This window comes from Podarcis liolepis (genome assembly GCF_965112155.1).
Source record: "Podarcis liolepis genome assembly, chromosome: 2".
NCBI lineage: Eukaryota > Metazoa > Chordata > Lepidosauria > Squamata > Lacertidae > Podarcis > Podarcis liolepis.
This window is the reverse complement of record NC_139555.1, coordinates 6,740,385-6,846,134: the sequence shown is the minus strand read 5'-3', so window position 1 is coordinate 6,846,134 and position 105,750 is coordinate 6,740,385. Positions and strand designations below refer to the sequence as shown.

Genomic DNA, 105,750 nt, shown 5'->3' with positions numbered 1-105,750 from the left:
GCCTTCCAGTAATACAGTGGTACCTCTGGTTACGTACTTAATTCATTCCGGAGGTCCATTCTTAACCTGAAACTGTTCTTAACCTGAAGCACCACTTTAGCTAATTGGGCCTCCCACTGCCGCCGTGCCGCCGGAGCACAATTTCTGTTCTCATCCTGAAGCAAAGTTCTTAACCCGAGGTACTATTTCTGGGTTAGCAGAGTCTGTAACCTGAAGTGTATGTAACCTGAGGTACCACTGTATCACTGGCTCCTGAACGCAGCAAACCCGGTAGTAAGTGGTCTGGTTTGCGAATGTGCAACACAGCTTCCACCTGAGTGCTGGAAGCTCCTGCAGCCAATCGGAAGCCACACCTTGGTTTTCGAACAGTTCTGAGAGTTGAACAGACTCCCGGAACAGATTAAGTTTGAGAACCAAGATTCCACTGTATATGAAAAGAAGATTCATGCTAGCTGGACAAATGATGCAATTCCTTCAAAGGCTAGTATAGTCATGTGATTTCTGCATTCACTCTGATGCACAGTTCCTTCCCTCTAGGATCAGGGTTGGGGAATCCTGTGGCTTTTTAGATAATGCTAGACTCCAGATGACATCAGTCACAGCTAGCATGGCCAATAGTGAGGGGTGATGGGAGTTGTAGTCCAACATTATCTGGAACGCCAGAGATTTCCCATCCCTGATTTAGACTTCAGCAGAGAAGTGTAGGATTAAGCCACAAGGAGCTGGTTTCCTCTCTGTTAGGATGCCATCTGAGTAGAGGCCTAGAGATTGAACTTGTTGGTAGCAACCAATGCTTGAAGATGTAAAATGTCAACCAGAGCTGGTTTTGGTTCATGTTGCTACAGTCTTCTTTCTTTCTCCCTGAAAAGACTAGAATGAGTTCTTACTTCATCAAAGATACCTCTCAAGAAGTTGATTTCATAAGTCAGGGAATCCCCTTTGGCTTCCAGCTCAACCTTGTTCATAAAGGAAGCATCCACATCCTGGAAAGAGAGAAAAAGATCAAAGGGCTGAACACCACAGCAGATGTGAGAGCCACAAGTTTCCCCTAAAAGTACAAGGGTTAAAGCATGCATTTGTTTAAAGCGGTGGCCCCATCACTCTGTGGCAAATGTGCTGAAGTTACTGTTATGAATTCAGTAGTCTGTGTTTGCCTGAGCTTGAATGTGGATTAAGGATTCTGAGATCCTTTGCTCTCATTCGATACAGGATGTCCAATCACAGAACGTTTCAGGATTGGGGCCTCTGCCATTGGCCCTTGAACTCTGAGTTGTGATTCGCAACTTGGAAGTTTAGACAGCCAATCACGTTGGCTGGGAGTGGCCCAGGCTTTCAGAAATTTATATAAGCAGTTGCTTTGCCCCTGTTTCCCAGTTATGTAGTTCAGTCAAAGTTCTTGCCTCATGGAAACCCACTCACCTCCTTGAGCACCACAAAATCATTTTCTGCACCTGTGCGCTTGTTGATCTCCTCTTCATACCTGTTGGAAGGAGGGGGAAATTGAGTGACTCATTACCACTGGATGAGTGGAAGAAAAGACCTTCCCACCTATTTCACAGCCTCCTATCACCATCTGTCACCTGTCACATTACCGTATTTTTCGCCCCATAAGACGCACTTTTTCCCCTCCAAAAATGAAGGGGAAATCGGGGTGCGTCTTATGGGGCGAATGCCTGCAAGCCTCGCGCACCCGGCAGGAGGTCCCACCGGGTGCGCGAGGCTTGGGGCGGCAGTGGACTGCTTGCGCGCACCTAGAAGCTTGGGGCGCGCTGAGCTCAGCAGGCTCCAAGCTCCTGGTGTAGCACAGCGATCCGCTAGCCCTGGGAGAGCCCCGCGGCTCTCCCAAGGCTAGCGGACTGCTTGCGCGCACCTAGAAGCTTGGGGCGCGCTGAGCTCCGCACGCCCCAAGCTCCTGGTGTAGCGCAGCGCACCTGGGGGGGAAATAATTTTTTTTTCCTTTATTTTCCCCCCAAAAATCTAGGTGCGTCTTATGGGCCGGTGCGTCTTATGGGGCGAAAAATACGGTAATCTTTAGATCTTTCACCAGAATAAAGTAGAAGGATGGAACCCATGTGCAAAAAAGTAGGCACATCCCTGTTTGAAAACTGATATTTGCTGAAGCTAAGAGTGATTATAATTCCTTTTATGATTTATGGTTTGCAATAGACATATATTTTTTGTTTGTTTAAAACATTATTGTACTGGTTAGTATTATTTTTATTTTGAATTGCACATGGTGGGCACCATAATCTTTTCAGTGTTTAGGGCCTCTAAAGGTCTTAAGTTGGCCCTGGTAAGAACACTCTCCATGCCGTGCTCCCTCTCTCCATACCTCCTCGCCATCTGTCATCATCTGCTCCTTCTTCCTTCCATTGGTCCCTGCCACCCGCTTGCTTTCCAGGCATAGAGCCGATGAGCAAGTAGGCAGGGGCATCCACTGCTTCTCTCTCTCAGCACCTCCACCACCGTTTGGGCCAGAGAGAAAGGTGGGTGAATGCTGGCAGGTTGCAATGCTGAAGAAGAGGAGGAAGAGGAGGAGGTTCGGGGGCTTTTGTCATGGGTGGAGTTTGGGCCCTCAGAAGATGCCCAGCCAGGCTGACTTTTGACATCTGACCAAAAATAAATAAGATTTTCATCTGACTGAGATTTTGCCTCACATTTAGAGCATCGGCAGTCAGCTAAGGAGAAGACTGACAGACTCCTTTTCATTTGTCTATTTTACATTCTTTTGCCTTCAGTCAGATTGCTGCAGTATGTGCAAGTAACTTGGAGCAGGGGTTTCAATGTGGCTGCCCCTGTTGTGGAACAGCTTCCCTCACGAAAGACACCCACCACCTGCACTTTCCAGAAACAACTGTGTTCCAACAGACTTCCTTAACTGGATAAATGGGTCTTTGTCCTGACAGTCTAATTTGTATTGCGTGGACAGGCGGAGTCCCCAGATCCCGAGCGGTCCCCCCCCCCGTCATGTGGAATAACGACTCAAGACAATGTGCTATGGGATTAAATTGGCCACAACTTTATTAAATTTCAAATGTGAGTAGACCTTGGCTCAGGCATTGGGCGTTCTACCTCCCCAGTCCCCAGCCGGGGACCTAGGGAGCTTCAGGGTTATCCAGTGTGTGTGTGGGAGGGATGGGCCGGCTCTGGAGAACATATGTTCAAGCAGAGATAGCCGCCCCTGTTACGCTGCCACCGCAGGGGAGAGCAATGACGACCTTTCGGCGTACGGCCAAAGCCTCCCTTCAGAAACCCCTTTAACGGGGAACCCTGGTATCGCCGCCACAAAGAGGAAGATGAACTAAAGGATTCCGCCCAAGGCCTGATACCGCCAAAGTTGTGACGTTTTTGCTACGGGAAAGGCGAAACCTGCCAATGCAGGGAAATTCCTTTCCGGCCCTTTAACAGCGACCTTAACGTAGCAGCGCCCGCATACCTGTGAAGAAAAGTTAGCCTGCAAAACCTATGAAGAAAAGTTAATCTGCAAAAGATGACATTAACTGAGGGTGGGTAGGGTGGGAGAAGCTCTGGAGCCAAGTGAGGATTCCCAGGTAAGATCCTCCCTCTATTGTGTGGGCAGGTAATCCCTCCCCTACCTGGCCTGGTCTCCTTGGCAACGCTTCCCCCAGGTGGGATTGGACAACTGACTGAGGTGGGTGGAGACCTCCAGGTATCCCACCTGAGGGAAGGCAAAGCCAAGCCTATGCTGATGGGGCCGCTCCAGATCTAGGGATGTGTGCGCCCACGCAAAGGGCGCCCCACGTTTTAAGCAGGGAGCGGTCATTGTCTTCTTTTAAATGGATCTGCTGTCGTGATGCTTTAAACTAGTTGGGGTTTTTTTGTTTGTGTTTTTAACTGCACACCCCCTTGAGATAATTGTGCAGAAGTTGATTTATAAATTAATTGTGGTTATGATAGAATTGTAAATGTGAAAGAGACCCCAAGGACCCTCAAGTCCAACCCCCTACCGTGCAACAATGATGATGATAACAATATTAATAATTTTACAATACCCACCTTATCTTGAAGTCCTCCACAGTATCCTGCATGTTCAATTCCATGTCTAATTGTGGTCTCTGTCGCAGAATATGATCCTCTTCTCTTCTTATATTACTGATGTATGCCTCAAATAAAAGTTCAAGGCTATACCCGGTGGTCTTTTGCCCCTGCATCGTGTACAGACAAAACAGAATATGGGTTGCTAAGCTATACCACCTTCAAAGGAGGTAATATCCTGACATCTTTCCCTTCTGTTTTTAAATAGATTGCAAGAAATTGCCGCAGCAAATACTTTACATAGAAAATGTTACAGGAAGCTGGCAGTTGTACCTAGTGAGTTAGTATTAATAGCAGCTCAAAGAGTGGCTAGTATCAAATGATTCATAAGGTCCAGGAGATTTGCAGATGGTGGATAAATGGAAAGATATAGGAATGAAACCGGGAAGTGTTACCTTTTGACACATGCATCTTATTGTGTCTATTGGTTGCTTTAAAAAAAAAAAAAAGCATGGTGAAGTTTGGGCTCTCATCTGCTGGTAGGTACCAAGCAGTGGAGTCTGATATGTTGCACAGCTACCTGGTCTTCCAACTACAACCTCCATCTTTATTCATGTTCTCATTTCTTCCTAGCAATCCCATGCTAAATTCTCATTTACTCTCACATATTGCATAAGTGGGTACAGCATTTTAAGAGCTTGAGCTATGAACTGGAAGCACCTTGTTCAAATTTCATCATCTCTAGGTCTTTCTCACAAGACAAGCAAAGGCTGAACTCTATGCAAGGTACACAAAGCTATCTAAACATTTTCCATTGTTTTAGCTGAAGAACCAGACCTTCAGTGTTAGAGAATTTGATCTTGCATCATGTGCCAATGCACTGCACCAGGAGAATGAAACTGGATCCAACTACAGCAGGTGTGTGGAGCCTTTGGTTCCCATTATACCCAGCTGCCATTGTTCATAACCAGGGATAATGGGATTTGTAGTTCTTCCCCATCTCTGACCAACCATCAGGAAAGGATCCATGATGTGAAAGCAAGTATGCTCTACAAATACAGTGGTACCTTGGTTTTCAAACGTAATCCATTCTGGAAGACTGTTCAAGTTCTGAAATGTTTGAAAACTGAACAATCAATACGGAAAACTCAGTACGGAAGCCACATGGCATGTTCGACTTCCGAGACATGTTCAAAAACTGAAGCATTTACTTCTGGGTTTACGGCGTTCGAAAACCAAAATTTTCATCAACAGAGACTTTTGAAAACCGAACTACCGCTGTACACGGCTGTGTCTACTTCTAGCAATGAAATGTTGGTAGGATATAGTAAGCAGGGAAAGAAATAGCTGCCCTATATTGTCAGTAGAGCTTGTTTAAACAGTAGCAGGAAGAAACTTGTTTTAAAGTAGCGTAAAGTTTTTAGGATGGCATCATGAAAGAAACTTACCTTATCAATGAAGGAGGCAAAGTTGTTGTTGAGTGTCTTGATCTGCTCCTTCTCTTCCTTCCTCACCTTCTGGATGGTGGGGTCAATCTCCAAGTTAAGAGGCATCAGGAGGTTTGGGTTGATGGTAACCTCACGGATGCCACCTGCGCCAGCTCCGTAGCCACCACCACCTCCTAAGCCATAGAGGCTTCTGCTGCCAAAGCCACCACTGACATGTCCAAAGCCTGTACCACCACCCCAGGAGACCGAACCCATGCTGAAGCTAGTGCAGCTACCTGGGATAACAGCTGAAGATGTGCTAAAATTCTCCTCAGGGCAAGAAGGGGAAACAGAGAGAGACAAAGAGAGATGAGACAAGACTCCTGGACAGCCAAGGTGAAAGGATCCTCTGGGATGCTCACGCGTTTCCCCTTTTTATCTCATTGGAGAGCTGGGTTTGGCAGCTGGCGATCACAGGTAATTGGCCTGAATCAATCTCTTTGGTATGTCTGGCATGAGGCCTTTTCCATTATTTTCATCACTTCATGTACCTAATTTAATGTCCTGACGACTTGTAAAACTGGTAAGTGGAATTTCCTAAAACTGTGTCTTGCCCAATGCATGATGGTTCTTTTAAAATTAGATTAAGAAGCAATACAAAGGCAAGTGGGTGAGAAGATTACAGTTTTTATTCTGAACAGTAAGTAAAATAAACATTACCAAGCAGCACTTAAATCTGCCAATGAAATGCCCTGAAGAAGCACCAAAGCGAATCCCAGGTAGCCTTCAATGCATAGCACTGGGTCCAACAGTCTATGCTGAACTTCTGAACTTCTATGCTCCAAAACTAGATATTTTATAGATGCTGGCTCAGCTATGAGCCACCCTGCCCTACATCAAAGACACATACTGGCCACTGCATGTTTTTAGCCATTTGCCACCAGATGACACACCAAAGGCAACCATCAAAGACTATTCACAAGGGATAGAATAGGGAGGTAATAAACATAGGTAAAGGGATGTGGGTGGTGCTGTGGTCTAAACCACAGAGCCTAGGACTTGCCGATCAGAAGGTTGGCAGTTTGAATCCCCGTGACGGGGTGAGCTCCCGTTGCTCGGTCCCAGCTCCTGCCAACCTAGCAGTTTGAAAGCACGTCAAAGTGCAAGTAGATGAATAGGTACCGCTCCGGCAGGATGGTAAACGGAGTTTCCGTGCACTGCTCTGGTTCGCCAGAAGCTGCTTAGTCATGCTGGCCACATGACCCGGAAGCTGTACGCCAGCTACCTTGGCCACTAAAGAGAGATGAGTGCCGCAACCCTAGAGTTGTCTGCGACTGGACCTAACAGTGAGGGGTCCCTTTACCTTTAAACAGAGACAGGAAGAGTTGACCATGTCAGATCACTATCTCATCAAATTTCTTCTAGAATAATTATCCCATAGAAGCCTGTAGTTTACAGTGCTGGAGTTTCCTAAAGGCATTGCTTTTAACTTCATATAAATTAACAAGTGATTTCTTCTTCTTTGAACATGATGGGAATAGAGGAGGCTATCTGAAGCTCAGCGAGAGCTGCTGAGGCAGCTGCCTTGAGAATGATTCTCAACTAGGCACATTTTCTTTCTTTCTCTTTCTTTCTTTCTTTCTTTCTTTCTTTCTTTCTTTCTTTCTTTCTTTCTTTCTTTCTTTCTGACATTCCTGTGGTCTTCCTCTGTCAGGTGCAGCACCCATTGTGAAGTCAGTGATGCCACAAGTGTGGACCCAAATACTCAAGTTTGTCACTGGGCGAAACAGGAGGTGCTCATATTGCAACACTTTGCTTATCACAATGCATTATACGTAGTTGGTTTGGAAACTTCAGTTAGTACAGAATTTGGCAGCCAGGTTGCTCACTGGAGCAAGACGATTTCAGCATACTACACCAATCCTGGTCTGACTGCACTGGCTACCAATTAGTTTCCAGGCCCAATTCAAACTGCTGGTTTTGACCTATAAAGCCTTACACTACTCAGGACCGCAATACCTCAAGGTACTGAGGTATACCGCCTCTCTGCATTTGGACCTACCTGGGCTCTGAGATCATCCTCTGAGGCCCTTCTTCATGTGCCTTTTCCATGAGAGGTTTAGAGGGTGGCAATACAAGAATGGGCCTTAAAGCAAGTTGTATGAAAGGAGCCCCACACAGTCAGAATCGATGCACGCAGCTTAGATCGACAGCAGTTTTATTACGGAGATGGCATGAAATTGGAAAGACTTCAACATAAACACAAAAGTAATACAAGTGCTGTGGTGGTTTGAGTACAATTATAGACCAGAAATACATCTCCTTTCCTTACAAGGAGCCATCAGTCATGGAGCCAATAAACTGATATGACCCTTTTGCTTATTCCAGGTGATTCTGCTACATATTGATTATGCAAAGACCATTCTGGTGTTGATACTTGTTTCCAGGCTCTTATATATAATGGCATAACATTCTGGGGAAATTAATTCACCCAAGGCCAAGGTAAAGACAGCTAAGCTGTAGACGTGTTATTGTTTTGAAAACAGCAACAAAGAACACAAAAGAATTCTACTATTTTTACTGCAAACACTGAAACAATTTCTTCATTTTTTCCTGATTTCTGCTTCCTAATCCCAAAGTTGTTAGAAAACCGAGAATGTTTTCAGTGAACCACTGAAACACATTTGTCTTTGGAAGAGCATTCAAATTTCCCAAATTTTATATAGATAGGGTTTGTGTTTTCTGCATTATTCCAGAGAAAAACCTTCCAAGAAAAATGTTCATGGACCCAATATGTTTTATGGAAACCAAAATTACAAATGACAATCCTTCTTTATTTCCTCTGGAAGGTATTTCACATGGAAAGAATGAACGTCATCCCATGATGGTTGGCTTTTATGCAGCATTACCCAATCACTCTTAAGGGTAAAACTAAATATGGAAAGGGAAATCCACTACAGTGGTGCCCTGCAAGACGAATGCCTCGCAAGACGGAAAACCCGCTAATCGAAAGGGTTTTCCGTTTTTGAGCTGCTTCGCAAGACGATTTTCCCTATGGGCTTGCTTTGCAAGATGAAAACGTCTTGCAAGTGTTCCGATTTTTTTTTGCCGCTAAGCCGCTAATAGCCGCTAATAGCCTTTTAGCCGCTAATCCGCTAAGCCTTTAATAGCCGCTAAGCCTTTAATAGCCGCTAAACCGCTAATAGCACTAATCCGCTAAGCCGCCAATAGGGTTGCTTCGCAAGACGAAAAAACCGCTAGACGAAGAGACTCGTGGAACGGATTAATTTCGTCTTGCGAGGCACCACTGTACTTGATTTCCTCATTATATTTTAATGACTACATTGAGGGGGAACTGAATCAGGTTTACAGTGTTGAGGGAAGTGGTTTAAGCCTTTAACATTTGCCCTGCAACTCTTCCCCCCCCCACACACAAGAAAGTATTGTTAGCTATAGAAGGAAACAAGACCACAGGTCCCCATCCCATTAATTTGTCAGAAGAGACATACATATTATGCCCATTATTTTCAGAAAGTAATGAATTGCTTTTATTAGGGGACAATTAATGCATTTTAACTTCAATGTGTGCTTTATGGCAGATGTGAAAATTAAAAATGTACTTAAAAAACATATGGTTAGCTAATGAAAAGCACAGTAAATGGTAATGGCAGAACTGCGTGATGCACAGTGAAATATATAGAATAGACAGATGCCCTGTGTGTGTTCTCCAATCCTGATACCTATGGAGAACAGATCTCACATCTTTTGATAGTCAGAGTGGGAGGAAGAGTAAATGGCAGAGGTATTACATAAGTACATCAGTGCAATTCATGAGTGGTGATGAAGTAACTAAGAATATCAGTTATATTTTCATATCGTAAATCTGAATTGACCACTGCATGGCAATCCTAGCAGATGCAGCCCCATCTGTGCTATCCATTTAATCAGTGTTGTGTCACTGTAGACTGACATGGCTTTCCCCTGAAAACTGTGGGTTTTTTAAGGGTGCTGCGAATTGTTGGGAGACACGTATTCTCCTCACAGAAATACAATTACCAGAGGGGTTTAACAAGCAACCCATCTTCCCAGGGAACTCTGGGAGTTCAGGGAGGGCCACAGCTCAGTGGTAGAGAGTATCAGCTTTGCATGCAGAAGATACCAGTTTCAACCCAGATAGGGCTAGGAATATCTCCTAACAGAAACTCTGGAATTGTGGATGTAAAATTTGCCATTGAGAAGCTGTTAATAAGCACTTTAGATCACCTTTAATGTCGGGTAAGAACTGCTGGATGAGGAAGATCCCACAATGAAAATGCAAGCGGTGTTCTCATTACATCATCTCTCATGCACTGCATTGATATACCTGCGTAGGTCTCCCTCTTTTCTCTCTCCATCCCACTCTGTATTTCTCCCTTCCAGCTTGTTCACTGAGTGGGACCCATCACTCTTATGTCTAGTTTGCCCCTGCGAGTCAGCCTTGCCTAATTTGACTACTTCCAGGGATGGGGAAACTGGTGGCCCTCCAGTTGTTGGACTTCAACTCCCATCAGACCTCACTGCTGGCTGTGCCGGATGGGAGTTGGAGTCTAGCGACACCTGGAGGACCACAGGTATCTCCACCCCTGACTTAGCCGAGGACGTCTTTAGTTCTGGTAGCTCTTTCTGGTGGTAGAGGTTTTCGACACAATCTTCATACTGGAACTGCTCCCCCGGGCTGAACTCATGCTCCCAGATAGCGCCTTGCCACCAGCAGAGGTGAAACTGCTTCCTCCAGTGCTGAGGCCTCCTCCGTAGCCAAGGCCCATGGCACTTCCACCGCCGTAGTTCATGCCTCCAGATGAATGGACCACAGCTGCAAAGGGACCAGAGGAGAAGTTCAGGGTTCATGGGTTAAAACATCTGAGGAACATCAAAGAAGGCATAAAGAATTCCACAACCTAATATTTCTGTATTGATACAATAACTATGCATTTCTTTGGGTATATTTTTTGTTGCTGACAAAACATTTGATCCTTTATTTCTTTAGATCAGTGGTGAGAGGTAATTACCCATATTTTTCGCTCTATAACACGCACCTGACCATAACACGCACGTAGTTTTTAGAGGAGGAAAACAAGAAAAAAAATATTCTAAATGAAACAGTGGATGTATGATTTTTGTGGTTCATGCTGTGGCCACAGACGTGATCTGACGGTGAGTTTGGGGTAGCCCAATGCAAAAATCCTGAGGATCCATGTGGATCCATGCTTTGTAACCACGTTTTTGTGCCATTGTGGCCCCATGAAACAGCGGGTACGTGTGTGTTTTTTGGTGCAGGCTGTAGCCATGGACATGCTATGTGATCTGATGGTGAATTTGGGGTGACCCAGTGCAAAAATCCTGAGGATCCATGTGGATCTGTGCTTTGTAACCACGTTTTAAGTGGGGAGGGAAGAAAAAGAAAAGCACTCAAGGGACAAGGAGCACGCGTGAGGTGTGTGGAGAAGGTTGCTGCTAATAATGCAGAAGAGGGGTATAAGGGGAGAAGGCTCCTCTCCTCTCCCACTTTGCTCCTTCTCTTCCACCTCCCCAGCTTAGCGATGTGAAAAACTTTGCTGCTATTTAGCGAGCTGAGTGGGGAGGAGAGAGGGACAGAGAGCCTGCTTGCTTTAAAGGAGCCAACCGGACAGGAGCCGCTTGCACTCATGTAAGCGGCTCCTCTCCTCTCCAGTGTGGTGTAGTGGTTAAGAGCGGTAGTCACGTAATCTGGGTAACCGGGTTCGCGTCTCCGCTCCTCCACATGCAGCTGCTGGGTGACCTTGGGCCAGTCACACTTCTGTGAAGTCTCTCAGCCCCACTCACCTCACAGAGTGTTTGTTGTGGGGGAGGAAGGGAAAGGAGAATGTTAGCCGCTTTGAGACTCCTGAAGGGGAGTGAAAGGCGGAATATCAAATCCAAACTCTTCTTCTTCTTCTTCTTCTTCCCGCTTTGCTCCTTTAAAACAAGTAGGCTTTGCTTCTCTTCCTCCTCCCCGGCTCGGCAGCTGCCGAGACACTCACACTCACACTTAAAGATAATTAAAAGCAACGTGCTAAGACAAACAAAGGAAACCACAATAGTAACCACTCTGAGACAAATGAAGAAAAATTGCGACCAACACTCTCCCCCAACAAGCACAGTGAGGTCAAAACACACACACATGCAGAGAACTGGCCCTAAAGTCGCAGGGGCGCTGGAAGTCACAGGGGCGCTGGGGGAGTGAACGGGAAGCAAGAGAAGGAGAACGAACCCTCACACACAGAGAGACACACAGAGTATCAATCCTAAAGTCGCAGGGGCGCTGGGAGAGTGAACGGGAAGCAGGAGGAGGAGAACGATAGCTCAAGCACACACACACATAGCCCCTACAGTGGCTAATCCAAAATCGGACAGCAAAAAACTGCAGGCAGGGACAGAGAGCACGGGGTTGTTTTAAAGCAGCCAACCGGACAGGAGCCGCTTACACTTGTGTAAGCGGCTCCTCTCCTCTCCCGCTCTGCTTCTCTCCCTCCTCCCCGGCTGGGCTCGCTGACAGGAGCCGCTTACACCCGCTTTGCTGTTTCAAAGCAAGCCATGGACTGCTCACGACTGCTGCAGATTCCCCCGCCATCCGTAGGCATTCGCTCCATAACACGCACAGACATTTCCCCTTACTTTCTAGGAGGAAAAAACTTCGTGTTATGGAGCGAAAATTACGGTAATTAGAGGATTGTGAGTTTCTGTGATTCACTTGCTTATTACTTACAGATATTTACAGCGCCAACTCCCTCTCCAGCAAGCCTGTTAAATGAGAGAGCAAAGGAAATTACTTTAATTGTTATGATCCAGCAGCTTGGGGGAAAATAGCAGTGGTTCAAATGCAATTCTGCAGAGCTAATAACTGCCAGTAAGACCACTATTCTATTCAAGAGCACTAAGGCATTGGCAAGGCTTTAGTTTTCTGTGCACAGAGAAATCCCATTGGAAGCTGCAAACTTTTTTTCTCATTTACAACTTGCTTTCCATGTGCAGGAAATGATCAATAGAATGAGGACAAGCAATCCTGTCTTTTCCCCATCACCACCACAACAAAGTGATAGATCAAAATGGTCTTTGGAGCTGTGGTAGCCCAAGGGTTGTCTTAAGGGGCTGCTGGGCAGAGAGTTGTCTGGTGGGGGCTCAGAAGCCACAGTTGCAGCTGCCATCTTCATTTTCCAAACTGCAGTGCCCAGGAAGTTCCATTTTCCAATGGCAGTGTGAGTTTAAAAAAAACCATGGCAGCTACCACAAACCCATGGCAGTATTCTTAGACTTCAACTGCAAACTCCAGCCAGAATAGAGGCCTCAGCATCAGCAAGGGACCCAGTGACTGTGAGAGGATTCCAGGTGGCAATGATAGGCCTGGGCACCCACCTGCTAAACTTCTCCTCTTCCCAGAAGACTGGCCCAAAAGTTTGCTTTAGCTTTCAGAGCCCATCATCATAATGTAAACATTGTATCTGGGACCACTGGTCAAACAGAGAACTATATTAGATATGTGTGTTGTAGTTTTGACTGCTGTGGAGTGGCCCTCTAGATGTTGTTGAACGAAAACTCCCATCATCCTTGACCACTAGCCAATCTGGTGGGGACTGATGGGAATTGGAGTCCAATGACATTTGGAGGGCCACAGATCCTCCATCCCTGGGTAATACCTTGCTTGGCAAGAAGCCTGGTGGAGATCAAAGAGGAGGATGGGGTCTGTCCCCACCAAGAGAGGGTCTTTTTCCACCGGCAGTCTAGCGGTGCATTTCACACTTCACCCCAGCCCACTTGGGTTCCACCAACCTGCTCTCCTCCCCTTCCAGCAGCTTCCTATAGGTGGCGATCTCAATATCCAGGGCCAGTTTGACGTTCATGAGCTCCTGGTAGTCCCGAAGCTGACGTGCCATGTCCGCCTTGGCCTTCATTAGAGCCTCCTCCAGTTCGGCCAACTTTATCCTGGCATCTTTAAGGGCAAGTTCTCCACGCTGCTCTGCATCGGCAATGGCTGCCTGCAGGCTGGCACACTAGGGGAAGAAGAAAAGGCAATGTTCTCAGCTCGGAGCAACTTAGGATAATTTAACTAGAATTAAGTAAAATATCTGGATCCACAGTATTGTCATCAGCATTTGAAGACTGGTACAAAACAAGCTTATTTTACTTCTCTCTAAGTCCACCCCCCCCCCTACATAGCTGCCACTGCCCCTTGCCAGCTTTGCCATGAAATACTCCTTTAGTTGAAATTTTCAGCAGCCCTGCATGGCAGTACCTGTTTTTTCACATTGTCGATCTCGGAATGGAGTCGTTGGATCATGCGGTTCAGCTCGGAGATCTCAGTCTTTGTATTGCGCAGATCATCTCCGTGCCTTCCAGCGGAAAGCTGCAATTCTTCATACTGAGAGTCAAAAAAGGGGGGAAATTATTTAGATTACTGAAGTGCAAACTTTGATGGAGGGAAACATAGGGTAGCCACTTTTAAATTGCCAAAAAGAGAGCAAATGCATCACCCCTTCCTCAAAAAAAAAAAGGAAAAAAACTCCAAAGAGGAGAAAGGAGGACACAGATTTGCATAAAATGTGCACATGTATATACAGTCATACTTTGGACCTGTAGGAGTGCAAATATCCAGAGATGTAGTGATCAGGTGGGATTGCTATGAGGAATTATAACAAATATAGAGTAAGCCATCTGTGTCAGCAATGAAAGCATTGCGTTGACTGGGTTTAAACTATTTTGATATGATTTTTGATCAGTCTACACCTCTGCATCTCTGGCCCTTTTGACCCTACTGCCCATTTCTCTCTCCTCACGTCACGTACACAGCGTACACAGCAGTTGCTTCGCCAGGCAGGCATCCTGTGCCATAAAGATAGTGGGCAAGTTACTTTGATGTAGTTTTCTTATATATAATCTTAAGATGTTGATCTTAGGGCCAGGAAACAGATCTCACATTAAGGGGATAATGGTCACTGTCCTCCTGGCCATCCTCCTTATCATATGTATTGCTTGTTTATTACCTCCAGGGTTGCCAGATGCTCTTCTTTGTAGTTCTCAACTTATTTAATAATAATAATAATAATAATAATAATAATAATAATAATAATAATAATAATAATTTACTATTTATACCCCGCCCATCTGGCTGAGTTTCCCCAGCCACACTGGGCGGCTCCCAATCAGTGTTAAAAACAGTACAGTATTTACCACCCCTTTGTAGTTCTCAACTTATTTACCCCAGAAATATTTGTGCTTAATTAGTTTTAGTGGTTTAACTTTCTCCCCACGTGGGTTTGTGGAAATGCTCAGAAGAAATATGATTGGTTCTTTTGAACACTCTGTAAAAAGCTTTTTTGTGAATAAAAGTACCTGGGCTGGGGGGCTGCGGAGATCTGATTCGGACAGCACAGAGAGACACGATTATACGCACCCTTCCCAGAGTCTTGCTGGTTCAAGCCTCTGTGTGTATTCATATTAATCAGAGTTCAATCCTTCCTTTACTTTGCAAATGCAACAGGATCTCAAATGGCTTAGTTGCCAAACGTTTCAGCTCCCAAACAAAAAACTGGAAGTGAGTGTTCCAGTTTTTGAACGATATTCAGAAGCCAAACATCCAGCATGCCTTCTGTGGCTTCTGATTTTCTGTAGGAAGCTCCTGCAGCCAATTGAAAGCCGTGCCTTAATTTTTGAATGGTTCCAGGAATTGAACAGAATCTCAAAACGCATCCTGTTCAACAACCAAGGTACGACTGTAGATGTAAATTTAGACATAACACATACAGGTCAAATAGGCACACAATACATCTCCCCATATTGGGAAGGCTGTGAGCAGGTGACCTTCATGCCTGCTCAGTCTGCTGCCCTGGTGCTCATTGGTGATGGGCAACTTCAAGATCCTCCATGTTTTCCTTTCTTAGGATTCTTTAGCTTTACATGGAGGTAGATCTGACAGCCTTTCAAACAGAGGATGCCTTGAGGTACAGCCATATCCTCCAACAGCTCTTCAAATAGGGACTGTCTTCTGTAAAAGTAAGATACATGGCCACTCTAGATACATGGCTTTAGAGCCCTGGCTCCTCCTTTCAAACCCATTTCCCCATCACTTAAGAACTGCTCACCTTGCTTTGATACCACGATTCTGCCTCAGCCCTGCTTCGGTTGGCAATGTCTTCATACTGAGCCTTGACCTCGGCGATGATGCTGTTCAGGTCCAGGTTTCGGTTGTTGTCCATTTGGAGAACGACAGAGGTGTCAGAAATGTGGGCCTGCAACTGGGCTAATTCCTACAAGGGGGGGGGGGAAGTTGAAGAAAGAGGGCTTACCAAGGTGAAAGACACACACATCTCTACCACATTCAAGCACTGGTCCACACTGAGCAAGGAAACTTTGCAGCCTGAAGCTTATTTCAGAGATGGGGAATCTTTGGCTTTTCAGATGTTGCTGGACTCCAGCTGCTATCATCCTAGCCAGCATGGCCAAGGGTCAGAGATTAAGGGAGTGGTAGTCCAGCAATGTCTGGAGGGTTCCCCCATCTCTACTGTGCTAGATGGAAAAGTGAGACCCTAGAACAGTCTGCAACCCTGCTTGAAATAAACACGCCCAATTCTTGCTAATATTGAGGATGCAGTCACACCTCAAAAGACTTCCTTGGTGCTTGGTTGGTTACATGCCAGGCCTAACTCTTTGTATTTTGTCTATCCATTCATCTTTCAGTCCGGATTGTATTTTATTATGGCATCCGAGCGACATATTAAGTAAGAAACAGTTTGAAATAAGCTGGATTCTGTTAACAGGTCCCAATATTTCAGTAGTGAGCAAAAGGTATACCTCTAGGGCAGCTTCTCTAGTGGAACAGCGAAGAGGCTGCTGGAAAAATTGCTCAAATGGCAAAAATGATTGAGCTGTGCCGGATTAAGCCCTGTGGAGGCTGGAGGGCAGTTGAAATTGCAGCCCACCCCCGTTGTGCAAATGCTCTACTGGGATAGCATTGAACTAAGAAAGCTTGATTTCAATTTTCTTTCAAGATCAAATCAAGATTATTTTGATCCGTTGTCTCAGGGGCCCTAAAAGGCTTGGGGCCTCTATGCCGATGCCTACACAGCCTATTGGTACTGGGGAATCCTGTGCTTTCCAGATAATGCTAGAATCCAGATGACATCAGCCACAGCTAGCATGGCTGATGGTGAGGGATGATGGGAGTTGTAGTCCAACAATATCTGGAACGCCAGAAGTTTCCCATCTCTGACTTAGACTTCAGCAGAGTAGTATAGGATTGAGCCACAAGGAGCTGGTTTCCTCTCTGTTAGGATGCCATCTGAGTAGAGGCCTAGAGATTGAACTTGTTGGTAGCAACCAATGCTTGAAAATGCAAAATGTCAACCAAAGCTGGTTTGGGCTCATCTTGCTAGACTCTTCTTTCTTTCTCCCTGAAAAAACTAGACGGTGTTCTTACTTCTTCATAGAAAGCTCTCAGGAAGTTGATTTCATCAGCTAGGGAATCCACTCTGGCTTGCAGCTCAACCTTGTTCATAAAGGAAGCATCCACATCCTGGAAAGAGAGAAAAAGACCAAAGGGCTGAACACCACAGCAGATGTGAGAGCCAAAACGAAACCACAAGTTTCCCCTAAAAGTACAAGGGTTAAAGCATGCATTTGTTTAAAGCAGTGGCCCCATCACTCTGTGCCAAATGTGCTGAAGCTACTGTTATGAATTCAGTGGTCTGTGTTTGCCTGAGCTTGAGTCTGGACTAAGGATTCTGAGCTCCTTTGTTCTGATTTGATACACGATGTGCAATCACAGAACATTTCAGGATTGGGGCCTCTGCCATTGGCCCTTGAACTCTGAGTTGTGATTCGCAGCTTGGAAGTTTAGACAGCCAATCATGTTGGGAGTGGGAGTGGCCCAAGCTTTCAGAAATTTATATAAGCAGTTGCTTTGCCCCTGTTTCCCAGTTATGTAGTTCAATCAAGGTTCTTGCTGTTATCACTGTGTCTTGCCTCATGGAAACCCACTCACCTTCTTGAGCACCACAAAATCATTTTCTGCACCTGTGCGCTTGTTGATCTCCTCTTCATACCTGTCGGAGGGAGAGGGAAATTGAGTGACTCATTACCACTGGATGAGTGGAAGAAAAGACCTTCCCACCTATTTCACAGAATTCTTTTAAAGTCTCCCATCGCCTTCTGGCACCTGCCACAATAATCTTTGGCTCTTTCACCAGACTAAAGTAGAAGGATGGAACCCATGTGCAAAAAAGTAAGCACATCCCTGTTTGAAGACTGATATTTGCTGAAGTTAAGAGGAAAGTTTACACAAATTCCAAATTCAGCATAAGTTCTTAAGATCCTTACTTGATCAGACCAGTGTCCATATAGCACAGCATAAATAGCAATCCATTTGGCTCCAGCAAGCCCACAAGAAACCCCCTCAGTTGTTTGTCTCCAACATTTCTGCTATATAAGATATATTGCCTCTGAACATGAAGGTTCCATTTAGGTAACATGGCTAATAACATTTCATAAACTAATCTTCCTTGTTTGTTCACATCCTTTCAAAACATTTAAAGCTAGCAGCCATCAAAATGTTAGAATTCAGATTTTATTTTAGAATTTCACTTTGGAAATTAGGCTTTGAGGAATGCTTGGTGTGAGGGGGGATAATGCTTAACTGTCATTTATGAGCTTTAAGGCAATAATGTTAAGTATCCATTTGTTGACATAGTCATAGGGGTGGGGGTTTTTGGTGCTCTCTAAAACCCCAGATACAACAGTTGGGAATGCAGGCTGGTGTGACTTCTCAGGCCCCATAGCTTAGAGCAGGGGTCTGCAACCCGTGGCTCCGGAGCCACATGTGGCTCTTTTACATCTTTGCTGCGGCTCCGGGGCGGATACTAGCGAGGGGAGGAGGTGCATTGTGTGCCTCGACACTCCTCACTGTGGCGGGCGCTGTACTGGCTGTGACGTCGCATGGGGGCGGTGCGTGCGTTAGTCACGCACCGTCCCGACATCACCTTCCCGCCCGCTGTCAGATCGTGGCTCCGGAGATATATTTGTTTTAAATGTCGCAATGGTTTTGCGGCTCCCAGTTGTTGTTTTTTCTTCGGAAACGGGTCCAAGTGGCTCTTTTTGTCTTAAAGGTTGCAGACCCCTGGCTTAGAGAAAGGGGCTACTGGAGGCCCTAGCCCCAACCCGCCAATGACACAGGGACCAGGCTGAACTCTGAGCATCTATGGCGGCTGTCTTGGGGTAGGATGCTAGCAAAGAGCAAATTCAGACAGAAGGCTTTGGGAAGCACTGGTTGAAGCACGGGTAGGCAAACTAAGGCCCAGGGGCCAGATCCAGCCCAATCACCTTCTCAATCCAGCCCATGGATGGTCCGGGAATCAGCGTGTTTTTACATGAGTAGAATGCGTTCTTTTATTTAAAATGCATCTCTGGGTTATTTGTGGGGCATAGGAATTCATTCATTATTATTTTTTCAAAATATAGTGCAGCCCACCACATGGTCTAAGGGATAGTGGACCGGCCCATGGCTGAAAAAGGTTGCTGACCCCTGGGTTGAAGGCTTTGGGAAGGACACAGAGTGTTTGGGATGGTGGTGGTTTAGACCTGCAATGCCTGAGGAAGGGAGTGGAAGGCTGTAAGAAGAGCTAACACCGCAATAAACCAGAATTACTGTCTTCTCATCAATCCTGGTGATAAGTGCAGCTCACGTTCAGGCCTATTCTCCATGCAACCCCAGATCAAGAGGCATCCAATGTGCTGTGCCCCTATTACAAGCCCACAAAGAGACTCATCCTCAAAAACAGAGCATTGTGAGCCCGGAAGTGTCCTGGTGTTTTGGCTTTTGGCTTTGGTTGATGTTACGTCTTTCTGAAGGAATTCAAAAATGAAAACGCCCGGACTAGTTTTATTGACATTACTTTGAGGAGAGGCCAAGACCAGTCTGCCCTCACCTTTCTTTTCTTGAAACCTGGCCAAATACGAAGCGGCCAGAAGGTGCAGCACAAATGGGAATGCAGTTTTGGCATGTGTGTGGCTGTCATGAAAACAGGATGAAATGGGCAGTGGGCCTGATCCAGCTGGCTTGTCTTAATGCCATTAGTTTCCTGGAGCCAAGCAATGGGGAAAGGCCATTTGACAACCTCTAAACCCCAATGAAAGAGGGGTGAGGGTGTGTGTGGGGGGGTGTCTGTTCATTCCATATTCATCTGAATACAGGCTGCATATTCTCAATTAATCTGGTTTGTATAAAACTTGAGCGTGGCCTATAATTGTGCTCTCGCAAGTAGAGAAGCTGTGATTTAAGCCCATCTCTGGACCCATGCAGAATTTTGGTGTACTTTAGTGGTTTTTGTAAAAGGCTCACCCATTATGTCAATTGTGAAACGAGTGCAAAATTTGCATTTGATTTTTAGATTGTAAAAAAGCCAAACAAAAATACATTGGATGGTGCTGGAGATTTAAGAGATTCCTTTCAAAACATTTTCATTTTAAGGTTGTGACCTATATTGGGGGACAGCTTATATTTGAACCAATATTGTGTGTGTGTGTGTGTGTGTGTTTCCCTCTACAGAGTGATTATGATTCCTTTTAAACCATTCTTAATGTTGTATTTTAAGCTATTGTGACCTGCCATGGGAAGTTAGGACGAAGAGTCGTTAATAATAATCATCTTACAATTTTCCACTTTCCTTGGCCAACATACTGAACCTGCTGGAACTTGGGTGTTCAGCAATTTAATGATATACATATATAAAAGAATTTGGCATTTGGCATTTTAGGAAGAGCATCAAAGAAATCAAGCTCTGGAGCCAACTGAAGATTCCCAGGTAAGATCCTCCCTCTATTGTGTGGGCAGGTAGTCCCTCCCCTACTTGGCCTGGTCACCTTGGCAACGCTTCCCTAGGCGGGATTGGACAACTGACTGAGGTAGGCGGAGACCTTCAGGTATCCCACCTGAGGGAAGACAAAGCCAAGCCTGTGCTAATGGAACCGCATAGGGTCCAGGGGGCTGCGCGTGACCACGCAAAGGGCGCCCCCCATTTAATGTGGGGAGCGGTCATTGTGGGCAAAATCATATCTTTCCTGCACTTCCTGTTGTCTCCACTCTTCTGCCATTTTCCTGTCCTCACCTAAACCGAGGGACCTTATACTAATGTGGATAAAAATAATGCAATGAAACTAGATCTGTCATGGTATGCAATAAATCTATGTTTTTTGTTTGTTGAAAACATTATTTTACTAGTTAGTATTCTTTTTATTTTGAATTGCAAATGGTGGACACCATAATCTTTTCAGTGTTTAGGGCATGGGTAGGCAAACAAAGGTCCGGGGGCCGGATCTGGCCCAATCGCATTCTCAATCTGGCCCGCGGACGGTCTGGGAATCAGCGTGTTTTTACATGAGTAGGATGTGCCCTTTTATTTAAAATGCATCTCTGGGTTATTTGTGGGGGATAGGAATTCATTCATTTCCCCCCAAAAAATATAGTCCGGCCCCCCACAAGGTCTGAGGGACAGTAGACTGGCTCCCTGCTGAAAAAGTTTGTTGGCCCCTGGTTCAGGGCCTCTAAAGGCTGTCACCACCTGCTCCTTCCTCCTCCCCCATTGGTCCCTGCCACCCGCTTGCTTTCCAGGCAAAGAGCCAATGAGCAAGTAGGCAGGGGCATCCACTTCTTCCCTCTCTCAGCACCTCCACCACCATTTGGGCCAGAGTGAAAGGTAGGTGAATGCTGGCAGGTTGCAATGCTGAAGAAGAGGAGGAAGAGGAGGAGGTTCGGGGGCATTTGTCATGGGTGGAGTTTGGGCCCTCAGAAGATGCCCAGCCAGGCTGACTTTTGACATGTGACCAAAAATAAATAAGATTTTCATCTGACTGAGATTTTGCTTCACATTTAGAGCATCGGCAGTCAGCTAAGGAGATCGCTCCAATACTTTGGCCACCTCACGAGAAGAGAAGACTCCCTGGAAAAGACCCTGATGTTGGGAAAGATGGGGGGCACAAGGAGAAGGGGACGACAGAGGACGAGATGGTTGGACAGTGTTCTCGAAGCTACCAGCATGAGTTTGACCAAACTGCGGGAGGCAGTGGAAGACAGGAGTGCCTGGCGTGCTCTGGTCCATGGGGTCACGAAGAGGCGGACACGACTAAACAAAAGTCACACTCCAAGGAGATCGCTAGTAGGAGAAGACTGACAGACTCCTTTTCATTTGTCTATTTTACATTCTTTTGCCTTCAGTCAGATTGCTGCAGTATGTGCAAGTAACTTAAAGCAGGGGTTTTAGTGTGGCTGCCCCTGTTGTGGAACAGCTTCCCTCTTGAAAAACACCCACCACCTGCACTTTCCAGAAACAACTGTGTTCCAACAGACTTCCCTAACTGGATAAACTGGTCTTTTGTCCTGAGTGTTTAATTTTCAATGTCTTCTTTTAAATGTATCTGCTGTTGTTTTTTTTTACTGATTGGGGGGTTTTTTGTTTGCTCTTTTTAACTGCACGCCGCCTTGAGACAATTGTACAGAAGCTGATTTATAAATTAATTGTGGTTATCATAGAATTGTAAATGTGAAAGAGACCCCAAGGACCATCAAGTCTAACCCCCTACCGTGCAACAATGATGATAAGAATAATTTTACGGTACCCACCTTATCCTGAAGTCCTCCACTGTATCCTGCATGTTCTTCAATTCCATCTCTAATTGTGGTCTCTGTCCCAGAATATGATCCAGCTGATTTTTTAGACCACTGATGTATGACTCAAATAAAGGCTCAAGGTTACGCCGGGTGATCTTTTGCTCCTGCAATAGGCTCCATTTGGTCTCTAGCACTTTGTTCTGTTGCTCCAGGAAACGGACCTGAATGTATCCCACCAAGACAAAAATATGTTGAATGTTGGCCTCGTGTACGGACAAAACAGAATACGGGTTGCTAAGCTATACCACCATCAAAGGAGGTAATATCCTGAATATCTTTCCCTTCTATTTTTAAATAGATTGCAAGAAATTGCCACAGCAAATACTTTACATAGAAAATGTTACAGGGAGCTGGCAGGTTGTACCTAATGAGTTAGTATTAATAGCAGCTCAAAGAGTGGCTAGTATCAAATGATTCAGAAGGTCCAGGAGATTTGCAGATGGTGGATAAATGGAAAGATATAGGAATGAAACCGGGAAGTGTTATCTTTTGACACATGCATCTAATTGTGTCTATTGGTTGCTTTAAAAAAAAAGCATGGTGAATTTTCTGTGGATTGTGACACAGGATCAATTGTGACTTTTATATATTAAAAGCAAATTTGGGCTCTCAGCTGCCAGTAGGTACCAAGCAGTGGAGTCTGATATCTTGCACGGCTACCTGGGCTTCCAACTACAACTAAATACTCCTTTGCTCTCACATATTGCATAAGTGGGTACAGCATTTTAAGAGCTTGAGCTATGAACTGGAAGCACCTTGTTCAAATTTCATCATCTTTAGGTCTTTCTCACAAGACAAGCAAAAGCTGAACTCTATGCAAGGTACACAAAGCTATCTAAACATTTTCCATTGACACAATTTGTTTTAGCGGAAGAACCAGACCTTCAGTGTTAGAGAATTTGATCTTGCATCATGTGCCAATGCAGTGCAACAGGAGAATGAAACTGGATCCAACTACAGCAGGTGTGAGGAGCCTCTGGCGTTTTCGATGTTGCTGAAATACAATTCCCATGATCTGTGGCCATGAGCCATGCTTTCTGGGGCTGACGGGAGTTCACCAACATCCATAGTGTCCTCCACACTTCAGCTACAGAAGACCCGTGAAAGCTAGGGAATCCTGCATCTAATACTTAAGTGTCACCACAAATCAAATATATGTAAGATCAAATATATGTATAGGAGGCTAACTCAAAAACACTCAAATGCAATTATTTGAGGGTGGTATGAATTTCCTCTAACCAGCCAATGAATGAAGGAAAACAATTCGGGGAAGGGGCTGGTGTGGAGGCAATCCAAGTTATTTATTTAAATTTAATTATAATACTATTTTTAAGCATGCCACTCATAAAAAATATCAAGGTGATATACAATAAAATCATTAAAACATCACACAGCTATAACATTATCCAGTTATAAAATCATTAAGTCCAGAACAAACGATCAACACAGGAATGAGGGACTCTTGTGAATTTCAGCTTCTTTCCATTATTCCAAGCTTACGTTCAGTTCTACACATTTCCAAATCATTTTGTGAATTTGTTTTTAAAATTCCCACTTGAAAATCCATCAACATTTCAACACAAATTTCTCTTTATGTACACATTTTTTGTATGTAATTTCCCTTAATAAACGCATTTTGCAAATCAGTATGTATTTAAGTGCATATTTTTGTACACATTGGAGAACTGCATTGCAAAATGTGAAGGGCAGCAGTGTTCCAGTTCATGTAACTGTTTCAGAAACTGCAAATTAGGTACGTTTGCCATTAAATGCAAACTAAATTGAATTTCTCCCCCTATCCTTATCAATTCGCTGAAAACACTTAATGAAACAAATGTGCTTAGAGCAGGTGATGAAATATCAGGGTTGTAGCTGCCTGTCTGATTTCAAAAGGAACAGTGTACCAAATTACTGGTGCCACTATGCTAACAACCTTGGTTCATGCTGAAACTAAATGAGTTACTAAATAAATAAATATTTTGCTGGTTCTAAGACACTGAGGATTATAAGCGACTTGCTGCAAAAACCTTGGTTTCTTTAGTCACACATTTTTAAGGTCAGTAAAATATAAACAAGTGAAATTTCTCTCCATGACCTAATGTCCTACCCCCCTAATTTAGCTCCAGCTATTGACTGGTCTTGGGACGCGGGTGGTGCTATGGTCTAAACCACAGAGCCTAGGGCTTGCCGATCAGAAGTTCGGCGGTTCAAATCCCCGCGACGTGGTGAGCTCCCGTTGCTCGGTCCCTGCTCCTGCCAACCTAGCAGTTCAAAAGCACGTCAAGTGCAAGTAGATAAATAGGTACCGCTCTGGCGGGAAGGTAAATGGTGTTTCCGTGCGCTGCTCTGGTTCGCCAGAAGCGGTTTAGTCATGCTGGACACATGACCCGGAAGCTGTACGCCAGTTCCCTCGGCCAATAAAGCGAGATGAGCACTGCAACCCCAGATTTGTCAGCAACTGGACCTAATGGTCAGGGGTAGCTTTCAGCACACTTAAAGGAAAACACATTCCCACCAATGAAAGAGGATTTACTATTTTAAGATGCTTAGTCGTGCTGTTAAGTTGCACAAAGCAGCTTAAATATGAATGTAGCCTGTGAGCTTCCCTGCAATTTCCACACGGGTAAGACATTTAGTCCTAACATGTCTATTAACTGCCCACAACCACTTTTGTGTGTGCCCATCCCTTTTGGAGATGCCTTTTCAAAACATCTCTAGTGCGTACACACATGCACTCGTACCCTTTTTGCTTTCTCCACCTGATCTCTTGAAGTTTAGTCTCTGATCATAGGGAGGAAGTGCTCTTTTCCCAGCCTGAGGTCCTCCTGATATTTTGGACTACAGTTCCCATTAGACCCAACTGCCATTGTTCATAACAAGGGATAATGGGATTTGTAGTTTTCCCCCATCTCTGATCAATCATCAGGAAGTGATCCATGGTGTGAGAGCAAGGATGCTCTACAAATACAGTGGGACCTTGGTTTTCAAATATAATCCTTTCCGGAAGACGGTTCGAGTTCTGAAATGTTCAAAAACTGAACAAACAATATGGAAGCCTCAATATGGAAAACTCAATACGGAAGCCGCACGGCATGTTCGACTTCCAAGACATGTTCAAAAACCGAAGCATTTACTTCTGGGTTTACGGCATTCGAAAAACAAAATTTTCGTCAACAGAGAACTTCGAAAACCAAGGTACCACTGTACACAGCTGTGTCTATTTCTAGCGATGAAATGTTGGTAGGATATAGTAGGCACGGAAAGAAAACAGCTGCCCTATATTGTCAGCAGAGCTTGTTTAAATAGTAGCAGGAAGGAACTTGTTTTAAAGTAGCGTAAAGTTTTTAGGATGGCATCCAGAGAAAAACTTACCTTATCAATGAAGGAGGCAAATTTGTTGTTGAGTGTCTTGATCTGCTCCTTCTCTTCCTTCCTCACCTTCTGGATGGTGGGGTCAATCTCCAAGTTAAGAGGCGCCAGGAGGTTTGGGTTAACGGTAACCTCATGGATGCCACCGGCGCCAGCTCCGTAGCCATAGCCACCACCACCAACAATCCGGTACCCAACTCCTCCATGACCTAATCCATAACCATATCCAGATCTGGCAGTAGTACGGTAGCCGCCCATGGAGATTCTTTTACTTGCTCCAAAGCCATGGAGGCTTCTGCTGCCAAAGCCACCACTGACACGTCCAAGGCCTGCACCACCACCCCGGGAGACCGAAACCGTGCTGAAGCTAGTTCGGCTACCTGGGATAATAGCTGAAGAGGTGCTAAAATTCTTAGAGACTCTGACTGATTTCTGAGCCATTGTTCCTCCTCAGGGCAAGAAGGGGAAACAGAGAGAGACAGAGAGAGATGAGACAAGACTCCTGGACAGCCAAGGTGAAAGGATCCTCTGGGATGCTCACGCGTTTCCCCTTTTTATCTCATTGGAGAGCTGGGTTTGGCAGCTGGAGATCACAGGTAATTGGCCTGAATTAATCTCTTTGGTATGTCTGGCATGAGGCCTTTTCCATTATGTTGTAGCTAACGTAATGTCCTGACGACTTGTAAAATCAAGAGGACTTGTAAAACCAAGCGGAATTTTCTAACCCTGTAGTTTACAGTGCTGGGGTTTCCTAAAGGCATTGCTTTTAACTTCATATAAATTAACAAGTGACTTTTTCTTCTTTGAACATGATGGGAATAGAGGAGGCTATCTGAAGCTCAGCGAGAGCTGCTGAGGCAGCTGCCTTGAGAATGATTCTCAACTAGGCACATTTTCTTTCTTTCTTTCTTTCTTTCTTTCTTTCTTTCTTTCTTTCTTTCTTTCTTAGATTCCTGTGGTCTTCCTTCGTCAGGTGCAACACCCATTGTGAAGTCATTGATACCACAAGTGAGGACCCATATACTCAAGTTTGTCACTGGGAGAAACAGGAGGTGCTCATATTGCAACGCGTTGATTACCGCAATGTGTTATACGTAGGGCTCCCTCTGAAGATGGTTTGGAAACTTCAGTTAGTGCAGAATTCAGCAGCCAGGTTGCTCACTGGGGCAAGACGGTTTGAGCATACCACACCGATCCTGGTCTGACTGCACTGGCTACCAATTAGTTTCCATGCGCAATTCAAACTGCTGGTTTTGACCTATAAAGCCTTACACTGCTCAGGACCACAATACCTCAAGGTACTGAGGTATACCGCCTCTCTGCATTTGGACCTACCTGGGCTCTGAGATCATCCTCTGAGTCCCTTCTTCACGTGCCTTTTCCATGAGAGGTTTGGAGGGTGGCAACATAAGAACGGGCCTTTTCTGCTGTGGCTCCCCATTATGGAATGCTCTCCCCGGGGAGGTTTGGCTGACTCCTAGTTACATATCTTTAGGTGCCAGGTGAACAGGCCTTTGGCTGATTAACATCTGGTGCCCTTTTGAATGTGTTGTGGAAGGGGAAATTATTAGGTTGCCTTTGTTTTTATTATGTATTCTGTGTTTTTGATATTGTAAATTTATGTTGCGAACCGCCCTGAGATCTATAGGGCAGTATACTTATGTGTTGTTTTTTTAATAAGATATTTATTAAGATTTTTTTCACACATTACAGTAAAAATGAAAAAAGAAAAAGAAAAATGCAAAATAAAAACAGTTAAAAACACATTAATTTTCCGTTTCTTATTTTCCTTAAGCTTATTTCCCCAGACCTCCTCATACCTCCCTTTTTTGTATTCCACTTAAATTTATTAGTTCAGCAAATCCTTACCATTAAGCTTTTACCCATTTATAGACCTTTGTTTCATATTCTCTTAAAGCATTACAGCTGGAAACCACTTAATTTCTATCCAACATCATTCTAACATTCATTAATTTTACAATATTTCTGTAAGTAATCTTTAAATTTCTTCCAATCTTCTTCCACTGACTCTTCTTCCTGGTCCTGGATTCTGCCAGTCATTTCTGCCAGTTCCATATAGTCTATCACCTTCATCTGCCATTCTTCCAAAGTGGGTAGATCTTGTGTCTAGGACAGTATACTTATGAAACAAACAAACAAATGGTAGCCCTGGCCAGAAGAATTTCCATGCAATACAAATGAGAACTTCTAAAGACCTTCTAAAATTGTTCTTGCAAACAGAAGCCTTGAGGACTGAGATCTCCTGTGAAATGTCTCTCTCCCCCCACCCCACTTCTGCCGACATCTGAGGTAGGGAGCCTGTGACCCCATAGATGTTGTTGGTCTCTAACTCCCATCAGCCTCAGTCAACAACGCCAATGCTCAACGGTGATGAAAGCAGTACTCCAACACATGGAGTCCCACAAGTTCCCCCCTCCCTGGTTTTCTGCACTCTTTAGAATAGGCATCCTACTCCATTGTGCTTCCAAGCAGCTACCCTGCTTCCCATCTTTTGTGATATCAGCCTGTCCTGCACAGACTCCTGAGTTTGCTTTGCCCTCTGGTGATCCTTTCAGTGTTCATCTGTGCTTAGAGGAAAGAAGAAGTCCAACACAAATAAATGAATCAATTCAAGAAGGACACTGACAAACTGGAACGTGTCCAGAGGAGGGCAACCAAAATGGTCCAAGGCCTGGAAACGATGCCTTATGAGGAACGGCTAAGGGAGCTGGGCATGTTTAGCCTGGAGAAGAGGAGGTTAAGGGGTGATATGATAGCCATGTTCAAATATAGAAAAGGATGTCACATAGAGGAGGGAGAAAGGTTGTTTTCTGCTGCTCCAGAGAAGCGGACACGGAGCAATGGAGCCAAACTACAAGAAAGAAGATTCCACCTAAACATTAGGAAGAACTTCCTGACAGTAAGAGCTGTTTGACAGTGGAATTTGCTGCCAAGGAGTGTGGTGGAGTCTCCTTCTTTGGAGGTCTTTAAGCCGAGGCTTGACAACCGTATGTCAGGAGTGCTCTGATGGTGTTTCCTGCTTGGCAGGGGGTTGGACTCGATGGCCCTTGTGGTCTCTTCCAACTCTATGATTCTATGATTCATTCTTAAGACAGGTCTATTCTACATATGCCCAAATCAATTTAGAAATTTCTTTGCACAATTGCATCCTCTGTGGGGGTGGGGGGGGGTGGTTCCAAGGGTTCCACATATATGCAAAAATGGATATTCAGTGGTACATTGGTTTTCGAATGTAATCCGTTCCAGAAGTCCATTCGACTTCCAAAATGTTCGAAAACCAAGGCACAGCTTCCAATTGGCACAGGCGCCCCAGAAACGATAGCCAACTGTCTCATCGGACATTCAGCTTCCAAAAAATGTTTGAAAACCAGAACACGTCCGGGTTTTCAGCGTTCAGGAGCCGATTTGTTCGTCAACAAACCCATTCAAGAACCAAAGTTCCACTGTACTCAAACCCTTGGAACTGTGCCTGCACAAACACCCCAGGGCTTCCAGGGAGGCTCTCATGGGGCCATTCAAGTGAGCTCTCATGGGGCCGTTCAAGTTCCTGCAAGATCTGGAAAGAACTTCCCAGACCCAGCAAGCGGAGACTGCCAAAGGAACTGGAGAGCTTATAGAATATCTATTGAGATTATACAAAAAATTACACATAAAGAAAAAACAAACAAAAACTAACAAACACAAGCTAACAAGAAAGTTGACAAAAAGGCAACCTAGAAAGAAGGAAAAAAAGAAATAGGAAAAAGAAGAAGAAAGAAAGAATTTTTTTTTTAAAAAAAAAGAATAAATCCATTTTTCAGCATCTTTGAGCTCATTTGCTTGTTTCCTTGACCTCCTCACACCTCCCCTTTTGTATTCCCGTTTTCCAAGTCTTTCAGCAAATCCTTACCCTCTTTCATTTATCTTTGCTCTATAACTTAACCTATTATATCTATACATTTTCATCCGTATAACTATCTATATTTACCTATTCTTATTAACCTTATTACCAAAACCACTTCTTTTCAGTCCAACATCATTTTAACATTCATTAATTTTACAGTATTTCTGCAGATAGTCTTTAAATTTCTTCCAATCTTCCTCCACCATTTCTTCTCCCTGGTCTCGGATTTTGCCAGTCATTTCTGCCAATTCCATATAGTCCATCACCTTCATCTGCCATTCTTCCAGAGTGGGTAAATCTTGTGTCTTCCGGAACTGGAGAGCTTAAAAGCTATTTTTGCACCAAGTTTTCTTGACACAAAATGAGATTTAAAGCTCCCCTACTTGCTTGCCTTCAACACGCATAGTTGAAAGCACACAAGTTAAATGCATGCAAGATGCTATCTTACTGTATTTTAAAATACTTGTGATAGTGGGAGACCTCAGAAGTAAGGGGGTTCCATTTAATTCAGCCACTGCTTGACATTCCTATCTGCTGTGGTTTGATGCTACTGTGCATTGGTCAAACTCCACACAAAAAGAATATTGGGGTGTGTGCTTTTGGGGGGTAGTGTTAATTAATGCACACAACAAATGCATGGCAATATTTTGAGTGGGCTGGGGACACAAATGAACTCAGAGCTGCACAAATTACACTTGCACAGATACTCTGCAGCAAATCTGGAAATCAAACGTAGAATTCCTGAAGTATCAATCCCACTTCAGAAATCAGGAACTCCAAATGCTGGAGATCAGTTTGGATGAGAATTTCGGACACAACCCCAGTACTGTTTCACCAAACCACCATTAGGGGACTCTGTTCTTCTTTGGATTGAATGAATGCTGTCATTTAACAGAACATTTCCATTTCTTATTATGATGATCTTGTTGCTTTATATTTTATTAGCCCCTGCAGCAACTGTCTTTACAGTACAAAGCGAACTAGAACGGTTTCCAGGAGGAAACACCTCTGTTTCCCAGGATATAAGATTACTTTAATGGGACACTCCCATACATGTCTATTCAGAAGCAAGTCCCATTGAGCTCCATGAGGCCGACTCTTACAAAACTAGGTATAGGATTCTTTTAAAAACAGAAACCAAGATTATGGGTGGTGAAATATACTCAGAGTCGAGAGTGGATTTCATGCTCTTTATTCAGCTCATAGAGGAGGAATGGAAGTTCCCCCAGAATGTCTGCTTTGTAAACATTATTTACACAATGGGCCCCATGTGATTGGCCAATTCCGGGATTCACCTGTAGGCCAATCAGTTGCAGATTCACTTCCACCTGGAGCTGGATTGGGTGGCTCCTGTGGACCAATCAGACCTGCATTCTGGTCCCTATTGTTCTAGGACCAATCAGACGGCTGCATTCTGGACCCTATTGTTCCAAGACCAATCAGACTACTGCATTCTGGACCCTATTGTTCTAGGACCAATCAGACTGCTGCATTCTGGACCCTATTGTTCTGGGACCAATCAGACTGCTGCATTCTGAATCCTATTGTTCCAGGACCAATCAGACTGCTGCATTCTGAATCCTATTGTTCTAGGACCAATCAGACTGCTGCATTTTGTTTTTTTGTTTTTTTTTGTTTTTTTTTAATTTATTTATACAATTTTCAAATATAACAATAAAAGAAAAACATTCCATTTGAATTATACATCCAATTCTAATCTTTCCACTTTCAGACTTCCTTCAGTCTATCTGGAAATTTTCATGTTTTCACAGTTATTCACATTTCTTGCATCTGTATTTTTTTAAACCAAATTAATCTTAGCAATTATTATAAAACAATATTTCTTTCCATTACAGTGGTGCCCCGCAAGACGAATGCCTCGCAAGACGGAAAACTCGCTAGACGAAAGAGTTTTCCGTTTTGGAGGTGCTTCGCAAAACAAATCTCCTATGGGCTTGCTTCGCAAGACGACAATGTCTTGCGAGTTCCTGCAGGGTTTTTTCCTCCCCCCCACTTTTTCTAAGCCGCTAAGCCGCTTATCAGCTGATCCGGTAAGCTGATAAGCCGCTAAAAGCCGCTAATAGTGCTAATAGCGCTAATCCGCTAATCCGTCAATGGGCTTGCTTCGCAAGACGAAAAAACCGCAAGACGAAGAGAATCACAGAACGGATTCTTTTCGTCTTGCGAGGCACCACTGTATTATCACAGAGCTTCTTGAAAACCTACAAACGTTAATTGACCTCCACATATATTTTTAATATACTATGTAAATTTATTCCAGTCCTCGGTAAATCTCTTGCTTGCTTTCACTTCGCGATCCGCCGGAAGTCCTCCAGACTGCTGCATTTTGGATCCTATTCAACTCAGTACATAACAGGTGGACTCCATGAGGTTCTACATTTTGCTTATACATATATATAGGGACATGCCCCCCCCCAAAAAAAACCCTGGAAAATAATAAATGGTAGGTTTTTGATTATTTGGAGTATTGAGGGGAAGACTGGAGGCCAGTTGAGGCTAAGCTTCCTTTCCAAGCCAGGGCCACACCTGGGATATACGCATTAGCATGACAAAAAGTTTTGATGGCCCATCTAGGGGGAATTTTGGACCTGGGTAGACAGAGGTTGCCAAGCTGGTGGGGTGTATGTGAGGGGTTACAGGAAAAGAGTGTTTTTAGCAAGGTGTGCTGGGAAGAAGGAGAGAACAAATAAACTTTCAGCACCCAGGCTTCTAAGAGACATAAAAAAGGTGGTTATTCCAATTAACATCTTTTGGGGGCAGCCAGATGGTGAGATCAAGTATCATATACAGTGGTACCTCGGGTTAAGTACTTAATTCATTCTGGAGGTCCATTCTTAACCTGAAACTGTTCTTAACCTGAAGCACCACTTTAGCTAATGGGGCCTCCTGCTGCTGCCACGCCGCCGGAGCACGATTTCTGTTCTCATCCTGAAGCAAAGTTCTTAACCTGAAGCAATACTTCTGGGTTAGCGGAGTCTGTAACCTGAGGCATATGTAACCTGAAGCATATGTAACCCGAGGTACCACTGTACATACACAGAGCAGAAGAAGCAAGAGATCACCCAAGAATTCTCTGGAAAACTGTACACATTTTCACAATGGTGCTGTAATGATCCATCTTCATGAAATACTTCAGACACTTAACTGCAAAATTAGCCAAGTTTTTTTCTCCACTTCTGATGGCAATGGGTATATTTCAGTCACATTTTGGTATCACGTTATGCATTTTCTGTACCCGTTAACCTGCTGCCTGCAGGGCAATCTGTAAAAATTAACTGCCTCCTTCCGTGTTTAGGAGCAATAAAAGAAATTTTGGAAATCATGTCATTAACTGGAATCCAACAGAGCTTTTCTTGTGTTCTTATGGAAGGGAAAGAAGAAGAGGAAGAAGAGTTTGGATTTGATATCCCGCCTTTCACTCCCTTTAAGGAGTCTCAAAGCGGCTAACATTCTCCTTTCCCTTCCTTCCCCACAACAAACACTCTGTGAGGTGAGTGGGGCTGAGAGACTTCACAGAAGTGTGACTGGCCCAAGGTCACCCAGCAGCTGCATGTGGAGGAGTGGAGACACGAACCCGGTTTCCCAGATTACGTGACTACCGCTCTTAACCACTACACCACACTGGCTGGAAAGATGGAAAGACTGCATTTATTCTGGACTCTCTCTCCCCCCCCCCATTTTTTAAATATTATATCACCTCTTCCTTTGGAAAGATGTATTTTAAAAATAAATATATAATTAAAAATAAAGCCAGGAATTTTAGCAGGTGAAGCTTGACATTTAGTGGTGCAGGTGCAGAGAATAAGATGCACCTGCCTAAAGGTATATGAGTTATCCCTTCCGTAGCAAATCAGCTCATCTTCTTCCTATTGCCCACCTGCACTCCTCCTCCTGCTTTTCAGCACACCTTAGAAAAGCAGAGGTTGGAGCCTGTTACGGAAATTACAGGGTGGGGGGGGCACATCTTTAAAGTTAAATATTACAAATATTATGCCTGAATGTATCCTTTCAACTTGACAGCTCAGGGAAGTTACCTAGCTTAAAAAATAATATAAAATCATCTCCTTTCCCAGTTTCCTCCATTCCAAAGCTATTTTCCCCTTGAAAAAGGACTCCAGGAAGTTCCAGAGGTGACAATTGCTGGGCTCATTGTTAGCCAAAGGAAGCCAAATCTCATCACCTGAAAGGAACAAAAAAAAAGTCAAAATGTTTATTCGGCTTTACGCCCATCATAAAGCACAACACACAAAACAAATCAAATAAAACAGCGGTCTCGTACAAGCCACAAGTAATATAACACAATTCACAGCTCACAAGGACAAATATTGGCAAATCAAAACAGAAATTTAAGATTAAAGTTAAAAATTTAGGTACTACGCTAAAATCAATATCTGATGTCAATATCAAAAATTCTTATAACTATCAATAATCAGCTAACATTCCATTCCGTCTCTTGTACGAGAGGACGGCTGTTAGGAATTTAGCAACCTGTAGAGTAATATAAGGATCTACATCTTGAGCTGAAAGGAACTTCTATTGTACTTTTGGGTGGTGGGTACTTAAGACATATTTGTCTATGCTAATCTTATACCTGAGTCTTGCCCTATCATGTCTGCTTATGCTAATCTTCTACAAAGGACTTGTCTGGACATGTTTGCTAAGGTTAACTCCTCCCCTTTTGTGACATGTCAGTGATGTAGCAATGATGCTGTACGAACTGTATTCTGGGATATGGTGGGAAAGTTTTAAAAGTCCTTGTCACCCCATCCTCGGGGTTCAAATTTGCTCTTTGAATCTATTGCGCAATAAACTTTGGTCTACAGCTATTTGCTCCGGTTGGCTGGACTCCTTAATTATTCCGCAGGGACCCACAGGCTGCGCCCGACAAGCTGGGTGACTGAGCAGCCTCACACCTAGATTTTTCCATAACAGAGCCCCACATGTTTTATGTATGTTTGACTAGTGAGCAGGGATCTCTGCCCACTGGAAACAGATCTGTTAATGAGAATTCACACAGGGGAGTCACTGTGGATGGAGAAAGGTTAACTAAGGCAGCAAATCCTATGCACACTTAACTGAGAGTAAGCCCTACTGAACACACTTACTTCTGAGTAAACATGCATATAGAATCTGGCTGGAAAGGCTGTAATCCAAGTGTGGGAAACATTTGGCCCTCCAGATGTTGCTGAAATTCAGCTCCCATCAGCTTTGGCCATTGACTATTCTTGCTGGGTTTGCTGGGAATAGTAGTTCATCAACATCTGGATGGCCACAGGTTCCCCTAAGCCTTCTGTGATCCAACACAGAGTAAGGTAAAGGTAAAGGGACCCCTGACCTTTAGGTCCCGTCATGCTCTGGGGTTGCAGTGCTCATCTTGCTTTATTGGTTGAGGGAGCCGGGTCATGTGGTCAGCATGACTAAGCCGCTTCTGGCGAACCAGAGCAGCGCACGGAAACACTGTTTACCTTCCCGCAAGAGCGGTACCTATTTATCTACTTGCACTTTGACGTGCTTTCGAACTGCTAGGTTGGCAGGAGCAGGGACCGAGCAACGGGAGCTCACCCCTTCGCAGGGATTCGAACCGCCGACCTTCTGATCGGCAAGTCCTAGGCTCTGTGGTTTAACCCACAGCACCACCCGTGTCCTTACACAAGTAGAGCATCCTTAACCCTGAAAGGCTACTCAGAAACCAACTCATTGAGTTCAACGGGTTTGTACAGAAGTGCAGCCTAAACCACAGATTTTAGGGGTTGAGCTGCAGAAAATAAAGGCATTTTTTAAAATGCATATTTGCCAGGGGAGCCCTATTAAATTCAGCGGCACTTGCTTAAAACAGTGTTTGGCTTAATGCAAAGCTTAGGACTGTTTTGTAAGCAGGGGAGAGTGGCAGGTTTTTAAAAAGAAGCAAACCTCTGGGCAGTGATCCTCTCGCTGAAAGGAGAAAGCTCAACCTAGGGATCTGCAGCCCCCGTCGCCTCTCTTGGCCTCAGAAGTGGGCCAGCCCCACTTGTTATTCACCTGGACATAGAATCATAGAACTGTAAAGTTGGAAGCGATCCGAAGAGTCATCTAGTTATCTCCTGCTTGGACTACTGCAATGTGTTCCATGTGGGGCTACCTTTGAAGGTGACCTGGAAACTACAACTAATTCAGAATGCAGCAGCTAGACTGGTGACTGGGAGCAGCCGCCAAGACCACATAACACCGTTCTTGAAAGACCTACATTGGCTCCCAGTCCGTTTCCGAGCACAATTCAAAGTGTTGGTGCTGACCTTTAAAGCCCTAAACGGCCTCGGTCCAGTATACCTGAAGGAGTGTCTCCACCCCCATCGTTCTGCCCGGACACTGAGGTCCAGCTCCGAGGGCCTTCTGGGGTTCCCTCACTGTGAGAAGCCAAGTTACAGGGAACCAGGCAGAGGGCCTTCTCGGTAGTGGCACCCTCTGTGGAACGCCCTCCCACCAGATGTCAAAGAGAACAACAACTACCAGACTTTTAGAAGACATCTGAAGGCAGCCGTGTTTAGGGAAGCTTTTAATGTTTGATGTATTGTAGCACCCTGCTTGTGGTTAACGCTTAGCTGGAATGAAATATTCAACGCAGCAATAGAGAATTTAAAATAATTATTTATTTGTCAGACAAATAAATGAGAGGCACAGTGGTATATGGTTACCAAGCTCTGGCCTGGCCTCCTGCCATTATGGCCAGCACTTATATTCCCTTAATCCAGCCCCCTTTGCTCCTCCTTGGGCTGCCTCTGTCCAATCAGCCTGGTTGGATTTCCTATTGGCTGATTGCTATAACCAATCACAAAAAGATACACCCATATCCTTCTGTCCTTATAAGGAACACAAACAGCTATATATTGTTACATCTATAAATGACAAATAAGTAGTAATATATCTTACATGTGTCTCAACAAGGAATCTTAATTACCAGCTCACCTCTTGCCCTCCCTGCCCTATTGCCTTCTAAAACAAATGGTTAATCTTAAATTTTTATCTTAAACATATGTCAAGGATCTTGAGTTTCACATCAACATTGAAAGATATCCTTCATTTGAAGGTTTCTAAACAAATGTCTGGCAGCTAATATATCAGGACAGCATTTGATGGCGTCTTCTTGTCTGGCAAGAGGCTGGACTGGTGGCTGACTTAATTTCAAGATAAATACAACTCTTCTAGCATTTGTTAAATCCTTTGCATAATTACATTTAAGCCAACATATTTAATACACAACACAGATAGCCTCTTAAAAGGAATAAGGCCTTTTTAAAGTAGAGAGAGAAAGAAAGAAAAGGACTCAGTTTAAAACAGTTTCAAAAGAAGGCTCTTCAGTTCACATCCCCCCCCTTCAGCAAGCTGCTTTTCCCATTATCTGTTTAAGGAAGAAACAGCTTTAAAAAGACTTCCCAGCTAGATGCTTTAAAAAGACTTCCCAGCTAGATGCTTTAAAAAGACTTCCCAGCTAGATGTTTTTTCTCCCATTTACCTCTGGCCTTAGAAAATACAGCTCAAGGTTTTAAGAGAGGCCCATGGTATCATTTTACTATTTGCCCATTCCTAATTATATTTATCTCTGCCTTTGTTATCTTCTGTAACATGTAGGGTCAATGTCCTGCTTTTAGTCTGTAATTTCAGCTTTTATGACTTTGAGAATTGTTTTCTGCTATCAATCAAAAAGGGGCCCCTTGTCTTAGGAGAATGGCCAAGGTTTTCTCTGCCTGGCATTGAAACATTTGAAAATCTTTTAGGCTCTCTCTAATATACAAGTCCTGATCAAACATTAATAAAATGCAGGCTTATGCCTGATGCCTCATTCCCCCCTTTCAAGCTCAAGGACCTTCGTCCCAAGTGTCCTTGATAGCTTGACCTTCATCATATTCCTGAGGTAAAGCTCTGTATAGGGCCATGATATGAGGTAGAGTTTCATTTGAAACCATCTTGCTAATTGTACTTCTAAAACATGAAATGATACATGGCATCATACATAAAACCATTACCACTACTGTCAAGAAAAACAAGCAAGACAATAGTATCCCTTTGAGTCCTGTGACATTAGGTAACCAATTGGTGAGCCATCCCATATCCCATCCTTCCCATGTTTGTACTGGGACATGTGCTATATTCTCCATTTTTGTGGCCAACACACGGATTGCCTCACCATTATCTGAAATGTTAAAGCAACAGGCATTCCCTGTCAAGTTCAAGACTCCACATAGGCCTCCCTGCTTGGCAAGTACATAATCCATTCCCATTTTCAGCTGCAAAATGGCGGCTCTACTTTCATCCAATTGTTGTGCAATAAGTCTCAAACTCCGGGCCGTTGCATTGGTTACAAGTTCCACTACTGCTTGCAATCGAATTATTCTGTTTAGATTATAAATAGGATCCCGTGCCCCTTGTATGAGCTCACCAGGATTCCAGGAGGCAGGATCATAATAGGCTATAATGCGCTCTGGTGGCCAATCATCAGTACCGCTCCAACTTTGGGTACTTCCTCCTGCTATATGAGAAATATCAGCGTTTCTTCGTGTACGCTTGGGCAAATTAGTAGGCATAATCCACATTGGTGGTAATACCCATCCCAGGAAACAAGTCCCACTCCATTTGGAGGGGAGTTTCTTGTATGCCCATTCTCCACATATCCACCACAACCATCGTGTCTGAGGTCTTTGGTACGTGGAGTACAGAAGGCGAAATAGCAAAAGAGGTAGAGAGTTCACAGTGCAGTATGTTAGATTGCCTTTTTCTGTCACAGTTATGTTCCATACCACTTTCCATGCATGAATAAAAGGAGGTGCACAGGGCAAGGCATCCCGAGTTCGATAGGTAGTATCGTGTGCCCAGGTATTCTTAATATTATCCCAAGTATAGTGACAATGAGAAGAGCCTATCATGGTAGAATCAGCTGCATCTGATGATTTATGTACACAGAATTCCCCTTGTACAGGTATAACTCGTAATGGTTTAGTTGAGTTCCATCCGGGGAAATTCTGTACTTCTGTTTGGTGTGGTATTTCGCTTACCATACCAATGGCATCTAATGGTATCGGTAATAAGGGCATACCTCCCTCTGAATCATCTGGCCCAAGAGAGCAAACAAGGCAATTGGTCCTATTTGCAACATTGGCTACCATTTCAGCTAAACCTACCCACATATTGTGGTCATGGTGGAATCCATATTTAGTCAATTTGGCCAGATTCAAGGACCCTTCCCCTTCCCAAGGGATCAGGATTAATAATAGAATCATGTTGATGTCTAGCATATGCATTCCTTCCACAAAAGATTACCTTATAGTGATAGCAAATAAATATTAGTCCCAATATAATTCCCCCAGTGACAGAAATGGGGAACCACCAAGACCAAAACATATATCCCGAGGATCCCCAATGAGTAATATCTCTGATAATTGTTCCACAAGGGGGTGGGCAGTCAATTAATTGTATAAGAGAATCTTTCCTTTCACAATCGCTGGTTCAGATGCTCCTCAAGCTTCAGGCGTGCGCAGGTCAGCCAGCTTCCAGGTTGTGGCTGCAGCAGGCCGGTCGTCTAATGTTGCCCGTGACCTAGCCCGTTCCCGGTAGGGCTAGATACAGGGGTTTTTGGAGAGAGTCAGTTTAAGAGGATTAGAGGGGTCACCTTTGCACGTCCAACTGCCTTCGGACTTCTTCAAACGGGAGTGATGAATCCAGGGGGTCACCTCAGCTACCTTCACCGCTGTTGGAGTAGAGAGCAAGACGGTGTAAGGTCCACGCCACTTAGGTGCAAGTGGATCACGTTTCCACTCTTTCACCCATACGCTATCGCCAGCCTGGAACTGATGAATCGGCTCGGCAATGCTGCACGGCGTGCGCTCGAGGACCCACCTGTTAAGAGAAACAAAAACACGGGAGAGAGATTGCACTTGTCCCTGTGTCACATGGTCTCCTATTTGTTTAAGATCAGCTGGAATATCCTGAACAAAGGAGGGCGGTCTCCCATACAGGAGCTCAAAAGGTGACAACTTAAGTCTTTTTGTGGGTGCACACCGAACACGAAACAGTGTTATGGGTAACACATCTACCCATCCCAATCCCGTTTCCTGGGTTAATTTTGCCAATTGGGTTTTCAGAGTCCGATTCATTCTTTCAGTTTTCCCTGAACTCTGAGGCCTATAGGCTGCATGCAGTCTCCATTTCACTTGTAGGACTCGACATACTTCTTGTACTACTTGATCAATGAACGCTGGCCCATTGTCACTTCCAATGCATCTAGGTAATCCAAACCTCGGGATCAATTCAGTGAGGAGTCTCTTAGTTACCTCTCGTGCCTTTTCAGTTCGGGTGGGAAAAGCTTCAACCCATCCGGTAAGAGTATCTACAAACACAAGGAGATACTTGAATCCCTTAGAAGGGACCAGCTCTGTGAAGTCCACAATTAGGCTTTCCATGGGGACATATCCCACATGTTGGATTCCAGGAGGTTGTACCGGTCCCTGCCTGGGATTGTTTTTAGCACAAAGAACACATTTCTGTGAAATGCAAGTTGCTAATTGTGATAGGTTAATAATATACAACTTCCGACTGAGACTTTCTCTGGTTGCAGTACCGCCAAGGTGAGTAGATTCATGATAATTTCTTACAATTGTGCCTGCTAGATGATGAGGTACATAAATCCTATTGTCTGGCAGGATCATCCAACCGTCCTTCACAACTGCTCCTTCCTGTTCAGCCCACTTCCTCTCTTCTGGGGTATAGTGAGGTTTAACTTCTTCTGGAGCTACCTCTGGTATGAGGGCTGCTATAAATCCTCCCACAGGCTTTTGGGCTGCCTCTCGGGCTGCTTTGTCAGCAGCATGATTTCCTCTGGTTATTGGATCCCTTCCTCGTCCATGACCTTTGCAGTGCATTACAGCAATCTGTTCTGGAGCCCATACTGCTTCTAACAGGATTTCTACTTCAGGTCCATATTTCAAGGCCTTCCCGTGGGCTCCTATTAGACCTCTTTCTTTCCATAGAGCACCATGTGCATGCAGGGTTAAGAAGGCATATTTAGAATCAGTATAGATGTTTGCCTTACATCCGGCTGCCAATTGCAGAGCTCTAGTTAAACCTATAAGTTCAGCTTTTTGTGCTGAGGTGCCAGCAGGCAAAGCTTCAGCTTCCACAACTTCCTCATTGGTGACCACAGCATATCCTGCTCGTCTGGCACCTTCATGCAGGTAACTGCTACCATCAGTATAATATACAACATCTGGATTTTTCAATGGTTCATCTTTCAGATCGGGTCTACTGGAATAAACTTCATCCATTATTTGGAGACAATCATGTGATTCTTCATCATCTACCTCTGGTAGGGGCAGCAAAGTCGCTGGATTGAGCATATTCACTACTCGTAGATGAATCCTGGGATTTTCACACAATAGGCCTTGGTACCTAGCCATCCTTGGGTTCGTTAGCCAATAACTACCCTTATATTCCATGAGTGTCAGAACAGCATGAGGTACATTCACATACATCGTCTGGCCGAAGGTAAATTTATCAGCTTCTTTGACAAGGCTTGCAGTGGCCGCTACTGCCCTTAGGCATGGAGGCCATCCTTTTGCTACTGAGTCCAATTGTTTTGACAAATAAGCTACTGGACGGTTCCAACTTCCTAATCTCTGGGTCAGGACTGCCGCTGCAATCCCATTCTGTTCATGTACATACAGCTGAAAGGGTTTTTCCGAATTAGGCAGTCCAAGGGCTGGGGCCTCCATAAGTCGTTGTTTGATAACTAAAAAGGCTTGTTGCTGCTCAGGTCCCCATACAAATGGGTCCTTTTCTGCACCTCGAGTGCTTTCATGTAAGGGTTTGGCCAGACTGCTGAAATCAGGTATCCATAGTCTACAAAACCCTGCTGTTCCCAGGAATCCTCTGAGTTGTTTCCTTGTGGTAGGTTCCTTGATAAGGCAAATAGCTTCTTTCCTCTCTGGCCTCAATGCTCGTTGTTGGTGTGAGATGTCAAAGCCCAAATATTTGACCTTTTCTAAACATAACTGTGCCTTTTTCTGGGAAACTCGGTAGCCAGCTTGCCAGAGCAAGTGGAGCAGTTCCTCTGTACCTTCTTTACAGGTATCAAAATCCTTTGCTGCTAGTATAAGGTCATCTACATATTGCAGAACCACCTTTTCTCCAGGTATTGAGGGGTAACTTGTTAGATCCTTCGCCAAGGCAGTGCCAAATAAAGTTGGGGAATTTTTGAATCCCTGGGGCAATCTCGTCCAAGTTAGCTGGCCTTTTGTTCCTGTTAAAGGGTCTTCCCACTGGAAGGCAAATATAGGTTGGCTCTGTGGTGCCAGCCGGCAACAGAAGAATGCATCTTTCAAGTCCAATACAGTAAAAAATGTTGCTTCTGGTGGGATCAAACTCAGCAGGGTGTATGGGTTTGGTACATTTGGGTGCAAGGTCTCGATAGCCTGGTTTACGAGCCTCAAGTCCTGCACTGGCCTGTATTCATCTGTCCCAGGTTTTCGAACAGGCAAAAGGGGTGTGTTCCATTCTGATTGGCAGGGCTTAAGCAGACCATATTTTAATAGGCGGTCCAAATGTTTCTGGATGCCCTCTGCTGCTCGCCGGGGTAAAGGATATTGCTTTACAGATACAGGGGTAGCCATAGGTTTTAAGGTTACTACAATTGGAGCTATATTCTTGGCCATTCCTGGTGGGCTATTTTCGGCCCATACTCCTGGTGGCACCTGTAGAGTTCGGAGGAGCTTGTTTAACTCTGTATCCAATGTAGGTTGGACTTGCAGGGCTGACATTAGGCGCCATGATTGTTCCTTAGGTACTGAGAGGGAAATTATTCCTGCTGCCTTTGATGGCAGTTTCATTTCTGGACCTCGAGGAGTGAAGGTGATTTGGGCCTGCAATTTGGACAGCATATCTCTACCTAAGAGAGGTATTGGACACTCAGGTATATACAAAAACTGATGGGTTAAACGATGTCCCCCAATCTGGCATTCCAAAGGTTGGAGGAAAGACCTCTTAGCTGACTGACCAGTGGCACTTTTAATGACTACACTTTTGGATGCCTTTTTCTGCAATAGTTCTGGGAGTACTGAGTATTCAGCCCCAGTATCAATCATAAAGTCTATTAAATGGCTTCCTAATTGGATCATGACCGTGGGCTCCTGGAAGCCTAACTTTATGGAGTCCGGTCTTTCCTAGTCTTGGGTAAAATCCTCCTCTGCCAGTCCAATGACATTGTCCCTACTCCGTCCTTGTCCAGGTCTCTGATATCTTCCATCTCGAATCATTCCCCGTCCCCGTCCCTGGTTTCTTGGGCCGGAGCCTGGGCCTGGGCCTGGGCCTGGGCCTGGGCGTACTTCTTCCAACCTCAGGGGTTCAGGACACTCCCGCTTCCAATGACCCTCCTTCTTGCAATTTGCACATTGATTCCTTCCCAGTGGTGGATTCCTTCCCCGCCCTCTTCCTCCATTTAAGGGGCGGTAGTCTTGCTTTACTGCTGTGGCTAGCATTACCATCTTTTCCTTCTGCCACTTCTTCTTCTCTTGTTTCTCAGCCTCATCCCTATTCCGATAAACTCGGCGTGCAATGGCCATAATTTGGCTCATCAGCATCCCTTCCCATCCTTCTGATTTCTGAATTTTCTTACGAATGTCAGAAGCGCACTGGGCCACAAATGTAGCAGTAATCATTCTGCTGTTTTCAGGGGCTTCAGGGTCAAAAGGAGTCCATATACGATAGGCTTCTTGCAGCCTCTCTAAAAAGTCTCCTGGACTCTCATTTGGTTTCTGTTCTACTTCTGAGACTTTAGACATATTAGTGGGCTTCTGGCATGCCCTGCGGATACCTTGCACAAGCGTCTGGCGGTAGGTGGTAAGTCTGGCCAGGTGAATTACATTGTTTGGATCCCAATTAGGATCTTCCAAGGGAAAGTTGTCTTGGAGATGACGGTCAATATTAAAAATATTTCCCACTCTGGCCTGCTCACGCAAATATATCTGTGCCTTTTCAATTATGTCTCTCCTTTCCTCAGTGGTGAACAGAGTATTCAGGAGCTGGCGGCAATCTGTCCAAGTAGGACTATGAGTATTTATTATTGAAGTCACCAAGTCCATCATAGCCTGAGGTTTTTCTGCGAAAGATGGGGTGTGTGTTTTCCAATTCATCAGATCTGTAGTCGTGAATGGAATATATTGCAGGGTCGAAGTTCGAGGTGGCCTTGGTCCAGGTAGCCCGTTAACCAGCACAGGCTCCTCAAGTGCATCAAATACTCTTCTGAGAGGGGCTACTACGTGATCTTTCTCTTCGCTTTGCTCTAGGGGCCTCAAATCATAGGGGATGGTATTTGTCCCAAGGCGTTCTTTTAGCAGCTTTATACGCCTGGCTGTATTGCTTGCTGACCGATTAAGGTCTCCCTGTAACTTCTGTAATAATTCTCTAGGACTTGGATGTACAGGAGTTTGGGGTAGGCAATCAGTTGTTTCACTAAAAGAGACTGTAGATGGAGTTCTACTGGGACTCACAGATGGAATAACCACTTCTGCTTGGGCTTTATTATAGGCCTCCAATGCCTCCTGAAGATATTTATCATAATCTATCAAGGAATCAAGTTCTGTGACTCCAGCCCCATTATTCATTCCACTTTCTTGCCTTGGGGTTACAACTGGTGGAGTGTTTGGATTAGGCTCCCTTCGATGTGGAGCATAGGGTGGAGGTGGAAGCAGCTCTTCCTCTGGTCCCTCAAAAATGGGTTTGAGTTTATTTGGCAAGATTCCTTTCCTGGCTTCGGCTTTTACAGCCAATAATTTGCATCGTTGGACTTTGCATTCCCTTATCCATGGAGGATTTTTATTTAATGTGCTCAGCCAGGAATCTATATATGAAAATTGTTCTGGGCACCCTCCAATTTCTTTGGCGATGTTAGACCAAAGTTTGCTTACTAAATTTATATCAAAAGTTCCCTGAGATGGCCATCCAGTATTTTGCTTTGGCCACTCTAATTCACATAACGTTCTCAGGCGCTCTGGCGTCATTTTGACTCCATACGCCCCTGAGAAGGCTTTCTTAAAATTATTTAACATACATTCAAGAGGTGTATTTTCCCCTTTTGAACCCCCAACTCCCATTGTATGGCCCTGTGAAGTATCCACTCAGTCACTCACACACACGCTTCGTGGGGTTTCTTGCCCAGATGGAGTCGCCTCACTGGGAACCGAAGTACTACCCACTCCACACTCAGGTCAGCTACAGATTGCTCTGTACTTTCTCACACATACAATGCGCTGGATACTTCACCACACACTACCTCCCAACTTCCCCTTTTCCCCCACCAGACCACCATCTGATATACCCAACCACCTAGCGTACTCAGTTCCCACTTACTGAGACGCAGAAGTTTGATCAAGACTTCTCTTCCTCCCAATTAATTGGAGGGCCAAAAATCCCTTTGTGCACTTACCCCTGGTTGGTTCCGTTTCCCCCCGGTCCGTCGCCGCCAGTGAGCAGGGTATCAGACAGACGAGACTTCTGCGTTCCCCCTGGAAAAATTTACCAGTGCGCGCTTGGGTAAGCAGTTTAGAGATCCTCTCTCTTGTACCCTGCTCAGTAGAGCGAAGGGGCTGCGTTCCAGCAGACCACTTATCCGAGTCACAGGGCACCATAAAATGTAGCACCCTGCTTGTGGTTAACGCTTAGCTGGAATGAAATATTCAACGCAGCAATAGAGAATTTAAAATAATTATTTATTTGTCAGACAAATAAATGAGAGGCACAGTGGTATATGGTTACCAAGCTCTGGCCTGGCCTCCTGCCATTATGGCCAGCACTTATATTCCCTTAATCCAGCCCCCTTTGCTCCTCCTTGGGCTGCCTCTGTCCAATCAGCCTGGTTGGATTTCCTATTGGCTGATTGCTATAACCAATCACAAAAAGATACACCCATATCCTTCTGTCCTTATAAGGAACACAAACAGCTATATATTGTTACATCTATAAATGACAAATAAGTAGTAATATATCTTACATGTGTCTCAACAAGGAATCTTAATTACCAGCTCACCTCTTGCCCTCCCTGCCCTATTGCCTTCTAAAACAAATGGTTAATCTTAAATTTTTATCTTAAACATATGTCAAGGATCTTGAGTTTCACATCAACATTGAAAGATATCCTTCATTTGAAGGTTTCTAAACAAATGTCTGGCAGCTAATATATCAGGACAGCATTTGATGGCGTCTTCTTGTCTGGCAAGAGGCTGGACTGGTGGCTGACTTAATTTCAAGATAAATACAACTCTTCTAGCATTTGTTAAATCCTTTGCATAATTACATTTAAGCCAACATATTTAATACACAACACAGATAGCCTCTTAAAAGGAATAAGGCCTTTTTAAAGTAGAGAGAGAAAGAAAGAAAAGGACTCAGTTTAAAACAGTTTCAAAAGAAGGCTCTTCAGTTCACATCCCCCCCCTTCAGCAAGCTGCTTTTCCCATTATCTGTTTAAGGAAGAAACAGCTTTAAAAAGACTTCCCAGCTAGATGCTTTAAAAAGACTTCCCAGCTAGATGCTTTAAAAAGACTTCCCAGCTAGATGTTTTTTCTCCCATTTACCTCTGGCCTTAGAAAATACAGCTCAAGGTTTTAAGAGAGGCCCATGGTATCATTTTACTATTTGCCCATTCCTAATTATATTTATCTCTGCCTTTGTTATCTTCTGTAACATGTAGGGTCAATGTCCTGCTTTTAGTCTGTAATTTCAGCTTTTATGACTTTGAGAATTGTTTTCTGCTATCAATCAAAAAGGGGCCCCTTGTCTTAGGAGAATGGCCAAGGTTTTCTCTGCCTGGCATTGAAACATTTGAAAATCTTTTAGGCTCTCTCTAATATACAAGTCCTGATCAAACATTAATAAAATGCAGGCTTATGCCTGATGCCTCATTATTACAGTATCTAATATTTTTTGGAAGCTGCACAGAGTGGCTGGGGAAGCCCAACCAGATGGATGGGGTATTAATAATAATAATAATTATAATTGAAGCACTTGCAGTGCAAGGATCTCAATATGTGGTTCCCCATTCAGTGTGAAACCATACTGACTGCTTCGTTTTGGAAATGTACTAGCAGTTTCATTGCTGCACCACCAGGAGGGCACGGTACACTGCACTAGCACATGGAAGCTCCACTCCAAGAGAGACCTGGCATCTATTAACCTGTGTCTGAGTCCCTCCCTTAAAGCCTTTGAGGCTGACCCCACCCCACATCCCGCAGGGTTCAGCGAGAGGAGCGTGGCCCCTTTAAAAAAAAAGAGCTGCCTCCCTACTGGACGCGACACCCGCCGCGCGCACATCCGAACGCTCGCCGGCTCCTCTTCCTCCAATCCCCTTAGCTTACGTCTTGACCAATTGCGGCTCCCGGAGAGCCGGCGTCGGCCAATCAGCGCCGGCTAGTGACGCCGGCCAAAATGGCGGCGCCGTGAGTTTTGGGCGCGCGTCGCGGGGGGAAGCGCCGCTGCTGCCGCGGGGATCTTATATGGCGGCTAAGCGGCGGAAGGCGGCGGCCAGAGCGGAAGGGGAGGATTTTCGCCTCCGGAGCCCCGTGAAGCGGAGCAGCAGCAGGCGGCGGAGACCCGCCGAGGGCGCCCAGGATGGAGAGAGTCCCCGCGGGCAGCGCGGCTCCGAGGGTGAGGCTCCGAGGGGATGAGCGCCCCTTGTCCCCGCGGGTCCCCCGAGGCACCGACCTCCTCGGCGGGTCCCGCCTGCCTCGGCGTCACCTCCGCGCCCTCGCAAAACGGCAGCCGCGAGCCGCCCTTGGCTGAGCGGGAGTTTACTCCCGAGTAAGCAGCACGTAGGCAGAGCATCCCCCGGAAGGGTCTCTTACTCTTCCCCTGCCAAAGGTCCCGGTGCCATCCTGGCACTTGCTTTCCTCACGGGCTGGGGGGGGGGGGGGAATAATATTAGCCTCCTTGTATAACTCGGGGAGGGATAGCCGTGTGTGTTGTTTAAGGCGAAAGCCAGCAAGGGGCTTGTGCCTTAAGACTTCCCTACACACACATATATATATGTGGGGGGGGGGGTATGTAAGTATACACACACACACATATACATACATATATATGTATATATACAGTATATACAGTCGTACCTCGAGTTGAATGTGCTTTGGGTTGAGCACGTTCGAGTTGCGCTCCGTGGCAACCTGGAAGTAACGGAGCGCGTTACTTCCAGGTTTCACCGCATGCGCAGCCCTCAAAATGATGTCACGCGCATGCATGGAAGTGGTGAAACGCGGCACGCGCAGATGCGCCGTTGCATCTTGCGTTCCGTTTGGGATGTGAACGGGGCTCCGGAACGGATCCTGTTCGCATCCCAAGGTACCACTGTGTGTGTGTGTGTATATATATATATATATATACACACACAGCCACACACACATATATGTGTATATATATGTATATATATACACACACACACCCATAGTCACACCCACCCACATATGTACACCCACCCACATATGTACACACACACTCACTCTCAGCGTGGTTCACAGAACAAATTCACTACGACACCTGCTAGCCTTCACAAGCCGGGTGCCCTCCAGGTGTTTTGGATTATACAAGGCCCCCGGTTCGCTTGCTGGTTGTAACGGAAGCAGGAGTCCAAAGCCAATGGAGATCACCTGGTTGGGAAAGGCTGGTCTGTGCTGCAGCAGTTTTGTAAGTCTTTTAAGAGGCCCCAGCACTCTTTGCCTGTTAATACGTAGGACCCATGCAGAAGAGCCTATGTGCCCGACGGAAAGAGCACTTCCTGGCACCTAGAATAATAATAATAACAAAAAAAAAAAACTCGTGCAAATGCTAAGGGGCACTTGCAGATCAGTTTTAATTCGAAATTCATAGTTGCCTGTTGATGCCCTCGATTGAAAGGTGTCCGCTGACCCACAAATGCTTCTCTTGGGAAGACGGCAGAACCTCCCAAGCTACAGTTCATAAACATCTTGGTTATTAAAAACTGAAGCCAGCACTGAAGAACAGAAGGTTATAAAAATAGGAGTTGCATATGTCCTTTGATATGCAGAACAACAACAACAACAAAATTTTTCCAAGCCCCCCAGCAATTTTCAAGTGGTTCATGAAAAGCTTGGGAACCATTGTTTTAAAAAGCCAGCATTGCAATATGCTACAGTAAGAGAGGAGAGAAAAGAGAAGAATAGCTGGTGTCCTATTGATTGATTGTGGCAGCTGTGTTGATATATCGCCCCCTCAGGTGCAATATTTGTCCATAGTGCCATGGAGGTAGACACCAGCGTACTTGTCAAGAGACTACTCCTCTCATCACATCCTTGTGCAAAGGTTGAGCCTTACTCTATGAATTATCTTCCAGTAATGTTACTAGACCTGCAGGATAATTCACTGGTTTTATGTGAATAGATTGCAGCCCACTGTACAAACTTGCATATACTTTTGCCTCTGACCCAGCTTTCCACTGCCATGTAGTCCTTGGAAGGCTGCCCTTCCACGAGCTGAAAAAAGTCCATCCAGTCCCCACTGCCTGGTCTGCATTTTAGAATCATAGAATTGTAGAGCTGGAAGTGTAGTATTCCTGGACTTGGGCCTAGAAAGTTAATATCTTTTTAGAATCTGGGCTGCACTTTTGTTCTTTAAAAATGGCAAATAGCTTCTGCAATTATGTAGAGCTCCAGGGAAGCCAATGTGATTGGTCCTCAGTCAAACATTTAGGATGGGGCAGAAGAAAACTGATTGAACTGTGCTGTAGCTCAGTGGTAGAACACCTGTGTTGCTGAGCAAGAGATCCCGGGTTCAATCCCAGTATCTTCAGGCAGAGGTGGGAAAGACTTGTGTCTGAAACCCTGGAGAGCTGGTGCTAGTCAGTGTAGTCAGTGGTCTGACTTTATCTAAGACAATTTCCTGTGTTGATAAATATTGCCTGTATTGGTAAATCTGCTCCAATCAGTTTCACATCTTGAACTGCTTCATTAGGGTACAGAAATTGCATGTAACAGTTTTGCTTATTTCTACAGAAGTGTTTTTGTTTGTGCATGTATTCACACAGAAACAAGTTCATATAAGACTCCGAAACGAAAGCTGCCTGCCAGTTCACGTTTCCCTATATTTAGTTCTCCTTCAAATGAAACTGATGTACAGCAAGAAATCTTCTGGGATCCTCAGTCACCAAGTGCATATAAGCTAGGTATCTACTTATTATCATTCTTATTTCACGTCTGCCTTATTTATATCAGTATTTAATCACTTGGGAATATATGGTGAGAGACCTAAATGGTCTAGTGCCAGTTTGTCTGAAGGGTCACCTGTTTCTGTATGCACTTGTCTAATCATTAAAAACTTCAGCCGAGGGCCTGCTGTTGGCACCCCTAACTTCAGAGGGGAAGTGAGTAGCATCAAGGAGTTGGGCTATCCTTGTGCTGGTTCCCTGGTTGTAGAACTCACTGTAGGTTCTTTCACTAGGGTGCTATAGGGCTGGTAAGGTAAAGGGACCCCTGACCATTAGGCCCAGTCGTGACCGACTCTGGAGTTGCGGTGCTCATCTCGCTTTATTGGCCGAGGGAGCCGGCGTACAGCTTCCAGGTCATGTGGCCAGCATGACTAAGCCACTTCTGGCGAACCAGAGCAGCGCACGGAAACGCTGTTTACCTTCCTGCCGGAGCGGTACCTTTTTATCTGCTTGCACTTTGACGTGCTTTCGGAGTGCTAGGTGGGCAGGAGCAGGGACTGAGCAACGGGAGCTCACCCCATCGTGGGGATTCGAACCGCCAACCTTCTGATCGGCACGTCCTAGGCTCTGTGGTTTCTGGGTGCTAATTAAAAATAAAGAAAACATGTCTCTTTCCCTCTTCAAGTATCTAGATACTTAAGTATACTTAAGTATCTAGGTGCAGTCATCCCTCGGGATAAATACGCTTCAGGTTGAAAACTTTCGGGTTGCACTCTGCGGTGACCTGGAAGTAACGGAGCGCGTTACTTCCGGGTTTTGCCGCTCGTGCATGCGCAGATGATCAAAATGACATCACGCGCATGCGCGGAAGTGACGAAACGCGACCCGCACAAGCTCTGTCACGTCTCGTGTTCCGTTTGGGATGCGAACTGGGCTCCGGAATCGATCCCGTTCGCATCCCGAGGTACCACTGTACTTGATTTTTAGGAGATGCAAGTGGGACTGCAACAAAATGTTGCAGTGTATCCTCCATCAAAGTGTCTGCTGGTCTCCAGTGTACTTTCCAAACAGGGCATTCCATTCTCTCAGTGCTGATTCTTGTCAAATGGCATTTTAATTGTGGATTGGATTGTTATTTTGTATAGTATTTGTAAACTGCCTTAGAGATCTTGTGACTGAAAAATGGGAGAGAAAATTTACCAACTTTGATTTCCTATTCCAACTCTGGAGCACATTGTTTTAATTTTTTTTACTGCCATCACACCATAAATTCTGTTATGCAGGAAGTCATATACTTAAATATTTGCAGGGGCTAGTCTGCTTCTAAGTTACAGAAATTTACATCGTCCAGTGATTAGCAGTTGCTAGAAAGGTTTTTGTTTTGTTTTTCAGGCAATGGACAAAAGAAGCAGTTGGTTAGCGGGCATACGGTAGAGATTTCAGAAATTGTTAATCGGATTGCTCCCCATGTAAGTATTACTTCCTAAGGTAAAGCTGCATAATCCCAACCCATTTTCTTTCTTTTGCAGAAACAGCCTTCATTGTGAAAGGTGTTTCTTCTTGAGAAATTCTAATGTCTGTATAGTTAGAAAGGAAACTTGGATAAAAGTAAACCATACCTACAAATTGAAGTACAGTGGTACCCCGCAAGACGAACGCCTCGAAAGACGAAAAACTCGCTAGACGAAGGAGTTTTTCGTTTTCTTAGCCGCTTCGCAAGACGCATTTCCCTATGGGCTTGCTTCGCAAAACGAAGCTTGCCCCGCGAGCTCCGGGGATAGCGGGGAAGCGCAGCGCGTCTTCCCCGCTGTCCCCGGACCTCTTTTGAAGCAAGGGGCGGCGGGGAGAAGATCACTTCTCCCCGTTGCCAGCCCCGCAATCTCCGGGGACAGAGGGGAAGGCGCGCGCGCGCCTTCCCCTCTGTCCCCGGACCCCTTTTGAACCAAGGGGCGGCAAGGGGGAGAAGCGATCTTCTCCCCTCCGCCCCTTGCTTCAAAAGAGAGGACAGAGGGGAAGGCGCGCGCGCCTTCCCCTCTGTCCCCGGAGATTGCGGGGCAGGCAACGGGGAGAAGCAATCTTCTCCCTGCCGCCCCTTGCTTTAAACAGGTCCGGGGACAGAGGGGAAGGCGCGCGGCGCTTCCCCTCTGTCCCCGGACGGTCTCCATAGGAACGCATTGATTGATTTTCAATGCATTCCTATGGGAAACCGTGCTTCGCAAGACGAAAAACTCGCAAGAAGAAAAAACTTGCGGAACGAATTAATTTCGTCTTGCGAGGCACCACTGTAGAGTTAACTGATGTTATCATTAATATTAGCATGTAGCTTTTCACTTTAGGAGATATAAGTGAGACCTGCAACCAACCATTGCAGTGCTTTCTCTTTCTTAACAAGGAGGACTCTTGTTCAGAGTTCTAGCCAGCTATTCCCTCATTAACAATCAGCATTCTGTGGTTACTGCTCATGCTTGGTTCTCAATTGGGCTTGTGATGTGGGGTGCCCTCTTTGATTTGCTTTTTCACCTTTGTTTCCCCCCTAAGCATAGTGTTTCTTTAACCCTGTCAGCAGCCACAACCTGACTTCAGTATTAAAGGGAGTGGGTTGTATCCAGCATTGGTCATAGTCAGAATAAAGCCATTGGAATGAATGGAAATCGCTAACTTGGATCCATTAATTTCACTGGGTTTACTCTGAGTAGAACTTAGTGGGATACAACCCAATGTTACCAGCAGACTACAAGGAAAGAGTTCCAGGGGCCAGGAAACATGACTGCCCTCTCTTCAAACTCAAATCTGCCTAATTCCCCAGAGCAAGAGTACAAGGCAAGCAGAGGATGCTGTTCCATCTCCTCACTCTTGTCACTCCTTGCATGCTTATAGAAACGGGACATGAACAGGCAGTAACAGCAAGGAAGAGAAGGACCAGAAGGCTCCATAAAGTGGCACCAAGCCCTCTGCAGCGTTGTAGACCTTGGCATCAATGCCTACTCCCTACACTTTGTGTTCAAGAACTGATGGCATTCTCTTCCTTCTCTTCTACCCAGTATAACAGTATTTTCTTCCCTCAACTACAGCTCCTAAGTTATGCAGCATCCTCCATAGAGAGACCCACCTGTCCACGTCATTGCTTGGTTTTCAGTTGGCAGCAGGGATGTGGCTTTTTAAGGAGGATTTTGGAGTGGGGTAGTGAAATCTCTGTTCTATGGACGTACTCTGCAGTCATTTTGAAATTTTGCCCTTGGTATTTTTCTGTTGTTGGCTGTGTCTCTTGGACTAGGATATTATTTAGAGGGTTTTGTTGGGGGTGGTTGTTGCTGTTGTCAATATTAAGTTTTGTATCTTTATTTTAGATCTTATTATGATTTAAGTGGAAATTGTTTAATTTAGTTGTGTACAGTGGTACCTCAGGTTACATATGCTTCAGGTTACTTATGCTTCAGGTTGCAGACTCAGCTAACCCAGAAATAGTGCTTCAGGTTAAGAACTTTGTTTCAGGATGAGAACAGAAATTGTGCTCTGGTGGCACAGTGTCAGCAGGAGGCCCCATTAGCTAAAGTGGTGCTTCAGGTTAAGAACAGTTTCAGGTTAAGAACATACCTCCGGAACGAATTAAGTACTTAACCCGAGGTACCACTGTACTTTTGATATTTTGATTATTTGTGACTACTTTTGTTTCCAGGTAAATGTTTATTGATTTTCCAGAAATAAAAGCAAGAGAAAAGAAAGAAAAAGATAAAGAATACAGAATAAAATTTCAAAACAAAAATTAAAAAATATCAACACAGAATAAATACTCCGTATATACAATAAAGTTTTTACATCTATCAAACTAACATAGTCATCTCTTTGTGGACTTCCTTCAACCCGCCCGTAAATCTTCCACAATAAAAATCAAGAGTACACGTTTCCTATTATGTGTTGTCATTGGCTACTCTTTTACCTCTATTTTCCTTAGACAATACCTCTTTCTCCTTTACAGTGCTTCTCTAAATCCCCTTAACGTTATTTGCCCTTGACTAAGGTGTTCCAGATAGTCTACATATTTCCCCCAGTCCTTGACAAACTTTTGGTCTCTTAGGTGTCTAATCTTTCCCGTTAACCTGTCCAAGTCTGAGTAATCTAGTAGCTTCAATCTCCACTCCTCTATTGTTGGCATTTCCTTTTTTTTCCACCTTTGAGCAAGAACTATCCTTGCGGCTGCTGTTGCGTAATACATAAATTTGTGGTCTTTCTTTTTAATTTCATTCCCTAATATTCCTAACAGAAAAATTTCGGATTTTTTAGTGAATGTATACTTCAAAATCTTTTTTAATTCAGTATAAACTTCTTCCCAGAATTCTCTCACTCTCCTGCACTCCCACCACATGTGGTAGAAGGCACCCTCCTTCTCCTCGCACTTCCAACATTTATTGTCTACTTTGTACATTTTTGACAATTTCGCAGGTGTTATATACCATCTATGGAACATCTTCATGACGTTCTCCTTCACAGTTATACACGCCGTAAAATTCAGACCCTCCTTCCATAAATTCTCCCAATCTTCAAATTGTATAGCATGGCCCACATCATTAGCCCATCGGATCATTACTGTCTTTACCTCTTCATCTGCCAAATTCCAATCCAACAACATTTTATACATTCTAGATATTATTTTCTCCTCGCCATTTATAATTTCCCTCTGAAATTTTGATTCTTTATCTGCATATCCTCTATCTTTGGCCTCTTTTCTAAACATTTCGCTGACTTGGCGATGGTGCAACCAGTCATACACATACCCCTTAATCTGTTCGTAGGGCTTTAATTTCCATTTCCCATTCTCTTTCATTAGCAGTTGCTCATATGTTGCCCAGTCCCCACTCATGTTGATTTTCTTGAGGCTCATCAATTCGAGGGGTGAAAGCCAGTGTGGGATCTTAGGTTCCAATATGTTCTTATACTTCTCCCATATTTCAATAAGTGGGCCTCTAAAAATATGATCTTCAAACCCCTTATGTATTTTCTTCTTGCCACACCACAAGTAGGCATGCCAACCGAACCTGTTATTAAAGCCTTCTAGATCAAGTAACTCCTTATTCTTTAACTTAACCCAGTCTTTTATCCAACAGAGGCATACTGCCTCGTAGTATAATCCCAGGTCCGGTAAGGCAAAGCCACCCCTTTCTTTCTTATCTGTCAACAGTTTGTATTTTATACGGGGTTTTTTACCCTGCCAAATAAATCTTGATAATACTCTCTGCCATTCTTTAAACACTCTACTCCCCTTAATTATGGGAATGCTCTGAAATAGAAATAGTACCCTCGGTAATACGTTCATCTTGATGGTATTGATCCTTCCCCAGAAGGACAGTTTCAGTCTTCCCCATATTTCCAGATCTTTTCTTATTTCTCTCCATACCGGCTCATAATTGTTTTTATACAGATCTATATTTTTTGGCGTGAGCCAAATCCCCAGATATTTTATTTTCTTAACCACCTGTATCTGTGACTGTTCTTGGATTATTTCTATTGCTCTTTGATCTATATTCTTAGTCATCATCTTTGTTTTCCTTTTATTTAATTTAAAGCCTGCTATCTCTCCAAATTGATCTATTTCCTTTAGAATTTCCTCTATTGTAGTTATTGGGTCTTCCGTCATTATGACAAGATCATCCGCGAATGCTTTGGTCTTGTAGGCGTGTTGTCCGATTGTCACTCCTTTAATTTTCTCATTCTGTCTAATTGAATTTAGAAGAACTTCCAATACCGTTATGAACAGCAACGGGGAGAGTGGACATCCCTGTCTTGTGCCCTTCTGTATCTTTATTTCCTCTGTTACAATATTATTTATAATCAGTTTAGCCCTTTGCTCTCTGTATATTGCGTTCACCCCATTATAGAAGTTCCTGCCTACTTCCAGGTGTTCTAAGTTCTTCATCATAAAGTCCCATGCCACATTATCAAACGCTTTTTCGGCGTCTACAAACATCATTATCGCCTGTTTGTCAATTCTCACCGACAGGAATTCAAGCATATTAATTATGTTTCTTATGTTGTCCCTCATGTTCCTGCCTGGGAGAAACCCGGCCTGGTCTTTATGGATAATTTCCACCAATATGAGCTTCAGTCTTTTCGCTAGAATACCTGCGAATATTTTATAATCAGTATTCAGCAACGAAATTGGTCTATAATTTTTAACCTGGGTTGGGTCCGCATCTTGTTTCGGAATGAGGGTGATAAACGCCTCCTTCCAGGTCTCCGGGATTTCTCCTTTTCTTAAAACATTATTCATAATCTCCTTCAAAGGATTCAGAAGCACTGATTTCATCTCTTTGTAGTAACTTGCTGTGAATCCGTCAGGTCCCGGAGCCTTCCCTCTTTTTAAATCTTTAATTGCCTCCTCTATCTCTTCTATTTCTATTGGCTTGTTTAAACGTTGCTTTTCGTCGGTTGGGATTTTCTGCACCATTTTCTCTTTCAAAAATCTTTCTATCTTCCTTGAGTTGTTTCTGTCTGTCTTTTTATAAAGGCTTCTATAATAGTTTAGAAACTCTTTCCTAATTCCTTTTGGGTCGGTAACCTCTTCTCCCTCTACTACAATTCTGTTTATTGTACTTTGTTCTTTTCTCTTCTTAATTTGCCACGCCAACCACTTTCCAGATTTGTTTGAAAATTCAAAACTCTTTTGTCTTAACTTTTTAATGTTCCACTCTATCTCTCTGTTTAGTATCGCTGCAAATTGGGCTTGGAGAATTTTTATATTTTCTTTTATTTTCTGAGAGTTAGGTTTCCTAATTAATTTTTGTTCGCTGTCCATAATCTGCCTTAAGATTTCCTCTTTTCCTTTCTCTCTGTTCCTATTTTTAATCGCATTCTGTTGGATAAAATATCCTCTTATCACAGCCTTGCTAGCATCCCAGACTGTATTAATATTTGTGCCTTTGTCTCGATTATCCATAAAGTATTCTGTTAGCTTTTTATGTGCATTATCTACAATTCTTTGATCATTGAAAAGATAATCTTTTAACCTCCATCTAAAAGTTCTTCTATCGTAACTCTCCAATTCCCATTCTATCGGACTGTGGTCAGAGATCACTCTCGGTTTTATATCGATTTTTTTTACCCTGGGACATAGTTCATTTGATATCCAAACCTGATCAATCCGTGACATCGAATTGTGTGGCTCGGAGTGGAATGTATATTGCTTATCCAATGGGTGCCTGAGACGCCAAATATCCATCAGATTACAGTTTTTAACCATTGAGAAGAATGATTTTGGCAGCTTCCCTTCTTTACTTACTCCTTCCCTCAATCTATCCATTTCTACGGAGATTACACCATTCATATCTCCCATAAGAATGATTCTCTGATCCATATATTCTGTAATTTTCATTTCGAGGTGTTTATAAAATTCAGTCTTATTATTATTTGGTGCGTAAATCCCGATCACAATTAAACTCTCTCCTTGCCAATTGATCCGAACAGCAACCATCCTCCCCTCCTCATCTCTAAATATTTGTTTGGCTTCGATCTTATTTTTAATATACAGCACCACCCCTCTTTTCTTTTCTTTATCGGAAGACTCAAACTCTTTTCCCAGTCTTTTATTAATTAGCAATTTTTTATGCTTATTAGCCACATGCGTCTCTTGGAGGCAGATGATGTCCAAATTTTTCTTTTTCAAAAATTGTTCAATTTTATTCCTCTTTTTTTTATCATTTATTCCGTTAACATTCCAGCTCAAAAATTTTAACCCCATGTTGCCTAACATTCACTAAACTTTTCTCTTTTTCCTTTCTTTCCCCTCCTTCCTCCCTCTCTCCTTCCTTTATTGGTTTTCTGTGTTTTCTTCCTCCCCTTCCTCCTCCTCCTCCTCCTCTGATCCGCTACCGTTCGTTTCTTGTTCGTCCTCTGTCCTCTTATTTCTGGGTGATCCTTCCTCTACTTCTCTTGCTCCACCCTCCTCCGTTCTTAATTCCTTATACTTCCTCAGGAATTTCCCGGTCTCTTCTGAGTTCAATAATCTATGTCTTTTCCCTTTATATTCAAATGATATTCCCTCAGGAAACTCCCATCTGAATTCAATTCTATTCCTTTTCAAGGTCTGTGCTAGTGGCTTATAAAAGTCTCTTCGTTTGAGTAGTCTAATTGGGACATCTTTAAAAATAATTATATAATTTCCCCCTATATTTAGTCTTTTTTCTCTGTTCTTTTGCAACACCTTATTTCGAAATTCTTTATCTCTAAATGTTATCAGACAGTCACCCGTAAATTTTTTGGGTTTTGATGTTTTAACACGCATTCTAAATGCGTTGTATACATTTCCAGTCATTTCTTCTACTGTCACATCCATCCAAACTGCCAGTTCTCTTATCAGTATTTCTTTTATATTCTCGCCTTGTATCTCCGGGATGGCTCTCAGCCTAAGATTCGCCTCTCTCTGTCGGAGTTCATTCATCGCAATAACATCTTTTATCTCCTCTTGTACCCTATTCAAATCCGACATTTCAGCTCTAATTCTTTCTTTATCCCGTTTAATATCCTTTAGCTCCAATTTTGTCTTTTTCATCCCTTCCTCTACATTTTGCGTTCTTTTAAATATTTCTTTAATCTGGCCTTTGATTTCATTTACTGTTTCATCAATTTTTTTGTCCATGTTTCCAATTTTGTTATCTACTTGTTCTAACTTCTGCTCTAAATTGTTTTGACTCTGTTTAATTTCCACTAGCATTTTCATAATGTCTGTCTTGGGATCAGGTTCTTGTTTAGATCCCCTCCTTTCTCCGGGGGTCCCCCCATTCATACCTTTCTTTGCCGTATGCGACATCTTATACTCTTATTTTTCGTCTCCCCTTACTATACTCTATCTCCCCCCTATTTGTGACTACTTTTGTTACGTTTATAACTATGTAATTTTTTCCCATGTAAGCCACCTTGAGCGTGGTTTGAACTATGAAAAGAAGGCATACAAATAAAATTAAGTTTGTATTAACGGTATTGGTGGTAATGCCTGGATTATGTTTACTAGTATTGTTATTATTATTACTACTGTTACTACTTCTACTTTTTGATGAGAAAAGCAGAATATGAATGTTGTAATAAATAAATGCTTTTAAAAATAGTTTTGAAAGCTGGTACAATTGATTGATGCTCATGTTTAATAAGGCTGTTCACATATTTGATTCTTGATTGTTCAGGATGAAAAACCTGCCTGCTCTGAAGAATCTCTTCTTGGGTTTTGGATTGGTGATGATGCAATTCCCTGTACTCCTGGAATGCCAAAAGTACGATGTAGAACAAAAGTAAATGGCGCAAGGTGTGTTTTATTCCAAAATGAATTCTTTCAGAATGGTAATTAAATCCACGAAACTTGTAGATATAAAGTTTGTAACCTAAAATAGATTGATTTCCCTCTTCACAATGGTAGCTCCATGATTATGAAACACTCTGCTGGTGAAGATCTACTGTCCTTCCTCTATATCTGCTATTAGACTGCATTACAGTACAGTGGTACCTCGGGTTACAGACGCTTCAGGTTACAGACTCCGCTAACCCAGAAATAGTACCTCAGGTTAAGAACTTTACCTCAGGATGAGAACAGAAATTGTGCTCTGGCGGCACGGCGGCAGCAGGAGGCCCCATTAGCTAAAGTGGTGCTTCAGGTTAAGAACAGTTTCAGGTTAAGAACGGACCTCCGGAAGGAATTAAGTTCTTAACCCGAGGTACCACTGTACATGCTTAGTTAGGAGTAAGTCACATTGAACTTTATTGAACTTCAAGCTGTTGGACAGTTAGTGAAAACCTTATAGTTTGAGGCCATTTTTAAGATAGAATGTAGGCTTGAAATTATCTTATATTGGCTTTTAATTGTCGTTGCTGTCTTATTTTAATTACTTTCATTTGCTTATCTGATACTATGGTTTTAGGTTGTTTGATGGTGATTTGTTGATTGATTTCATTTTGTAATCCTGTGGTTTTATTTGTAAGCTGCTTTGAATACCCTTAGAAAAGTGGGGTAAAATAATGAACTGAAGAGTAAAAAAATGTGCCCCATTTGAGTTCCACTGTATGTTTTCCAATAGCTATAAAACAAGTAAGCCATTTCAAAATGCATTGTGTTCCTAATATGTTGTATTATTTTATTGTTGTTAGCTGCCCTGAGCCCGGCTTCGGCTGGGGAGGGCGGGATATAAATAAAATTTATTATTATTATTATTATTATTATTATTATTATTATTATTATTAATGCATTTTCACCTTCTGCTCATTCTCCTAGAGGACTTCAGTTGAGAAACAGAGAAGAGGAGCTTATGAAGTTGGCAAAGCAATTTGATAAAAGCATGACCGATGCAATCCAGGATCAAAGTGCTCCATCCCATAATAGCCACATTTTATCAGAGGCAATGATATCAGTTGAACATCAAGATGAAGCACAGATGGAAAATCAGCATCACTTCCTTGGAGAACACCCCCAAACTGATGATGTCTTGCCCTTTGGAGAAGTTAAGAAGAGTGCCGGGACAGTTGAGCACTGTGAAAACAGCAGCCAGAAGTCCATAGATCTTGATGTTGAAGGAGCACTCAATGCTCTCTTTGATGGCCCTACCCAGCAATGTAGTGGTCAGCTGAGCGAAGGCCTGTCCGATTGCTCATTGAACGATAGTTTGCTGGAGGAGGGGTGCCCTCCAGATGAGTTCACAGCTGCTACTGAATCTGTGATTGAAGATGCACATCAGAGACAAGATTCATCACCTGCTACGAGATCTATGGAACACTTGCCTGCTGAAAAAGCTAAAATGGCTTCTGAGCAAACGGTTCCAAGTGCAGTCTCTTCTGAGAAAGAATCTGCTGTCTCAAATAAGCTTGATGGGATTGTGGGTGATGATTTTGATGACTGGGGTGCTGATTTGCTGCCAGACGATTCATTTCTAATGCAAATTACCCAGAACCCTGAAGTGATCAATGTTCCACAAAATACTTTATCTCATACCTCTAATGAAACCAGTGAAACAAAGGAAGGAACTATAGATTCTGAGAAACCTTACGGTGCCCGTTGTGGAGTTTTAAATTCCTCTAACAGTGTTCCAGCATCACACACTGTTGAAAAGCAAAGTGTTAAGATAGGAAAGGCAAAGGGTGTCCTGCATGACGATTGTAATTTAAAACCCAATAAACTAAATTCCGTTTCTAAAAGTCAAAACAAAATTTCTGCTTCAGTGAAACCTGAAAAGGAGAGTATATGGGAAGGCTTTACTCAACTAAAATCTGCCGCTGGCACCAGTTCTTCTGAAAAAAAATCTGCTTTTTCAGTACATTCTGATGTCCCTGCATTACGGACTGAAAAATACAGAAATGGTATGCACAGTATATGCCATCAGTCATCTACGGTTTCTGCCAATACAAGGCCTCATGACCTAAAGAAAGTGGCTAAGCAAGCCAGCACAGGTCATCTAAAGCAGATGGAAGTGACAAAGAAGAATGTGTTTTCATTTGATGATTGGAACGAGCCTAGGTTCTCGGATCAAGTTTTAGAATTGTTTTGTGATTCCGATAGTCTTTGGGGCACAAGCTGTGATGATCCTGATGACGACGACTTGCTTTATCAAGTCTGTGGGGATGTAGAAAAAACTAGTCTGAGCCAAGTTGCGGTGAAAGAGAACGAAAAAGCTAAATTGGTGATAGGAAATGCTTCCAAGTTAGAGGTTGGTTCTTGCCTCTCAGGACCCACGCAAGAACTTTCTAACGTCCCACAGCCTCAAAAGAGCCGTATGGGTAGGAAAACCTTCTCGTTCCATGCTCCTGTTACAGCTACAACACTACGTATGAACGAGAGCTGCTCAAATACGTCTGACAAGCACAGATGGGCACAGTGTAACATGGGCAGCATAAACAGTGTTCCAGGGAAACTCAATAGGTCATGTTCAGTGCCTGCAGACTGTTTCACTTCTGTAACTGACTCAACTACTCTCTCAAATATGTGTCTGAGTGTTAATAATATACGGTGGCAGAAGGACCTGTGCCATGTAAGCAGAGTACAAAATAATGGCAGTATTAATCAAGTGCCAGCTGAGAAATCAAAGTGTGCGTTCAGGAAGAGCTATAGTTCCCAAGACCTAGGAATGGACCATAAAAATGTAAATGTAGGCAACCTTTCAAGAACAAATGTAGCATTGGGGGAAAGCAAGAATCCACCAAACGTCGTGCTGCAGACAGCGAAGCAGCTGAACACAAAGCCAGTCTTTAAGAGGCACCTCTCTGAGTCTTTCTCCCAGTCTGAAACAGGTAGGTTTTCAGAATAGCAAGCTGACTGTTAGTTTAGACTTCATTTTAAGCATAAATGACTGGAAAGGTTTTCAGGGTCAGCTGATGTCTTTTTAGGCAGTCCTGAAAAACAAGATCTCAAACTTATTTCCTTATTCCCTTGCTCACATGTCAACACGTGATATCCATCAAAGGAACGTAAGATTTCTGAAATTCCTTGGTTTTTTGAAGCTCAGTGGCTTGGTTCACACGAAACATTGAGCCAACTATGGTTTGTTTATATATCCAAACCTACCCCTGGCAACTTAACCATGGTTTATTTCTAGATGACAGATCAGAATATGAAGCAGTAGTTTAAGTTGGCTTCTCAACAGGTCCAGACCTGCTCTCCTGACTTAATCCTGTGTTGTTTCAGAGCCATACCCTAGATATTTTCCCAGCTATAGAAATGCAAGGCAAGAACAATTAAATAATAAAATCAATATTTGGTGAAATATGCCATGGTTACATTGCTGGACTTGTTCAGTAAACCATGGCTTAGTATTTTGTGTGAATGCAGTTTGTTAGAATGGAGAGTTCTTAGAAAATGGTAGGATGGAAAGCAATAAAATAAGCCGGGAACTGTAGAAAGGGGAAGGCCGAGGGCTAAAAATGTTTTTGGTTGAACACTCTGTGGATATTTTTCACCTGCTCTTGGGAGTTTTTTTGCATTCTGCAATACTTCATGCTGTATAAGGTAATGTTGTGGCATAACAGTAGTATTGCCCAGCGGTGGAATGCTTATGAGTATAGTGCACTCTCTCTTTTTGTAGTATTTGTTAATCACTATCAATTAGAATATCTAGAAGAAATGTCACCAGAAATGTTTTTGTAACATGTAAATGGTGGCTTTAAAAATAATAACATTATTTGCCAAATTCAGATTATTTTAATAACAAACATGGTTCTAGAAGAGGAAGATGTGAGCCATCGAGAGAGAGGTAGACTAGCAGGGCCCACATGCTTTTGCCCTTGAGCTCCTGTTTATGGCCCATTTTAGTTCCTGAACCTGGATTAGACACTCCTAGACATAAGTACTTTGGATTAGTTTTTGTGCAATTGCATAGATGAGAAATTGTGCAAAAACTGCTTGTTTGCATAGATCTTGATCTGCATGTTTGCTGAGGAAGCCACACTGTAGTAGCTTTTAGGCTCAGAAGCCTCACCTTCTGGAAATGGAGGCCTTTTTTCAGTCACTTCCTGTTTTGAAAACCAAACACATTTTAGTAACCATGTGGGTTAGAAACTTACCATAGAATTGTAGAGTTGGAAGGGACCACAAGGGTCATCTAGTCCAACCCCCTGCAATGCAGGAATCTTTCACCCAACGTGTGACTCAAACCCATGTCACTTAGCTCAATCGGTGGAGCATAAGATTTTAATCTAACTTTCTTTTCTTTGAAAAGGAAAGCTGAGATTGTTAAGTCTCTCCCTCACTGGTGTGTTACAAACTAGCAGACAGATAAAACTACCTTGTCTGTTAGACATTAAAGGCCTAGCAGCGCACAGGGAACAAAATTTAGAATAATGCAACAGACTTAATGTACTATTGTGGTTACAGGTAGGTAGCCGTGTTGGTCTGCCATAGTCGAAACAAAATAAAAAAAAAATCTTTCCAGTAGCACCTTAGAGACCAACTAAGTTTGTTATTGGTATGAGCTTTTGTGTGCATGCACACTTCTTCAGATACACTGAAACAGAAGTCACCAGACCCTTATACAGTGGTACCTCGGGTTACATGTGCTTCAGGTTACACACTCCGCTAACCCAGAAATAGTGCTTCAGGTTAAGAACTTTGCTTCAGGATGAGAACATAAATTGGGCTCCGGCAGCGCAGTGGCAGCGGGAGGCCCCATTAGCTAAAGTGGTGCTTGTCAGGAAAAAGCAGCAATGCGAAAGCCAGCTGCAGGTGTCTGGAATGCAAAACAGGATGTTGATGTGTGGGACTGTACTAGTGGAAAAAAGGGGCAGTCTATTCATTGCACTGAGCACCGGATGTTAGCTCAGAGTGTCATCTGACCTGTACTGGAAGTACAGGGGTGGAGTTTCCACTCTACTGCTGGAGTCTGGAGAGTGCAGACACGTTTCTCTGTACTGCTGGTATGACAGAAATAAAGCAATGTAAATAGATTTCTGTCTGTCTCTTTACCCCTCCCTGAGGGAACCAGGGAGAAGGGGGAGAGGTGTGTCCCTCTCACGCTGAGTGGGATCGCCGATTTGTGACCTTGCCTGTATCCTGCCGGGAGACGCAGACAGGGAGGTCAACAAGGATCTCAAGCCGAATGCCTGGAGTGAGGCCAGTTACCTCTGACTGCGGCCTGAGAACAGTTTTAGGTTAAGAACGGACCTCCAGAATGAATTAAGTACTTAACCCGAGGTACCACTGTATATAGTGAGAGGGTAGGGAGGGGTATTACTCAGGTTTACGTCAACAGGTTTACCACACCTATCAGCCAATCACCCATTCCCATCACCCTTCTGAATAATACCCCTCCCCATCTTCTCACTATATATAAGGCTCTAAGGTGCTGCTGTAACGAATTTTTGTACTATTGTGGGTTACTGATGCAAATAAATGTTTTGCTAGGTTATCGTGTCCCAGTCTTGCAACTTCTGGTTATGTCTTCTCCCCCATCAACCTTTGTTATCATATTTGTTTAAAACTCACATTTATAAGTGATCCTGTTTAAAACTTACATTATACGTGATCCATACTTTGGTAAAACCCAGAAAAGTTTCTCTTCCCAATTTTCACTATTCCCTTTTCTGGTATTGGACAGTACCTTGGATTCCGATTCCTAATCATTCAATTGGAAGAGCATGAGAATTAATATCGGGGTCATGGTTTTGAGCCTCACATTGGGTGAAAGATTCTTGCATTGCAGGGGGCTGGACTAGATGAGGCTCAGGGGTCCCTTCCAACTCTGTTTCTATGATTTATGATCTAATTGAAGAGCTGGCTTACAAATGTATTAGAACCACCAACCTTCACTTTGCTCGATGGACATCGACGCAGCGGGTTTTGTATTTGTTGCATTAATGCATTGAAAGACAAGCCTTATTACCTTCAGATCATGACGCTTAATAATTCAGTTACTAATGCATGTCTGAAGGGACGCGGGTGGCGCTGTGGGTAAAACCTCAGCGCCTAGGACTTGCCGATCGCATGGTCAGCGGTTCGAATCCCGGCAGCAGGGGTGCGCTCCCGTCGTTCGGTCCCAGCGCCTGCCAACCTAGCAGTTCGAAAGCACGTCAAAGTGCAAGTAGATAAATAGGGACCGCTTACCAGCGGGAAGGTAAACGGCGTTCCGTGTGCTGCGCTGGCTCGCCAGAGTAGCTTCATCACGCTGGCCACGTGACCCGGAAGTGTCTGCGGACAGCGCTGGCTCCCGGCCTATAGAGTGAGATGGGCGCACAACCCTAGAGTCTGTCAAGACTGGCCCGTACCTTTACCTTTAATGCTTGTCTACTTTTGCAGAACAGAAAAGCAGAAAGTGTTCTCAAGAAGAAATTGCAAGGAAAAAGCAAGAAGCTCTTGAGCGGAGAAAATGGAAAATGCAGGCATTGCTCAAAAATACAGCACCTACCTGAGCTCACAGATTTGGAAATGGAGGAGTTGGCAGAAGATGGGCAGGAGAATAATCAAAGACACTAAGCAGACATTATTACTCTGTCCTCCTACCTATTTTTTTCACCTTGTTCTGTCTAGATTCTTAAATGAAATACCGATAACTGACAAGCAAGGAGCTGCTCTATTTTGTTTTGAGTTTTGAAACACTATTATTTACATCTGTGAATGGTTTTTCTGGTACTCAGTTACTTTGCTTAACAAGAAGTTTGGCATCAACTGTGCCATGTCAAAGATGTGACAGTTTTTATCTGGGAATATGTGAAAAGTCCAGTGTCTCAAGGTATTTGAATTGAATAGCAATCTTGTTGCCAACCTTTTCCCAATACAAAGCAACTCCTATGCCATTTATTCCAGGGCTTTTGTTGGCATTGTTAGTGGCATGTAGCCATAGAATAAATAAAAAACTGCCATGTTTAGCCTAGACATCTATTCACAGCTCAAGACCATTTTTATTTTTGGGTTGCCACAGCAGTATAGGGGGAAGTGATTTTTTTATTTTGTGAACAGACAGTACAACGAAGGAAAGTTTTCTAAGATTTATTTATCTTTGTAAATTACATATATTTTGTAAAATGTGATTAAAAACGGCAACTGCTTCTATCACTTTGCTCTTTTCGGATCCATAAGTGGGAAACACTTCATATAAAGAATCAGCATCATGCTCCCTGCCAGGAAGTTGTGCTACCAACATTATGTGGCGAGCTCCAATAGATGAACTCTTACAGCCCAACTGGGGAAATTATGGGCCTCCAGATGTTTTTGGACTACAACTCCCATCATCCCTGACCATTGGCCATGCTGCCTGGGGCTGATGGAAGTTGGAGCCCAACATCTGGAGGCCCATAGGTTCCCTATATCGACAGCAAAGTCTGTTAGCAATAAAATGTTTTACAGCAGTAATAATAATAAATTTATTATTGCTACCCAGCCCATCTCACTGGGTTGCTCCAGCCACTCTGGGAGGCTTCCAACATACTTAAAAACATTACATATTAAAAAGCTTCCCTATACAGGGCTGCCTTCAGATATCTTCTAAAGTTTATGTATTCATTCATCTCCTTGACACCTGATGGGAGGGCATTTCAAAGGGAGGGTGCCACTGCCGAGCAGGCCCTCTGCCTGGTTCCCTGTGACTTTAATTCTTACAGTGAGGGAACCGCCAGAAGGCCCTCAGAGCTGGACCTCAGTGTCTGGGCTGAACAATGGGGGTGGAGACGCTCCTTCAGGTATACTGGGCTGAGGCCGTTTAGGGCTTTAAAGGTCAGCACCAACACTTTGAATTGTGCTCGAAAACATAATGGGAGCCAATGTAGGTCTTTCAAGACTGGTGTTATATGGTCCCGACAGCCACTTCCAGCCACCAGTCTAGCTGCCACATTCTGGATTAGTTGTAGTTTCCAAGTCACCTTCAAAGGTAGCCCCACGTAGAGCGCATTGTAGTAGTCCCAAGTGGGAGATAACCCCCTCTGGTGAGACAGTGTGCAGGCAGGTAGGGTTTCAGCCAGCATAGCAGATGGAACTGGTAGACAGCTGCCCTTGTAGACAGCTGCCCTGGACACAGAACTATCCGGCACCTCAATGGCTTTTCCACTGGCTTGTGTCAGATGTACAAAATGTCGACCGTACTCAATCAGTAGATCCTGGCATGAATTCCGGTCGATCGCCACCCGCCTTCCACTGGAGACATGCCTGAGCAGCCACTGCCTCCTCCAGAGCCCTTGCAGGAGAGGCTGGTTTGACTGCACGCACGCCTATCCCTGCCCCATCGGATGAAGCAGCCAGCGTCAGGGAAGCAGCCCCGCTTGCCCACCCTGCACCCATCCCTGGGTGGCTAGAACACTGCCAGTTTTTATATTGAATCATGGATCACAGTCAACTTCAAGTTGGGCCTGGCTGGCTTATGTGATGTTGGCTTCACAAAGAAAGTATGGTGATCTCATTTCATTTCTATGGGTTGAGTGGGGATGCAGAAGGCAAAGGATGTTGGAGGCCTCTTAGCAATGCCCTGTGGAGCTGAGACATACAGAGTTGTCCGAATTGGCTGGGCCATCTTGCACGTGTCTTCTGAAGCTGAGCAGTGCCTACTGGTCAAAGGCCTGGAAACGATGCCGTATGAGGAACGGCTAAGGGAGCTGGGCATGTTTAGCCTGGAGAAGAGGAGGTTAAGGGGTGATATGATAGCCATGTTCAAATATATAAAAGGATGTCATATAGAGGAGGGAGAAAGGTTGTTTTCTGCTGCTCCAGAGAAGCAGACACGGAGCAATGGATCCAAACTACAAGAAAGAAGATTCCACCTAAACATTAGGAAGAACTTCCTGACAGTAAGAGCTGTTCGACAGTGGAATTTGCTGCCAAGGAGTGTGGTGGAGTCTCCTACTTTGGAGGTCTTTAAGCAGAGGCTTGACAACCATATGTCAGGAGTGCTCTGATGGTGTTTCCTGCTTGGCAGGGGGTTGGACTCGATGGCCCTTGTGGTCTCTTCCAACTCTATGATTCTATGATTCTACTCAGGATGGGGAACAACTACGCTTGACAGCCAATGCACTGGTGGGGAACCGGTGGCCCACTAGATGATGCTGTACTGCAGTGCCCAGCATCCTTGACCATTGGCTGACTACTCCTCACCAGCTGGGGCTGATGGGAGTTGGAGTCCACCAGCAGCTGGAGGGCCTACAGGCTCCCTACCTGTGGTTTAGTACTTGTGAGTTCTAGCCTCTGGCTAACGATTTGCCCTAACCTGGAGCAGGCTGTTCTGCACATAGGAACCTAGCGTAGATGGGTGAGAAGAATCCTTAGTGGTCTCAAGCTCTATAGAAACAGGGTTCAAATTCATTAGTAAGGAATAATGTTGAGGGGTGAAAGAAATGTAGGGGAGGGAAGCTTGTACCCTTTCAGGGATCCTCATATTCATAGTATAACTTAAGGGCACATAGGTGGTTTACAGAGTATGGCTTCTCTGCCATCTTCCTGCTGCTAGCTGGGAAAAGGATTCTTACGATTACATATAGGAAACTCAAATCTGGAGTCCCTGTCCCCCCAATCTTCTAGAGCAGATTTATGGGGCTCATGGGGAGAGGAGACAGAGGTGATGTCTTGTGCAGGTAGAAGTCATTGTGCGAACGGAACAAAGTAGTTTGGATACAACCCTAGTTTTTAACAATCTGTTGCCCAACTTGTCTTCAAGAATTTAATTTAATGATGAGTTAATTTTAAGGAAAATAATCTATGTGGCATTCTGAATAAGCCTTCTGCTGCCTCAATCATTTTGCTCCATATGATACTCCAGGTGTAAATCTGTAAGATTTGGGTTGAAATGTGATAGCCCTCCTGATCTATTTTATTATAGGGGTGGTTAGCCTAGCCTTCACCAATTCTGTGACCTCCAGATGTTTTAGAGTAGACTATAACTCCTATCAACCTCAGCCTGCATGGCCAACAGTCAGGAATGAAGGGAGATATAGTACAACAGCATCTGGAGGGCACCACGTTGCAGAAGGCTGGCTTAGCAGCCAAGAGGAGCTAAAAAATAGGGTTGTCAGAACTCCAACAAAAATAGAAAAGGAAGTGGAAATTGTTGTTCGTGTATTTGTGGTCAGGAAAAGAAAAGTGAATACGATTGGTATTCGTTCACATCCTTTTTCTACCCACAAATGATACATTGACTTTTTAATGTTGTTTTTGACACTTACATTGGAGTAAATTACATGACTTACATTCAATAGCTGACAGTGACAATGTAGCATTTAGTGGGAATTTAACTGCACTGGGCCAGAAACTGCTGATTGTGAAAAATACAGGTCAGAATGGAAATCGTATTCATTCTAGGAAGCACCTAGTAAATTTCTTTATAAACTCAGCCAACTGTCTGTCTTAGGCAAGCCACTTTTGCCTCAACCTTAACCCCTTCCCTCCCCCCATACACCAACACCTGCAACATCTCTAATACTGGACTCTTTCCCAGAACTGTTGTCCAGAGTAGTGAGATGGAAAGCGCTTCAGAAACTGTCAACCTGCTGTGCAAGTGCTCAAGTTATTTGAGATAACTGGCGTATATTCAAAAGGACTAGAAAATTTTATAAATTACAATATGCATTTTATTGAACACAATAACACACACAGAGAGACACCCCCAAAAAGTGAAGTCAGGCATCAAAGAATTAAAGCAAGAACCAAGAAATGTTGCTCTGGTTTATACAAAATTTGAAACTTTAGAATTCTGATTGGAAAACATCAACAATGAAGTGGAGAGGTGAAGCAAGATTAAAAATTGGTGCAAACTCTGTCGGTGGCAGAGAGCCCATTACAACACAGATCATCTGAAAAGTAGAGTTTTACATTTCCCCCCAAATGTGAACAAACAAAGGGATGGTATTGAACAAGCCACTCTAGAGGGAGGCCTAGGTGAGACAGGGTTCACAAGTTACATTTTTGTTTTCAAAGACTACAAGGAAGTTTGAGCTTTAGCATCTGTAGGATTTTTTAGAAGAGGAAATAAATTTCACGCTAGAGCAGCTGCCGCCGCCTCCGAGACTCACTCCTCCGACGCCTCTTCCACTCCCAGAGCTGAAGCTGCTTCCTCCAGCACCAAGTCCACTCCCAAGGCCCACACAGCCTCCTCCTACTCCAAAACCGCTACCTCCTCCCATGCTGAGGCTGCTTCCGCTTCCATAGCCAACATTGCATCCGCCTCCATAGCCAAGACCGCTGCCAACAGAGGCCACACCGCTACGTCCGATGGTTGAAGAGACAACAGCTATGAAAGGGAAAGGATACGTCATCAAGACTCATTGAGAGCACATCAATCTGTCTATGTCTGGGTTGAATAAATGGGTAGGAATGGGCAAATCTGTCCCTTCTGGCTCTCTCATTTTCTCATTCTCCCAATCTTAAATTCACTACTCCACATTTCTAAATCAGTTTGCATTTAAAAAAAGTGCTAGTGAAAATGCACCAGCATTTCATTGTGAATTTCTCCACTTTTGCATGTAAGTTTGCCTAATACTAACATTTTTTGCAAAAAACTAACATTTTTTACACAACAAGATGCATTTCTGCACATGTTACTTGGCTGGAGAACTGCATTGCAAAAGTAGGAAAAGTACAGATTTGGAAAGGTGACTGTGTTTTGCTTTGAGTATTGTTCATAAAGTGTGAATTAGGTAGCTTCATCTTTAAATATTAAATGAACTGAGTTTCTTATCTATCCCTATGAATGGCTAACTTCCAGATGCACAAAATGAATAGGGCAAAAAACACTGAGTTGTATGCAACGTTTGGGAACAACCTGTTAAAGCAAAGCAGCTTTGAGAGCTGCAACATTGCACCAGCAGAGAAAACCCAAGATGTTGCATCAGAACAGCAACTGTGCAAATGGATAGACATAGCTGTTCAGGGCTATACAGTGTACAAATGTGGGCACAGAGGAGGCATGGCAAGATGGGTGAGTGGAAGCATTATGTGCAGCCCTCCAAATGTGAACTGAAACAAGGCATGATTTATTTCCTCCTTTCCCCAACGTGCAAAGCTATAAACATTTCCCCAGGATACTTACAGATATTCACTGTTCCTGCTCCATCACTAGCCAGGCTGTCAGAAAACAAAAAGAGGGTGGGTAAGGATTCAAGCCTAAATGGAACGACTGGAGCAAGTTTGAAAAGAAGCAGAATTGTGAAGATCATTGTGATGAAATCTGCAAGCCCCCTTAAAGGTAAAGGTAAAGGGACCCCTGACCATTAGGCCCAGTCGTGACCGACTCTGGGGTCGCGGTGCTCATCTCGCTTTATTGGCCGAGGGAGCCAGCATACAGCTTCCGGATCATGTGGCCAGCATGACTAAGCCACTTCTGGCGAACCAGTGCAGTGCACGGAAACGCTGTTTACCTTCCCGCCGGAGTGGTACACATTTATCTACTTGCACTTTGACGTGCTTTCGAACTGCTAGGTTGGCAGGAGCAGGGACCGAGCAATGGGAGCTCACCCCGTCGCGGGGATTCGAACCGCCAACCTTCTGATCGGCAAGTCCTAGGCTCTGTGGTTTAACCCACAGTGCCACACGCATCCCTGCAAGCCCCCTTAGGTGGCATGAAAAGCAGTGTGCACAACTTCCTCTGGTTTTCTACGGCCGTTTTTCAGCCTTTTTGAGTCCACAGCTCGCTTGACCAACTACATTCTTTCTGCAGCTCCCCTGTGGGGAAACCCGCTTAGAGCCTCAGTAGCCCAGTTATGTCACCCCTTGCCTGCAGCCCCTCACCCCTTTTCTAACATCCTCCCTTGTGGAGTGTTCCCTTAGCCTCCTCTCCCCTCTCCCCTTCTCCCCAAGAAGCAGCTGCCAGCACCCCTAGTCTCTGAGCCGCTGCTGCTGCCCCAAATAGAAGTGCCTTCTCCTGCTGCCCCACAGGGACCTGGGAAGAGGCTGCCCCCAGCCTTAGCAGTGAATATGAGGCCAGCACCTTTCTCACACTGGAAGCAGCAGCGGCAGCAGGCACAGCCAGGTCTGCATGGCAGAAAGGCTTCCCTTTGCTGCCAGGCACTCAGCTCCCAGGCAGGCATTGCACACAGGAAGCACAACCAAGGACAGCACAGCCTCCCATTTGTCCATCCATTCCCAACAGCAAGGGCTGGCAGACTGGCTGGCTGGGCTCCCTCACCCGCTTGCTTGCTTACTCCGAGGTCGCCTCAGCTCCTGGCAACCAGCACCCCCTGGCCAGTCCCAGAAGCACCATTCGTCTGGGGAGCTTGTAGCCAGGGCCGCTGCAACAAACAGCTGCACAAGACTTTTGGAGGCAGAGATGGGAGAATGACGACCTGATGTAAATGAAGGTGCTGTGTCTGAATCAGTGTCAGACTCATCGGATTGTTTAAGAGAGGCTTTTGGACTTTGATTATCTGTGTCATCATCAGAATCTATGTTGGCATCAGCATTATCACCAGCAACAACAGAATCTGCGTCTTTCTTAACTGCTTTTGCACCATCACCATCTGAAATGGGATGACACTGAAAAAGGCCAACTCTGTCCCATTTTGGATTACAACCCATGCTTCTGGTCAGCCTAATCGCCTTTGTGTCAGTGATTAACACATGATGGGAACCCTTTTTATAACCCAGAAAAATACCATGTTCACCACGTTTGCTCAATTTGTTGTTCTGCAAAGTGTGCACCCATACCTCTGAACCATTTTTTTTTGAAATGTTTTACATATGGCTTCTTTTTATAAAGCATTTCATATGGGGTGCAATCAATAGCGGACTGATATCTGTGTTTGTACACATAAGAAAAGGAGGAAAGAGGGACAGAGGCCAGTGTTGCCCATGACACCCCGACCATCATTCAGGGCACCCCAGGGTGCCAAGGCACACTGGTTGAAAACTACTGTTCTATGATATTCCCACCAGACAGTAAAATTGAGAAGCCTGACTGTTCCATGTGACTTTGGTAGCTGTGCATGGGAAAACCACTGGAACAGCACACCAGACAATACTTTATTGTTGACTGAGGACAGGTTATCCCTCATTTGGGCTCCATGACAGACAGGCACTTAAGATTACTCAAGGAGGATATATTTAATAACCTTTAATTACGTCACAATCAGAATGGTATAATGGTACACCTGAAGTAGGAATTCCAATTTGCACTAGGGAACAACTATCAGCTCTGTGTTCTGACAGAGGTGGTAGTTCTTCACTGAGACCACGTGTGGGGAGCCCTTGGCCCTCCAGATGTTGCTGAATGTCTACCACACCACCATCAGTCAATGAGCATGGCCAATGAGAAGGAATGATGGGAGCTGTAGTTAGCAACATCTGGATGGCTTGGTCTAGATCAGGGTTTCCCAAACTCAGGTCTCCAGCTGTTTTTGGACTACACTCCCACAATCCCTAGCTAGCAGGACCAGTGGTCAAGGATGAGGGGAACTGTATTCCAAAAACAGCTGGAGACTCAAGTTTGGGAAGCCCAGGTTTAGATGAAGAGCTATCACCTCTCCCTTCTGTACGCAATGATCATTAGCAGAGGTAGCCAGCGTGGTGCCCTTCCAATGTTGTCCAATTCCCATTAGTCCCTGCCTACATGGCAGATGGTCAGGCTTGATGGGAGCTGGAGTCCAGCAGCATCTGGAATGCCCCACACTGGATATCTCATCTTAGATTTATCAACATTGGAGAAAGGATGGGATGTGTACAAGGTTGCAAAGATTGTATCTCACTGACCGGCATTCCTCTCCTTCCAGAAGCTTCCTGTAGGTGGCAATCTCAATATCTAGGGCTAGCTTGACACTCATCAGTTCCTGGTAGTCCTTCAGCTGCCTGGCCATGTCTTGCTTGGCTCTCTGAAGAGCATCCTCAAGCTCAGCAAGCTTTTGCCTTGCATCCTTGAGAGCCAGCTCGCCTCGCTCTTCTGCTTCCGCAATGGCTGCCTGAAGATTGGCACACTGTTTGCAGGTAGGGAGAGAAAAGACTGGTTAGCTTAAATGGTAAGCTCCTTGGAGCAAAACAGACCTATTGTTTCCTTATGTTACTCCATAAACCACCATTGATACCGACTGCAGTGTATAAATAATCAGCCATTTCGCATGACCTTATTCTGAGATGCTGGTTGCAGGTGTGAGGGTGTTGGTGGTGAGCCATTTGGGCTCGAGTGGCGGTTAGGCATTGGGTAAGCCTTTGTTTAAGGGAGGGGAGCTTGGAGCCTCTGCCTGTCCCTCCTCGATAACGGTATCCTGTTAAAGGGATCCGAGGGTGTGGATCCTGTCCAAAGCCCAGGCGTGAGCTAGGACCATGCCATGACCCCAAGGGGAACCCCTTGGGGTGCACCTATTTGATGTAAGTCATAGGGCTCCCCCTTCTGGTGGTTTACCCTTTGTTTGACTCCCTGCAGTTGGGCGGGAGTCAATATATAGCCTGGTATCACCCAATGCCTAAGCCAAACTGCTCACATCTGTAACCAATAAAGTTGTGACCTGTTTTAGCCCATAATCCTAAATACTTGTGCTGGTGTGTTTATTAATCAATGGGGAACTCCAGGGCATGTGGCCTTGGCACGCAAGCTCCTTGGAGCAAGAAAGACCTATTGCTTCCTTATGTTATTCCATAAACCACCATTGATACCAACTGCACTTAATAAATAATCAGCCACTTTGCCTGATTATGAGATGCTATTGAGCAACTCTCCTGCCTCTATTTTATTTATTTACTTAAACACATACCTACACCACTTAATATTTAAAAATCTCCAAGCGATATGCAAAAATATAACATAAAAACTACAAAACAGTATTATAAAAACAGAGATAAAACACAAACAATGTAAAATTGTATTATAAAAGCAGATAAATACAGGGATTGAGTAACAAGACCCAATCTTATGAGTCATGGAAAGCCTAGATAAAAAGTTATGTATTGGACCAAAGTTCTCCTATGGAAATTCTCTCTCGTATCCCTTGGAGGAAGAACCCCCAACACATTTAAGGTTCTCCTTTAAAGAATTCTAAACACATTTTCACATTTCGTATTTTCCAGCAAGACCATACCTGCTTCTTCACATTGTCAATTTCAGCGCGCAGCCTCTGGATTTGTCGGGTGAGTTCAGAAATCTCATGCTTGGTGTTGCGAAGGTCATCACCGTGTCTTCCGGCAGTAGCCTGGAGTTCCTCATACTAATATAGGCAGAAAGCAAACACAGCAACATTAGGTTAATTCCATTTGGAGCAACCATTCTTATTTTCTATACATATGGGGTGCTTTTTTTATTTTTAAAAAATCAGGTGCCGGTACTCAAATATTGATCAAAACGCTCTGAGTACCAGCATAAAATCTTGGGTGGTGTTGTGGTCTAAACCACAGAGCCTAGGGCTTGCCGATTGGAAGGTCAGCAGTTCGAATCCCTGCGACGGGGTGAGCTCCCGTTGCTCGGTCCCTCCTCCTGCCCACCTAGCAGTTCGAAAGCACATCAAAGTGCAAGTAGATAAATAGGTACTGCTCCAGCGGGAAGGTAAACGGCATTTCTGTGTGCTGCTCTGGTTCACTTAGTCATGCTGACCACATGACCTGGAAAAACTGTCGGCGGACAAACATCGGCTCCCTCTCCCAGTAAAGCGAGATGAGCGCCGCAACCCCAGAGTCATTTGCAACTGGACTTAACTGTCAGGGGTCCTTTACCTTTACCAGCATAAAATGGCTGCGATGGGCAGCAAAGAAGTGGTGTTGGTACCTTGTAATGGTGAGTACTGTCACAAAAAAGCCCGGTGCATGAGTATATGCTAGATATGCTATTACTGCAATACTCATTGGGTAAAACACATTTCCATGGGTCATGGTGGCCTTTCTTCTGGCATTCTACCAGCACACTGAAGTAGGGAGGGAGAGATCAGCACTCCCTCCTTCCCTAAGACCTGAGTATTCTGTTGGTTCCCTGGCCAAGTAAATCTAGTTTAAAGGAAAGGGAAGAGTTTGGGAGACTAGTGAGGAAGAAGGGGTGGTTCAGAAGCAATTTTTCAGTGGCTTTTGAAAATAAGCCTAGTCATTTCAGAAATAAGGGGAAGAAGCAACTTGGCTTATTTTCTAAGCCATGAACCATCAGGAAAGCCACCCTTCTCTAGCTCCTTTATGATGTTTTACCTTGCTTTGGTACCAGGATTCAGCCTCCACCCTGCTCTTGTTTGCAATGTCTTCATACTGAGCTTTGACTTCAGCAATGATGCTGTCGAGATCCAGGCTGCGGTTGTTGTCCATTGAAAGAATCACGGAAGTGTCAGAGACTTGTGTCTGCATCTGTGCAAGTTCCTGTAGTTGAGGCAGCAACATCTCAATCAAAGCCATATAATACTGAATTCTGCATCCTCTGCAAATTCCCAGCCCAAACTGTGCTCCAAGCGAATCCTTCAGCTGTAAGGAGTTACGCAAGCAAGCAAACTTGCGTACACGTAACTCATTCTGCTTCCAAAACACCTGTTTTCTTTTTCTTTTTTAAAAATGAAAATAGGTTTTTAAAACATAAGAAGATAGAACACACATGAATTGCAGGGATCGGAGCCACGATTATTCATAGGCAATCAAAAGAAGGCGCTGTACAGGACACTCAAACCCCACCCTATAATTCCTGGACTTTCAACTTAGCTCTGTCTGTTCCCTTGAAATTCCATTACCCATTCAAACTTAGCAGGGCAGACTAGAGCTATGGTATCCTGGGAAGAAGATTAGTTTCTCATGGAATTCACAAAGGATCGTAACATCAGCATACATTTCTTGCCAAGAAGTGAAGCACCATGAGCACAACACACCTCTGGGTTCAGGTGTTCTGTGTTCTGCATGATTAATAGTGGGACTGAGTGGACTTGCCCTGTCATTGAATCTCCTGGATCCCAATGTGATCCAGCTCTGAAGTGGGGGAACTGCACACAGGCTGTCCCTGTGAGTTGGAACTCTGTGCACTCCAAGTTCTCATGGGGACTCCCTGTGTGTTTTCAGACATCCCCCCTTCAGATCTTCCCTCAATGTGTGAGTAATGTTGAGGCAGGGCTGGGAGGACAAACCCTCATATCATTGGGCCGCCGGGACCACATAACACCGGTTCTGAGAGATCTGCATTGGCTCCCAGTACGTTTCCGAGCACGATTCAAAGTGTTGGTGTTGACCTTTAAAGCCCTAAACGGCCTCGGTCCTGTATACCTGAAGGAGCATCTCCACCCCCATTGTTCAGCCCGGACACTGAGATCCAGCTCCGAGGGCCTTCTGGCGGTTCCCTCATTGCGAGAAGTGAGGCTACAGGGAACCAGACAGAGGGCCTTCTCGGTAGTGGCGCCCACTGTGTGGAACGCCCTCCCATCAGATGTCAAAGAGATAAATAATTACCTGACATTCAGAAGACATCTTAAGGCAGCCCTGTTCAGGGAAGTTTTTAATATGTAACGCTGTACTGTTTTTAACACTGATTGGGAGCCGCCCAGAGTGGCTGGGGAAACTCAGCCAGATGGGCGGGGTATAAATAATAAATTATTATTATTATTATTATTATTATTATTATTATTATTATTATTATTATTATTAATTATTATTATAATAATTATTAATTATTATTATTATTATTATTATTATTATTATTAGGGGCTAAAGGTGTGATCTTATAGTCCCTTCCAACATTTTTTGCCCTTTCACAGGAGTAATACTTTTATCTCTAGCATATAAAGATGTTGGAAAGAGGGGTGCTCAGGATCCCTTGAAGAAATTCACTCTCATTTATTTATTTTTTAAACTTGTAATTTTCCAGAAAAATACCACCAGGTGTTACTTTTATTTTTTACCTTAGCAGTTGAAGCCTAATAGCAAGTTATGGATGTAAAGGTAAATCTCATTCCTTCTGATAAACTTTGCTAGTATTCCCTTTCTCTCTCTTTTGCTTCCTTTGAAACTGCTTTTTTTCAAAGTTGTTTTTCACCCAACCAGAATCTTTAGACTTTGCTTCAAAATTACACTTTAGGCAAAATGGATGGCAGCTCTAGTTGAGAGACAACAAAAACCCATTGATAAACCTTCATTTTGTCCTTATTATCCATGGGAGGTTCTGAAACAGGGCTCTTTTTCTAGCTGAATAGCAAGGCAGATGGCTAGATGGCCTCTTTGGCAGTCCACGTTTAATAACCGTACAGCACAGAACACTTCAGCTAAAATGAATAGGTGTGATCCTTACCGCTTCATACAGAGCTTTGAGGAAGTTGAGTTCATCATTGAAGGAATCTGCCCTGGCTTCCAGCTCTACTTTGTTCATGTAGGCAGTATCCACATCCTGAAAAAAAGAAGATATTGTTGAACTAGACAGTCTAAAGTTATAGCATAAGAGAGGGTGATCCAGCTCCTAAATTGATTACTTACTAGCCTGAGTGTGCTCTGTGGGGTACAGATGCATGACTGTGGCGGGCACCTATTGGCTAATGCCAGTTACATCACTAATAATGAGTGATATATCCATTTTGTGAACAAGAACACACACACACTTACATGTGTCTCTTAAAAACAAAGGACTGTGGACTAGCAACTGTGAATGATTAAAGCTTTCTTTGTAGAAATATATTTTAAACTTAGTGCTTAGGGTTTGTGGGATATGATAGCAAGGGATTACTACCCCTCACAGCAAAACTATTTCCCCATGGGCTATCTACAGACACTCACCTTCTTGAGGGTGACAAACTCATTTTCTGCAGTTGTACGCCTGTTGATCTCATCTTCATATCTGTTTGGGCAGGACAGACAGAGAGGAAAAACAATTAAGAGATGGCTGCAATGCTTAAAGAAGTTTGGAATGGCGCTGATGATATCTAAGAGGTTATTCTTGATCACAAAGGGCCAATCTGCACCACGACTGGCAAAGAAAAGACCTGAAGGGCCTGTAAACCAAGCCTGTTGAAATCCACCATGTGGTCAAACCACATGGCAGATGTTATGCTGTGCATGCACAGACTGCCACATGGTGCATGTTGCATTTGAAGTTGCTGTTAAGCTGTTTGCTTGTGTGAATTGTGGCTTTAGCAGAAAGGGGAGGACGTGTAGAAGAGAAGGAAGACATAGAAAACAAACTGAGAGGGAGAGATTTACTTCTGCTTGAATTCCTCAACTAGGTTCTGCATGTTGCTCAGTTCTCCAGCCAGTCTTCCTTTGTTACTCTCCAGGCAGCTCAGCTGTTTCCTCAGATTGTTGATGTAAGCTTCGAAAAGGGGCTCAGTGTTGTTTCGGATTGTTTTCTGGCCCTGCTCCTGCAGCAATGTCCATTTTGTTTCCAGCACTTTGTTCTGTTGTTCAAGGAAACGCACCTGGAAGCAGAAAGACCTACAGCATCATTAACCATTTCTAAAAGTGGACTGCAAGAAGATCAAACCTCTCCATTCTTAAGGAAATCAGCTCTGAGTGCTCACTGGAAGGACAGATCATGAAGCTGAGGCTCCAATACTTTAGCCACCTCATGAGAAGAGAAGACTCCCTGGAAAAGACCCTGATGTTGGGAAAGAAGAAGAAGAAGAAGAGAAGAAGAGAAGAAGAGTTTGGATTTGATATCCCGCCTTTCACTCCCTTTAAGGAGTCTCAAAGCAGCTAACATTCTCCTTTCCCTTCCTCCCCCCCAACAAACACTCTGTGAGGTGAGTGGGGCTGAGAGACTTCAGAGAAGTGTGACTGGCCCAAGGTCACCCAGCAGCTGCATGTGGAGGAGCGGAGATGCGAACCCGGTTCCCCAGATTACGAGACTACCGCTCTTAACCACTACACCACACTGGCACAAGGAGGACACAAGGAGAAGGGGACGACAGAGGCCAAGATGGTTGGACAGTGTTCTCGAAGCTACCAGCATGAGTTTGACTAAACTGCGGGAGGCAGTGGAAGACAGAAGTGCCTGGCATGCTCTGGTCCATGGGGTCACGAAGAGTCAGACACGACTAAACAAAAGTCACAATCCAATGGGGATGCTAAGCAAGTGCTTCACAAACTGGCAAGGGCCATCGCTCTGTGGCTGAGTAACTGCTCTGCATGCAGATGGTTTACTGGTTCAACCCCTGGCATCCTAAGGTAGGAAAGGGCATGCCCCTCATCTGATACCCCAGGGAGCCCCTGCCAGTCAGTGCAAACAATATTTAGTTAGATGGGCCACTGTCCTGACACAATACAAGGCAGCTTCCTATTTTCCTAAGAGTGAGTCTCTCCTTACAGGTGAGTCCCGACATATTATTGGGTTAGTCCAGGCATGGGCCAATCCAGCTTTCCAGTTGTTTGGGACTACAACTCCCATCATTCCTAGCTAGCAGGACCAGTGGTCAGGGATGATGGGAACTGTAGTCCCAAAACATCTGGAGGGCCAAGTTTGCCCATGCCTGGGTTAGTCTCATAAGGAGGACCTTCCTTCCTTCCTTTTACCAAGCCAGCAACAAACCATTGAAGGACCCTTAAAGAAACAGATTCCCACATTGCCCCTTCTAAATTGTGTTCCCTTCCTGTATCTCATGTTTAAATTCTATTATTGCCTAGGTATATTCACATTAAGAATGGGGGGGCATATGTTTGTTCAGTGTTGGTATTTGTGTGTTTCTGCTGCTGAGGAAGAAAGAAGGGCTGGGAAGGTGACATTAATTTGGGCCATGAATTTCAACAGTTTGGGTCCCACTTGAAAAGCATTATTCTAAGCCTAAATACTGGAGGTATTTACTGCAGTTGATTGGAAGGACATCCTAGATCATGCACAACAGCAGGAGTTACAAGCTAGTTTCCTGCAAATCATTCAGGTAACAAGACTTATGTTCCATTTTATTTATGTTATTCATTTGTTGGTTTCTTAAGTTGCCTGCAGGACGATGCAATTTCTAGGAAGCTTACAAACGTATGGCAGATAAAACAACCGATTCCAAAATCGAAACAACAAAAAGCCAGTTAAGTATGAATTAGGTAACTCTTAAAAGGATGTTTAGCCTAGTACAAAAATAAACACAAAGTTCTATAAACTAAAACCAATGCTCTAGAACCCAGCAGTGGCATGAATGAAACTATCTTAGTTTATCCTCAAGGTCTTTTTGAAGACTGGCACAGAGAAGGCCAATCACACATCCCTTAGAAATAAATTCCATAAGCCAGGGCTGAACTGACCCTGTCTTTGGTGCCTGCCAGTCTCTTAATGGCAAGACTTCTAAAGCTGATCTTAGGCCACAGTTAATATGACCACTAGTTGTATTAAGGGCTCTTTTAGCGATATGCAGAGTCAAGTGTTAACAAGGCACATAGGGAAATTCCACACTGAGTGGAGCCTAACCCTAAGTACATATATAGGCTGGGTTGAAATAACTCTATATCTATCTATCTATCTATCTATCTATCTATCTATCTATCTATCATCTATCTATCCATCCATCCATCCATCCATCTACACACACACACACACACACACACATAGAGAGAGAGAACTCAGATTTTGCATCAATTTACGTAATACACATTAAGAAAACCTTTCAAGTTTTGAGTTATTTGAGTTATATGGAACTCCTTCCCCATCCCTCATCGAACTTCATCTGTGCTCAGGATTGAGCATCTTTTAAGGGAGCTTGGTTGTTCCCATTAGGATATGTACTAAGACTGGAAATTCAAATCCCTTCTCAGCCATAAAGAAGCTCACTGGATGACCATGGATCCAATCATGCGCTCTCTCTCTCTCTCTCTCTCTCTCTCTCTCTCTCTCTCTCTCAGTCTGACCTACCTCCAAGGGCTGTTGTAATGATAAAATAGGATTGCTGGGCTATGCATTTCACCTTGAGCTACTTGTAGGGAAAGTGGGGTAAAATAGCAAGGATGTAAAGCAAATAACATCATTTTTGCATTGTGTTTTAATTGATTTGATTTGATTTAACTTTTAATGAGGCTTTTAAGTGCATTGCTGAGCACATTTACCTGTGAGTCCCACTGAACACTGAGATTTATTTCAAAGCAAGCTTGCAGAGGATCAGGCTGTTAATACAATCCCTCTTAATATATCATTACCTGCACTCAAACTTTGGGATGAGGCAAATTACAAATGTGAGCAAATGAATGAATGAATGAATGAGCCCCGTGAACCACTCAAGGCTCATCTTGCGTGCATCTTCAGTGCTGCTATTTGACTCTCTCCTATCCATCACTGCTATTCACCATGAGTCATCTCTCCCTCCATCCCTGCTTTCTGCATCAAATGCAAACCCTCTGGGGCAGAATTGCTCCACCCCTCCACGTTTCTGGACTCTGCTTGCCAACTTATTTTACCAGCCCTGGACAAGTGCCTAACAGCAACTTGAAACTGTTATCCAAGGAAAGGGGTCTTGTTGAATTTCACCAGTCTCATTGAAATTACTGAGTGCTCAGATGCTCCTCCCGAGAAAGAATCTGCAAATTTGCCTTGAAGAAACGTTAACTTCAGGTGTAATACAATAGCAGTTCTAGAAGGTTTCCTGATCACTTTAGGTCCATGGCAAAACAAACAAATAAAAAGGGATCGGCTGCAACAATTTTGCAGAAAGTGCTTCTCTCAGAATCAAAAGCATGGCCAGTAAGAAGTTGACAGCTCTGTGACACTGAGCACATGCCTGGTAGTGCCTGTGTTAAATGGTGATAGTGGCCTGAGCTAGAATGAAGGAGAATAGCAGAAATAAAGCGACTGAATGGTTTGAAACAACTCAAGGGTCGCAGGATAAGGCATTCATGAAATCTGACTTCTCACCTTATCAATGAAGGATGCAAATTTGTTGTTGAGCGTCTTGATCTGCTCCCCCTCCTCTTTGCGGACTCTCTGTATGTTGGGGTCAATCTCCAAGTTGAGAGGTGCCAGCAGCTGCTGATTGATGATCACTTCTTGGATCCCGCCAGGCGGGCAAACAGGGAAGCTGGGACCGCCTCTCCCACCACCAAAGCCAGCTCCAACCAGCCCATAGCTGCCACCTGCTCCACCACCAAGCCCAAATCCACTGCCAAGGCCACCACCGTAACCACAACCATAACCGAAGCTGGAAGCACCACCAGCTGCTGCGACCCTATTAAATCCACCAAGATTGCAGAGGCTTCGGCTGCCAAAGCCGCCGCCACCGCCACCACCACTGACCCTACCAAACCCAGCACCACCAACACCACAGCTTCCACCTCTGGTCACAGTGCGTGAAGTGAAGCTGGTGCGGCCGCAGCCAGGCAAAATGGCAGAGGAGTTGCTGAAGCCTCTCCTCTGGATCTTTACTGAAGTTTGGTGAGACATTTTGACTGGCGTGGAGAGAGCAAGAGAGAGCACAGATAGGCGATGAGACGGAGGCGGGTGCACTTGCTTTCTCTGGGACTTAACGGCTCTTCTTTTTATTTATATTCTGAAGGAAGTGGGATTGGTTGCATGATTTAAGATGGATCATCTTTCTGATTAATGGGGCTGGGCATGCCCTGAGGCTTTTCTGGGTGGTGACATCACCCTGCCATGCCACACACGCCCATACACAAAAGGATGAATGGAAGTACAAGAGTCTCAGCAAGGCTTGCTTGTCATCTGAAGATAATGACCACCTTCCCTGGCCTCCGTTGGAGACTGGCAGTGTTAATGAGCTCAATTTGTACTTGAGCTGGGGAACGAGAAGAAAGCAGGCCAGTGCTATATCTCATGGCAAAACCACTTACTCAATTCTGTGAAGGTGACAGCCTATTCTTCACTGTCCTCCCTAAATTGAAGACAGAGATGGGCACACCTAAGCATCAGAAAGTGTGGCCAAGAGCTGGTAACTTTCTCAAGCACCTGCAGTTCTGCAGAGCTTGAATGCATGAATTTGTGCAGGGTTAGATAAACTGACCATTGTAAGTTGTCGTTGTTTAGTCGTGTCCGACTCTTCGTGACCCCATGGACCAGAGCACACCAGGCCCTCCTGTCTTCCACCGCCTCCCGCAGTTTGGTCAAACTCATGCTGGTAGCGTCAAGAACACTATCCAACCATCTCGTCCTCTGTCGTCCCCTTCTCCTTGTGCCCTCCATCTTTCCCAGCATCAGGGTCTTTTCCAGGGAGTCTTCTCTTCTCATGAGGTGGCCAAAGTATTGGAGCCTCAGCTTCACGATCTGTCCTTCCAGTGAGCACTCAGGGCTGATTTCCTTCAGAATGGATATGTTTGATCTTCTTGCAGTCCATGGGACTCTCAAGAGTCTCCTCCAGCACCATAATTCAAAAGCATCCATTACTAAAAGAGAACTGGTGAGAAGAGCTGCATCCACAAGACTGATATTATTTCCAGTTGCTCTTCTGGAAACTCAAGATGCTGGTGTTCTGGGGGATGAGTAGTTTCTTAAATGGTAGATGAGAGAAAGATTACGCTAAAGCTGTTCCTTGCCCTGTTCTCCACATATACGAAGCTGAGGAATTTACTTCTTAGTTTTAAACAGTTTAAATTGCACCTTTGGGGTCCAGGCCCCACAATATCTGTGACCCCTCAGGTAACTTTTCCCAAGATCAGTCCACCAGCAAAATGTCGTTCATGGTAATGTTCTGGCAATATGACAGTTAGCTAAATCCTGAACTGCATCTGGCTGACATGGTAGAGATTGGGCTTGGTCTGAGTCAGAGGGGTTCAGTTGCAGGTGGTCTTGGGTTGGTTCTGGCCACCCATAGCAATCTGGGGCTGTCGGGGGGTGGGAAGTTAGTTGGGCAGGAAGCTGGAACAAAGGTTGGTTGGGGAAGAAGGGCAGGATGGTCAGGTAGGAAGGAGAAGGTGCACTGCAGAGATCGCAAGGGTCTTCCCTCAAGCTTATGTAATAGTAATAATAATAATAATAATAATAATAATAATAATAATAATAATAAATTATATTTATACCGCGCCCTCCCCAGCCAAGTCCGGGCTCAGGGTGGCTAACACCAGGTATAAAAACAATTGATTAAAATACAACTTAAAAACAAGATTAAAATACAACATTAAAATGCAGCCTCATTTCAGTAGAAACTCAAATCAAAAACTTTTGGGGGGGTGAAAACGTCAAATCTTCACCAAGGCCAACTATCCAGACTGGTCCTACATGAGCCAGAAAAAAGCCAGGGAAGTCCCCAAATAGGAGTTCCATCACAGAAGGAAAAAGGAAAGAGGAAAGAGGGGGAGGGGATCAAGTTGATTCCAAGCCAAAGGCCAGGCGGAGCAACTCTGTCTTACAGGCCCTGCGGAAAGAAATCAGATCCTGCAGGGCCCTGGTCTCATGAGAAAGAGCGTTCCACCAGGCCGGAGCCAGTGTTGAAAAAGCCCTGGCCCTGGTTGAGGCTAATCTGACTTCCCTAGGGCCCGGGACCTATAGGGTGTTGCTAATGAATGTGAAACTAACTAGGTGTTGGCTTGATCAGGGCCAGGACTGATTTCTTTTTTTGCTGGGATTTGTAGACAGCTTAGACTGTTAAATGATAAAGTGGTATATAAATTAATTAAATAAATAGGTAAAGCAAATACTATAACTTGATAGTTATTAATGATAATGGGGTGGGGTTTTTTTGAGAGAGGGGGAAGGTGCAATCCAGCAATGCATGATTGGCACACCAAATCATGTGTCAGAGTTGGAGTCATTGACAGTGTGTTTCAGCAATGAATCCTGGTACAGAGCAGTGGTAGTATCAACAATCAGGGAGCAGAAGGGACAAGCGATATGAAATGACCCATTTTGCCACCAAACGTGTTAGCCATGTATAGCCCTGGTTTGCAGTTACCCACATTTCAATCTCAAGACTCACCAGGAAGATAATTCCTCCCCAGTTTTTTTGGGTGTCTGTTTTTTTAAAAAAGCAGGTTTGATCACAAGTTCCAGCATGCAGTTCCTTAGAACTCTCCAGAATGGAAGAACAATATACAAAAGGAAAAGAAATGACCACAGTGAGAATGTTCAATTATGCAATTATTATTTGAAAGAAGCAAAGTGTGTGGAAGGGTGGGAACCCCAGATCCTCTATGGCTAGGGAAAGCTCAGTTCACCTTAACCACAAAGGCATGCATGTGCAAGAAAGGACTCTAGTTTTTTATGGTATGGGAAAACAACACCGCCACCACTGATACTTAGAAAGCTCAGGGTGGCTTATATGGAGCACCCAGTGGTTTCTCATCCTCGCCCCAATCAATTCCATACCTAGGTAGTTTCAACAAAGCTATAGCATTGTCTGCTCCCTCACAAGCACAGTTGAGAGACACATTTCACCGGACTCATGTCGTCTCAGAACTAGGCCATACACAAAAAAGTGGCAATGGTCCAGTAGAGCCCCAAAGGGCCACTGGACACTTCATGAAATGAGAGTTTCTGGTTTCCCACTATTCTCTCCACTGTGCGGGGTAAGCACCACTGCAGCAGTGCCAAAATCACGAATATGTCTTCTTATACCATTAACAGGGGAACTGTGCCCTGCTTGTGTTGTTGGACCAAAACACCTGTCAATCTCAGCCAGCATGGCTGATGGTCAGAAATGATGAGAACTGCTGTCCAGTGCAGTGCAAAGTCCACTACCATATGATGCCAGTTCAGAAGATTGATCCAACTAAGTCAGTGCTGTGATCTCTGATTAATGTCTCTCTTATATCTTAGGCAGAGGTCTTCCTCCAGTCCTACTCTCTGAGACCATTTAACTGAAAATGCTGGAGACTGAACTTGTGTTCTTATATATACATACCCTCCAACATTTCTCCAATGAAAATAGGGACATCCTAAGGAAAAGCAGGACATTCCAGGATCATATCAGAAACCAGGACAACTTCTCTAAATCAGGGACATCCCTGGAGAAAATGGACACTTGTAAGATCTGCATATATAGCCAAATATGTGTGATACCACTAAGAGTGAAGATCTGGTGGAAAGGTGGGATCAGGGTGCTAGGAAACTGCCTTATGGAAGCCTGTTGGTCCATCAGTACAGGTTCTGACAATGTGGTGAGCACCAGATATTGTTGGACCCCAACTCCCACCAGCGCCAGTCAGCATGGCCAATGGTTAGGGAGTTGCAGTTCATTAACAACTGAAGGGCACCACATTGCCTACTCTTGGTCTACAACAGCTGGCAGGCTTCAGACAAGATTCATTCACAGCCCCACCTGGAGATGCCAGGGATTCAGGGGCGTCTTACCCGTTAGTGGCGCAGGGTGCCAGGGTCCCAGATTTTGGAGGGTGCCACAGGCTGAGTGGCTGGGAAGGAGAGTCAGGGCACGCTCCCTTCCCCACTCTGGGGCAGCCCACTCCTCTACTCTCAGCCGCCCATTGGAGCACACTGCGTCCGGCTCAGGGAAGCTACTTTGCGTCCCCACCAGCCGGGGCTGCCTGGGTGCCTGGCAGGTGCAATCGGGGGCGGTTGTGGGGCGGGGTGGGCATGTCTCTCCCAGTGGCGTAGCGTGGAGGGTGCAGGGGGGGGGCGGCCGCACCGGGCGCAACATCTGGGGGTTAGGGTTAGGGGGCGCAAATCCATGGGTTAGGGGGCGCAAATCCATGGGGTAGGGGGCGCAAATTACTTGCCTTGCCCCGGGTGCTGACAACCCACGCTACGCCACTGGTCTCTCCCACCCCTCTCTGGCCACATCGCTGCCTGCGTGCCTCCCTGCCGAGTCTGAGAGCAGAGCAGGGAAGCGCCCTGTGTCGAGTGAGGATGGGACAGCAGGCAAGCCACCTGATCTGCTTGCTGGCCCTCCTGTCGCACGGACTTCCCCAAACGGGGGCAGGTAAGGGGCGCCAGGCGCTTAGAAGGGAGGCTTCACAGGAGGCTGTCTGGGCTGTGATCCGGGCGCCTCTTACTTATGTACAGCGCTGAGTGCGCATCGGACCACGTGATGTAAACGAGCCAGACTGAAGCCCCCCCCCCCTTAAAAAAGGTTGACAACTTTGGGAAATGGAGAGGGGGCAGCGCCGGAGAGATATTTGACCATGGTGCTAGATATGCTTAAGATGGCCCTGCAGGGGTTGAACTTGAGATCTTTTTTCATGCAAAGCATGTGTTCTTCCACTGAACTCTGATAGGACAAGATACACATGCGCATATCATACAACCAAATACCGTAAAGGTCTACAGTGGTGCCTCGCAAGACGAAAAGAATCCGTTCTGTGATTCTCTTCGTCTAGCGGTTTTTTCGTCTTGCGAAGCAAGCCCATTGACGGATTAGTGGATTAGTGCTATTAGCGCTATTAGCAGCTTTTAGCGGCTTTTAGCGGCTTATCGGATCAGCTGATAAGTGGCTTAGCAGCTTAGAAAAGGGGGAGGGGAACCCCGCAGGAACTCGCAAGACATTTTTGTCTTGCAAAGCAAGCCCATAGGAGATTCGTTTTGCGAAGCACCTCCAAAACGGAAAACTCTTTCGTCTAGCGAGTTTTCCGTCTTGCGAGGCATTCGTCTTGCGGGGCACCACTGTACTGAATAAGGTTGGAACTACCTATTACAGCTACAGTGATGCATGGCACATTCTGAAAGCAGAAGCCACTTATTTTCTCTTACTCTCTATCCTGGTCAGACTAAGTAAGGAACAATGTGTGACATGGTGCATATATCAAAGAAAAGCATCTTTAAAATGCATATATTAGTGAAAATAGCATACCAAAGTGCATTCTACTACTGAAAATTGTGAATGTGTATACCTGGGCTTCTTTGGGCTCATTTCTTTACTGCAAAAAGTCTGGTTATCATTTTTTTAAAATTGGAATTGTTGTCGTGCCAGGGCACTTTAATCCACTCTTAACTGTGTAAACCTAAATTTTCTGGTTTGTAATCTAATCACTCCCAGAAAATGGAGTCTGGAGGGCACCGAGGTGAATTTATGGTCCTGATCCAGGCGTAACACGAAACTATGGCATGGCATTACATGAATGCCAAGCCATAGAATGCAGACTCCTCCTTCTTCCTCAGCCCTCGCAAGAGCAATTAAAATTGCACCGAGTTTGGCCTTGAGATGATACCTCTCACTTAATGTTTTTTGCGTACTTTTTATAACTGTTCCCTGATTAACAGTAAGGGAGCATTCTTTTTTTCTTAATCGGCATATTCTCAATCCATTGAAATTTACAGCCAAGTAAGTTTAGTTCTAGTCCTTAGACTCTTTGTCTCTAGGTGCAGGAAATACAAACCGTACATATAACCTTGGTTGCTTGACTTCCTTTTATCCTTAGTCCTTAAAAGGTTTCTACTTTTACATCTGGATTCTAGGCAATCTGGAAACTGAAATACCTAAAGAACAGATAATTCAGGATATATTTAGAGGGTGGGTCTTCTTTTAGCTTGCATCTACCGCTCTACATCTTCCCACCCTATTCAGGGAAGAGGTGATTCATGCCAAAATCTGTTTATACAAGCCGTCTCTCAGACACATACCACACTGCAATCCCCATTGTTCAAATATCTGAGTGTCTGCAGGTTGCAAGAATGGGATGGCGTAATGTTGAGGGTGATTTCTTATGTTCCTTTGTCTGCTGTTGCCTGAAGACTTTGGCCTAACCCTTTAGCCTTCCCCATCCCCAGCTGAAACAAAGCCTATGTACCTGTGATTCTGCTCATATCCATCTACTTGTTAACCTTCCCACTGCTGCTGTCTCTTAATTGTGAGCTCATCAGGAACCCCTTTTTTCCCTGTACCCAGTCTGTGAAATGAACTTTTTTGGTTTAATCAAGTTTACTGCATTAGTTCAAAAGTCTGAACCACACCTGAAAGCAAGTCCCATGATTGCTGGGTGCTGGATGAACTGAACATGAATCACTGTATTTTTTGCTCTATAAGACTCACCTTTTCCCTCCTAAAAAGTAAGGGGAAACGTGTGTGCGTCTTATGGAGCGAATACAGGCTGCACAGCTATGCCAGAAGCCGGAACAGCAAGAAGGATTACTGCTTTCACTGCGCAGCGATCCCTCTTGCTGTTCTGGCTTCTGAGATTCAGAATATTCTTTTTCTTGTTTTCCTTCTCCAAAAACTAGGTGCCTCTTGTGGTCTGGTGCGTCTTATAGAGCGAAAAAGTAAGTTTGTTATGCAGTAGGGGCTTTGAACAATTTCTAGTTCATCGTCAAGTCCATTGTCTTAAATGTATGTGTGTTGGGGATTCCCCCCATTATTCTGACAACAGTGCTGAGCTCAAAGAAGCTCAGAATAAGAGCAATTATGTTCAGTGCCATTTTCTAGAAAAAGAGATGCTGGAACAGAGTTCTGGCTGGAAAAAAGCTCTGATTATGTTAAAAATTAGCAAATGTTAGCAAAATTAGCAAACATCACGGTAATTGTAATCATACCAAAAGCACAATTGCATCGGAGGAAATTCAACAACCGGTTAATGCAATTCAAGACAAACTCATAGTGACTCAAAATAACCAAGATGGGTGCACCAGCCCTGTGTCAGAGGGCATGATCTCTCTGCTAAGGGGCTTCCTCACTTAGCACAGCACCAGAACACTTATAGGCAAAAAGATCACCCCCAAGTTGTTTGTCTTGAGAGTTCTTCTGCACCTCAAAGAGAAAAAAAGACGATCATTTCTATGTTGCATTCGGAGGGGTGGGGCACAGGTTTCATAGAAGATCTGTATTGTCTGTGACATCTTTTCTCCATGTGGATAAGATAATTCCTTTTCACAGTCCCTTTGCGGGAGTGTAATGGCCTCTTTTTCTCTCTGTGTGTGCAGAGACATGAACCCGAGAACAAGACTCCTGGAGCTTTTGCCCTTTGGCTCATGCCTCTGGCAAGGCATGAGCTTTTGAAGCTACGTGGAAGGAAAGAGAACATACAGCCCCCCAGATACTTAAAAGCCCCCCAGGTGGAAACACACCTCTGCAAGCCCCCAACAATCTCCTTTGTACTTGTTGAAGAAAAGAATCTACATTCCACTCTGTGTGTGCTTCAATACTTTCTTAAGTGAATAAGTGGTACTGGTAAAGAGATGCTTAAGAAAATGTAAATAGGGATTGATAACTGGAAATAGATATCTATAATAATAGGTTAATATATGGAGTAAGGATGAATGTTAGAGGGTAAGGATTTGCTGAATTTAATATTTGAACTGGAATACAAAATGGGAGGTGTGAGGAGGTCAAGAAACTAGTGAAGAAAATATAAGATTTGAAAATATTAATCTATTTTTTAGTTTTGATTTTTGGCTTTTCTCTTTGTTCTTATTCTTTATTTTTTATTCTTCTTTCTTCTATTAGCTGTTTTTCTACTGTGTATCTTTTATTTGTTTTGCTTTTGTAGTTTAAATGTTGGAATTTGTTTTTACTGTTTGTGAAACATTAATAAATATCATTTTTTTTTTTTTTTTTTTTTTTTTTTTTTTTTTTTTTTTTTTTTAAAAATCAATACTGGGCTTCCGGAGGCGGCGCGAAACTGTAATGGCGGTCCTCTTCGTTCTCTGAAGAGGGGCTCCGCGGAAAAGGGTCGTTCGCTGCGGCATAGCGACGACCCATTAAGATAAACCACGGGTAGAGTGAGCCCGTGGCCGTGGGACTCGGCGGGCACCAGAAGCTGCCCTGAAAACACAGAAGGGACCCCGTAAGGAGACCCGGAGTGAAGGAGGGGTAGCGGTGCTGTGAGTTCATCGCTCTTTCCGCGGAAGTGAAGCCGCGCGGCTGTTGCAGATGAGCGCTGACCTTTCTTCCTAAAACCAACACTAAACTGCAAGCAACATACCCGTGAGTAAAGGGATTTAAATTTGGTAAAGAATTTGTTGGATTTGGCTGAAATCGGGAGATGAGAAAAGGGAAGTCCGTCTCCCGACATTGCTGACAAGATCAAAGCAAAGTCTTAAGAAGCGGAAGCGCTTGAAACGGGACTTTGGGAAGTTTTAACTTTCTTGCGCTACTAGATCTATTCTTTATTTTACGGAAGGAAGGAATGGATATTGACTAAATTAAGCTGTAAATGTGGACTTTCCTCCTATTTCCTGCCTCTTTTGGTTTGTACTTCTAAAGAGTCAGACGTCGGACTGCCGGGGAGAGAGGTTGCGATAACTGCGGAAACAGTTGCAAAAACTTTTTTGGAGTGCAACTGATACATTTGAGCAGAAAAGACTGTATGAGACTTTGTTGCAAGCACCGTTGATGGAACTTTGCTGAACTTTAAGAGGTGCTTTGGGGAATTTTTTGGCCGGTGAAGGGACTGTTGGATTATTGGATTTACTGAGCAGAAACAACTTGGAACTTTAATGGCGGAATACTTCCTTCTTTGTCTTTGAAACTTGGTGGCACTCCCCCTACAGGGCTTTCGGATTATAAAATCCTGGGAACTGATCTTTGTTTTGGCTTTCATTCTACTGATTGTTTATAACTGGTTCTGTCTTTCCCATGGAACAATAGACAATTTGACCTTGAACACTGACAGATGTGTAATGAGTGGTGCAGGGAGAACAAGAGCATCTAAAGCTAAGGAAACTAAAGAGGCCAAGGAAAAAGAAAAAGAAAAGGAAAGAAAACCAGTACAATTTGTACAAACAACACTGACCCAAGGACGTCGATCGTCGGTTCCAGCTGTACTGGTGACACAGAGGGAGCAAGCTGAAATAACAGAGAAGCCCACTGAGGAAGATATGGCAGCAGGTGGGTCAGACACATTATTAAAACAAATATTGGAGCAGTTATCAAGCTTAAATCAGAAGGTGGATGACCAGTCTCTGAAAATAGACAAAGCGACTTCTTCGATACAAAAATTGACTGATCAAGTTTCCCAGCATACGCAAGCAATAGAGAACTTGCAAGGAGCAACAGCGGAAAACCGTGAACTAGCTGGAGAAGCAATTCAAAAAGTGGGAGCCTTACAAAAAGAAGTTGAAGAAATAAAAGGAGAAGTCAAGCCTCTGCACAAACAGGTGGGTGAACAACAAACCTACCTGTCAATGGTGGAATTGAAAAATCGTGAGAACAACATCAAATTGAGAGGCATTCCAGAACTTGAGCAAGGAGACTTGATTGGATATCTGACACAAGAATTTTCAAAGTTCTGGGGCATAACAGAAGATACAGACTTTAAAATTGTCTCGGCATACAGATTGGGAAGACTGGTAAGGAAAGACAGATCCAGGGACTGTTTGATAATTCTAAGATCAAGGGAAGAGAGAGACAAGATCCTAGGCCTCCATTTCAAAAAAGCAATTCAAATACAAGACAAAAGGGTGGAAATTTATAGAGATATCCCAAGACAGCTGTTGGACCTTAGAGCCACCTATACAGAACTAGCAAAATTACTGAGACACAACGCAATTCCCTACAGGTGGGAGTTCCCACAAGGATTATCCTTTACATACAAAGAAAGGAAGGTTAAAATTAGAACACCTGAAGACAACCAAAAGTTCCTTCACGATCACGGTGAAGATCTCCAAAAAGGAGCAGATTGGCTTCCACCTTTACCAACACCAATTCTGCCTGGAAGCGGGCCAACGCCTGCCCCCTCGGGATCGGAGCAAAAGGAAGACACCTCATCTTAAGAACATCTCAACTAGAACAGGATGTCCCTGCAGCTACTTAGTTGGAATATAAATGGCGGGAATTCTCCGGAAAAAAGAAGGAGGATATTTCATATCCTAAAAAAAGAACAATTGGACTTAATATGTCTTCAAGAAACACATGTGACCAGGCTCCACAGGAAAGTATTAATCAATAAAAGATTAGGCCAAGAATTTATCTCATCAGACAAAGTTAAAAAGAGAGGCGTTGTAATATATGCAAAGGAGAATCTGACACCAAAATTCTTATTCAAAGATGACCATGGAAGAATTCTCGCAACTGAAATTCAAACACAAGGGGAGAAGATTCTGATACTAGGAATTTATGCACCAAATGATGGAAAATCAGAATTTTATAAGAAGCTGCATGAGACACTGCTCGACTACCTGGACTATTCTAATATTATCGTGATGGGAGACATGAATGGGGTGGTCTCAACAAATATGGATAAATCCCAAAATCAAAATTTAACAACAGACGGCAGACTCCCCAAAACGTTTTTTGAAATGACAGACAATATGGACTTGATTGACATCTGGAGGACAAGGAACCCCTTGGGTAAAGAAGGAACCTTCTTTTCTGAGGCCCATTTGTCATGGACACGAATCGACCAAATTTGGATATCTAGAGGGCTGGCACCTAAAACAAGAAAGGTGGAAATCTGCCCAAAAACCTGCTCCGACCATAATGCCTTAAAAATGGAATTGAGACTTATCCCAACCGGATCCTTTAGATGGAGGATGAATGACACCTTGCTAAGAGATCAAGAGATCGTTAAGAAGGCCCAAAAAACTTTAAAGGACTATTTTGAAATAAATTTGAACACTACGGTCGAGAAGAGAACAGTCTGGGACGCAAGTAAAGCTGTAATGAGAGGGTTTCTGATACAACAGAACACAATAAAAAGAAAATTTTGGAATGGAAAAAAGGAAAAAATCTTAGAGAAAATAAGTGAAGGAGAGAAAAAGCTGAGGACCAAACCAAAATCAAAAGAGGTATTAAGAGAAATCAAATTCCACCAAGCACAATATTCGAAATTGATTAATCAAGAAATTGAATGGAAAATTAAACAAATGAAGCAGAGATCGTTTGAATCAGCAAATAAATGTGGAAAATTGTTAGCTTGGCAGTTGAAAAAAAGACAAAAGTTAAATACAGTTACAAATTTAGAGATTCAAGGAAAAATAGTGCAGAAACCAGAAGAAATAAGGAAGTGCTTCCACAGATACTTTAAAGATCTTTATGCACAGGGGCCTCAGCAAGAATCGGAAATAGACCAATTTTTGAGAATAAATGGTCTAACTAAAATAAGTCAAGACCAAAGAGTAATTCTCAACAGTAAAATAACCCAACAGGAAATTGAAGGTGCCATTCGAAATATGCAACTCGGCAAATCTCCAGGCCCGGACGGGCTCACCTCCAAATATTATAAGACTTTGAAGGACTTTTTGATACAACCATTATTGGAGGTTTGCAACCAGATTATGGAGGGGAAGAGGGCACCGGAAACGTGGAAAGAAGCATTCATCACATTGATTCCAAAGTCGGAAATGGAAAAGACCCAGCTTAAGAACTATCGTCCCATCTCACTCCTGAATGTGGATTACAAAATATTTGCAGACATTTTAGCAAATAGATTTAAAAAAGTATTAAATGAAGTAATTCATAAGGACCAAGCAGGTTTTCTCCCTAGCAGACATATGTCGGACAATACCAGGAACATTATTGACATATTGGAGCTTTTGAGAATTAGGAACACAAGGGCCGCATTAATTTTTATTGATGCGGAGAAAGCATTTGACAACATTTCTTGGAGGTTTATGAAGAAAAACCTGAAAGGGATGGGAGTGGGAAGGGGGTTTGAAAATGGAGTAGAAGCAATCTACTCAGAACAAAAAGCCAAACTGATAGTGAACAATGTGGTGTCGGAGGAACTCAAAATTGAAAAAGGGACACGACAGGGGTGCCCCCTGTCTCCTCTGTTATTTATTTCTGTCCTGGAGGTATTGCTGAATATGATCAGAGAGGACCGGTTGGTGCAGGGTATAGTGGTCGGAGCGAAACAATACAAACTGAAAGCTTTCGCAGATGACCTAGTCTTGACATTACAGGAGCCAGAATCTAGCACAAAAAAAGTTCTTGAACTTATCTCGGAGTTTGGTCGGGTGGCGGGATTCAAGCTTAATAAACAAAAAACCAAGGTTTTGGTTAAAAATCTGACACCTACAGAGACAGAGGGGTATCAGAAAGAAACAGAGTTAAGTGTGGTGAAAAAAGTGAAGTACCTGGGGGTATTTTTGTCCACCAAAAATTTAAATTTATTTAAAGATAATTATGAAAAATGCTGGTTGGAAATCAAAAAGGATTTGGACATATGGGCAAGATTGAAACTTACCTTGTCAGGCCGAATCGCAGCTATAAAGATGTGTGTTTTGCCAAAAATGTTATTTTTATTTCAAACCCTACAGGTCGTGGACAGAATGGAATGTTTTGGAAAGTGGCAGAAGGATATATCTAAGTTTGTCTGGCAGGGCAAAAAGCCCCGAATAAAATTTAAAATACTAACTGACTCAAAAGAAAGAGGGGGGTTTGCCCTGCCGGATTTAAGGTTGTACTATGAAGCTGCAGCCTTCTGCTGGTTGAAGGATTGGTTCTTGTTGGAAAACACTGATGTCCTAGACCTGGAAGGGTTTGACAATGTCTATGGTTGGCATGCATACTTGTGGTATGACAAGGCAAAGGTTCATAAATTGTTCAAAAACCATATTGTCAGAAAATCAATATTTGCTGTATGGATGAAGTACAAGGATTTACTAGAAAGTAAAACCCCGAGGTGGTTATCACCAGTGGAAGCCAAAGTTTCCAAAAAATGGCCCAATATGGAGGCCTACTGGCCAAAATATTGGGAATTAATTGAAAGAGTTGGAGACAACTGGAAGCTCCAAAGCCAAGACAAATTAAAAAATAAGGTGCGAGACTGGCTACATTATGCTCAAATGCAAGAGGTTTTCAAAATGGATAAAAAAGTTGGTTTCCAGGTGGAGAAATCGAAACTAGAGACGGAGTTATTAGAACCCAAAACTAAGGTACTTTCGAGAATGTATAACTTGCTGCTTAAATGGAATACACAGGATGAGACAGTTAAATCGGCTATGATAAAATGGGCACAGGATGTAGGACATAACATTATGTCTGAGGACTGGGAAAGGTTATGGAACACCGGTATGAAATTCACGGCATGTAGTGCCTTGAAAGAGAACATTATGAAAATGGTATACCGGTGGTACATGACCCCAGTCAAGTTGGCTAAAATATACCACCTGTCTGATAATAAGTGTTGGAAATGTAAGGAGGAAGAAGGGACATTCTTTCACCTCTGGTGGACCTGCCCGAAAGTAAAGGCCTTCTGGGAAATGATATACAATGAGTTGAAAAAGGTATTTAAATATACCTTTCTTAAGAAACCAGAGGCCTTTCTGCTGGGCATGGTGGACCGGAAGGTGCCAAAGAAGGACAGAACTCTGTTTATGTATGCGACAACAGCAGCAAGGATTCTTATCGCAAAGTACTGGAAGACACCAGATTTACCCACACTGGAGGACTGGCAGACACAGTTGTTGGACTACATGGAGCTGGCAGAAATGACTGGCAGAATTCGAGATCTGACCGAAGAAACAATAGAGGAGGACTGGAAAAAATTCAAGGATTATTTGCAAAAATATTATAAGTTGTTTGAATGTTAAGATTGTGCATGATTAGGAAACGTCACGCTTCCGCAACCTACTTAAGCAAAGGATAAAATAAGCGTAGATAAAAAAGAAAAGGAAACAAATTTGAAACAATATATTATGTTTATTGTGAAGGTACCAAAAGTAAACTACAAACTTTCGAAATTGGTAACATAATAAAGTCAAAGATACAATAAGTTGTGAAACAAGGTAACAAATTGCTGATCAGGTTAGAACAATGAATGCAATGTTGGGAAGATGTGGGGAGGTCCAAAAGAAAGTAAATTTATGAAACATGATGTGTAACATATTCAATTTTTTTTTTCTTTTTTTATTTTTCTTTATATATAAAAAAAAAAAAATGTTTCTTGTATGTTGCTATGTAAACTAATTTGTGAACCTATGAAAAGGAACGCAATAAAAAATTTTATAAAAAAAAAATAAAAAAAAATCAATACTTTCTTAAGTGTATTTCATACTTCAGCACAGCAGCTTGTAACATTCTGAATTCGGTTAGGGGTATTGTTGAGGATCGTCCGGATGAACTTGAATTGTGAAGTAGGGTTGGCTCAAGACATTTTGCTGCCTGAGGCAAAGGACAAGATGGTGCCCTCGCCCAAGGAACACACAGAAGCCAACTGGATTGGTAGCTGAATCTTACTCCACTTCTGGTGAAAGGACAATGTCTTCCACTGCACTTGAGGGCAGCAGGCTAACGTAAGGGGCACAGAGAAGTCCACATGGTACTCATAGCTCTGCCGCTTGAGGCAGCTGCCTCATTCTGCCTCATTGCAGGGCTGGCCCTGCTGTGAACTGAGCTCATTCATTTTGTAAAGGGATAGATGCAATGCAAAATATGTTCCTTTGAGGACATGCTGAACATAAACTAGTTTCCCTTTAAAATGTACTTTCCAAGCTCTGGGATGTAGTGGAATACCCTGGCAGAGACTGACTGACTGACTGGCACTGGATTGGAACATCCGACAGTGTACACTTTTGCCATAGGGGCCATTTGTCAATGCACTATTGCAAAAATCTCCTGTTCACACCAAAATTGTCTGGCCTCATTACTCAAAAGTATCACTTGGCTCAATAATAAGGGAGTAAAATTTGAGAAACTACAGAAACTGATTCTAAAAAATATTATAGGATTAAAAAACCACAACCCAGGAACTCTTAAAAATGGACTTTTTTATATTATGTGCAGGTCAGACATTCTTATCATAAGCATGAAATATTGAATATATATATATATATTCTGAATATATATTGAATATATATTGAATATTTTATATTATATATATATATTTCTGCAGGCTATAAATGTGATAATGAAGAAACTATAGTGAAGAATTTGTTTTTGAAGAAAGAAATCAGACTCTTCATTCAGCACTTCATGGAGGGCGGGCATGGATCAGGTCTTATTCATCAGAAAGGAAAATGTAATGACACAAGGCAAAACTATGCATAAGGAGATGTACTTACAGGTTTGGGAGTGACTGATGATGAGAGCAGAGCTCCCACCCTCAATTTCCTTTTAGAGACAATTGAGTTCTTAACACTATGCCCTTTTGCTGTATAAACACAGGTGTATGTGTGTGTGTGTGTTTGGGTGGTCAGATTCACTAGGCACCATAAGCAGTGATCAACACCTGCTGGTACCCTCACAGCTCCTCAGCAGTTTTGCATTTAATACTGAAAAAAGAACACAATTCAACTCCCTTACATTCTGCCGTTGTGCATGGTATTTGTGACTAATGCTTCGCCTAGTGGTTTAGCCTAGTATTTGCAGTTGATGGACTCAGAATTTTACACCCGCATACTCATGGAAGTCTCTCTCATCCCAACCTGCCCTGCCACAATTCCCTCATGAACTTCCTAGGATTTGGAAGTTTCTGATGGCTGCTGGGACTTCTGAAGAGCCTACCTGAGTAACTTTTGAATCATAATGAAACCATGCAGGTAAGGCTGCACTTAGCAGTTCTGCAGAGGTCAGAGTGCTGGAGAAACTTGGGTTCAAATCCCCCAATCAGCCACGAGACTTATGGGGACAGTAGCTGCCACCTCTCAGCCTAACCTACCCTGTCAGTGGTGCCAGGTTGCCCCAAAGATTGATGGGCCCCAGTGCGACATGACACACATGTGTCATCATAAGCATCATGTGCGCAATGTTGTGTTGTCTGGAGGAGGCCAAGAGCTCTGGAGGAGCCAGCCACATGCTTCACCACAACAGTGAGAGGGCCTGGCCCCCTTCCAATAAAGGTTGGAGATGGCACACCTGCTGCCTGTCATTGGCTCTTGCGCCACCTACTGTTGGCCTCCTTGCTTGCTTCGCTTTCAGTTCCAATGGGCACCAACCACCATGATTCTCTTACTCCAGAAAACTTGTCTCTGAGACAGAGGCTATTGGGCTACAAACCCTCTCAAAATGCTTGCTAACTCCAGGTACCACCTGGTACTTGGAATTTGAATCCCTGCAAAGGTTTGTATAGTTAAAGCTATGGTTTTCCCAGTAGTGATGTATGGAAGTGAGAGCTGGACCATAAAGAAGGCTGATCGCCGAAGAATGGATGCTTTTGAATTATGGTGCTGGAGGAGACTCTTGAGAGTCCCATGGACTGCAAGAAGATCAAACCTCTCTATTCTTAAGGAAATCAGCCCTGAATGCTCACTGGAAAGACAGATCCTGAAGCTGAGGCTCCAATACTTTGGCCACCTCATGAGAAGAGAAGACTCCCTGGAAAAGACCCTGATGTTGGGAAAGATGGAGGGCACAAGGAGAAGGGGACGACAGAGGACGAGATGGTTGGACAGTGTTCTCGAAGCTACCAGCATGAGTTTGACCAAACTGCGGGAGGCAGTGGAAGGCAGGAGTGCTTGGCGTGCTCTGGTCCATGGGGTCACGAAGAGTCGGACACGACTAAACGACTAAACAACAACAAGGTCCATATAACTTTCCTCTCATGAAATAGCCCATCACCGATAACCAAGCTCAGTATGTCACAATAAACCAAGCTAATGTCTTTTACGTTCCCACAACGTTTCTCATGTTCTGCTGCTCCTCTGCAAAAATGTCCCTCTCTGACACATTTCCTATTGCTTTCCCAGGACCTGGGCGTTGAAGAAGATCTTGTTAGCCTGGGGGCCTGTCAGTCACAGTCACACACACACACACACACACACACACACACTGCTTTGAATTGAAGGCGAGACTAGCTTTGAACCATTGGGCACTTCAGGAGTTCTTTCTGCTCTGCCAGGTAAATACATTTCCCCTGAATGCATATTGTATACTGGTTTATGTCGAATCACAGATGTCTCCCTGGGCTGCTCAGAAAACAACCACAGGCAGCTCTGCTGTCAGTCTGAACTGTCTGCACTGACAGCTGCCCTTTGTGGCACTTGCAATTTTTAAATCTTGTTTCATTATCACATTACTTCCACCACCACCAAGTCAACTCTTCCTTTGAACTCGCGAAGGAGTGGCCCTAATGCTCTCATTAACCTTTCCATGTCAGATTAAACTGTCTGGTTCCCTTAAGGCTGTGAAATGCAAATGGGATGCCATTCTGTGTCTCAAGAGATTTCAATAGCATTTCAGTGCCTGCAACTGAAGCTGCAGGTCCCTCTGCTGAAAGATACGTCACTCCTTTCAGTCAGCTACAAGTTATTATGGGGGTTCCTGGACCCAAAACCTCTTTCAGAGTGAGTTCTTTGACTTGTTCCAAGAAAGAAAGCTGTAAGGTTATCTTGTTTTTAAGTTGTATTTTTTCAACTTGTTTTGTTTTTATTATTGGTTGTTAGCCACCCTGAGCCCGGCCTTGGCTGGAGAGGGCAGGGTATAAATAAAATTCATTGTTATTATTATTATTATTAAGGTTCTGACTAGTTCCTTTATTTCAGGTGGTCAGCCATAACATGCTATGACAGAAGCATGCAAGGAAGGGGAAATGATATAAACTGAGAACTCAGGAAGGGCCCCATAAACATTAATCCATTATTGCCTTTTTCTTCTCAATAGTGGTTATTGAATAAAGACTACTGCTGCATATTCCAACAGGGGAGGGTTGTTGCACTGAGGTTCTGCTTGTTGGTTTCTAACAGGCATCTGGTTGGCCACTGATATTATCTTACAATATCACAAATTATTAGGGATCTACTAATTATTAGGGATGTACTACCCAGGACAGGATGGGGTTGTGCAGGGTTGTTAAGGCAGCAGAGAGCATTGTTGGCTGCCCACTCTCCACCTTAGAGAAGATTTATGCCACAAGGTGCCATGGGAAGGCACTGGACATAGTAAAAGATCCATCGCATCCTGGTCACTGTCTCTTCGAGCTCTTGCCGTCGGGACGGAGATACAGGACGATGAAGACAAGAACGAGCCGTCTTAAGAACAGCTTCTTCTCCAGAGCGATCTCGGCCCTGAATGGGAAGCCCGGACTTTGAAAGTCATCTAATCTCCCTTGCTGTATTATATTGTATTGTTTAATTAGTGTTTTTATGGAGCAGTCAAGTAATTTCGTTGTCCCCGATGGGGGCAATGACAATAAGGATATTATTATTATTATTATTATTATTATTATTATTATTATTATTATTATTATTATCATCATCTATGCAATGAGTTATATGTGGTTATACTAGGTGTGAGGAACCTTTGGCCATCCAGTTGTTGCTGAACTACAACTCCCATCACCCCCAGCAGGCATGGTCCTGTCAGGCTTTGGGGGAAGCGGCTTCTTCCCTCCCTTTGGCCATGGATAAGCAGAACAAAGCGAAAAGAGTCTCTTACCATTTAAAGAGATTTTAATCATCACTGCGGCAGAACAAAGAGTCCATCCTCAGAGTAAAGGTGCTCCCAATTAAGGTTTCCACCCACTTCCCCAAGTCACTTCCTTGTCTTGCAACCTGATCTTGCAACCACTGGGCCTTCTGTGCAGCCACCTTATCTAATCTCCTTGACCTTGGACTGAGCAGCTGGACACTTTCCAGAGAAAAGGAGTTTGTTAACTCTCTCTCTCTCGGTTCTTCTTCTCCTAGCTGTTTCCCACTCCACTCTACCCAGCTTTTGTCTTCCGAACTATGTCCCTCTGCAAACCACTGCTCCAAATCTACACTGCTCCACTGCTCCTGGGAAGCGTCAGGATCCTGGTCTGGGGCAGGGGGAGAGGGAGGCTCCCACCATTCCTCATCAGAGCAGCACTCCTCACCCTGGTCTCTGACAGGTCCAGATTTTCAGCAGCAGAATGGAGTCACTTCTCCTTCTGCTCCTCCAGGCTGCTGCTCAGCAGGTGAAGCTGACTCCTGACTCCACCCCCATCATTCTGCCCGGAAACTGAGGTCCAGCGCCGAGGGCCTTCTGGCGGTTCCCTCGCTGTGAGAAGCCAAGTTACAGGGAACCAGGCAGAGGGCCTTCTTGGTAGTGGCGCCCGCCCTGTGGAACGCCCTCCCACCAGATGTCAAAGAGAAAAACAACTACCAGGCTTTTAGAAGACATCTGAAGGCAGCCCTGTTTAGGGAAGCTTTTAATGTTTAACAGACCACTGTATTTTAATACTTTGTTGGAAGCTGCCCAGAGTGGCTGGGGAAACCCAGCCAGATGGGTGGGGTATAAATAATAAATTTATTATTATTATTATTATTATTATTATTATTATTATTATTATTGACAGTGGCAGACCTTGGGGTCTCAAGTTTCATTGGTACTCTGTGTAATGCCAAAATTTGGCATGCTACCGCCTCTTGCCTTGCATTCTGCATCTTAGTTGTGGCGCCCCCTGCAGCACCCCCAAGGCTTGACAACCAGTGCAATTTAACAGAGTTGCGCTCCCCTTAATCTGCCTCTGCAATGTGCTTGAACAGGTGTGTGCTGCCGCACCTGTATGGTTTTGCAAACCAGGCTAATTTCTCAAATGCTCAAGATATCTTTTCGGTCACACTGCTATGAAATAGTTTTCTTCCTTCATCATAAAAACCAACACTTTGGCCTCCAAAGGTTTCTTGGTTTCTTTTCCTTGTTAGTGAACAGTCAGATTGGCTGTCATATTTTTCCCCAGATTATCCGAATAATCTGGGCCCTCATAGTGTCAAGCATGTGGGAGTGAGAGAGATGATGGGAAAGGTCTATAAACTCTTTAGCCATGCTTTTGTGATTCAGCTCCATTTGTTCTGTAAAGTCTGTCATCGTTTGGTAAAATAGGCCAGCTATTATGCCTGTATCACAGCTGTGGGCCTGAGACAGGGAGAGAACAGTAGCCCATAGCTGTTTCCCTTTTTTAAAGGGAAATTCCCTTATTCTGAATAGGATTCCTCGCAAGAAAAGGGAAAAGTTGACAGCTATGCAGTAGCCATCTAGTGGAGTTCATGGGATGTAACTTTATCATTAAAATCCTCTTCATGATTGTCTCGTTTCACCCCAAGGGACAAAGTATATGCTTAAAAACAACAAGTGTTTTGCCTGAAGTTGTGGAATGGCTTCAGGTAGAGCAGTCTTGGCTCTTGATGAAGCCATGGTTTGACTAGTCTGCATGTTCAGACTAAGGTATTAAAATGTGATGACAGTGTTACCTTGGTGTAAAAACACAAATTGAATGGATAGTATTCAAGGAAGTTTTACTCAGAGTGCAGCCATTGGGATCACTGTTAGTCCTGTCGATTAGTTTCAGTGGGTCTATTCTGAGTATTGGATATGACCCAAGCTCTCTGATATCCTACATTACAAATAAGGTGGAAATGAAGGGTCTTCTCAGTAGTGGTGCCCTCCTTGTGGAACGCCCTCCCATCAGATGTCAAGGAAATAAACAACAATCTGACTTTTAGAAGACATCTGAAAGCAGCCCTGTTTAGGGAAGTTTTTAATGGTTGAAGTTTTATTTTGTTTTTAGTGTTTTAGTGTTCTGTTGGATTATTTAGTGTTTTAGTTTTTAGTGTTTTAGTGTTCTGTTGGGAGCCGCCCAGAGTGGCTGGGGGAAACCTAGACAGATGTATAAATTATTATTATTATTATTATTATTATTATTATCATCATCATCATCATCATCATCATCATCATCATCACCATCACCATCATCACCATCATCACCATCATCACCATCATCAGATCCCTCTCTGTGGGTTGGCAAAGTGGGAGGAGGTAACCAAATAGGAGAAGAAAACAAAGATTTCCAGGAGAAGTGATGTGGCTACAATTTTATACCTCAGAATAACTAAAGCAAGGTCATCAACATGGTGCAGTTACTCTTCTAAAAACCAAATCAAAGTGTGTTTGCATTTTGCTATGAACACCTCATATGTAAGTTCCATTATACTCAACAGTGATGCATATGGCAATGTGTATTGGTGCTTTCAGAAAATAATTACAGTGGTACCTTGGGTTAAGAACTTAATTTGTTCTGGAGGTCTGTTCTTAACCTGAAGCACCACTTTAGCTAATGGGGCCTCCTGCTGCCACTGCGCTGCCGGCGTGCGATTTCTGTTCTCATCCTGAAGCATCCTGAAGTGCTATTTCTGGGTTAGCGGAGTCTGTAACCTGAAGCATATGTAACCCGAGGTACCACTGTACATGTGGTCTGAAGTCACTTTTTTTAAAGAGCATGGCTTTCCCCAAGTAGTCTTGGAGAGTGTAGTTTAGCCTCCACACAGTTACAACTCCCAGCACCCTTAATAAACTACAGTTCCCATTATTTTGGGGGGAAAGCTGTGTGCCTTAAATATGCACTGAATGCACTTTAAATGTATGGTGTGGTCCTGAGACATGAAGGCGAGAGGTGAGATGCTCCCTTTGCTACCCTTAAATTATACCTATGGCTCCATGACTGAGCATCTCAGATTAAACCCACAATTATGTAGGGAGGACGGAGCACATGCTTTTCATGCAGAAGGCCTTAGGTTCACTCACTGGCATTTCCAACTAGAAGCCATCTGCTTCTCAAGACTCCAGAGAGCTGCTGCCAGCCAGAGCCGACAAAGCGCGTTCTCCATTAAATGAGAGCACGGGTTGCGGTGTGGGCTGCCTGCCCTATGTTGCCAGGCAGGTTAATGGCTATTTGCCTGGTGCATCGATCGGCTGACCGGGTTGCTGGGCCAAATTGCATGTAGCAAATTGGTGGGTGGGACCATAGTCTTTAAATATTGGGGCACTCTGGCTTTTGGTTTCTCTTTAGCAGAGTGCATCGGATCACCCGCCCGCCCGCCCTGTGTTCCGGTTGACCTTGCTTTGCCTGTCATGGGGTCGTCTGCCTTGGTGCAGGGGCTTAGTAGGAATTTTGCCATTTGGCTGATTGGCTGGTGCCATTTGGTTTTTGCCTACTACTTAGCAATTCATCACAACTTGTAAGGTTGCAGTTAGGCATTGGTTATAAAAAGCTGGTGGTGGAGGGGTCAGGATAGGCTGTGCCTGCCCCTCCAATGGTGCTGAAGGGAATTCCGTTAAAGGAATCCTGGGGCTTGCCACGATTTCGTCCAATCCCTGAAATGGGACCAGGGCCGGCAAGCCTTGGGGAGCTGGTTGGGTGAGCGGTGAGGGACTGACGCTCAGCTCAACTGATCCCCAGCATTGACTTTCCCTTCAACTGGCTTCCGATTGGAGCTCGGAATGTCAG

At 44.1% G+C, this 105,750-nt stretch overlaps 3 protein-coding genes across 4 annotated transcripts; 1 reads left to right on the top strand and 2 right to left on the bottom strand.

Moving 5' to 3' along the window:
- Window positions 1-8,739: 8,739 nt before the first annotated feature.
- Window positions 8,740-47,801, bottom strand: LOC310698115 (keratin, type II cytoskeletal 75-like). 2 transcript variants are annotated; one of them, XM_083484869.1, is made up of 9 exons: window positions 47,548-47,801; window positions 22,084-22,292; window positions 17,455-17,515; window positions 16,891-16,986; window positions 15,557-15,721; window positions 13,711-13,836; window positions 13,248-13,468; window positions 12,187-12,221; window positions 8,740-10,275 (listed from the first exon to the last, which is right to left on the bottom strand). In XM_083484869.1, the coding sequence occupies exons 1-9, from the start codon at window positions 47,674-47,676 to the stop codon at window positions 10,067-10,069; spliced, it is 1,251 nt and encodes a 416-aa protein (XP_083340995.1). In that variant the 5' UTR covers window positions 47,677-47,801; the 3' UTR covers window positions 8,740-10,066. The 2 variants fall into 2 exon arrangements, with proteins under 2 accessions (XP_083340995.1, XP_083340994.1); XM_083484868.1 differs by lacking the exon at window positions 47,548-47,801 and adding an exon at window positions 25,504-26,444.
- On the top strand, window positions 46,837-66,099 carry ETAA1 (ETAA1 activator of ATR kinase). Its single transcript, XM_083484464.1, has 6 exons — window positions 46,837-47,086; window positions 49,476-49,613; window positions 50,988-51,064; window positions 58,766-58,884; window positions 59,845-61,850; window positions 65,347-66,099. Exons 1-6 carry the CDS (start codon window positions 46,936-46,938, stop codon window positions 65,457-65,459), a joined length of 2,604 nt encoding a protein of 867 aa, XP_083340590.1. The 5' UTR covers window positions 46,837-46,935; the 3' UTR covers window positions 65,460-66,099.
- A 3,479-nt stretch (window positions 66,100-69,578) lies between these two features.
- Window positions 69,579-83,802, bottom strand: LOC310698510 (keratin, type II cytoskeletal cochleal-like). The gene is made up of 9 exons (XM_083485778.1): window positions 82,712-83,802; window positions 79,084-79,298; window positions 78,661-78,721; window positions 78,182-78,277; window positions 76,114-76,278; window positions 75,027-75,152; window positions 73,708-73,928; window positions 71,054-71,088; window positions 69,579-70,255 (listed from the first exon to the last, which is right to left on the bottom strand). The coding sequence occupies exons 1-9, from the start codon at window positions 83,234-83,236 to the stop codon at window positions 69,963-69,965; spliced, it is 1,737 nt and encodes a 578-aa protein (XP_083341904.1). The 5' UTR covers window positions 83,237-83,802; the 3' UTR covers window positions 69,579-69,962.
- Window positions 83,803-105,750: the final 21,948 nt, after the last annotated feature.

Excerpts from the sequence above, each read along its gene's own strand:
- LOC310698115 (XM_083484868.1), bottom strand. The coding sequence starts at position 25,941 with ATGGCTCAGAAATCAGTCAGAGTCTCTAAGAATTTTAGCACCTCTTCA. Across the intron at positions 16,987-17,454 it reads ATTTTGTGGTGCTCAAGAAG|GATGTGGATGCTTCCTTTAT; the intron begins GTGAGTGGGTTT and ends CTCTCTTTCCAG. Across the intron at positions 13,469-13,710 it reads TCGACAATGTGAAAAAACAG|TGTGCCAGCCTGCAGGCAGC; the intron begins GTACTGCCATGC and ends TTCTTCCCCTAG.
- LOC310698510 (XM_083485778.1), bottom strand. The coding sequence starts at position 83,236 with ATGTCTCACCAAACTTCAGTAAAGATCCAGAGGAGAGGCTTCAGCAAC. Across the intron at positions 79,299-82,711 it reads TTGCATCCTTCATTGATAAG|GTGCGTTTCCTTGAACAACA; the intron begins GTGAGAAGTCAG and ends TTCTGCTTCCAG. Across the intron at positions 75,153-76,113 it reads AATCCTGGTACCAAAGCAAG|TATGAGGAACTCCAGGCTAC; the intron begins GTAAAACATCAT and ends TGCCTATATTAG.
- ETAA1 (XM_083484464.1), top strand. The coding sequence starts at position 46,936 with ATGGCGGCTAAGCGGCGGAAGGCGGCGGCCAGAGCGGAAGGGGAGGAT. Across the intron at positions 51,065-58,765 it reads TTAATCGGATTGCTCCCCAT|GATGAAAAACCTGCCTGCTC; the intron begins GTAAGTATTACT and ends TTGATTGTTCAG. Across the intron at positions 58,885-59,844 it reads ACAAAAGTAAATGGCGCAAG|AGGACTTCAGTTGAGAAACA; the intron begins GTGTGTTTTATT and ends TCATTCTCCTAG.